The following is a 133,187-nucleotide window of genomic DNA, read 5'->3' on the forward strand; positions in this document are numbered from 1 at the left end:
ATCAGCTGCGAGTTAGGGACGAGGATATTCAGAAAACGGCCTTCAGGACCTGCTTTGGCCATTATGAGTTCCTAGTTATGCCATTTGGACTCACCAACGCTCCAGCGGTCTTATGGACCTCATGAACAGAATCCTCAAGCCCTTCTTATACCGATTTGTTATCGTGTTTATCGATGACATATTAATCTATTCAAAGAGCCGTGAAAAGCATGGAGAGCATTTAAGAGCAGTCTTCGAAACCCTGGAGAAAAATCAACTGTTTGTGCAGTTTAGAAAATGCGCCTTCTGGAAGGAGGAGATCAAGTTTCTGGGACATGTTGTGTCTAAGGAAGGGATATCGGTGGATCTCGCTAAGGTGGCGGCAGTACAGGGTTGGAAGCAACCGAAATCGGTTACAGAAGTGCGAAGCTTCCTTGGTCTTGCAGGCTATTACCACAGATTCATTAAGGACTTCTCGAAGATAGCCCGGCCGCTATCCCAGTTAACCCGGAAGGATCTCAAATTTGCCTAGAATGAAAAGGGTGGAGGCGGCGTTCCAAGAGTTGAAGGACAGGTTGACGTCAGCTCCTGTACTTGTGCTACCCGAGCAAGGGGTCAAGTACACCATTTATACCGACGCCTCTCATGTGGGTTTAGGTTGCGTACTCATGCAAAAAGACAGGGCGATTGCTTATGCGTCTCGACAGTTAAGGAAGCATGAAGAGAACTACCCTACTCATGACCTTGAGCTTGCGGCGGTGGTTTTCGCATTGAAGATATGGAGACACTATCTCTATAGTGAGGAATTTGAGCTCTTCTCTGATCATAAGAGCCTCAAATACATCTTCACCCAGAAAGACCTGAACATGAGACAGCGTCGTTGGATGGAGACGTTGAAAGACTTCAAGTTTGACGTCTCATATCATCCTGGCAAAGCCAACTTGGTGGCAGATGCCTTAAGTCGCAAGAAGACAATTGAATTTGCGGCCCCGTTAATGGTGAGAGAGTGGGACATGGTGGAGTTCGTTCGGGACTTCGACATGAAGCTAACGGTGGAAGAACCATATGAATGCATAACTCATGTTCAAGCCCAGCCAATGATTGACAGTAAAATTATTGAAGCCCAAAGGAGCGACGAGCTATTGAAGAAGATGAGGGAAGGGACAAAGAATGATGAGAAGTTCGAATGGAGGGTCGGTATCGACGGGGGATTGCGGTACCGAGGCCGCCTTTGTGTTCCAAACCTCCAGGGATTGCGAGAAGAAGTTCTAAATGCCGCCCACAATTCCGAGTTGGCGATGCATCCTGGTAGTACAAAGATGTACCGAGACCTAAAGCGAACCTATTGGTGGGACAACATGAAAAAGGAAATAGCAGAATATGTATCCCGATGCCTCACCTGTCAACAAGTTAAGGCCGAACACCGCCGACCACCGGGCCTATTGCAGCCCATGCCTATAGCGGAATGGAAGTGGGACTTCATATCCATGGACTTCATTGCCGGTTTACCCAAGACTAGAAAGGGGCACGACTCGATATGGGTGATTGTGGACAGGCTAACCAAATCAGCCCACTTCCTGCCAATCAAGACTTCTAGCTCCGCCGATGACTTGGCTAAACTGTATATCAAGGAGATAGTGCGGCTCCATGGCGTCCCATTGGAGATTGTGTCAGACCGGGATGCTCGTTTCACGTCGATCTTTTGGACCCGCATTCAAGAAGCTATGGGAGCGAAACTGAAGTTTAGCACCGCCTTCCACTCACAAACAGATGGGCAAACTGAGCGGGTAAACCAGATTTTGGAAGACATGTTGCGCGCTTGTGTTCTAGACTTCCAGGAGAGTTGGGACGATTGCCTCCCATATGCCGAGTTCGCTTACAACAATAGCTTCCAAGCTAGCATCGGAATGGCACCATACGAGGCCTTGTATGGGCGTCCATGCCGAGCTCCGCATTGTTGGGAGGAAATTGGCGAGAAGGGTTTGCTCGGGCCGGACCTGGTACGGATCACGAATGAAAATATTGGAATTATCCGGCGCCGCCTCTTGACGGCTCAAAGCAGACAGAAAATGTATGCCGACACAAGGCGAAGGGACTTGGAATTTGAAGCTGGGGACCATGTATTTCTCAAGATCTCCCCAATGAAGGGTGTTTTGCGCTTTGGCAAGAAAGGGAAGCTTGCGCCACGATTCATCGGGCCATTCTAGATTTTGGACCGTGTGGGTGCGGTCGCCTATCGCTTGGCCCTACCCACACCTCTAGCCGGAGTGCATAACGTCTTCCACGTATCAATGTTGAAGAAGTACGTCCCCGATCCTTCGCATATCATCAAGTGGGAGCAGGTGGAACTTAAGGAAAACGCCACTTACATTCTTCGGCCCACTCGAATACTTGATAGGAAGGAGCAAGTCTTACGCAACAAGGTTATTCCGTTGGTCAAGGTACTATGGACACATCACGATGAAGAAGAGGCCACTTGGGAGACGGAAATGGAAGTCCGCAAGCATTACCCATCCCTGCTTCAGCAATATGATCAGGTACAAATTTCGAGGACGAAATTTATTTATAAGGGGGGTAGATTGTAATATCCCGTCCAATCGGTACAGTGTCCTAAGGCGTCCACGTAGGACTTTTCCGCAAGACCGAACATTTGAAACGTTCGCGGCAGGGATGCCATGAGCTAATTAATCTAGGATTAGCCCCTTTGCTTGTACCGGACAGGCCATGGCAAGACCAAGTGCGGGCCGCCAAGCCGGATGACCATTTACAATGAGCTACAGTCCGTCCGGGCTGTACCGCGACGCCAGAAGGTCAGAAAAATCTAGAAACTTAGGGGGCATAGGGCTCACTGGGCTTGTAGTCCATCGCGGACCGCGGACCCGGCAGACGCTCAGAAGTGGGATCTGGCACTGACTTAATGCACCGCAACTATGCCAGGACCAATCTGGTGCTGGCAAATGGAACCAAGATTCCAGATTATCCGACCATTGGATCTCTTCCGTATTTACCGTGGAGGCCTAATGGATTTTCCTGTGCCTGTCCACCAACTCTGGGACCCGGTCGTGGGCCGGTCACCGTCGATCATAAATCGGACCCGTGCGGTCAAACCCCTGGTCCTATCGTCCCCAAATCTTGCGTGGCCCTTCATCAGGCCATGAAGCACCCATCCTAGAAATCTCATAGCCTGAGGACCACCAGAATTACTCAAATCACTAGAATGGACCCCACAGGGCCGTTTCAAGATCAAAGCCTTTGACTCAAACCCCACTTTCGTCTATCCGTTTATTCCCAAATTTTACACGGGCCCTATACGGGCCATAAGGCACCTACCCACCGAATTTGGTGGCCAAAGGAACATTAGGGCCACGCCAACCCCGAAAATGTCCCTTGTAGGCTATTTTGGGAATATGAGGGAACTTAAGGCCAAAAGGGCCAAGTCTAGGAAATAAACCCAATCCCTCATAACTCCCTCTCCCATTTGCTACAACCACCAAGAGAGTAAAGGGGAGTAAAGAGGAGAAGAGAGAGAGAAGTAGGAGATCAAGGTGGACCCTAGATCAAGGTGGGCCTCAAGAAAGCCAACCCTTCCAACATTTTGCCACTCTTGCAAGGAGAAAACCCTTTTTCTTAACCTCAACAACTATCCGTGTGTAATAACCCAAATAAATCTTAACCGTCAAATTTTAACCGTTGACCAATGTACCCAATTAGCCTGATATGACCGTCGATCTACCAGATCAATTGGTTCAATCTCAACCATTAATTTGGACATATCCAATCCAACTGTTCGTTAACTAATAAATCCAACCATATATTTAACCATCCATCCAACAATACAACCATCAAACCGTCCATATGCTGAAATCATCAGAATACTTATCCATCCATCTACCATCCATCTAAACTGACCGTCCATCTCACCAATAATCCACAGGTACATAACAAAGTCCATTCCCCAATCTCATCTAGCCGTACATTTATCCATCCATCTACCCATACATCTATCCGTCCATCTATTATACACTAATCCATCCATCCATCTACATCATCCATGTACCATCCAATACATCCCAACCACACACATACACCAAACACATCACATACATACCTCTCACACACATAAGTAGCCATGCATGCATCATAGCTTACACATACATGTGGCACATACATGTGGTGCACATAAGATGCATGGTGAATGTGTGCATTTAACCAGCCCACGTTGCAAAAGAAAAAAAAAAAGAAAGAAACGTTATGAAAAGAATTGCAAAACGGAAGCATAAATGCATGTGAAGCATTTAGATTTGTGCACGTGGTGTAAACCAAAAGAAAGAAAGAAAGAAAGAAAGAAAAACGAAAGAAAACTGAAATTTTAAAAGACATTAATAACACACGTGAGATGCTATCCTTATAAATAAGGAGCAAAGGAAGAGAAGTGGGATGTGGTGTGACTCTTACAAAAGAGAAGTAGATTGCTGGACATTCACGTTGGAAAGAGAGGGAGAGAGAGAAGAGAGAAAAAGGAAGAAAGAAAAGAAGAGAGAGAAAAAGGAAGAGAGAGGAAGAAAAGAAAAAAAAAAAAAGAAAAAAGAAAAAAGAAAAAGAAAATACTTTTAAGAAAAAGTGAGTTTTCTCTCACTTGATATTTATGAAAACTTTATATAATTTAATTTAATTCATTTTATTGTTAATTCAATTGTACTTGTAATACAAAATTGCCATCTTGGATGTACTTTTTAATTTGACGTAATTACTTACCCTGCTTCTTAAAATGTTGTTTAAATTATTATTTTTATTGTCATTGCTTTAATATGATTTCATTGAAGTTTTATAGCCTTATTGTTAATCCTATATATATATATATATATATATATATATATATTATTTATTTGCATTTAGATTTTGTTTTGTTAAAAGTTATTGCAAAATCTTGAGTTTATATATATTTTTTATACAGATCTTAAATCATATAAATCATGTTGCATGCTTATCTTTTTAATCAAGATTTAATAAATCACGTTGCATGTTTATTTTTTTCATTGTATTTTAACCATGATCTAGTAGATTATGTTGAATGTTTATTTTATTTTTATGTAAAATTTTAATTATCTACATACAATTTACATTGATTGAAAATTTTATTTTTAGTTTATTAAATCATGTACATCAAGTATTATGGATTGACCAAAGAATAGTAGTCATTGAAGATATTTAGAAATATTTGATTTATGCAATATTAAAATCATGCATCATTAAAACAGTTATAAAACACCAAAAAATAGGTAAGGCGATCAAGTCCTCTGGGTTGAAAATCCCTAAAGCGTAAATAGGTAGGGCGATTAAGACCCTTGGGTTGAAAGTCCCAGAAACTCAACTGGTACCTTTTGGAACATCTACCGTACCCTTTGAGTGGGTGAGCATGTCAGGATTGCAAAAGGTTCCCACTGCCAGGTTCGGTAGGGTAGTAGTTTGACCAGCTAACGTACAAATGGGTCCCTCACCAAGTGCCCTTTGGATGGGTGAGCATGTCATGCAAGAGGTTCCCATTGCCAGGCTAGGTGTTGTATTGGCGCGGGTGTTGGCCAACCGGTGTAAACTGGCCCTGGTGTTAAAAAGAATAAACCACACCTTTTATTATGGAGTATATCATATGTTGATTTCATTCATTCATGTTTCTTTGAATTTACGTTGAAATTTGGTGTTTATTAGATCTCCTCATTTGTTGTTTTACCTAAATAGATATTGTATCTTTTAATACTTTTATTCATGTTATATGAGGTTATTTTGCAACCTGTGTTGAGATTACTCACTAGGCTTCGCAGCTTACCCTGTTGGGATTTTAAAATTTCAGGATCAGGATCACATGGAAGAGCTTAAAGAGATTTTCTTTTATTTATTTTGTTTCTTTACCATTTTCTAAATAAGTGTAATGAACATTTAGTATGACAACATTACGATGATATGTGTTTGATGATAATCTTGAATAGTTGGAACATGGACATCTTTCTTTAAATAAATGTTTAATTATTAAAATTTTAGATTGTTATATTTTATGAATGAGGTTATTTTGTCAATATATGCGTGGAATATGAAGTGTAAACATACAAAACATAAGTCATGCCTGCGGGTACGGAATCGGGGTCGGATATACCCAGGTGCCGGATTTCGGGGCGTGACAGATTGGTATCAGAGCCAAGTTTAGAATCATTGAGGACCTAGGGTTTTAGTTGAAAACTTAGTCACTTTGAAAATTAGGATATATCCCCTGCGAGTGTTGTTGTGATCAAAACTTAACTTGTAGTATTGTCTTTTAGTGATCCATCCTTATATGATATCTAAAGCTTATTGTTTGATTTAGAACATGTCTGGGAGCCGGCGTGAAAATAGAGGTAGAGGTCGAGCTAGTCCTGTGGCAGCCACACCGGGGACCACCGAAAGTGGCCAATCACTGGATGGGGTCTTTCGTGCTTTAGGTGACATGGCAACCATTCTTGGACAACACATTCGTCGTGATAATAGAGGAGCCGCCCAAGTTGTGCTGGATGGCATTGGGGGCTTAATAGAGAAATTTAAGAGATTGAAGCCGCCTACTTTTGAGGGTTTATCGGACCCTATGGAGGCAGAAAAGTGGAAAAAGCAAATAGAGAAGATATTCACTGTTTTAGGATGTGATGAGGAGCAGAAGGTTACACTTGCGGTTTTCATGTTAGAGGGAGAGGCCGACCACTGGTGGGAGACAATTGCTAGAACAATTGAAGAAGATATTGCATGGACATGGGATATGTTCTGTGAGAAGTTCATTGAGAAATACTTTCCTGAGTGTGTACAGGAGCAAAAAGCAGAGGAATTCATAAGCTTAGAACAGGGGGAGATGACTGTAGGCCAGTATGAGTCTAAATTTACTGAATTATCCCGTTTTGCCCCATTTATGATTCAGGATGAAGCTCGCAAAGCTAAGAAGTTTGAACGAGGTCTGAGAGGGTCAATTCGTAACAAGTTGACTCCACTTAAGCTTAGATTGTATGCCGATGTAGTAGAACGGGCTCTAATGATAGAGCGAGACAACGAAGAATTCTGGAAAAGTCGTAACCAAAAGAGAGAAGCGAAGAGCAATGCTAGGGTTGCATCGAATACATCTCAAACACAGGGTGATGCTTCTAAGAAACTAAAGACGATGGTAACAAATACCTCAACTCCTGCTCAGCCAATGAACCGATTTACGGGTAAATGTTATAACTGCGGAATGGAGGGTCACTCTGCGCGTTTTTGTAAACAACCACCTCAGCAACCACATTATCAGGCGCTCCCTCAAATGCACCCGAGACCTCAGCCACAGTTTCAAGCACATCAACCGCAGTACCAGAGACCCCCATATCATCAAGTACCAGAACAGTATCAGAGAAATTCGCAACAAAGACCCCCTCAGCAGCAGCAACGCCCACAACAACAACACTATCAGCCGAGGCAGGAAGGTCAGGCTTCTCGACAACCAGCCCAGGGTCGTGTGTTTACTATAGTACCATCAGAGGCAAATGCTAATGGAGCAGTGGTGGAAGGTACCATAATTATCTATTCCTCGTCCGCTCAAGTTTTATTTGATTCAGGAGCTACACATTCTTTTATTTCGACTCTTTTCATGCATACATTGGGTTTATCTCCTGAACTCCTAGATAAGAATTTAGTAATTGCTACACCAATAGGAAGCTCCATAGTGTTAAATCAGATATGTAGATCTTGCCCTGTCATGGTTGGAGATTCCGTATTGTTAGCCGACCTTATCGTATTAGACATGCAAGAGTTCGATATTATTCTGGGAATGGATTGGTTAGCTTCGTTCCATGCAAATTTGGATTGTTTTGAGAAGACCGTGGCATTCTCTATTCCTGGGCGACCGAGACTCCAGTTTCTTGGAAAGCAAAAGAATGGACCGTTATGCGATTTCTTAGCACTTTCGGAGGAAGAACCACATGAAGTAGGTATCGATCAAATTCCAATCGTATGTGAGTTTTCCAATGTATTTCAAGACATACCAGGGTTGCCTCCAAGAAGGGAGATCGAATTTGGTATAGATCTTATGCCCGAAGTCTCACCAATCTCCATGACACCGTACCGTATGGCACCAGTAGAGTTGAAGGAACTGAAGGAGCAGATTCAAAAGTTATTGGAGCAGGGTTTCATTCGGCCGAGTACATCACCGTGGGGTGCACCAGTCTTATTTGTAAAGAAGAAAGATGGCTCGATGAGGTTATGTATTGATTATCGCCAACTAAACAAGGTTACCATTAAAAACAAATACCCACTTCCTAGGATAGATGATCTTTTCGATCAGTTGAAAGAAGCCAAGTTTTTCTCCAAAATAGATTTGCGGTCAGGATATCACCAGCTTAGAATTAAAGAAGTAGACATACCAAAGACGGCCTTTAGGACTCGTTATGGCCACTACGAGTTTCTCGTGATGCCGTTTGGACTAACAAATGCACCAGCAGTATTTATGGACCTGATGAACAGAGTATTTAAGCCACACCTAGATTGTTTTGTCATAGTATTCATAGATGATATTCTTATATATTCAAAGACCCAGGAAGAACATGAGCAACATCTTAGAGTCACTCTTCAAACCTTGCAGGAACACCGATTATATGCTAAATTTGAAAAGTGTGACTTTTGGAAGGAGGAAGTGAAATTTTTGGGCCATGTAGTTTCGAAGAAGGGTGTATCAGTAGACCCATCAAAGGTAGAAGCAGTATTAAAGTGGGAACAGCCCACGAGTGTGACCGAAATACGTAGTTTTCTTGGTTTAGCAGGGTATTATCGAAGATTTATCAAAGACTTCTCTCGAATTGCGGCACCGTTAACTCAATTGACCAGGAAGGGTGTAAAATTCATTTGGGATGATACTTGTGATCAGGCATTTTCAGAGTTAAAAATTAGGTTGACGACAGCGCCTGTCCTCACCATTCCTTCGAGTGGTGAAAAGTTTGTAATCTTCAGTGATGCTTCATATAGAGGTTTAGGTTGCGTCCTTATGCAACAAGGTAAGGTTGTAGCTTACGCCTCTAGGCAACTGAAAGTGCATGAGCAGAATTACCCTACTCATGACTTGGAGTTGGCAGTCGTGGTTTTCGCTCTCAAAGTATGGAGACATTATCTATATGGGGAGAAGTTTGAGCTATTTTCAGACCATAAGAGTCTGAAGTATCTTTTCTCTCAGAAAGAATTAAATATGAGGCAACGTCGGTGGATGGAATTCTTGAAGGACTATGACTTCACCCTTCAATATCATCCAGGTAAAGCCAATGTAGTAGCAGATGCCTTAAGTCGTAAGCCACACGAAGTAATCGCTCACCTCATGATTCAGCGATGGAAAATGTTAGATACAGTGAAGGATTTTGACATCCAACTGAATCCGCAAACGTCTGTAGCTCGTCTCTTGAACCTAGCCGCTCAACCTTCCTTAATTAGTAAGGTTATAGAAGCTCAACAACAAGATTCATGGATACAAGCTAAGGTAATAGAAGCTGAAAAAGGTGGTAAGTCAGAATGGAAAGTTGGTACTGATGGTGGATTAAGGTTCCAAGGAAGATTATGTATACCAAATGTGGCTGAATTAAAGAAGGAAATTATGGACGAGGCACACCGCACTAAATTCACAATCCACCCTGGAGGTACGAAGATGTATCACGATATGCGTAGGCAATATTGGTGGAATAATATGAAGAGGGAGATCGCTGATTTTGTAGCCAAATGTCTCACATGTCAACAGGTGAAAGCAGAGCATCAGAAGCCGTCGGGGATGTTACAGCCACTACCGATTTCTGAGTGGAAGTGGGAGCACATATCCATGGATTTCATTATGGGATTGCCACGAACACGTAATAATCATGATGCAGTTTGGGTCATCGTCGACCGGTTAACTAAGTCCACACATTTTCTTCCTATACGTGCTACCTATCCCCTAGAAGAATTATGTAAACTATATATTAAAGAAATAGTTAGACTGCACGGAGTGCCTGTATCCATCGTATCCGATCGGGATTCTAGGTTTACATCTCATTTTTAGAGAAGTTTACAAAAGGCATTGGGAACCACTCTTGATTTTAGCACCGCTTTTCACCCTCAGACTGACGGGCAGACTGAAAGAGTGAATCAGATCCTTGAAGACATGCTCTGAGCTTGCGTGCTTGATTTCAAAGGGAGTTGGGATGATCATTTACCATTGATCGAGTTCGCTTATAATAATAGTTACCAGACAAGTATCGGCATGGCGCCATATGAGGCTTTGTACGGGAGGCCTTGTAGATCTCCAAATTGTTGGACAGAAGTTGGAGAAGGTAGTTTGCTTGGACCAGAGATTGTGCAAGAGACAACGGAGAAGATTTTCATCATTAGAAACCGTTTGCGCGCAGCCCAAAGTCGTCAGAAGAGTTATGCAGACAATCGCAGAAGAGATCTAGAGTTTGTAGTTGGAGATCATGTCTTCTTGAAGATTTCTCCTATGAAGGGCGTTATGAGGTTCGGTAAAAAGGGAAAGTTGGCGCCAAGGTATATAGGTCCGTTTGAAATTTTAGAGAGGGTTGGTGTTGTCGCATATAGGCTTGCTTTACCGCCTCAGTTGTCTGGTATTCATGATGTTTTCCATGTATCGATGTTAAGGAAATATGAGCGGGACGTTTCTCATGTTATAGACTGGCAACCATTAGAGATCCGAGAAGATGCTTCATACATCGAACAACCAGTACGTATTCTTGACCGGAAAGATCAAGTGCTTCGATCTAAAGTTATACCGTTAATCAAGGTTCAATGGAGTCACCATACCGAGGAAGAGGCTTCTTGGGAACGCGAGGCCGAGATCCAAGAGAAATACCCTCACCTATTCGTATTATAGGTATGTAAATTTTGAGGACGAAATTTCTTTTAAGGAGGGTAGAATGTAATAACCCAAATAAATCTTGACCGTCAAATTTTAACCGTTGACCAATGTACCCAATTAGCCTGATATGACCGTCGATCTACCAGATCAATTGGTTCAATCTCAACCATTAATTTGGACATATCCAATCCAACTGTTCGTTAACTAATAAATCCAACCATATATTTAACCATCCATCCAACAATACAACCATCAAACCGTCCATATGCTGAAATCATCAGAATACTTATCCATCCATCTACCATCCATCTAAACTGACCGTCCATCTCACCAATAATCCACAGGTACATAACAAAGTCCATTCCCCAATCTCATCTAGCCGTACATTTATCCATCCATCTACCCATACATCTATCCGTCCATCTATTATACACTAATCCATCCATCCATCTACATCATCCATGTACCATCCAATACATCCCAACCACACACATACACCAAACACATCACATACATACCTCTCACACACACACAAGTAGCCATGCATGCATCATAGCTTACACATACATGTGGCACATGCATGTGGTGCACATAAGATGCATGGTGAATGTGTGCATTTAACCAGCCCACGTTGCAAAAGAAAAAAAAGAAAAGAAACGTTATGAAAAGAATTGCAAAACGGAAGCATAAATGCATGTGAAGCATTTAGATTTGTGCACGTGGTGTAAACCAAAAGAAAGAAAGAAAGAAAGAAAGAAAAACGAAAGAAAACTGAAATTTTAAAAGACATTAATAACACACGTGAGATGCTATCCTTATAAATAAGGAGCAAAGGAAGAGAAGTGGGATGTGGTGTGACTCTTACAAAAGAGAAGTAGATTGCTGGACATTCACGTTGGAAAGAGAGGGAGAGAGAGAAGAGAGAAAAAGGAAGAAAGAAAAGAAGAGAGAGAAAAAGGAAGAGAGAGGAAGAAAAGAAAAAAAAAAGAAAAAGAAAAAAAAAAGAAAAGAAAATACTTTTAAGAAAAAGTGAGTTTTCTCTCACTTGATATTTATGAAAACTTTATATAATTTAATTTAATTCATTTTATTGTTAATTCAATTGTACTTGTAATACAAAATTGCCATCTTGGATGTACTTTTTAATTTGACGTAATTACTTACCCTGCTTCTTAAAATGTTGTTTAAATTATTATTTTTATTGTCATTGCTTTAATATGATTTCATTGAAGTTTTATAGTCTTATTGTTAATCCTATCTAAATATATATATATATATATATATATATATATATATATTATTTATTTGCATTTAGATTTTGTTTTGTTAAAAGTTATTGCAAAATCTTGAGTTTATATATATTTTTTATACAGATCTTAAATCATATAAATCATGTTGCATGCTTATCTTTTTAATCAAGATTTAATAAATCACGTTGCATGTTTATTTTTTTCATTGTATTTTAACCATGATCTAATAGATTATGTTGAATGTTTATTTTATTTTTATGTAAAATTTTAATTATCTACATACAATTTACATTGATTGAAAATTTTGTTTTTAGTTTATTAAATCATGTACATCAAGTATTATGGATTGACCAAAGAATAGTAGTCATTGAAGATATTTAGAAATATTTGATTTATGCAATATTAAAATCATGCATCATTAAAACAGTTATAAAACACCAGAAAATAGGTAAGGCGATCAAGTCCTCTGGGTTGAAAATCCCTAAAGCGTAAATAGGTAGGGCGATTAAGACCCTTGGGTTGAAAGTCCCAGAAACTCAACCGGTACCTTTTGGAACCTCTACCGTACCCTTTGAGTGGGTGAGCATGTCAGGATTGCAAAAGGGTCCCACTGTCAGGTTCGGTGGGGTAGTAGTTTGACCAGCTAACGTACAAATGGGTCCCTCACCAAGTGCCCTTTGGATGGGTGAGCATGTCATGCAAGAGGTTCCCATTGCCAGGCTAGGTGTTGTATTGGCGCGGGTGTTGGCCAACCGGTGTAAACTGGCCCTGGTGTTAAAAAGAATAAACCACACCTTTTATTATGGAGTATATCATATGTTGATTTCATTCATTCATGTTTCTTTGAATTTACGTTGAAATTTGGTGTTTATTAGATCTCCTCATTTGTTGTTTTACCTAAATAGATATTGTATCTTTTAATACTTTTATTCATGTTATATGAGGTTATTTTGCAACCTGTGTTGAGATTACTCACTAGGCTTCGTAGCTTACCCTGTTGGGATTTTAAAATTTCAGGATCAGGATCACATGGAAGAGCTTAAAGAGATTTTCTTTTATTTATTTTGTTTCTTTACCATTTTCTAAATAAGTGTAATGAACATTTAGTATGACAACATTACGATGATATGTGTTTGATGATAATCTTGAATAGTTGGAACATGGACATCTTTCTTTAAATAAATGTTTAATTATTAAAATTTTAGATTGTTATATTTTATGAATGAGGTTATTTTGTCAATATATGCGTGGAATATGAAGTGTAAACATACAAAACATAAGTCATGCCTGCGGGTACGGAATCGGGGTCGGATATACCCAGGTGCCGGATTTCGGGGCGTGACACCGTGGGTTGCCTAGGTGAGCTTATCACCCATCCTTCTTGAAGTTCATGTAGTAATGTGGATTTGAGTTGGAAATCTAACATGCAATAGCTTGATTTAGGGATTTCGGCCGTAACACCCAAAAGCCCTCTTTCCTAGGGCGTTTCTCGAGTCTCCAACGAGCCATAGGTGCGGACTATTACTCCTAGGTGGCCTAGCACCAATTACAATATGAGTTTAATGATTATGATTGTTGGTTGATGCATTTAGAGAGCGTAGAGAAAACCTAGGGATGTATGCCTATTGTAATGGTATGAAATTGTGTGTTTTTGTTCGATTTCCTCACATGATGCTATTCGTGTTTCTCGCATGACTTGTTGAAATTTGATGACTGCTTGTTGATGGCTTGATGGATTGCTCATAAGATTGATGCCCTATAATATGCATGCCCTATTTGCTACATGTGTAATTTGTCTTCATGAGTTGTAAGAAGTGAGCAACTTCCCCACCAACACATCCAACACACATGCCCCATTGCTCATAAAATGTTAGCTTGCTTATTTGGTGAATCTGGACTATGCGATTGATGTATGAGAACATGATAATCTTGCCTGCTGATACTCCTGTCCGTTGACATGTTGTGGACCACCATTCAAACCTTGCGGTTGGCCAAGGAAACAAGGAAAGCTAAGGAGGGCTCGTTGGTAGGACCGCCTTGAGGCTAAACCCTCAGATTTGGGCGAGCGTGTGTGGGCGGCTGTAGTTAGACTACGTGGGTTGCTTGCACCCGATATCGTTCCGCCACACGCTTGCCTGGACTCATGCGGTCTAGCCTACTGTTTGGCCAACCCCGATTGTTAACCCTGTTTGCTCACATTTGTATGGAACCTGGGACTCCCCACAACCATTGTAGCTTAACGACAACCTACTCGAAATCGGCCCACAGCCTCGTGAGCCGGGCATGGTGGAATTGGACACTGTGTCCGAGCTGTCGGCCTACGCTGGGGTACCGCACCTCCCCGTAGTGACCGCGAGCGATCCCTTTCTCTTGGCACTCCTCATGTGCTTGAAGTCGGGGATGAGGAACCCGACGGGATCACGGACCGCGGGGCCTCGGCCTCACGCATTGGGGGGTCTTGGCCTCGCAACCAGTTTAGGGCATAATTAGATGGGGTGTTCCAGATTCCCAAATCTGCTGGATGAATGAACCTAAGTAATAACTCGGCTAACACGACCGCATCGCATCGCATTAGTTAGGTTGGCGACTCGGCAGTCGAGGTCGCACTGAGGGAGTGTTGGCATTGGCGATCGTTAGATGGTGTCGCACGAGGGAGTGTTGGGTGAGGGCATACATCATATCATCCTGCATGCATGCGCATTAACAAGACTAGACAGATGCTGATGATTGATCGCTTTTCATTAAATTCTTATTACGATTGATGCTTGTTATAACTTATAGCTAATAGCACCCACTGAGTTGATCACTCACTCCCACTCTGGGATGGTGTTTTAAAACACCAACCAGACCCTTTCATAGATGCAGGTGACTCAGGACTGGAGGAGCCTAGCGAGGTGAGCCTGGACGAGGAGTTGGAGCTGTCATACTTCCAGCTGATGGAGGGTTCGCCGCCAGCATGAGAGGCGGGATAGGATGGCTGAGCGCTGGGCTCAGTCTCATTCTTTTGGGACGTCATATTCTTTTGTTATTTTGGGTGGGCAGCGCCTTGCGCGACCCATTTATATTTTTGACTTGTATTTGTATACGTCAGACCTCTTCAGTTCAGCAGACATGTGTGTTCATGTTTCATGTACAAGGGACTCCAAACTGCGCAACTCGAACAGATTGAATGCACACTGATGAATATCGGTTAATAGGACTCTCGGAAACTCGGGAGTCGAGCGGATGCGCGACCCCCAATTTTCAGGGCGTTACAAGACCTTAACTAAACAAATTAATAATTTGAATTTTCTTTTATTAATAAGACCAAACTATTAGTTAGTTATTAAAAGTACTTTTAACAATGAGACATGCCCGCGAGTAGAATTTATATTTTTTTCAAGACCAATGATTCCTAGTGGAGTCTTCTAGAATTGAGGCTTCTTATATTTAAAGGGATAAGCTGCAGGAAATTTCTGCAAAAAAACCCCACACCAATTAGCAAAAGGAGAGAGAGAGGCCCTTGTTAAAGAAGAGCATACTCTTACAAGTTTTCATCTCATTTTCTGATTATTATTATTTATTTATTTTTTAGATTTTTACCTAAGAATCGTGGATTCAACAAAATGGATGTGGTTGATTTACCCTATGTCAATCCTTTTTATCTAAGGAATAAGTTTTGAATAGTATAATAACATTTTTTAATGAGTTTTTACAGCGATGATGATTAATATATGAGAATTTCAATTGTTTCGGTATAAAGGAATCTAAATGTGTGGATCTTAAAATCAAATTGCATTAGAGCCTCAAATCTTATATTAGATCAACGAATAGATTTCCTATACCGATTTATGGAATTTCATAGTTAATGATAGCTTTGTTGAAAATGGTTTCGACTATGAAGTTGTAGATGCTAGATGTTTGGATTTGAGCGTTTTTTTTTTTCCTTGAATTCGACTACGAGGAAAATCATCGGATGGGTTTGACCCAATTCCATGATCAATGAAATTTGTAAAAATAAAAAATTATTTTTTTTTTTAAAAAAAGAGTAGAAAAATCTACAATTTTCGAAAATGTGGTTTGTGTAATAGACAGAGGCCATCTAACATGGTTCGATCAATCGAAAAGAGTCAAATTTTGTCCAACGACCAAATTCAAATAATTCGTAACCTACTTCGACCAATCGAACGATTGATCGAGGGGATCCTCGAGTGATCTCGATCGATTAAACTCATTCAATTGGAGACGAATAAATTTGTTCAATGAGTAAACCAATTTAATCCGACCACGCTTAATCGATCGACAAGCAAGGTTCAATCGATTAAAGGTGACCAGAAGTATTTAGAGACTTGATGAACTAAATTTGAAATTTCATCGATCCATGGTTGGTCGATCCTCAAGCTGACTCAATCGATTGATTACATTGATTGATGGTCCATGTTGCTTTTTAAAAATTAACTGAAGAGTTAATGTTTGGTCATCTTGCTCAGATCAAAGGTGGACCCCACTCGTGGGTAGAATATGGGATTAAACTCGTTAAATGTTAAATCATTTTAATATGGATTCGAGGTGTATATTCCAAAGTGTCCGATTAATTGAAAGATTAGACCCTACCACAAATAGGTGGGCGAATCCCAACGTGCCATGTATTCATATGATAAAAATAGATGATTTGATGATTGAGATTGTTCCAATTGATATAATTGTTATATGATTGTTGAAACATTGTATAATTATGATCATTGTTTTATGATATATACTTTGAAAAGGTCATGGTGAATGCTAAGCATAAATACATGCCAATCATTGATATCATAAATACGTGTTTTCTCTCCAGAGGAAGATGTATCTAGTTAATTATATATTTCGATGCATAGAAAATGAGCATATGTATGCACACCTTATGCCTTGAGTTAATGAGGGATCCCCATTGATAGTTACGGTCGCTAGATTCGTTACCAGATGCTCGTGATAATGGAAGCCTGCTCATGAAATGGATATATTATTATCCACGCCTACCTACGTGGATGTCTGGTGGGTACATATTGCCCATGGTTACATGGAATAGATGTCCTGATGGTACAAATTTTTGGTTGACGGATATTCAACCTAAGCAAGTAGACGATCATCCCACTTGATATGCATATTATAATATCTATACATCCATGCTCTTACTGCATAAATAATATTTTAGTTTGATTGTGCTATCTTATACTATGTTATGTCTGGAGTATGTTAGGCTTACTCACTAGCCTGCCCAACTAACGTTGTAAGTTGCCAAATGTATAGAGATGAACGATGCCGAACAATCTAATCAAGTGCCAGATAATGAAGCCAAGCTGGTGGATGAAACTCGAGGCCAATAGCCATACTTGGCAGAAGACGATCTCACTGCATTAGATGACTGAGTCAATTTTGAGATTTATTCTATGACTTTTAATTTCCATTTATTACAACCATCGTTGGTTTGATTAAAATAAAAAACGCACACAGTTATAACTTTATTAGACGATAGTTTACTATTTTAGTTAAATTAAAGCCCCGAATTAGGTGGACTTGGACCAATTTTATGAATGAGAATGTCATGAATGGAGTATTGTTAAATGAAGTAGAAACAATTGGATGCATGGGTGTTAATATGATGACAACATAAAATGCATGTGATCATGTCTCTTAATAACTATATGATAAGTGGATTTATGTACACTTAGTGTACAAGTCATGGGTTATAAGACAAATCTGAAGGTGCATACTCTTTATCCAAAGTGCGAGGCATGACAACAAAAGGGAAAGATGCTTATAGTAGGGAAGTCCACAAAGCACCCATATATCGAAGACACGTATCCCACTAAAAGAGATGTTTAGAGTCGTACACACGTCAAAACTTCAAAGGGCGATCATCTATTGCATGACACATGATTAATGGACACAAGGTATGTGCGAGCCTCGACGTTTAAATGAAGTCTAGTGTGTATATGAAGTTTCTCCAAAGATTTGTTGGTGCCGAATTCTTCATAGCCAACATATGGACAACATATGCACGATATGATTATGATTTATAAATAAACTCTTCAGATAACGACCAAGATTTTTATAAATCGTGAGAAAATCAGAGTGAATAATGAAAAACAAACGAACAATAAAAATAGATCATCTACAATAGCACGATACATAGGGGATTTTAGATTCAAGTAGTCTAATCTGCTATATAATTGAAAGAGTCACATGAAAGTAACTGAGTCTTATGCATAGTAATCATCTTTTAAAAGGCCATAAAAACAACAAAGCCCTCGCCAACATAAATCAATTAGTACCTTTCAACTCTATGCTGCTTATTTTTTTCATTCTCTTTGGACACTTAATAATTTAACTCATTACCTCAATTCCCTCTACTTTTATCCAGCTATGTCGTAACTAGTATAGAGTCAATAGTTCCTAAGTTAGTTTCGCAACTGTCATAAAGGGTTTAATTTAATTTAATTATAAACTCTGGCACACTAATTTAATTGTACACGTAAAAAAAAAATAGGTAACACTTGTTGCTGTGTCTTAGTGGTATACTTTTTAGGATTTCAAGACGAAGTCACGGGTTCTAGCAGTATTTCAGTGCGAGTGTGTAAAAGTGTATAAGGTGGCTTCGGAGAAGGGAGGAGTGGGCGTAAAATAAACAAATCAAAGTCAAATTTAAGCAGTTCATTGTAAGTTTGGGCACGTGTTCAGCAACAACAACAACCGTGGCTTGTCCCCTCATTACAGGGGCCATCTCTCTATGAAAAGAATATACTAATTAGAAAACTTGCTGCCTATGTGCATTCAACGGACACGATGCCCACCATAGAATCCATCCCGACGTTATTCACATGCTATCCAACCCGTTAATCAGGTTAGGTCCACTCATTTAAATATAAATCTAAAACTTAAGCCGATAAAATAACCAGGTGGATCACACCAAGTGAATTTAGATGTTTAGGTGTGACATTTTACATTTTCCCATGGTGTGGCCCACCTATCATTTTAACAAAGCCGATTTTTTTTTAAAGTATGTGAAAATGAGATGGTGAAGCGTCTTAAGGGAATTGATTTTACATAAAAATCAGGATAGCCCCATAAATCCCAGGACTTGCACGCGCTTATGTTGTAGAGGATTCGGTCTGTACAACTGGGGCCATCATTCATTTATACCGTCGATCTCATGGAAAACAATGGCGGGCATGCCACGCTCAGAAATCACCCTCATATGACATTGCAACGGTCCAATCTCAACTGAGAAAATAAGCCCAATATTGGAGGCCAAGCTCTTCCAATCTGGAAGCACGCCGAGGTGTCGTCCAACAACATTGGCCCGCATCAAATCACTGGTCTTGATCACGTCCAGGCGTCGTACATCAACTCTGGCCTACATCAATTCAAGGTCCTTGATCGCCGGGCAGCACGCCTCGCTCATACAAACTGAAAACCCGAGGGGCACAGATCAGGTAATACCCACAAAGACCTAGCAAAAGATGGGACGTACTTGTTAGGGAATCTGTGAGGCCAATGATGTATATGTTTATCAACGTGGTTTATACATTTTGACAAATCGTTTTAAGACATGGGTCTAAAAGAGAGGCAGATTTAAGACTAACGTGGACCACACCACAGGAAGTAGCGAGGATTGAATTTCTACCGTTGAAAACTTTCAACAACCACTTATGTTTACTTGTCATCTGACCTATTCATAAGGGAACACGTACCTTTACCTGCTGCTTTTATTATGGGGCCCGCTTAATTGTATATATTTTGTATTTATACTATTCATTCGTTTTTTGATATGATTTTAAAGCAATGTAAAAAATGAAGTATATCTAATAACCAGGTGGGCCATGTTACAAGAAACAATGATTATTAAACACCTAGCCATTAAAAACTTCTTAGGGCCCGTTTGATTTTCCATGATACATGTGAATCAGGTAAACAAGTAATTATTACTTTTCCACGTTGTTTGAAAATATGAGAGTAATTCCACCTCGAAAATCTAAACAAAAGTGTTGACTTAAATATGTGGACCTCACCGTAATGTATATGATATATCCACACCGTCCTTCTATTTTTATTAGAACATTTTGGAGTATTAACGAAAAAATGAGGCAGATCTAACACTCAAATGGCCCACACAAAAGGAAACAGTGGTCTTAATTCGTCCGCCATTGAAAGTTATTTTCTTCATTGGGCCCACATTGATGTTTTTTCTTCATCTAACCCGTTTATAGGGTCACACATGTGTGGATAAGGGGAAAGCACAAATATCAGTTTGATCCAAAACTTTTAAGGGCCCCAATAAGTTTTTAATAGTAGTCGTTTGATTTTCGTTGTTTCCTGTGGTGTGGTCTACTTGACCTTTGGATCCGCGTCATTTTTTTACTCATGCCATAAATTTGGTTGGCATAACAAATGAGCGGTGTGGATAAGTAACATACATCATGATAGGCCCCACATTGATGTTGTAAATTTCTTGATTTATGTGTTGAAAAGGTAAGTTGTCACATCTGCATTGGGAAAGATGTGGTAATTGCCCAGGTAAATAATTATTACCCATTTGCATAGTAATTACACTTGAGCCGAAAAATCAAACAGGCCGTAGGGGGTTCACCTTAGGGGTCATTTGGCATGATGGATTTAACATGGTTTTGAATCCCCCTGTTTGTTTGGCACCATAAGGTAATAGGGGCAGATGTTTGAAATCCACGGTGATAGCTTGGACTGCATTAAAATCTTTGTAAGAGTTTCATATGTAACATGTGTGTCACTAGGCCATTAATTTATTGGACACATGGCCCACAATGATATTCCAAAAAAATTGATTATCAATTGCATCACTACAATTACTTTAATACAATGATCAATGCTGTCAAAACATTGTATATATAAAACAACTGTTAAAATTCATTAGTTAGTCACTTGGACGTGATTTTGTGCTCGTGGCACTTTTGAGACTTGGAATTTCATCATTTTTGAACAAAACATATATTTTAGTGGGCTTATTACAACTATTGTGTCAAATATTACATATATTCACTAATTAGAGATATTAAAGTTGATTTAGTAATTAAATTAAAATCACTTTAAATGTATTATGCATAGTTACTTTTGAATTAAAGTTGATTTTGAACCTAGGGTATCAAACACAATAAGAGGATTTCAAATCCAGGGCAGGGATTCTAAACATGCACTTCCAAACAGGCCCTTAATATTGCCGTAGTGTTTATTAATCCTCCAAACTGTTAAAAAGGTCACATAAGCCTTGATGAAATGAAAAACAGATACAGCTTGATCCAAAATTTTTGTAACTTATTAATGGTCGATCAACACTAATTCCTATAATATGGTCCACATGATCTGATAATTGGATATGCTTTATTTTTGAGGGCAATGTAAGGGCAACACCGTCTTGGGCGAGTAAGGGGCCTCACCAAATCCGCTTGAAGGTAAAAACATAAACGCAGCTTTATCCAATACTTGTGTGCCCCTGTAGGTTTTCAAGGCAATGTTTCAATCCCAGCTTCTTCATGTGTTGTGGTCCAACGGAGCATTCAATCTACCTCCTTTTTGAAAACATACCCTCAAATGATCTTTAAAAATAGATGGACGGTGTTGATAAAACATGTACATTGCGGTGGGCCTCACAGAGCCCCCGATAGGGCCATGGATTAGATACTAACAAGGTGAGTAGCCAGATCACTACTGAAGTGACGTCAACATAACCAAGCTCTGTGGACCCACCATGATGCATGATTCATGTGTTGTATCCATACTGTCTAACCATCCGTGGAGATCATCATAAATCGTTTTATGATATGAGAAAAAGGATGAGATGGATCAAATGGACCCGTAAGCGAAAACGGTGGGATTAGTCACACTCACCGTTGAAACATTTATAGGGCCCACCATGATGTATTTTTTAGATCCAACCTATTCATAAGTTAACACATGGACAGATGGACAGATGAAGCTTGATCGGAAACTTCTATGGCCCTAAAAAGTTTTGAACGGTGAATGTCACTGTCCCCACTGTTTTCTATGGTGGGGTCCACTTGAACTTTAGATCTATCTCATTATTTTTCTCATGCCATAAAACGATCTCTCCAAATGGATGGACGGTATGGATACAACACATGCATCATGGTGGGGTCCACAGAACTTGGTGACGTCACTTCAGTAGCCATTTGGCTACTGACCATGTCAGTATCTAATCGGCCGCGCCCCCCCTTCCCCCCCCCCCTCCCCACGACAGGACCGTCCGTGTCTAGCTAAGTCCTAGTTGGGGTAATACCCAATCGGCGCCCAAACCCGAGCATTGTACTCGTAATTCCTCCGCGTTTCGGAGCTCGACCCTTCGTTTCAATGGCGGAGGAAGCGCATGCCGAGATTGAGGAACTCCAGCACGTGACTTCCGAGCCACAGCACGTGACCTACAAGCTCGTTCCATGGCTGAACTGGGACGAATGGAATTACGTCAGGAAATCTCTCTTCTCTCCTTCGCCAGACTCCGTCGCTGCCGCTCTCCGAAGAGTAAAACCATTCTTTCCAAGCCCTAATTCAAAACCCTAATTTCGTTTTTTGTTTCTGTTTTGGGAATTGATATCGACACCCATCTGAATGATAAGTACGCCCTTCCAACTCTGCTGAGAGTGAAGGAGTTCGTGCAACTACTGCGGTATTGTATTCATGATTAAATGACTAGGCGACTCGGACTGACTCGTCCTAGTCATGGTGACTCGTGGTGTTATTCTTGATTGGGCCGACCGAGTCCGAGTCGACTCAGATGAGTCGCATTGGACTCGTCCGAGTCTTTATTCTCATTGGCGAGTTATTTGATACTCTGGCTGCTTATGATGCTTGATACACAGGCACTTAGAAATGGTACACGTGGCATGCTTTAATTCAAGCTATACGGGCTAAATTATGGAACTCACTGTTGTCAAGTTACAGTCCAAAAATTAGATTGGTTGCAAAATTCTAACTTTTGATTAGTGGAGACTTGTTTGTTGAAATAAGACCATTGGGTATTTTTAATTTTAGCTGTCCAATAAGGGGTTGTTTCATTGCCTCTACAGTTTAAGCTGTAAATTCTTTACACTTGACAGAGTTTTAGCGTAAAGTGTTACATGATAAGTGGTGAAGTGTTTACAAGTAAATAGTTTATGTGTTTGGCTAACTTGTGAAGTGTTTATGGAAGTATAAGTATTCACATCATATAGAGCTTGGGGTGGAAAATCTCGCCAAAATCTCCGAATCATATAAAAAGGGTTTCATTTTTTAGGGACCTAGGAGGGCATGAAGGGATGCACATGCTGGGTGGATTGGATGTCATGTACTCATCAAAGTGGGCCCTACACAATCTTGAAGGAATTCAATGTTGGGTGTCCCATCCCAACTGTTCCCTGTCATGTGGTCCACCTGATGATTAATCAGCCCTCTTTTTTTTTTTTTGGGGGAGCATAAGGGATGTACATGATAGGAAAATTGCATGTACTATACACATCATTGTGGGCCCTACATAACATGTGTATGTATCAACTATTGTGTTTTGCAATATATAATGTCTTTTTAGGTGTAAAGACTTATAATGTGAAACATAGGTTTTTGCTACAAAAGAAAAGAAGAGTTTGCCTGGAAAGTGTTTACAACTTGTAAACACTTATTTGCATCCAAACACCTACCTATAAAGTGTTTACTTGCAAACCCTTTACAACTAAGGATTTTACAAGCATTCAAGTGACCCCTAAACGACTCAAACTAACTTATCAGCTATCCAGTTGAGTTATGATGCGTTTCGGTCAGGGGTGATTTGTGGTGTTGGGCAGGATCAGTTTCAATTGTTTTCAAGTTGACTTGGACAAGTCACATGGTACTCGTCCGAGTCTTATTATTATTACCATAAAGGAATTATGAATCCTTGATGCACTTGACCCATATAGTTGCCAGTTGGAGCCCATGGTTTTGTCGATCCAGACAGTTGATGTTGTAGGGTTTCTTGTAGATTGGAAGATTGCAGTTGTACAATCTTGGGCCACTTTTGACTTGACTTTATTTTTCTCTTGACCATCTCCTTGTAGGTTACAGGTCGATGTGCCGAGAACTTTTTTTGGGATCTCTCATCTGCATTAGCACATAATAGATCAACACAACAGTCTTGATCAATGATTTGCCGTGCATCAACACATTATTTATGTTATAATGCATCATGATTGCATAATTCCTCATTACCAAAAAGTAGAAAGGCTAATAAATGGGGGAGAGAGGGGGAGGGAAAGGTGAGGCTATATGCAGGTGTGTGACATAGAGAGGAACAATGGGCAACCCATCTTTATTGTTTCTCTTGTTGTGGTCTAGGTGAGTCCCCGATCCATCTAATGTTTGGGTTGATGTCCTAACTTAAGCCGACGCAATAGATATATAGAGTATGTCACATAGTCACAAGGATGGGCCCCACAACGCCTTTGACACTTGGTAAGGTATTTAATAATGGTAATGTTAACCATAATGGCTTGTTTCCTATGATATGGGCCATAATGGCCATTACGGTTCTGTAGTCAAAAAACTTTTGAAGGAAGAAACCATATTGGCCCTATAGTGGATCGTTATGAGCCCGTTTAAGCTCTTGATGCCCCATTTATGCCTGTTACAAGCTTGTAATGGTCACCATGGCAGCTTGTTAAAGCCTTACAAGCCATTTTTTAAGCATGGGCATTACAACCTTGTATCGCGTAATGGGTCCCACTGTTATTGTTATGTAATGACCTTTACATAATCATTTTTGAATACTGTGTCAATTGGTCTCTCTAATTAAATGTTTCGTGTGGGCTATACGCTGGGAAGAAGACGAGAGGTCAGTGCGGGCTATACACATTAAAAGAAGTGAAAGGAGCAGGTGCAATCTAAGTTGTCCCTTGTGCCATAAAATCTCAATTGTTTCCTGCCAAGTAGTTGATGAATTTACCCCCTCTTAACCAATGTTGTGAAGACTAATTACGAGGCAAAAATGTCCAGAGCTCTAATTCGTTAAGAGATGTTCAAGTCCTCTTAGAGCAATACTATAAGTCATATTGCTCCTAGTTGCATCTGGACATCGTGGCAGTCAAATTGATTGATCCACTATCCATTAGGTCCAACACATTTCATGGACTACCATGCAAGAATTTCACCAAGTGGACGGTCATAACCATCCATGTTGTAGCCTAAAATGGACAGTGAATATTGTTGGTAGAGAAAAGGTCCGAGCCACAATTTGTGCCATCCTAAAGTTGAGGGTGAAGGTTGTTGGTATAAAAATAGGTCCTATTGACAATTTGAGCCATCAATTTGTTGGGGCCTCTCATGGATTGCTTATTGTTGTCAAGAATCACTTCCATCTTGCAATCTCACCCATCCTGTCTAGGGCTTAGAAAGCAGATGGCTGTAAAAAATGATGGCTAGTTTAAGATTGGTTTGCATCATCTAGCTGCTTTTTCTTTCTTCCTTTGTTTTTGTTTTTCTATCTTCTGCATAGGGTTGGAAATGTGCTCGACCTAATGGGCAGTCTGGATTTATCTGTTGGACAGTCTATAGTGCTCCGAGAGCAATTTATCATTTCTCTTATTTATTCTTTGTTGTTTTGGTTTTCAGATATCGGCATGGCAAGCAAGGGGGCCCCTTCCCGTAGCGGTTGAAGTAACGGCAGCGATTATTGAAGTTCGGCAGAAGGATCCTTCTTTTGGGTATATATTTGATCATATAATATTTTCTTTCTAAATTTTTGTGAGATATTGGGTGATTACAATTTGAAATGTTCATATGATAGGCCTACCCGTGGATGGAATCTTTGCCATGTATGGTGAGAAATATATTGGTGGATTAACACTCTAATTGTAATTCATAACTTTGCCAACATAATATGTTCAATGACATGGCAACTCAAGCATGGATTTTTCTCATGTCAATTTATAAGCAAATGTTTTTTTTTTTTTTTTTTCTTTTAATTTTTACAACAATATTCGCTACTATTATTTAGGAGTTATCTTGACATTTAGATGTTTCGAGATGAGGATTTGACCTATTTTTTTTTCTCAGTTTGATCTTGACCATCCATATTTCATGCTATTGATCGGATGGATATGAATATCCTAGTGGCGCGATGTTTGTGGCATGGCTAGACTGTAGTCGTAGGAATAAATGGACAGTTCAGACCGATGGTTAACCATTATACGAGTCAATTAATAGCCTTGTTGATGATACTAACGCCTCCATGAAGTTGGGGATGTTAGCATTTTCTTTTATACATTCATGTATGCATTCATGTAAAAACAACATGCTTTATGATGTTCCTGATAAAAAGCTAATTGGCAATAGATGTATGGATATAGGTGCCTCCTAGTGCCGTAGAATGCTTTACATGATTAAAGCTTGAAAAACTTCTTTTACTTACTATCTGCTTGTGATTTTTATTTGTTTTTGTTCCCTTTTAAACCCCATTGATTTGATTGCTTATTTTTCATTCCTGGTTGATGGTGCGTGCAGGGAGGGACTGGCCAATGATGCTATGAGCTCTGATGAGATGCTTGCAATGTCATACTGCATGGCGATCATTAGGTGAGATATGTTTCCATAGAAAACATTTGCCTTTTTTTTTATAGTTTTTTTAGTTTTTTTAGTTTTTGTTTTTGGAGTGGTTATGTCAGTGGAAATATGTTGATAGCAGACAACCGACCAACACACCAAAAGCTCCAGAGCTGTTGGGGGAGTACCAATTTATCACTATATTCTGGCTCACCCAGGCAAACCCAGGCGAGTCCTCCCCGTGGGCAACCCCTTGTCGCATGGGTCCCCGAATCGCACGTTCCCATAATAGATCTCACCTCGTGACCATCCTGCATCTCACAGGCCTCACCTCATGGGCCACCCCACCCCTAGTGTCGAGATACGGTGCATCCTTGGAGTCACACCAAGATGCCCCAGTATCATCCACCCACACCGGTGAGGAGACTCGATTCTTGGGCTCCCACTTTGATACTACTTGTTAGCGAACAACCGACCAACATACCAAAAGCTCTAGAGCTGTTGGGGGAGTATCAATTTATCCATATATTCTGGCTCTCCTAGGCCAACCTAGGCGAGTCCTCCCCGTGGGCAATCCCCGCGTTGTACGGGTTCCCGAATCGCATGGTCCCACAATGGGTCCTACCTTGTGGCCTCCTGCATCATATGTACAAGGTAGTTTACATGCTTTCCTCTATCTTTTTAGTACTCTCATGTTTATTTTGGTGATAAGGTCGTATTTTGCTAGTGCCCATGTGCAAAGCATTTCCTCGAAGCTTGCGTGTCAATGTCTAAGACATCGATCAATTAAGCTGAGAGTGAGACTAAGGCCAATTGACTCAACTAATTTTGGACTCTAGTCAAATCATTTGGTGCGATAGTGTTTTCTTCAAATTGGCAGAGACTCGGGAATACTCACTCCATGCTTTTTTGAAATAAGCTCACAAGCTCAAAAGATATGACCAAATCAACTCATGACTTGGTCTGTTCAATGTAACTTCTCACATGGTTTCTGCTAAGTATGATCCATATTGATTGCCAGAAGAATCCAACACCAACGCATATGGATCCTTGGGCAGACACCCTGATCTTTCTCCCAGCTGATTCCTATCAAATGCAACTGTTTAGACGCCTAAATGCAAAGAATCTTCTTGCGATATATTCTTACCTTGATACAACAAATTAAAACTATTTTTAAACGCAAAACAACTTGTTACAGAAATTTTCGGAAAAAAAAAACTTGTCATGGGATTACTCTCTCAAAAGTAAAACTACTTGCTCAGAAGACGAATTATAAATATTCAGTTATAAATTAATTAAAATGATCTGCTGAATAAAAAAAAAAACTGCCGAATCTGCAACTCTATAGATTCTGTTTTTCATGGTCTGGTGGATCCTACACTCTGAACTGTGCTGGATTCTAACACTTGTATCTGTGTCCATGCAACATAGTTTGACACCAATTTGAATCCACAAGCTTTCTTTGCACATATGGTCTTGAATAGGGAAATCCCAACTATGATGTTCTGGTTCTCTAATGGATCTAGTATTTTTTGAGTTTGGTTGGTTGATGATTGTTATTGGCTCTCTCTCTCTCTCTCTCTCTCTCTCTCTCAGCCTCACCATTTAGCTTGTCTGCTTTTCACTTATTATTTCATCCATTCTTCAAGAAAGAGTAGTCGACTTACACACTTCAATTTAATTTGTGAAGGCTTGTGAATGGTTTTGTTGAGAAGTCTTGTAAAGAAATGAGAACTCTACCATTCAAGAAAAAGGGCGTGAGACTTTCAATTTCCGTTTTGGCTGAGGAAATTGGTATCCCGCGTATGCTGGTTGATATTCGTCATGGTGAGGAGACCCGTTCGTTATCGTTATTGTTATTTTGTTTAATTGTGGTCAATTTCTTGCTTACTTTAGTTGCAATTTAATGAGAGCAAGTTCTAATATGTTTTCTCGCTACACTTCCATATTAGAGGGCTCTCACCGTGGTCTTCCTTCACTTCCGTTGGTTCGCTCTGCGAGTGTGAAGGTATTTGATTAAACCATTCATTCATTGATTGCATAGACTAGACCTGCATTGTTCTGATGAATTTCAGCTGGAAAATAGTAATTCTTTTAGTACAGTTTCTATGTTCGTAAGGAATGTTGTCAAATACAAGTGATGGATATTGAGGGCGTTCTTAATATTGGAGCTAGCTCCAAGAAGAAAATGCATATAAAGTCTTCATTGAGCCAACTCCTAGAAGAAAATGCATATAAAGTCTTCATTGAGCTGACTCCAAGAAGAAAATGCATATAAAATATTCATTGAAGGGCTAGACCTACACTGCTCTGAGGAATTTCAGCTGGAAAATAGTAATTCTATCAGTACAGTTTCTATTGTCATAAGGATTGTTGTCAAATACAAGTGATGGATATTGAAGGGGTTCTTAATCTTGGAGCTAACTCCAAGAAGAAAATGCATATAGAGTCTTCATTGAGCTAACTCCAAGAAGAAAATGCATATAAAGTCTTCATTGAGTTCCAAAACAGTTTCTGTGTCTATTTTGCATTGAATATTAGTATTTCTTAGAAAGAGCTAGATTTAAAGACCGTCCATCACAAGTTCATCTTGAATGAAGAAATTGTCTTGGGAAGTTATAGTATTGGAAATCTCATTTACTGGTAGGTTTCAAGAAAAATTCTGTTGTCCTCATTAAGCCACAACAAAACACTAGAAGAAATTACATCTATGTTCCAGCACGAATCTTCATGCCTCATGACGAGCAGATTCCTGTGAGGCCCAAGTGGATCACTGTATATAATATATCCAATTACCATTGTAATGGACGGTTCCACCATGGATCACATATGGCCCCACGATCACCTCGATCTGAATAAGCGCCTGAAAATGGATGACAAGGGTAAAGTGGTCTGACCGTCCATTTTTCAGGACTTACTCTTATGGCCGTGATCATCCAATCAAAGTGATTGTGGCCTTATGCAATCCATGGTGGATCCCTGCTATCCAAGGTGTTTCAAAATGGTAACGGTGGCCGTAACGGCCACCACCATTACTGTTATGATACGGGCCATAACGGCCATTACGACCCTTTTGTATTTTTTGAAGAAACTGTTACATGACCATTACGGGGCCATTACAGGGCCGTTCCGGAACGTTATAGGGCCTTTATGGCCATTTCGATGCCGTAACACGTAACAGTTATGACTGTTTCTGTTACATAATGGCCGTTACATTACCGATTTTGAATACCTTACTGCTATCTAGTGGTCCACTGTGATCATAGGTGGACCCACCCATGCAGGTGTATTCACCATGAAAATGTAAGAATGATTCATGCTGGATCATTACTCTAAGAAATTACTTTTATCCTCACAATCATTTTCGAACCTTTGGAGTCTTTCAAGGCATTCCATCAGTTCCGTAGGTATTGGAATTTGTTGTGTTCCAGATCGAGGTACGATGGGTCTGATTATGGGGTGAGTTTGTTTTACTGTAAATGTGCTAAAAGACTGCAAAAAGTAATGTGAAAGTTAAAAAAATCAATCTATATTTGGAGACATTGGATAAAATTGGAACTGTACAGACTACAGATCATATTAGCATGGCCCTTGTGCAAGGGGGACAAGAAATGGTCCAAAGAACTGTCAAAAGTCAAATTCAACAGTTACCTTTGAGCTGTATCAAACTTTAGTCTAACAATCTAAAGTCGGTACTGCTAAAAAATTGATGGAATGGAATTCTAGCATGTAAGAAACTATTCCATAGAATACAATTGTTTTATTCTAAAATGCTCTCTGAATAATCTGGCGGTATTCTAGCTCAGTAAAAATGGGTTCTTGAATCTCAGATTTTGGTTGGCATGGATGCAAAGGTCTTTTTTTTTTATTTGAAGTGTGAAGCCAAGGCAGTTTTTCACATTATGATAATCAAGTTACTGTGATTGTTTCTGCAGAGGATTGAAAATCTCATACAAACAATGTTATTGGACAATTTATTTGGGCATGTTATGGAACAGATGATAAACAGATGAATTTGTGTTTTACACACTAATACTCTTTTCCGCCACATCTTGAAATTATTGAACTTTTTTCTTTTTTACACCCACAACCACACCCCACGCACTTGCCCACCCACCCACCCACCCACCCCACATGGGCACTCAATCCCATGATCTCAATGTTGAAACAGAGTCAGTCTACCACTGAACCATGGAGCTGGACCCACTGAACCTAATTATTACTACTGCCTGAATTTCATGAATCACTAAACATTTTCTACCCTGGATGGCAAGTTCGATGATGGAATTTATTAGAATTTGATTTCTTTGTGGAAATTCACTTTTAGAATAAGTAGTTTGTTAAATAATAATTGTGACAATTGCTATTGCGAAAGGATCTGTTGCTAAATGCTTTAAGTTAGATGTCAAGAGTCCTATCTCCCTACATGTGACATGTATGTATGATATCTAGGACAAACATGTGATATACATCTTATCTCCTTATAATCTTTCCCCATTACATCTAGATTAGTACTTGGACAACTAGTGGTGATATCACATCAATGTCCAGGCTAGATAGATTGCTTATTTCTAGAGATTGGGAAGAGCACTATCTGGCCGTAACGCTGTATGACATCCTACGCCTACTTTTTATCACTGCCTAGTCATTCGTGACTTGAGCATTGAATCCTGGAAACCAATCCCATTTCTTTTTGAGTTCAATGTGGCTTGATGAGGATGGTTTCTTTGGAAAGTTGCGGGAATGATTGAACACTTTTATAAGGGTGGGTGGGCTGATGATCTCGAGCTTATGGTGAAGTTGAAAAAGTTGGAAGAGTGCATCAAAGCATGGAAATGAGATTACTTTGGTTTGGTGGGAGTGCCAAATCTACTATACTTTAGCAAATACATGGTTTAAATTTGAAGGAAGAATCAATAGGATCATCCAAGGTATTCCATAACGGTACGGTGGCCGTAACGACCACCATTGTTACCTTTACGATATGGGGTGTGACAGCCGTCTCTCTCTCTCTCTCTCTCTCTCTCTCTCTCTCTCTCTCTCTCTCTCCTTTTTTTTTTAAATTTTAATTGAAAAAAAATCCAAAAAACCTATATCGACCTTGTAATGGACCATTACGGGAGGTTTAACGGGCCGTTACAGGGGTTGTAATGGTCTTTACGGGTCATTTTTACCACCCCATAGGGTGCAATGGTTGCCACCATTACCTTTATGTAACGGCCTTTACGACACACCATGGGATCATCTGTTGGAGGCTTGGAGCCAGTGCTTTGAAAAACAAATGTGAGCTATAATCAATTAACCGTGTAGATGTGATTAGGGTGATCTTAGCTGTAGGTCATGCTGACCATGAGTCCTTGGTGGACATCCCATTGATTCTCAGTACGTAGTGTTGCTTTGAATCTTCATTATGGGTTTGTTAAGGAGTGATTCCTCTGATAGTCTTTGAGAACTTGAGATTGGACATGACGGTCATTGACCTGTGAGAGTTGTGGTCCCTGGATCTTCGTACCTTGTTAGACCATGACCGTCACAGGTGCATGGGACACACCTGTGGACATTAGTTCATGAGATATACGATCATCTTGTGTGAGGGGACTGACTTGGGTTAGGATGAACAATCTCCACCATTGGGAACTGACTTGGTGTCGGTTTATGCCTTACCCTTACCCTTACCTTGCATAAGAGTCTTGAGTGTGCCATGAACAAAGGATCCATGTTTGGATCTTTGGTCACTTGCATTGGTGGATCGAGATCAAGTCAACAGTCTAAGGGCCCATTAGCGTGGACTGTGATCGTGAGATCAGGACTTCATTATGCATGAAAGATGATTAATCCTTAGACTTGAAGACGTGTAAGGGTCATGATTTTGATTGGTCGGCTTTAACGCTTCCTACTAGGTCCATGCAGGGGCCAATATAAGTGGATGTAGCTTGGTACTTCTATCAGGAGCTGTTGATTCTTGCACGGTCTAATAAGGGATCCACTGGTTTGCTTAGGAATATGTTTATGACTTTGACTTGAATAAATCAGGGACTCATCAAGTGGTTTATCCGCTGGACCCAACAATATGATTGTTTTAATCGGTTTTTCAAAGGTTTTTAACCGTTAAAACTGCTTTGATCGCACTTGATGATAACTTGATGGTCCACTTTTGATTGGCATGGGATGCGATCATTAGTGGATGGCCATGGCAGTGGAGGGATTAAATCACGAGTATATGCATAGATGTGGCATATCGACACACTTCTCTGATAGTAGGTTACAAAGTTGTGCATAGGGTGGCAAAGTATCATGCTGGTGTTCCCTTAAAACCCTAACTTCTTCATTATTTGTTTGATCATATCCTAGAGGAGTTGATACGAGAAGCCCCAGACACCCTTTCCTATTGGGCGGTGAACTAGAGCAATGAGAGAAAAGTGTATAGGGAGAGTAAATGAGTTTTTCATAAATTTCCTCCATCTCTGTGTGGTCCATCCTTGGAGATGGTTGTGGGATTCCTTGACACCTACCAGAGGAAATTTCTTGGGCTATCTAGATCCCTTCGGTACTGGGATAGATCGAGGAGAGACCTCCTAGGTTTTGAGGACCATCATTGACATTGGATCAACACATATCGTCAGATTCCAAGTATGATCTAACTTTCTCAAGTTAGTTATTTCATTCTAGAAATTGTATATGTTCGTATTCGGGAGATCTTGAGATTAGGATTTAAATTTTGGATTCGGAGAAAATCGAATTCCGCTGCACAATCTGATGAAATCTTATCATCATCGATAGAGAAAAGAGATAGAAATCTCTTGAAATTCAACACATTAGGAAATTCCATGAAGATAAATCATGTGGAAGCAACGATCTTGAGCGACCTGAGACAAAAATATGAGTTTCTTCCATGGGCCTAATGATAGGTGAAGGAACACAGAATTCATAGCTACTTACTGCTGATGGGTGGGACTATCCTAGTTTGGACAAGTTGGGGTTTGGTCAGATTAGCCTAGGAGAAGCAGATTGAGTGGAACAACGTAGTGAAGAGAAGGAGTTCAAAGCCATGTCAAGCCTGGGAAATGACAAGCCCCCTAGTCCTTACAATTTCCTAGTTGCTTTCTTTGATTGTTTTAGAAGACCGTGAAAGGAGACCTTTGGGAGTTTATAGCTGAATTCCAAAAATAGAGGCAGGATTTCTAAAGACTTGGGAGCCTTGTTTGTCATCCTTAGTCCCAAGAAAGATGGTGCAATGTGCTTGAAAGATTTCATGCCTATATTAGTATGATTGGAAGATCATATAAAATCCTAGCTAAGTGATGTAGAAGGGTTGATCCGGAAGCAAATTAATATGATTTGTATGGCCAGGCAATTTAACAAACACCTCGAGAGCGTAGTAATGATAAGAGAAATTAGCATAAACCAACAATACGACACAAATCACTCTATCATATTGATTTGCTCTCTATCATATTGATTTGCTTATCTTGGCTAAGTGATGTAAAAGGGTTGATCCGGAAGCAAATTGATATGATTTGTATGGCTAGGCAATTTAACAAACAGCTCAAGAGCGTAGTAATGAGAAGAGAAATTAACATAAACCAACAATACAACACAAATCACTCTATCAAGTAGGAGATAAGTAATGTAGGTTTGCTGAAATAAAATATTGACACTTGTTGTACTGATGAATAAGAAGCGGCAATGTAGAAGTCCTCGCCCATCATTGCCAAATATAGTGCTTCAATACCGATTTTTGTCCAAGTAAAAAAGAAGAAGAGATTTTCGTCCAATTGATCAATAGGAGGCCAAATTTTGACTCCCGACAAGGGTCAAAAGGCTTCAAAACAATGTTGCAACTCCGTGAACAACAATGAGATGTCGATCCTTGCATGTTTTGGGTGCAACTGCCCAAGATCACGAAAACGGAGGCGTTTGGCTCTAAGAGTGGCCACAAGAATCCAATGTTTTTCTTCTATCACCAAGCCTTGGGGTTTTAACTCTCAAAAGCGTGTAGAATATTGTTGGGCGTCCCCTACTAATTCCCTTCTTTGAGATCTCTTAGGCCCATGGGCTAGTTAAGGCCTAACAGAGAAAAAGACCCTTTTGGCCCACTTATAACACTTCCAAAACTTGTTTTTAGGCATGAAGATGAACGTGGATCGAATCATTGCAGGAGGGGAAGTTGCTCAAGATTGCTCAAGATTATGCCCCGAAGCAAACCATGTTATTCTCACAATCATATGAGACTTTTGTTAAATGACCAAAACACCCTTGACCCTTTTAAATTTTTTTAGAGATATTCATTGATCCTAATGAAAGGTCAAAGTCAAAGGGTTTCAATTGGCTAGCCCTTTGGTACTGTTGGATTCCTAAAAAGGGCCCTGATCATCACCTGTGCCAAGCCCATCATTTAACGTCACCCCCTCATGACAATTTATAATATTATTATCTTTTTTTTTTTTTTTTTTTTTTCTAATAAACATATACATCTGTTACAAATATTACTCCAATCACATCACTAAGGTCCTAGCAATTGGGCTTGGAAAGGAATGTGGTGGGCATACCTCCAATTTACAAGGGGCCGTCCTTTTTAGACGCCAAATCATTGAACAGGCACTGATATAAGTGATTTGATACCACACAAATGCAGGGCCAACGGATAAAGCGTATAATGCAGGGGCATTTTCACACCGGGCTCGAGTGGGGTGGCTTGTGGGATGCAGGGGCACACTCGGGGCGGGCGTTCCGTGTGAGGTGGGTGGCTCGTGTGAAGCGGAACCCATGTGAAGTGGGGCCCACGCGGGGGGTTCGGCCGAGGCCCCAACCCCATGTGATGTGGGGCTTTGGCTATGAGATAAAGGGATTGATTTGCCATGCTCTATCAGTTTGAGCTTTTAGAGCAAGTGGTTAATTGTCCTGCATCAGCGTATGATTAAGTTAATTGGGACTTTTTGTATTATATGCTTTGCTGTATGGGTTTCAGTCGGTGTTTTACATAGCGAAAAGCGTGTGGCGTAGTGTTTGCCCCTTTGAAGTGTGAGGCCTAAGCGACATGCGCTACATGCTACTTATAGATTTTTAATTAAAAGCGTGCTTGGTTGCACTGAGTATCTTAAAATTTGATGATATTTTGCACCAAGTTAGTTTGATTAGTAATTAAATTTAATGACATTTGGTGCAACCAAACACAACCTAAAATAATAGGGAAAATAGGTAAAGATTAAGTATAAAGGTAAAGAAAGAGTAACCTAACCGATTTAAATAGACGGTTCACCTTTGCATGTCTCCTTTATTCTTATAAATAGATACTATGGTACTTCCCCCCATACATTGGGCATTTTTATGTGATCTTACAATCTTGTTGAACAACTTTGTCAACCAAACTAACCCAATATCTCCTGTACACTTACAAACCTCTATTGGTTTACCATCTGGTTGGAGGGCCTTTCCTATTTTAATGTTTCTCAAGGCTTCTTTTACTCCAGATATCCTAATCCCACAACAATATCTATGGTCTCTAATGTCATTTGAGTTTATAGTTCCTTCTCTACCTATGCTTTTACAGTGGTGGTTATTTAACTACTTCTGAAAATAGCTTCTCCACCTTTCATTTATGTCATTGTCTTCTACTAGTACCTCCTGATTATCGTTCTTAATGCATCTAACATGAGCTTGGAATAATTGCATGTGAACATAATTTTTTTTTTTTTTTTTAAACAAGCAACCACAAAACAGTGGTTATTTAACAAGTTCTGAAAATTACTTTTCCACCTTTCATTGATGTCATTGTCTTCTACTAGTACCTCCTGATTATCGCTCTGAATGCATCTAACATGAGCTTGGAATAATTGCATGTGAACATAATTATTATTTATTTTTTTGAACAAGCAACCACAAAATAAGATTCATTAAAGCATAAAAAGGAACTGAAGTTCTGCTATACATATCTGGGCTAACAGAGCCCTGACAAGCCAAAGCCATAGCTACATCATTTGATTCTAGCTCACTCTGTTAAATGAAAGATTTTAACCTGGATAAATAGAATCTGATATAATTTATAATGTAGTGCAGAGACCAAGGGTCTTCCCCATCTCTGATCCAGACATTAGAGGCATGGCTCTCAACCACCGTCGGCCTGAAATTGTGAGACAGTAAAATACAGAGGGTTTCTCCCAGCCTTGGAGCCTCCACTTTTGGCTGATCACAGTGGGAGATGGGACCGGAGAGATGCAATAATGACTTCCCTAGGAGGGAATATCTTTGCAATAATTTATTCAGGCAGTGGGAGATTACCTTCCAAATTGATCACTGCCAATCTGAACAAAGGAGAAAAACTAGATGGAACCAGCTTGAGATGTTGATAGATATTCAACCATCTTCCTTTCTCATCTGGATCATGAATAATTCCTAGGAGTTTTTGTTGAATATTTCATTTTTGTAGAATAATAAGCTAGAACCATCTATTCATGTTAGTGCCTCATGTCAATGATTTCAGGCACTTGATTGGCTAAAGTCTAAGTATTGGGAGCCTCAAAGGAAAGCGATTCCTAATGTTAGAAAAGAAACCAAGTCTAGAATGCGTGAGATGGTTTTCTCTTTAAATGTTAAGCAGGCTCGGCGATCGGAACCTTCACAAAGCAAAGGAAAACGTGAGTATAAGTTTTGAAATGTTACCAAGATAACGAACAATGCTACTGCTGTAAGTTGATTTTCACCTCTGATTATTTGACACCCAAGTTTCTGTTCACCGTCATCGATCACCTATCATCATTGTCATCTTTCCCAGCAATTTGGGTCTGCTTTTAAATGGTAGATTGGCAAAAGTTTATCAATCAGCTGCCCATCAGACACCAGCCCTCTTGTACAGTTTTACCTGGTGATCATCATCATCATCATCGTCATTTTTCCCTGCATTTTGGTATGCTTTTAAATGGACTGGCAAAAGTGTAAGTGTAACAATCGGCTGTCCACTGACATCAGCCTTCCTTTCTTACCCTGGCTCTAGAACCGGCTGTGGCAGAGGTGCACATTGCCACCACATGCATGCATACATGGTCCCACCTTGCCCAGTAGTAACCCCCACAGCTGAACTAGTACAAGCACATGCCAAGGAGGGGCTCCATGTAACAATGACCGTGCATCTTGATGTTGAAATGACTCTTTGAACTTATGAAGTTGAAAATTCATTTTAGGATTGAGTTGAAAGTTTTCTAAATTAAGGAGAATATTTGTGAAAATTGTCACTGATATAAGTCCATGTTAGTCTTTCTAGACTTCAACCGTTACCGGGCTTTTTGAAAGGAGAATGCTGGATTGCTTTGTTCTTGGTCTGGTTGGTGAACAAGCACTTTCCCTATGGCTACTTCCTTTTCTAAATTCAGCCTCATAACCCATATATTTCAATTGGCATTGTAAAGGAAATGATCAGATTTGACAAGAAGTATAAACGACTTTTTGATGGTCGCAAATTGAAACATAGAACACATGTAGCAAATGAATATAGGGATTTTGACCGTACTAGCATTGAGGTATGGTAAAAATCTCTAAATGGAGGGGAAGTTTCAAATATTCCGAGGGTAGTCATCTGACAGGTTTTTGAAAATTATTTGGACCAAATTGCCCATGTCCTTGGAACTTGGTATCTGTACGGAGCTTCTTTTTCTTCTTTCTTTGCAATTTCCTGGGGCTTCTTCTTCCTTTTCAAAAATGTTTTCCAATGATCCACCACCACTCCTTTCGACAGCATTTTCCGGCGTACGTTCACCGCCATCAACTTCTCCAGCATATGGGCAAGCCACTGATACGTGGAAGACATTTTAAATGAATTCTTTATTTATTTATTTATTTTTTTAGAATAACATTTTCTTACAGATGTAAGTTACTTTTGGTTGTAGATAGAGAGGGATGGCCGTGGTTGTCAGAAGGAACTTGAGGTAGATAATGATGGTTGTGGTTATCACGTGGAATACAATGAAGGAGATAAAAATTGGATTTTCTAATGCATTACCTTGGAAGAACATGAACATATATCATTTTTTAAGGGTTGAGGTTGTGCGTTAAGGGTCTGGGTCGTGGTTGTCATGTGTTAAGGGTTGTGGTTGTCATGTGTAAAGGGTTTGGGTCGTGGTCTTCATGCGTTAAGGGTCGAGGTTGTCATGTGTTAAGGGTTTGGGTCGTGGTCGTCATGTTATAAGGGTCGAGGTTGTCAAGGTATGGGTCATGTTTGTCATGTGAAAGGTCGATATTGTCATGTGCTAAAGGTTGAGATTGTCATGTTATAAGGGTTGAGGTCGTGGTTGTAATGCGTTCAGGGTCGAGGTTGTAATGTTATAAGGGTAAAGGTCGTGATTGTAATTTGGTAAGGGTCGAGGTTGTAATGTTATAAGGGTAGAGGTTGTGGTTGTAATGTGTTAAGGGTCGAGGTCGTGGTTGTTATTTGGTAAGGGTCGAGGTCGTGAGGTTGTAAAAGGTCGAGGTCGTGATTGTAATGTGTTAAGGGTCGAGGTTGTAATGTTATGAGGGTCGAGGTCATGGTCGTAATGTTGTAAGGGTTGAGGTCGTGGTTGTAATGTGTTAAGGGTCGAGGTTGCAATGTTATAAGAGTTGAGGTTGTGGTTGTAACTTGGTAAGGGTCGAGGTTGTCATGTGTTAAGGGTTGTGGGTCCTGCCATGGGTTATATGTCGAATCCACTCCGTCCATTAGATTTAGAATTTAATTTAATGTCATGGGCCAAAAAATGAGTTATATCTAAAAATTCTATGGCCCTTAAAAGGTTTTCAATCTCAGTGCTTTCTATGGTGTGGTTCACACGAGCCTTTGATATGCTTCATTTTTAGGCTCATGCCCTAAAATGATCTTTCAAAATGGATGGACGGCGTGGATAAAATATATACTTCACAGTGGGCCCCATAGGACCATCCGTCTCTAGATAGGTCCGGTTACCCGATCCACGTCACATCACTGTACATTTATGTGGATTTCGAGAGAAAAGCTTTTTGGAGGCAGTTTCTACCACCGGAAGCTATGTTGGGCTCACTGTGATGTTTGTGGGAAATCCACTCCATTCATTCATTTTGGAAGATCATGTCAAGACAAGAGGCAAAAAATTGGACAGATTTGAAACTCAGGTGGACCGCATGACTGAAAATAGTTTTAAGGAATTGCCTACCGTTCAAACTTTTCTAGGCTCCACTGTGATGTTTATATGCAATCTAAACTGTTCATAAAGTAGCCCAAATGCTCATAAACTCCTTAGCATGGGGATGGACTGAAAGAGAAAAAATATTAGCCTGATCCAAAGCTTTTGTAGTCCCATGAATGTTTCAACTGTGGGCGTACGATCTCCACTGTTTTCTGTTGTGTGGTCCACTTGAGCTTTGGATCTACTTCATTTTTGGCCTCGTGTCATAAAATGATTTGACAAAACATGTGAGCGGTGTGGATTTCTTGCAAACACTATAGTGGGCCCCGCAGTGTTTACCCCATCCAAATCTCTCTCGCAGCTGTCACATGCTGGCTCAACGCAAAAGGCAGCCAGGGGTAATTTCGTCCCAACCTTTTTTTAAAAGGTGTCGGGTGACTATGTAGGGTATTTGTTTAATCCTTCTAGTATTTGGGCCATTTGGGAATACCACAATGCTTTTTTGGTCAAAATCCCATGAATATATGTATATAGTTTATGACATTAATTATGATTCAGCCCTCTTAGTTACCTTATGCACTCAAGTATACACATGAGCATATAATTATTAAGAACAAGTTTCTAGCTGACCACATATGTTTGGTAAATAGCTTGGATGCCATAATTAATATGTGCACTTCGTCTCTTTCTGGTCATATGGTCATGTATGGATTGGATTGACTTGATCATGTATTACCTTTAACGAATCCTTAGATCTGAGGTCATGTTGTTACTTCATGGTCCTAGCTTTGACTAATCCTTAGACCCAAGGTCATGGTAACTAGCAAATTATAAATTTAAGTGTTTGACATAGTTACCTTGAGAAAAAAAGGAGACGTTATCTTTTTGAAGTGTGTAGGTAAGATAGGCTATGATAATTACATAACCCATGTTAATTCTGGATTTCATGGTATTGTGTTTTACAAAATTGGAATAGACTACCTAGTAAAAAAGTCAATGAATTATGAATGTTATTAGGGGTGCGTTACTTGTATTACTATGGTCTCATACTCTATGATGCAGGGCTTGAGCCCATAGCTCAATGTCAGGCAGGGTGCCTTCCAACATTCAGGTCTGGGGTTCGGGCGCAGCTTAATTACCAAAAATGAAAAGAAATGCTGCAGATATACACTATCAACATGTGTGCTTGTTGAATATCCTAATACCTCACCCCACTTTCATGTGAATCTCGACCTCCAAGATATTTGGTGTATCTAACCACAACCAGCAACAAGATTGAATCATTCTCTATTTGCATGAACAGTTGCGAGTACAATTTAAATTCTAAACTACAAAATGACCTTGATCTACTTAAAATAAGGATGAGAAAGTACCATCTTCTTTCTCCCTTAAGAACAGCCACTGTACTTTTGTCCTCGTAATATGGTAATAGTGTATCTTTATTTGTGTATCCTTGCATGCGTGCCTAAATTTCTATAGTTCTGATGCTTCTTTTGTAGACATTATATATAATATCATACCTTTTTTTACATATAATTTATTATTATTATTATTATTTTAAAAATTTTGTTGTTTAATCCAGGATCATACTTGAGATGCGTCCAGCTCACTCAAGCTGGCTGATTGGAGATTGAACCATCAGAATGTATCTCAGGCCAAAAATAGGTTATTCATGGGGCTTGATCGAGTATCCGGAAGATTTAGTCATCCAGATTCATGATGGGGACCATCTGACAATGTAGATTACTTCGATGGAAGGGCCATCCACTGGTCCTGAATCCTGATTAGTATTCTGAATTAGATCAGTGGACAAGATGGAATGTGCATCTGTAGGATCAATCTGATGGCCTGGGTGAACCTGCACATGTAACTAGATGGTCCATGTGTTCAATCACACTCACAGACATCAACCAGTTGTTGATTTTATGTGCACGCAGATGTAGAACAACGCTCAGCTGTATGGTTACGATGAATACTTGTCTAGAAGGCTGTATACAAAATGCATGGGCCATGGTGTCCTGACTCCCCAATATATGCAATTGCATGTACGGCCCAACTTGCTGGTATATAGGGTGTTTGGAGTGAATTAGAGATCTTAACCTTAGTTCCAGATTTTCTTTAGTTGATTTTGGGGACAGATTTTCTTTAGTTGATTTTGGGTATCTTAGAGACTTTAGCAGTTGTTAGTACGTTATTAGAATGGAAGCCTTGGTGGCAGGTTTGGAGCTACAGATGGCAAAAGAAATCAAATCCAGAAATTCTCTCATACTTCAAGGTCTATATGAAGAACCCTCGATGCATGGCAACAAATCCTATGCTACACTGAGAAAAAATAAATAAATCAGATTTAGAGTTTATCCTTTGGTTCCCTCCAGTATAAGAGAGAGGGGTTGTGTGTGATCACTAGTTTTGATTACCGATTATTGGGATTCATCAGTCTTTCTGTTACATTTTCTGATATTTCCTGCAGCCTTTCTCTTAAATCTGAAGAGACAGGATTCAAAATGGAGATCTATTCTTCTAGATAAATCTGTGTGGTAGGTCAAGATTTTCTACTCCTGTTGCGTTGGATTTCCTGTGGAATGAAATGGAAGAGAAGCACAAATGACACTTAGAAGAATGGGACGAAATGTGCAATGGGTGGCAGGTTGTGATGGGGACATCAAAGGACCTACTCAGGTGTACCAGAGACGGATACGACCACCTACATTAGCATAACTTTCTTTGTGGATGAGAGACGAGTTCGGACCATTTTGAAGACCCCACATGCATTGGACGTGCATCAGGAAGACCCCACCGTGGAATGATGCATGTGGGTTGCTTAGGAGATCATTTTTGTCACAGGATTTATATTTTGTGTCGATTCAACTGTTGGATCTTGTCGATCAGGCTATTGGGCCACCGGATCTTTTAAATCTGGGCCCATTGGACTTTGATCTTGCTTTCTGTTTTTTGTTATTTTTAGGATTTATTTGATGGTTGAGATTGATAATAAATGTTTTAGTTTTCTTATTTTGGACGATGGGCTACTTCACTTAAGTGAGTGGCATAATTGTAATTATGCTGAATTTTTAATAATAAAAGCACAGGGGTGGAGATCCAACTCTATTAGATTTTGTGATGAAAAAAAGAAGAGAGAAAAACTCTTGCTTTCTTCTTCCCTCTTCATGCGATTTGAAGATACTTCCATGTGATTTGGAAGGAATATTGGTACGAGGCTAATTTTCATCAACAGAGGTGCGAGGTCTCCATCTATTCCCACACCTTCTCTTTTCTCCCCCATTCAGGTATTTTTTTTAGGTTCTTCATTCTCTCATCCTAGATATTTGTCTTCTCTCAAACCTAATTTTCCCATACCCATCCACAATCCAAACCCTAACCAACCTAAACCCATCCACCCCATGCTACACGTGTGACCGTACGGCCACACGTGTGAATCCCACCTAGCCCCTTTTGGCTTTCCATCATCCTTATATCAAAACTCCTTTCTTCCATTCTCAAAACCCTAAATCTAAACCTAGAATCCCTAACTTTCCTAGAATTTTTCCAATTTCTGAAAAAACCCTAATTCCAAAATACTCAATTCTCATGAACCCTAATTCTTCAAATTTCATATTTTCTCCTTCCTAACCCTAATCATAAAACCTACAAATCTATTTCTTGAGTGTGGAATGTGGTTTTGCTAAATTGGAAGTTCTATCCTTCCATCGAGCTTAGTTTTAATTGATTTATGTGATTTCTTAGCATGTGGGCATGTGATTTAGGCTAAATCAAATTTTATTTCCTATTGTTTACTCTTAATTACTTGGTGGATTAACATATTTTGTTAATTGAATTACTTTATAGACTCTTTCATAATCTCCATGTTGCATGCTAGCATTAAATCATGTGTCCTGCATCAGGTTGGATAAGAGGAATAAGCTGCTAGGCAAATGCCTTTGGAGTTTGGAGATTTGGATAGGAGGAAGGCATGTTAAGGAAGCATGTTCTTTTGAGAAAGTACGGAATGCAGAAGATGGCTGGGGCCAACAACCTCTCAGTATTGGGTATCCAGGCCATGGAAATGGAACCCATTCTTAATGTCAAGAACTGGTTTGCTCTATGAATTAGTTTTGGGGCTGGAGTTGGCACATTTGCCCCATTTTTTTTTTTTGGACTTGTGGTGCAACAATTGATCCTTATCTTCGGTTAAGCTTGAACTGACTAAAGATGTCAAGGTCAGCCAATGTATAATTCAGGAGGGCACCTTAGGTGCTGTGGTCCCCAGTCTTCGGAAGGGATCTTGGGGATGGAGAGGTTGATGATTTTTTGGACTCTTGGAAACCTTGGAGGTTGTTCCAAATCAAAATTGGATGGATAAGAGAGTTTGAAGTGGGATCCTTTGGGAGGGCCGCAAGCAGGGGATGAGAGGGAGGGAATGGTGGTAAAGGAAAAGCAAAAGATGGGGTGAAGGATGCACATATATCCTATCTTTCATTTGTTACTGGCCCTCCAAAAGTGATTGCCTTGTGGTGGGTGGCTTTGACTTTGATCACCCAAGGAACAAATAGAAAATCATTATGAATGGGTGTTGTATGTGCTTCGGAATGTGAAAAATGTGAATAAACTCTTCATGCACTGGCCTTTTGTCGCCAAAGTTTAGTGATGGTGCCTAAACCAATTTGGGATGGTTTGGTTGATGCCCAAGTTATAGGTCATCTCCTGGAGGCATTCCTTGGTATTTATGCTTATAAAGGTGATTTCGTATGTATTGAAGGAAAAAAGAGATAGAACTTTCAAGATCAAATGTGAAAGCTCGAGGTAGGAAGTAGAGGGATAGGGCAAGCTTTTAGGCTTTCATTCTAAAGGAGTTCTTGGGAGTGTAGACTTTGATACCAACTGGTTGGAGATGTGAATGTAAGGAGGGCACTTCAGTGTGTTCTGCTCCTTGGGCGGTTGTACTATTCCTGTATAGCGTTTGGTTTCCAATAAATTCCTTTTGTCGATAAAAGAAATGTATAGAAGGCCCTTCTGTTTTTTTTTTTTTTTTTTTTTTTTTTTGAAAGGCGAAATTTTATTTAGCAAGCAGAAAAACAAAACAAAGGACAACAAGCCAAGCACCGAAGAAACAAAAAGAAATAAAAAAAAAAACAAGAGACCTAAAAACTAGAAAAAACCTAAAAAAAACTAAGGATACAACAACACCCAGCACCATCACTGGAAAAAAGCCCACATAAATCATGGAGCCCAATCCTGAAGAAATTGGATAACCCTCAAGAAATCCCCGGCCTATGATCTTCTCTTATTGCGGAAGCAATGGTCGTTTCTTTTGGCCCAAATGGCATAGAATGGCAAGAAGAGCTACTTGCCATTTTCTCCTTCCTAGCTTTCCCCTGTCCTTAGCATGCCAAGCTAAAAGAAGAAATTCTAATGAGCGCGACATGACCCAGTGGACCGACGCGAAGGAGAAGAACTCATTCCAAATTCCGGTCGAAAATGTGCAGTGTATGAGAAGATGGTCAACATATTCGGACTGCTTGTAACATAGGAGGCACATGTTCGACAAAATCATCCCACGTCGTTGAAGATTGTTGATAGTGAGAATTTTGTTTCTCCCTGCCAACCATCCGACTACTTTGAGGGGAGTTTCATACTTCCAAATCTCCTTGGTGGAAGAGCTTTTGCCAGGAGCTCCATCCTCCACAAGATCAACATAGAATGTCCGCACTGAGAATGCTCCTGAAGCTCCATCCTGCCATACAATCAAGTCTTGAGCATCCCGATCAATTTTGACTTCTTGTAATAGAGATAAGAGAGACATTAAAGACTCAGCTTCAGAATCCCTCAAATTCCTCCTTAGAGGAGTCCAAATCCTCTCTTCTCCGTTCCAAGAGAAAGAATCAGCCACCAAGATACCAATATCCAAGGCTAACGCCGCAAGATCCGGATAGACGGATTTTAGTGGATGATCAAGAATCCAAGGATCAATCCAGAATCCGACTCTATTGCCCTTACCAACCAAGAACTTCAATCTGTCAAAAATGAGGGGGGCCAATCTGTTGATATTTTTGCTAATATAGGACATCTGGTATGCGGAAGTTTTCTTTATCCACCAGCTAGTTGTAGATGTCCCATATTTCGCATTTAAAATTTCTTTCCAAAGGCCCTCTTCCAGAAAAAATCTCCACACCCATTTCCCCATGAGGGATGTATTTACTAAATCTAATCTCTTGATTCCCTCTCCTCCTTGGGGTGTTGGAAGACAGGCTTCTTTCCAATTCAATAAATGGAAGCTCCTTCCTTCTGATCCACCCTGCCATAGAAACTCCCTTCTTATTTTATCAATTTTCTGCAAAACCAAAGAAGGCCATTTGAAAAGCGACATAAAAATGCATAGGAAGGTTGGATAAACAAGCCCCGAGAGTCATTGATTTGCCTCTCCAAGTGTTTAGCCTGCTTTGGATTCTCGCTAGAATCTTATCCCAAAGAAAAAGAGGTGGTTTTCCCATGCATAAAGGAAGGCCCAAGTAATAAGTTGGGAGAGATCCCACCTTACAGCTGAGTAAGTTAGCTTAGTGTGAAGCAGATTCTGGAGGAATATGAATCCCATAAAGCTCACACTTTGATTTATTAACCTTTTGACCATATATCACCGCGAACCAACATATAGACATATTGAGGAAATCGATCATGAAATATTTTTCTTCACAGAAAAGCAAAGTATCATCTGCAAACTGCAAATGACTAACAGGGGTTGGGAAATTTTCCACCCGGAATCCTCGAAACAAGCCCACTTCGTGGCCACGACTCAACATCTTACTCAAAGCTTTTGAAACGATGATGAAGAGAAATAGGGATAAAGGATCACCCTGATGAAGACTATTTGAGATATGAAAAACCAAAAGGCAATCCATTAATTAAAATAGAAAATTTGGGAGACGATATACAAGAATACATCCATAGCCTCCATTTCAAACCAAAGCCCAATCGCATAAGCATATAAGCTAAGAAAGACTAGTCCGCATGATCATATGCTTTCTCTAAATCCAGTTTGCACAACACCCCTGGTCTTTTGGCCCTATGATAAGAGTCCATGCATTCAATAGCAATAAGAACAATCCAAAATCTGTCTACCTGATACGAAAGCACTTTGGAAATCGGATATAATCAAAGGGATTACCTTCTGCAATCTTTGGCTAAAATTTTGGCTAGAATCTTATAAGGGCTGCTAATAAGACTAATTGGCCGAAAATCCTTCATCTCATCAACACCCTCAATTTTGGGGATGAAGACAATAAAGGTGCTGCCAAGTTCGTTAGGCATGTAACTTGTCTTGAAAAAATCATCAATGAAATGAAATAAGTCATCACTTAACATGGACCAGAAATGTCGGAAAAATAAGATCGGGAAACCATCAGGCTCAGGAGCTCTCTCTTTTTCAAGAGAGGAGGCTGCCTCTTTGGAAATTTCCATTTCCAGAAATTCCACATCTTGGATTGACAAAACAGAAAATTCCAAATTATTAGGCCGAGGGCGATCGACCATCTCCTTCGAAAGAAGGGAAGAGAAGAACCTAACTATTTCGTTTGTAATTCCATTTTTGTCTGAGATAGTCCTTCCCTCCACTACAATAAAAGAGATAGAATTAACCCGCGCCTTGGCATTGGCCATCCCATGGAAGAATTTAGTATTATTGTCTCTGTTTTTTAACCATATTGCTCTGGACCATTGACTCCATTTAATCTCTTCTTCCTTAATTCTAGCATTATAATCAGTTATGTACTTATCTCTCATCTCTTGTTCTTCCTCTGATAGCTGTTGCATTTCCTCCTTGATATCCAGACTTTGAATAGTCGTGAGAATGTCATCTATCTCCTTTTCCCTGGAATGAAAAAACTCCTGATCAAGGTGTTCCGATACAGTAACGGTGGCCGTAACGGCCGTTACAGCCGTTTTTTAGTTTTTGAAAATCGTTGTTACTGGAGCGTTATGGGACCGTTACGGCCCATTTTTCTGTAACAGCCGTTACAGCTGTTTCGACCCCGTAGCGCGTAATGGTTATGACCGTTACCGTTACGTAACGGCGGTTACGTAACCGGTTTTGAGTACCATGCTCCTGATGCCAAAGTTTTGAGTTTAGATTTAAGCGTTTGAAGTTTCTTAAATAGAACAAAACCAGGTCCTCCGCTGACTTCAAAAGAAGCCCACCAATCTTGGACCAAGGATTAAAAGCTCTCAATTTCCAGCTCAAATCTGAAAGTTCTTGGGCCTCAATTGATTTCATCGACCTCCAGTAAAATTGAGCAGTGGTCCGAGACTGGTTTTGGAAGACGTCACTGCCTAGCAAAATGAAAATGATCAATCCATTTAGGAGAAACCATGAACCTGTCTAGGAGAGCTAATGTTGGAGGAATCCTACCATTTCACCACGAATATCTGATACCGCCCAAGGGAAGATCGATCAATTCATTTTCGGAGATCCAATCCCTGAAATTTCACATGCTAGTAGTGATCCTGTCCCCCAAAAATTTTTCATAAGTGAATCGAATGACGTTGAAGTCACCTCCAATACACCAGGGAAGGGAGGACCTTTCCCGAAGGAAGAAAAGTTCCTTCCAGAATTCACTCCTAGAGGCAGCTCAACTCGGGCCATAAACACCCGAAAACAACCACTTAAAGCCAGAAGAAATAGCCTTGAAAATAACATTAGCTACAAATTCTCCCACCCAACTTTCTTCCTGAAGCCCGAATCCCAAAGGACCAAAACACCCCAGCTGAACCAACAAATTATCACTCCTAGAAGGCCCTTCTATGGAAGTAATTAAGGGACAAAATACCCTCCATTTTGTCTATTATTGTTCTTTTCTTTTTCTTTTTCTCAAAGAGAATTAGGGTCCACTTGATCAATAAAAAATTGTCCATTTGGCTCATCAATTTGGTTCAAGTGAGTTGACCAAACGATAGGGCTGTGGATGGGTACCTGAATACCTGAGTTGATTCTAAATGGGTATGTATCCAATTTCAGGCATGTTTAGAAATCAGGTTCGGTTTGGGTTCACCATAAAGTACCCTTTTACAAATTGGGTCTGATTGGGCTGGGTCTTCGGTACCCGACGTGTATCTGGTTATAAATAGTAACCATAAGTTAGTGGTTGTGTATCTTGATGAGGTTCAAGCTGTACATGTGATGGCATGTAGATGAGATGCTGTCTAAAAGCGTGTGGGCTCAGCAAAGCTCTAGGTATGTTGTAATTAAGATGTTTCAGTTTCCAAAATGATTTGAATTAGAAAGTTTAATCCAAATGGTTAAGCTGTAAATAAGAGGTTTTAGTTTCCAAAAGAGAAAAGGAAATTTGCTACAATTGGTTGCTTGATCCTTGTAACTAGGTGCCTCTCCCGCCTCGAGTCGCTCTTCAGACTTGTGCTTCTGCTCCCGCTTCCTACCTGTTTATATTTGAAAATGTTTTGAAATATATGATTCCCTGCTCCTGCACCTAAATCTGTAGGCACTTCAGTTCACGCTTCCTGCAACTATGTAACAATAGGCAAGATGAGAGGTTCCTTTTTGAGTTTTGATAAGACTACCTGCATTTACGGCGTTGTATATTAGCCCTTGCAAGTGCTATTGTGGCACCCTTGTAAGTTGTAATATCTGAGTAGTTCATTATTGACGTAGGACAGCCCTAATTATGATGCATACTCATGGAAATAATTAAACAGCGGAAATAAAAGGAATAAATGATCTAAAATTCTAACAATAATCATCATAACTGAGAAAATCATAAAGGAAACATGCAATGGAGCGGGCCATCACTACAACCATGGAGTATGGAATTCAATTACTACTTAGGTTGGATCCGGCGAGGGATGAGACCTCCCGATCTTGCATGGTCACACTCAATCGATCAATGAAGATCACTAGTCCGAAGAACCAAGAAGTTTCTCGGATTAGGGATTTGAGAATTTGGGGATTTAGGGTTTAGATCGGTTCTCAAGATTTTGATCGAAGAGGACTTAGCCAAAACAAAAAAATAGAAGAAAGAAAGTTATTACCTTGAGGAAGTTGGAGGGGCACAAGAAGAAATTAGAAGAAGAAGATCAAGGGGAGAGAAGAAGCACCATTAGAGAGAAGAGAGGAAGGAGGCAACCAAAGGGTTTGCTTTTCATTCATCAATAGTTGAAATTCGTGTTTAGGGCTTTACCCCACTTAAATAAGCAAATAAAGACATAAAATTACTAAAATACCCCTAGAATAAGCAAATAAAGATATAAGATTACTAAAAGACCCCTAACTAAGTCAAAAAATGCACAAATAACATAAGTATGGGAAATTTTGTGCGCTCGGTCTTCTTTCTCCAATCTTCCTTCACATGTGTCTTCCCTAAGTGGGGTCTTCTATATGTCCAATCACATGTGAAAGGTCTTCAGCTCCTCAATATTCGCCTATCCACAAGGACGGCACTTGTGGTTGGCGCTTTCTTCGTTGGTACACCTTGAATGCACCTGTGTCCGCATCAATTATGCTATAAATTTTCAAACTGAACCTGAAAGGAATGGTTGCAAGCTGTCATGGGTACCGGAATCTGAATGGGTCTGGGTCCGGTCAGTCCGGCTATGGGTATGCTAAGAAGTTGAAAAGAACAAGGATGTGATGATTTGACTTGAACTGGTCACTTGCCATATTTCTTCATAAATTTTGCTGAATCCCACCCAATTACTACCAGAATTGATTTCCTCAAGGAAGTCAGTTAAGCTATTAGCCAAAACAATTGAAATTGGTATTTGCCAAATCTGCAGACCATGAACAATAATATATAATATCTGGTGCAAAGCATGATTTAGTGCAGCAGTATTTAGTATGATGTTGCCAGTCTTATTTGGATAAAAACAAACTTTTTGCTACTTTTTGAGACATAATTTCCTTTTCTTTTCTATACTAAGCGTGCATATTCTTTTGTGGTTTTAAATTCTTTTGTGATTCAACATCCTTATCAATGCAGCTCTAGATCTGATTATTCCACTCTTTGCTTCTTTATCTTTCGTATCTTTTCTTTTCTATTTTTTTAAAGCACGGATTCTTCCACTCTGTACTAGATCTTGCTTCAGTTGACATCCTTGTCATGTGTAGGTGCTAAGTCTGCTAAGCATACAAAATTGCTTTCTGGACGCTTCTCCCATGTAGCTATGCACCAATGTTCCAAAGCTGGAGGTTTATCGGTAAAAAACATAGGTACACTTGATATCAAGCTCCATCAACATGTGTCTGCTTCTCGAAACACATGTCTTGAGGGAGCTGATGCAGCTCTTTTTGAGAAATCTAAGATGTATACGACGAGGATTGAGGGGTTTCTTTGTACATGTGCCAATGTGGCTCTGTGAAGCATGACCATGCCCTGGCCCAAAGATCAGGTGGGTCCACTCATCTGGTGGCCAAACTTGTTCAATGAATCTGTACCAGTCATGTTTAAGCATCCATTTTCGCATGCACAACTGGCTCACATGATGTGTGGGCCAGCCTGATTTGTTGTCCAAGACATGTTCATGGTGGGCCCCAACTGTTGGGTGGCCCAGTTATTGCACCACTGTGACACATTGGCACATGTGCCATGAAGAAACCTCTGAGGCATCTTCCTCTTTTTCAGGTCTTGTTACAATTATGGCAAAACTCTTGAGCTAGTATTTAGAGTCTATAACTTCATTATATGTTTGCATACGGTTTCCTGGGAAGAAATTCTACCTTAGGCACATCCTAGAAATTGTGCTCCTCACTATTAGGGTAAAAAGCTGCAAATTTTTTTGACACATCATGTGCTTCGTTTTTGCTGTAAAGTTTGCTCTAAGGTAGCATTCTGTGTGTGTGTGCGCGCGCGCGTGCATGTGTGTTTAATTTTCTTTCGGATAACAGGGCTTTATTCAGACAACAAAGAGGATGATACAACGAGGGGACTTCACAACCAAGGTATTCCATAACAGTACGGCAGCTGTTACTGTTACGATATGGGCTGGAATGGCTGTTACGGATATTTTCTTTTGGCTGGAAAGACCTATTTCCGTTACAACTTACCAGACTGTTACAGAGCCGTTACGATCCCGTAATGCGTGACGGGTACCACCATTGCATAACCGTTTTGGAATACTTTGTTCACAAGTGAAACCGCCCAAACATCATACATGGGGAACCAGGCAAAAAACAACAAGAAGCCAACAATGGATTAGGGTCCAATACCCTGTACTCATGCAGATGATGGGCCTAATAATTGACGAAAGAACGAAGATAGAGAGATTTGGAGAATAGAAGATTGAATCTCATTCCATTGAAGAAAAAAGAGGGTCCTTTCCCTTATAATACAAATCTATTAGCAAAAAAAAAAAAAAAAAAAAAAAAAAAAGGAAAAAAGAAGAAAAAAAGAGGAAAAAGACAGCTATAATATATTATTACAACCTTATCTCTAAGTATGGTGGTATGAAGGAGCAGTAATTTGCAGGGCACGGACTTTTGGCACTCCATTTTCCACTTTTTCACTATACTCCAATATCCTGATTACAAATTAAACACGGGCAAACGATTAGACACTGCCCCCTGCTTGGTAAGCATATCTGCATCTGAGTTGGCCTCTCTAGGAATTAACACGAGATGTGGTGTTCCCCACATCTGTCCTGTGCTTCTTCTATGATGTTTGCAATCATCCACGGATATATGCAAACCCTGGCCCATCCAATGGTGTTGGAAGGATCTCCTTCTATAAAAGCAGGGAAGAGGGTAAAATTAGTCAACAACTTAATCACCTGCAGAAGAGCAGCCACTTCAGATTTGCTCGAGTCGGTGATTCCAGTAGATCCATAAACCTTAGCAGACATATCTTTACAATCACAGACAAACCTCCCCACAAAGTTTGCTTTATAAATACATTCATTGTGAGGGACTCATGGAGCCACCGCTTTACATGAAACAGATCCAGCCCAAGGCATCTTCTTCCAATTTCCAGTCACCACATTGATAGGAAAGTCTCTAAATTCATCAGAGCATCTAGCTCGTTGAATCACCTTGGTCGTAATATTGTTAACCAACTGATCATTCCATTCCTTCCAAATAAAACCATAGGCCAATGAAAAATGATTCTGGAGTCACCCAACACATGCTAAATTTTGATAAGATCTGATGCCAAATGCCAGCGGAGAATTGGCAGTGCAGCAGCAGGTGATCCACTGTCTCCTCTCTAGAACAACACAATGGACATCTGTTTTGCAGTGCCTACCCTCAATTCTTTAAGTGATGACATTTCAAGATCTTATCCCAACACACTAACCACACAAAAGCTCTAATTTTATGGGGGACTGGCCTTTCATGCCTTCCACAGTGGAACAATGTTGGGGGAGGATTGGAACAAGAGGTCCCTGGCCTGCAAATCAGATAAGAAAACATCACTGTGCTTCAGCTTCCAGATTCTCCTATCTTGCCTAGCTTGAGGGGTATAGAGTCTATAGACTGACTGTAGTAGCTGGAAAAGATGGGTTACTATATTATTCACTCCCTTTACTAGGACGATTGATATAACTTCTCAAACTTTTTAGAAGGGCTATTCTCTATGTTAAGGAGTGAGCGGAAGAGTAGAACTCTCTGCTTTATGTTCAGGCTCTTCGGGTGGCTATTTTAGGTGTTTCAGGTGTTTCTTTGTAATTTTAGGCTGTGGCCTTTTTAATGAAATATCATCATTGTTTAATTAAAAAAAAAAAAAAAAAAAAACCTTCTCAATCTTTTCTGTTATGGGTGAGTCACATGTCCTCCCAGAAACATAATGTAACACCTCGGTCCCAACAGTATGATATTGTCTGCTTTGGCTGGCACTCACTGTCCACCTCACGGTTTTGTTCTCGCAGACAAAAGCGGTTAGCGAACCACTCGCAAAACGCGTCATACTATTGAAGGCCGAAGCCCCACATATAGCCCAAATCTTCGGGCTCTCCCTTTCCGATGTGGGACGGGCCAGCCAAAGCGGACAATATTATACTGTTGGGACCGGGGTGTTACAAGGTGTTAGTGCCCATCCCACATCGGAAAGGGAGAGCCCGAAGATCTGAGCTATATGTGGGGCTTCGGCCTTCAATAGTATGACGCGTTTTGCGGGTGGTTCGCTAACCGCTTCCGTCTGCGAAAATAAAACCGTGAGGTGGACGGTGAGTGCCAGCCAAAGCGGACAATATCATATTGTTGGGACCGGGATGTTACAAATGGTATCAGAGCGAGAGCGCTTTGTCTCCTGGGGGGGGGGGCGTGTTAGTGCCCGTCCCACATTGGAAAGGGAGAGCCCGAATATCTGGGCTATATGTGGGGCTTCGGCCTTCAATAGTATGACGTGTTTTGCAGGTGGTTCGCTAACCGCTTCCGTCTGCGAGAAGAAAACCGTGAGGTGGACAGTAAGTGCCAGCCAAAGCGGACAATATCATACTGTTGGGACCGGGGTGTTACATGACCATTGGACTGGTGCTTTTCTATCAGGCCTAGGGCTGTCAATGGGCCAGGCCCAGGCCAAGCAATTCACATATTTGAATAGGCCTGGCTGGACAGTTCAAAATCTGGGCCGGAGCCACCCCCCAGTTAGACTAGGCTGGGAATGGGCTGGCTCCTTGGCTCATCGGCCAGGCTTGCTAATGTGTCAGCTGGGCCAGTCCAGTTGTACTCGTTATTCATTGCCATTTTGTATTATACCCTAGAAGATTGACAAAGTGCGCTTTTTGACAGATTAAAATTTCCAATTTTCAGGTTTTAAGAAACCGAGCACTATTTTGGGGAGTCTTATTCGGTTATACTCTACATTCCCTTTGAAAGTAGTGGCAGTGTTGTTGGAAGAGTTCTTGTTGAAGATATCCTACTCCAGAGATGCGATTGAGGTTGCAGAGTGCGGTGGTAATTCTCAGGTCGAGATCATTCCTGGCGATCCAAAATCCCGTGTAGGCACAATTGGGGATTGGAAAGCCATCATAACCAGATTGTCGAGTAAGGAGCCTGCATTATTACTGACAATGGTTGAGGAAGTTCTTGGAATGATCGAGGCTCGGGAAAATATGAAATTTGAAACTGGTAATCTTTCCACTCCTTTCTCCTTGAACATGTAATATTCTTATATCTGAGTCTCACCGTCTCCCCGATTTCTTCATTTGCTTATAGTCTGTCTGAAGGGAATTATGGGATCCTCGAGCCAAGGATATGAGCAGTATTACTAAATTTTTTTTTTTGCAGGTGGACCCATGGTATGCAGACCATTGTTATGTTGGGTCTCACTGTGATGAACCATGTCCAAAATCTCCTTGATAGGAAGATCCTGACCTTTGAATCTGTGGCTGAGGATATACAGCTAAGAAGAGACATACAGCACTGATCCTCGTTCAACAGATAAAAGCCCTAAAGTTGGTTGGTAGGATCTTCCAAGCTAGGGGATTTTTTGGGGCAGTAACCTATCCACAATGGGGCCCTAAGAGACCAATGGTATGGATCATTGAACCGTGGGCGCCACTTGTACAAACTGAAAACCTGAATACATTGTTTGTATCTGTGACTTGATATCACATGGTTTCTCTTGTTTGGAACCTTTTGATTTACAGTTATCTTCAGCAAGAACTTTTTAATTTTTTGGTTAGTATTGACTTTTTTCCCTCCTTTTCATTTTGTATTGATAGGTCCAAATGAAAATGGTGATCCTTTTTAAGTTTTGAGCCTTGCCCTTTTAGCCCATGTAACTAAAACTGTTTTGCATAATTGCTGGGTCATAAGAAGAAGAATTCCAGGGTTCTGTGCCTGAAAAGACGTACAATTTGGATGCTCCTAATTTTTTCACGCATTTGGAGCCCATGGTTCAGTGGTCCAGGACATTGATCTGATTGATCTCATCATGGAGGGGGGATGCCACAAAAATCTCCAAGATTGGAAAATCCTTAGACCAGTGGCCTACAAATAAACAATTCAAGGACAATATATTATATACAGCCACTGTTCATGTTCAATCAAGGAAAGACCAAGGATTGAATTGCTAGATTCTTACAGGCTGAGGATTTTTCTTGGCATCATCCATCCATGTCGGGGTCCATGAAATCAATGGTTTGGATCATTGAACCATGGTCTGCTGCATGTATGGGATGGGGCGCATCGGCAAACTGTACATTTTGAGGCTCAAAACCCAAATGACATTGTTACCTAGCAAACGTTGGTGTTGATTGTACCTCTGATAAACGGGTCCACATGCCGGATTTCTAGTAGTTTTTTTTTTTTTTTTTTTAATGGATATTTCTTCTAGCAGTCTCTTTTTCAATCAAATTACTTCCAATTGATAAAAGGGTTACTGGTGCATTGTTTCAAGTTCCAATTCCTTCTTTCCGGATCTTGTTTTGAAACTATTTCTGTGGGGGTACACTCCATTGGTACTTATGGTCATACGAACCGCATGTGGGGCCTGGTGATGTGTTCATGGAATCCAACCCTTCCATCAGATGTGTCACCTCAAAAGGGCCCCAGCCACCCAAAATCAGCCTGATAAAACATTCAGGTGGTCCATGGAACATTGAACATATTGAGAGGGAATGCCACTGTTGATTAGAGTGGAAGCCCACTGTGTTGTATACATAACATGCAGTCCAATCAGAGTCTTCACACCCTTCCAGACCCGATGAAAAGTCAGGCCAAAAAATCAAGCTGTTTTACAACTCAGGTGTTCCCCTATGAAATTAAAGGGTGGGTGTTCCCTCCCGCCTTATTACCTTTTCTGTGATCCACTTAACAGTGTTGGATTAGGCTGATTATTGGTTTTTTGAGGTGACCCATCTGATGGATGGGTTGGATGGTGTGAATAAATCACGTGGGTCCCACATTTGGCTGGGACCACTGTAACCTTACAGTGGTAAAGGTACCACTGGAGCGCACCCCATTTCTGTTAGGATGGTTTGTTTTGTGCAATACCCTTTTGAAATGAAAACAGTATATGCAGAAACCTACTTTGACAACTTTACAAAACAAAGAATGGCGTAGAATCTGCTTTCTGTTTCTAAGCTAATCTGCAAGAAACCGGAATTCCCCAAAAAGTCAATTTTCCAACTTCCATGAGGATATATAGTAATCATTTGACTGTTGAACCCCAACCCCCCCCCCCCCCCCCCCCCCCCCCTTGCATTTTTATATGAATCCACAAAAAACTGCACTGAAAACCAAAGACATGGATTTCCCTATGGAATACACAGTTTTCCATCCATGTCCATTTTCCATTGGCATGAAATGGTTTCAATGAAAACAAACATGTCCTTACATTTCTTGAGAGGTCTTTGCGTACTGTATTTCCCATTCGACTTACACAGCTTAGTCATTAATTTCATCATCTTTCATTTATCTGTCTCTTTTTACAGGAGACATTCAGATCCCAACATCAAAATATCGGGCAGAGATCCATCAAATTGAAAACCTCTCTTCTCTGCTTCCATGGCTCCTTAAGAATCTGAAAGAAGCGAAGGGTTCCGGTCCCATCCAATCCAAACATGATACTCCACTTGCTACTTCGGAAGCAATGCTCCCAGACCTATTACGTAAATGTCTTGCGTTACTGACTCCTGGCAATACCCATCTCTTGGATTCTGTTCTGCTCCTAGCAGAGATGATAGGAAAGAATTCTCTAACTGAGAGACTCAAGAAGCTGATGCTGAGTAGCACGCCAGACCCAGATCTTGCATCCGAAAACACGACTGGCATGGATCTTGAACGTGCCCTTGTACAGGAAGAGGATTCCATTAACCGGGCCGCAAAGAGGCTGGAGTTTCTAAAATTACACCGTGCGAAGGGTAAAACTGTGAATACGGAGTCATGCAATGGCAATATGGAGAGAAGGCCGTGGACTGTGGCCCGGTCATGGAGTAAGTGTCCGATCGGTATGTTGCCCCGTGCTTTTGGGTCTTCGGGGGTCCTTCCTGTTCTTGATTGGACTGGCAGCAATCGGCTAGAAAATGAAAGATCCATTGAAAAAGAGGACTGCAGTGAAGGGAGACAGCGTGCTGGCAAGAGAGAAGCGAGCTGCGACATTCAGTTTTTGGAGGATTCAAGTGTTGTAAAGAAGATTAGGGAGACTGTGAACATTGGTGGGTTGGAGGGTCGAGATGATTCACGGGTATCTCTGGTTGAAGGTCGATTGATGATAGGTGGGGTGTGGAAGAAGGTTGGAGAGGAAGAACTGCGAGCCATTGAGTCTGGGATTAGGATTTTGGTGTAGCCAATGCATTTGGAGTCGAGAAGTACTTGTGTTATTTTATATTAAAAAAAGTGGGGTTCAAAGGGCTATCGATGGGCCTGGATCGGGCCAAGCAATATCAAAATTTGGAATGGGCCGGCATGAACAGTTCAAGTCCGGGTCGAAGCGAACCCCCCTGCTCAGCCTGTTTTGTTCCTCTCGCTCTCTCTTGTTGAGGTTTGAGGTTTTTGCCCCTTAGCTAAAATTGAGTCTTACGTCTCCCTCCTAATTAATGAGGTTTTTGCCCCCTTAGCTAAAATTGAGTCTTACAACATGTTTTGACACTGGAAATCCAAGATGTAGACATGAGAAAAGTAATTATTTAATGGTTTTTTTTAATTTTATTTTTTAAGGTCATGGTTGAAAAATGGATGCCATTTATATGATTCTGATTGTTTTGCAAGCTGAAATTCTAGATTTCTCGAACAATAGCTACCTTGTGTCTTGGCCAGGGAATCTAATTATGAATGAGGTTAATGATTATTTTACGGAATGATGTTTTTATTTATTTATTTATTTAAATCTTAAATTGTATTAATTTAACTAGAATAAAATATGGAGATATTTCTTTTTCTTTTTCTTCCATGCAACAAAATAGGCTCTTCGTTTGAGACATTCCTTTCAGGGTCTTTGTGGGGGCAAGCAACAGACTTCAGCTGGACAATCCACTGGGTTTTAAGATGGCATCCCAACAGGATGCTGATTGGCTACCACCCCCACCAGGATCTAGCTACAGATGGATGGCCCTGTTAGGGGCTTTGTGGGACCCACTGTGATGTATATGTTTTATCCATGCCGTCCATCCATTTTGACAGATCATTTTAGAGCATGAGTCCAAAAATGAGGCAGGTCGAAGGCTCAAGTGGACCACACTGGATGAAGCAGTGGGGATTGAAATCCTAACGTTGAAAACTTGGGGGGCACAAAAGTTTTGGGTTGAGCTGATATTTATGTTTTCCCTTCATCCATGTCTATATGACCTTATAAGCAGGTTGGATGGCAAATAAACATCACGGTGAGCCTTAGGAAGTTTTCAACAGCAGGAGTTCAATCCTCACTGTTTCTTATGATGTGGTCCCCTTGAGTCTTAGATCTGCCTCCTTTTTGGGCTCATGTCCTAAGATGATCTATCGACGGTGTAGATAAAACATATACATCACGGTGGGCTCCACAGAGCCCCTGACAGGACTTTCCATATCTAGCAATGTCCCGGTGGGGTAGTAACTAATCCGCGCTCAACCCAACCTAAGGTTATCAATGGGCCAGGAATTGGGCTGGGCTCAGTCGCTCTAATCTTAGGCCTGGCCCACAAATCCTAGGCCAGGCACGTGACTGGTCAAAACAAAGGTTCCATTCTGGTTTGGCTGGCCCCATTTGTGAAAGATTTGTATGGTTCATTAGGCGTGCCCTTAAAACTCTAAATTCCTGGGGCAGTTTCAAGCCAGGTTAGTGGGCTTTTGGACAGCCCGAGCCTAACCTGTTAGTAAACAGGCTCAAGCCCAAAGCTAGCCTCAAAGCCTAACGGGCCAGCCCAACCCATTTACAGCCCCTATTGGCCAGCTTTCTAAAAGTTAATAAATAATAATAGAAAGCTTTAAACCCCAATGTACTACTGATGGGCTTGAAAATGCAACCCAATAGGGTGGGTTGACTGGGAAAAGGGTCTAATCACATGTATTGAGGTGGGCCACATAGTTTAAGTAATAGATTCATATTAGCCCATTTAATCAATGGTGGGGGTTGAGTTTGGCATCTTAGCCCATTTAATAAATGGGCCTCGACCTATCATTTACTGCTGGGCATCGAGTCGAGTTGGACTGAGTTAGGCCTGACCCGACTCGGTTCGGTTTTGAAATAGACTTGACCTGAACTCGACCTGACTCGGTACCGAGTCCAGCGTACCTAACCCAATCCAAGTCCAGGTCTGACCTGGACTAATCTGGACCAAATCTGATCTGGTCATAGGTACCAAGTCAGGTCGAGTCGCGTTGGCACTGAGTCGAGTTGGGTGCAGCGGGTATCCATGAGCTGAAATCACAGCTCGAAACCTAGGTGCACTACCGGAATTTCAGCCTCTCCATCAACTACCATCTCAGGTCTGAAATGTCAAATCTAGAGTGTGTGTGTGCGCGCGCGCACGAGTCCGGTTTCAGATCGAGTTGAGTCAAGTTACTGGGTGACCCATACTCGACTCAATTTGAGTTTGTTCAATTTAGATCGACTCACCCACTCGATTCAGATTGAGTCGGGTATGAACGAGTCGAACGAGTTGAGTTTTCTCGAGTCAAGTGGTCCCATGCCCAGCTCTACATCCACAGCTATTTTGCCAAACGACTCAAGTCAGGCCCATAGTTCTATGATCTTAGACCGTTGGCATGTTGTGTCCCGGCATGGATGGACTATCGTCCAGGTTTTTCCACAGGGCATTTTTAATTTCTCATACAAATAAATAGTTAATAAGAGAAGCCGTGCAAACTCAACGAAACGGATCCTAATACTGGTGGTTCAGATCTTTTGATTATGGGGCCCAATAGACCAACGGTCTGGATGACAGAAACATCGCCCCCGTTATCAGAATTGAAAACCCAGTTACAAGATTTAGATCCAAAAAAATGTTCGCATGCAACCTTGTACGTGAACATTTACATGCAACACTTTCTTTCACGCCAACGGGTCGCATCCTAACCGTGCAAAACCACGGCCGTCCATCAGGTGGACTCCAAAATGAAATCAATGTAGGGCCAATGATCTGACCCATCTAATCATTTGTTCGATCTTGTCCGCCTTTATAGTCTGGTCCATCTTTTGAATGGATGGGATGCTCTACGCAAGTGGGACTTTGGTGGGAAAACGAAAGCGTGTGCAGGGCTGTAAGGCTTGGACGAGTCCCGTGCAAACTCCACCGAGTCAACTCGGACTCGGTCAGACTCATTCTAGTTGGACACCGACTCAGGCGTCTCCCAACTTGACTATAGACGCAAATCGCAACCATGCAACCTGTGGGGCCTACAAAGCATATCTCATATACGAAATCGGATAGCGTACTGAGTTACTCAGTAGGCTCTTATCAGCGTACCGAGTAAACTCTGTTGGGCCCACCGTGAATGCATGTGGTTTATCCACACCGTCCATTCGTTTTTCTAGATCATTTTACAAAAATCAAGTGGACCATACCACAGGAAAAAGTATAAGTACTGATTTCCACCGTTGAAACCTTTCTAAGGCTCCCTTTGATGTTTATTTGTCATCCAACCTGTTCATAAGATCAGACAGACATGGATGATGGGAAAACACAAATATCAGCTTGATCTAAAACTTCGGTTGCCCCCAGGAATTTTTCAACGGTAGATGTTCAATTCACACTGTTTTCTGTGGTGTGGTCTACTTGAGGCTTGGATATAATCCATTTTTAGTTTAAAGCCTAAAATTATGTGGTAAAAGAGATGGACGGAGTGGATACAATGCATGAATGACGGTGGGCTCCACAGAGTTTACTCAGTACGCTAAGCATACTGAGTTACTCAGTACGCAATCCGCTTCCGGTCCCGTCCAATCAGAAGATTGGCCTAATTTTCACCTAAGGCTTAGATCAGAGCCCGGTAGGAAACAACATACTAACGGTCTGGATTATCGAAACATGGCCCACTTATCAAATTTAAAGCCATAAGAATAGCATACTAATGGTACATATCTCGATCTAGCCACGGTCTTCTCGGTCCCACTAACAGTAGTGGTCCCAAAAATATCTTGGATGTTATCAGGACATCCACACCACAGATTAACGGTCTAGATCACAGAGCCATGGGCTGGGTGCCTCATAATTCTTCCAATCATCTTCAACATCGGTTAAATATCCTCCAATCATCCAATTTGGATCATACATTCAGAATTACTTTTGATTCATGGCCCATCTCAAGTGGTTCAGTATTTGGACGGTCCATTTCTCACATAATTATATGAAACGTGTATATCATCAGTGTGAATGTGTACAGATCATCATGATCTTGCAGAGTATCAAACCTTTTTCATCTAAAAATCCCATCTTTGAAAAAAAAGAAAAAAAGAAAAAAAAAAGGCGCTGAGAAATATCTGTATAAGAAATGAAGCGTCATCTGCATTTCTCTTCCAAAATTCAGTCCAGAGTTCTGCCCAAAACACCCTCCAAATTTGCAAAAATCCACCTCAAATTCCCATGCATCTATAATCCCGCCAGTCTAGAATGGCAATCTCTGCAGCTTCGGCATCTCTCCATCAGAATCTGGAAATACCCATCAAGGTAAGCTGCCCCCAAACCCCCTCTGTTCTTCATACCAGAAAATGGCGCACGTTGGCACTAACCGTCGGTGGTGTCGGAAGCTTTCCGAATACGGCAAAGACCCATGAAAGGAATAATGGGTATTTTTCAGAGTCGAATTTAATTCCCGAAAATGGTTTTTTGAGCAAAGTGGTTGCTTTGCTCGAATCCGTGAATTTAAGCGACGCTGTTGAATGTTCCGATATTTTCGCTCAAATCCTTCAAAACTGCCGAAAGTTTGAAAATTTAAAATTGGGTTTTCAAATTCACGCGCGTTTGATCGTTTATGGAGTAGAATTTGACGCATTTCTGAGCAGCCAACTGCTTGAGTTTTATTGCAAGTTTGATTGCATGGATGATGCGCGCCGCATGTTTGATGAAATGCCTGAACGAAATGTTTTCAGCTGGACTTCGATGATAGGACTCTATTGTAGGTTGGGTGATTATGAGGAGACCATTAGGTTGTTTTATTTGATGATTGGGGAAGGAGTTCGTCCCGACCATTTCGTATTTCCTAAGGTTTTTAAAGCATGTTCCGAGTTGAAGAATTATAGGATTGGGAAGGATGTTTATGATTATATGTTGAGTATTGGATTCGAGGGGAACCCATTTGTGAAAAAATCTATTCTTGATATGTTTATCAAATGTGGGAAGATGGAGATTGCGAGTCGGTTGTTCAAGGAAATGGAGTATAAGGATGTCGTGATGTGGAACATGATGATATCGGGTTATGCATCGAAGGGTGATTTTAAGCGGGCTTTGAAGTGTTTTGAGGATATGAAGGTTGCAGGTGTTAAGCCTGATCGGGTCACGTGGAATTCGATCATAGCAGGGTATGCTCAAAATGGGCAGTTCAAAGAGGCGTCCAATTGTTTCCACCAGATGCGTATTTTGGAAGATTTTAAGCCGAATGTGATATCATGGACCGCGTTAATTGCGGGGAATGAACAGAATGGTTGTTCGTCGCAGGCGTTGAATGTCTTCAGGCAAATGATCAGTGAAGGAGTGAAGCCGAATTCAATTACTATCGCTAGTGTTGTTTCGGCATGTACAAGCCTGTCGTTGGTTCTGCATGGTAAGGAGATCCATGGCTACTGTGTAAAGACTGATGGATTAGATTCAGATGTGCTCGTGAGCAATTCGTTGGTGGATTTTTATGCCAAATGCCAGGATTTGGATGTTGCCCGCCGGAAATTTGATAGGATCGGACAGAAGGATTTGGTGTCTTGGAATGCAATGCTTGCAGGGTATGCACAGAGAGGGTGCCATGAGGAAGCCATTGAACTACTCACAGAGATGGAGTTGCAGGGAATAGAGCCTGACGTTGTTACATGGAATGGGCTGATTACAGGGTATAACCAATATGGTGATGGAAAGACGGCTCTTGAATTCTTTTGCAGGATGCGTCGAGCAGGCACAGAGCCCAACACGATTACGGTATCTGGGGCTTTAGCTGCTTGTGCCCAGGTGAAGAATTTGAGAGCGGGAAAGGAAATCCATGGTTTTGTTGTTAGAAATCAGATAGAAATGTCTACAGGGGTGGGGAGTGCTCTTATATCAATGTATTCTGGATGCGATCGCTTGGAGACAGCTTGTGCCGTATTTGAAGAGCTTTCAATCAGAGATGTTGTTGTATGGAATTCAATCATCGCTGCTTGTGCTCAGAACTCACGCGGTGCGAGCGCTTTGAACTTGCTAAGGGAAATGCAGTTGAGTAGTGTGGGGCCCAATGAAGTGACGATTGTATCCGCACTACCTGCATGTGCGAGACTCGCTGCTCTACGACAGGGTAAAGAGATCCATCAGTACATCGTCAGACATGGGCTTGATTCTTGCAACTTCACCTCAAATGCCCTTATTGACATGTATGGCCGCTGTGGAGCGATTCAACGGGCGTGGAGAGTTTTTGATACTATGCCTATGCGGGACGTGGTCTCTTGGAATGCGATGATTGCGGGGTATGGGATGCATGGGTTTGGGATGGACGCCGTGAATCTGTTCTGTCACATGAGAGTCACAGGCCTAAAGCCAAACTATTGCACATTCACAAACCTCTTATCCGCATGTAGTCATTCGGGATTGATTGATGAAGGGTGGAAGTATTTCGAGATGATGAAATCGGAATATGGCATGGACCCTGCCGTGGAGCAATACGCTTGCATGGTGGATCTACTCGCACGCTCTGGCCAGTTTGACGAAACCATGGAATTCATTGAAGAGATGCCAATGGAACCCAACGCAGCCGTGTGGGGGTCTTTATTAGGCGCTTGTAGGATCCATTGCAATGTTGACCTTGCTGAATACGCTGCTCAATATCTCTTTGAGCTCGAGCCCAACAACTCTGGGAATTACATACTCTTAGCTAACATATACTCGGCGGCGGGACGGTGGGAAGATGCAGCCAAGACAAGGAGTTTGATGAAGGAGCGTGGGGTCACGAAGCCTCCCGGCTGCAGTTGGATTGAGGTGAAATGTCGAGTCCATAGCTTCATTGTAGGAGACACATCCCACCCACTGATGGACAAGATATCAGAGAAAATGGAAAGCTTGTATTCAGAAATCAAGGAGATTGGGTATGTGCCTGATACGAATTACGTGCTGCAGGATGTGGAAGAAGATGAGAAGGAATATAGTCTTTGTGGGCACAGTGAGAAGCTGGCTGTTGCGTTTGGGCTGATTAGTACTCCGAGTGGGACGCCTCTGAGGATCATCAAGAACTTGAGAGTGTGCGGGGACTGCCACTCGGCGACCAAGTTCATATCGAAGGTTGCCGGTAGAGAAATTATAATGCGGGATAGTTACCGGTTTCACCATTTCGTCGATGGGGTTTGCTCATGTGGGGATTATTGGTGAAAACGGGGCTGGGAAATGTTCCTTTAGGCAGAAGAACCTCTTGATATCAGACCAGTCCATGGTAACATTAAAGGTTTTAGCTGAACCAGTATCTAGCTGTCCATACACACCTCTATACATGGCTGCACATGCTAACTTGGCCCATGTGTGGGGACATCCTAGCTGCGTGTCTGGTGGGCCCCAATCTATATATCATGATTCAAAAATTACAGCCTGGATCTGATTAATTGGGTGCTTTTTCTAGTGTCATAAATTGGGCTTCCTCCACAGAAGGACATTCATCGAGACTTTGAAGGGAAGGATGCAGCAGATGGAATGGCAAGGATGGGATCTCATCTCGGATCGCTTTCTATTGGAGATTTTCTCCCCTGTTGTAAGTTGATGTATTTTCTTAAGAAAATTTACATCTAATCCTTAAAAAAAAGGCTGTAAGTGCACCTCGAATGTGAGCCACTGGCAAATTTTCTTCAAGTTATCCATGATTTCTCCGTGTGTGTGGCCCAGCTGATGAGTCAACCAGCCCATCTTTCACATCAGATTGTATACAGTGGGGCCAACTGATGCATGACTTCGATGTTCCACGCATGGCCGGGGTGCAAGTGCATGTATGTTATTGCCAAAATATGGACAAGAACATTCATGGTGGCTTGTTGAGAAAAGAATGTCTCTATATATATATTGGAAAATGTTAATTCTTCCCAATGAAGATTTATTACATTTTGAGTGAGTTTCTATATGGATGCATTCTGAAAAGTTGGTATGCATGATATATTGAGATTTGGCATGAGTTAGGGTTTCATATTTAGGGCTTGTTTGCATGTGATGAATACGAAATGGTTCAATGTGTTATCCGTGCCGGCGATATTTTGAAATGGGGCTAGCACTTTGAGTACGGCTTTTTCCTTCACGAAGTGTTTACAATTGCTTGGTAAAAGTTCAACAACTGACATCTCATCCCTCATTCGCTAGGGCTTGGGATCGACTGATCTATTGTAACCAAGCTAATTCATAACCCTGGAAAAAGGACAAGACAAGTTTCCTTTTATATATATATATATATATATATATATATATAGAAAAGGTACTATGCGCTCGACCGCAGTCCCATGAGGTCGAGCTGTGTGGGCCCCACCGTGATGTGTTTCGAACATCTAACCCATCAGTCAGATGCACCATTCCATCGTGGGCCGCTAGGTCTCAAAAATCAATTCAATCCGTGACTTTTGTGGGCCACACCACATACAGAAGTGGGGAGGGGCCGTGCACCATTAAAACATTCATAATCAGTTTTTTGGGCCCACAGAGATGTGGTTTGCAAATCCAGCCCATCCATTATGTGTGTCCCACTTGCATGAGGGTTCAAACCAAGTTTCAGCAGCATTCAAAACTCAGGTGGGCCCCACCAAGTGCTTTTATATGTTTTAACAGTGTTTCACATGATTTTAGATGGTATGGCCCACCTGAGTTCTGTATACGGTTGACTTTTGGGATATCCCATAATTTAGAGGGTACCCATCAAATGCATGGTGTTGATGGTCGACACGCATCACAGTGGGGCCCACACAGCTTGACCTCATGGGAGCTAATAGTGAGGTAGAGCGCATAGTACCCATTCCCCACACACACACACACACACACATATATATATATATATATATATATATATATATATATATTATATGTGGAAATGGTACTATAAGGTGGACCTCATGGGAAGTTCCCATGAGGTCGAGCTGTGTGTAGAAACATCAACGCCTTGCATTTTATGGGTCCCCTTTAGGTTATGGGATATCCCAAAAGTCAGCCGTATAAGAAACTTAGGTGTACCATCTAAAGCTATGTAAGATATGCCTAAAGCATATAAAAGCACTTGGTGGGGCCCACCTGAGTTTTGGATGTGGCTGAAACTTGGTCTGTCCCCTCATCCAAGTGGGACACACACAATTAATGGGCTGGATTTGTGAACCACATCTTGGTGGGCCCAATAAATGATTATGAATGTTTTAATGGGAGGGTAACCCCTCTCAACTTTTGTATGTGGTGTGGCTCACCCAAGTCATAGATTGACTTGATTTTTAAGCCTGTGGCCCACCATAGAATGGTGCATCTGATTGATGGGGTAGATGTTTGACGCAAATCACGGTGGGGCCCACACAGCTTCCCATGAGGTCCACCTCATAGTGTGTGTCCCAATGCTTACGTCAAGATAATAAACAGTCAATATATATATATATAATTTTTCGCTTGACTTGGACCATTCGCTTTCTGAATAACAAAATTTCAGCATATATTTTTCCCTCCAATTCTAAGTGCCTAGTGCCTGTTTGGGCGCCGCATCTCAAATTGAACTCATTTTAATTAGTCTTAATTATGCATAGATATTGTATTTCTTTTTGATTGAAAATAATCTTGATGACCAACAATCACAATCTCTGATACATAATGCCGATTTACTAAAATGAGATGTACTCAGTTTTTAAGTGGCATCCAAACAGGTCCGAACTTTTAGTAAGTTTTATAGGATTTGAACTTTTGGTAAGCTTTATAAGATTTTTATGATTGCTAGGCGAAAGTTCAATGACTGACTTTATTTTACATCACCCCTTTTAGGGTTGGGATTGATTGGCAGTCCCTCCCTTAGAATTTCCATCCTTTCAATCTTAGCTGTTCATGTCCTGAGTGATTGATGGCTCATCCATGCTTTCAATCTTAGCCATTTGTGTCCTGAATAATCAATGGCTCACCGATTAACTTCTCTCTGAAAAACTGTGGAGCAGGCTACCATTTCTGGTCAGCTTACTGGTGGGCGAACTTCGTTGATCGTCGAACCATTGAGTTCCCAAGTGGAGGCGTCAATCGTCCTAAAGAAAGCTATCATAGCAGCGGGCCGTCTAACAATGTCCTCTACCGTTGGATCAGTCCAGTCATCCTCCAAGGATGCATGTCTATTGCTTGGAGATCCCTCTGATTTTGATTACAAAATGCATTGTGTAGAGTTGTACATAAGTTGAACCAAGTTGAGCTTCGGCCAGCAGCCAACCCCATCTCCAACTTGGCTAGGTTTGGTCCTCGAGCCTGACTGGCCAGCTTGGCTCGGTTCGGTTCGGTCAACAGCTCGGGCCAAGTTGAGCTAAGTTTGAGCCTATGTGACATTTTCTAAAATACATACATTGTATCTTCAATTTTCCACACTTCAAATGCGAATTAGTAAAGACGTTTTGTTGGAATTTCATTGAACACTTGGCTCGAAGCATCAAGATCAACATATGACTATGAGGGCAATCCTATGATGTAAATTTTTTTTTTTTTTTTTAGGATTTGTTTATTCAATTTCCCCCCAAATACCTATTTCAAGAATACCCTTATATAAGGGTACTCCAAGAGACAACACTTTGTTGAGGCATTTCATCAAGACACTTGAGTAGTATTAAGATCTAAATGACTGGGTCACTGAGCTGATTCGAGTAGGGCTTCCAGCTGAGTCGTGTCGAGTCGAATCGAGCTTTGGCAAGCTTGAACTCGACTAAAAATTTTTCAAGTTTAAAAAACCAGCTCAACTCGATCTGAATCTAGTTTCAAGATGAGGCGAGTCGAGCAAGCTGACCGAGCTAACTCGACTCAGTATACAGCTCTAATAGCATGGGTAATTGTGTCACTCAGGTCCACGATCCAGGCGGCCAGGCACAGCCCGCAATCGAGATTGCCTAACCCAAAATCAATCAGGCCCACTAATCATCAGGCAACCCAACGAGTATAACCTATGCCCATCTTTTTGCCGTTTTCTAACCGTCTGTACATATGGACCATCCGATGAGTGGATTAGCCTGAATTTGGGGCCAGGACATCTGAGTAGTGAGGACATACTAATGAAGGGCGTGGATCTCAGCCACCTGAGCTATCTTGTCCTAATGCACTATGCTTCCGAGCATTATCGGATAGATATTTACCGAGGCAAATGATACTAGAGGAATAACATATAGCCAGAATTTTGCAATGGGCCAATATTATCTGATCTCAACTGTCCACATTCATTGGCCAAAAGATCATCTGTGGGATGTTTTGGGTTGTTGCATCGGAGCAATGGACTCCTTATGGATCATCTAGATCGATGATGATCATACCATCCACACCATGCATTTTATCAGCTAATGATGTATTTCACCGTAACTAAAAAGAGAGAAAAAATAAAGAAGAAATCAAGGAAGCGTCGGTAATAATAATAATAATAATAATAGTAATAGCTCATAAACATACATGATCTCACACAAACCACTCGCACAACAAATGGGCCATAGAACAAACACAGCATGGTAGATATGCGGCCCGAAGAGGAAGACAAAGACGATGACCACAACTCCATGGTCATTAACAAATTACAAACAATACACCATAATAAGTAAATTTCTAGCTTATGCAGTCGCACTTATGGTTGCGGCAAAGTGTCACCGTTGAACCCGCGCTGGAGGAAGCCCACTTCGTTGAGGTGGGCCACGTCGCTCCATGACTTGAAGGCCCACTTCTTCTCTGAGAGATGGAGGACATTGATTGATGCATTCAACACCTTGCCCGCGGTTGGTTCACGGGTGAGCGACATGTAGATTGCTCTCAGTACACCCCCGTGAGTGACCACGATGACACGTTCGCCTGCGATGAGGTGGGATGGGCCCATGAAGAGAGTAAAAAATGAGAATTTATGAAAGACGTACAGCTTATGGATACTTTTCAAATGCAACTATAACAACTGTTGGATCTCACATGGGCAGGAACGATGGGGCATGGATATGAGGATTTTCGAGTGCTCGGGCTGGGAGGAAATCTCGTTTTTATTATGCCTGGGCGTAGCCCATTGCGAGCCCTCTGTGGCCATGCAGGCTTTCTCCATCTCGATGATACTGGGCCCCAACCAAGCTACCACTTATTTAATGATTTTTACTTGGTCTGAAATCAAAGACCAGGTTCACCCATGATTCATAAGTGGGCTCCACTTTTATGGGCTCGAGTTGGGAGTTGACATGTGCCATGTCAAATATGGGCCTGAAATCGGCCTGTTTATATAAAAGAGAATTTCAGGCCCAAGCCCATATGTAGTGGACCTTTGAAGGAATTTCTAGGCCCAAGCCGAGAGAGAGAGAGAGAGAGAGAGAGAGAGAGAGAGAGAGAGAGAGAGAGAGAGAGAACCTTTGTGTCTAGAGGCAAGTTCCTCAAGAGCACCCACAGACCTCTCACAAAGCTGATTGAAGCTCTCTCCGCCACCCTTCATCAGATCAGATATATCAATAAATAAATAAACAAACAAGAAATATTCCAAAAATCATATATAAATTTTTCGTATTGTCTCACTCAAAACGTAGCATTCCTTCATAGCTTAAGAATTCAACAACTTGACCGACTCGAATGTTTGTCGAGTCGAGTAACTAAGACCACATTTTTATATTTTTTATTCTAAAATTTAATATTTTTAATATAATAATATGTAAATATTATCTTCTTGGCGAGCTGAGTTGAGTTGAGCCAGTCCTATTTATACTTTTATCTTATAAAAAAAAAAAAAAAAATCTCAAACCAAATTTAGTTTTTCTTTAGTCTTGATAAAATCTAGCCGAGTCAAATCAATTAGACTAAGTTGAGCTAGGTTTTTTTCGATTTTTTATACTATGGTTTTGACAAAATCAATAAAATGTCTTCAACATGACTTATGCTTTCATTTCATAGCTATGTTTAAAAATTTATAGATGTGAAGATAACTACGCCCATGGTTGTCACCATAGTTTAAAAACTCGAGTCGACTTGACTCAATCAGATTTCAGTAAGAATTGAGAAAAAATTCAATTTGGTAACGACTCACTCAAAATTTGAATCGATTTGATTAGGAAAATGTTATTTATATTCTATCATTAAAAAAAAATAACTTACTGGGATTTCTAGGTCATTTTGGGATGAGAAAAAAGCATGGTAGGCCTCAGGTTCCTTCTCTTCAATCTCACCCCAAACCAAACCTTGCAAGCTCCCCACATGCCTCTCCTTCAATTCAGGTATTTCAATCACCTGTTTAAAAAAAAAAAAATTAAAATTTAAAAAATAAAAAATAAATAACAAAAGAATAATAAAAAATGATGGGTCATGTTAAAGAGGGGCACACGTTTTTGGTGATTCACCATACATGTGTTAGATATCCTCAAAATGTAGACCATTGAACTATGGGCCCCATCTGATCAATGGTCAGTAAGTGGATGGCTAAATGAATGAGCAACATTCCACACCCAACAGCCGAATGTTAGAAAATTGGATGGTTCAGATCATTAAATCATTGTAATTGGGTTATGGCCCATCTGCCAGACTGCCCACTAATTGAATAATAATATTGAGAATTTCATGAAGTGATTAAATTGTTAATAGGACAGTATATGGAGAAAAATTAATCATTTTCAAGAAAAGGAATAAATAAGATAAATAAATGAAAATTCAAACACACCTCATGGATGTGGCAATTCTTCGCGATCATCTCCGCCGTGTTTTTTGCACGCTTGAGCTCGGATGAGTACACGGCCGTCGGCTTTGATTCCTTCCCCAATCTCTCTGCTATCTACATACGACCGGTAAAATATCATCAAGATAAGTAGAGAAGAGAAAGATCTGGATGAGTAAAAAATTTGAATGATGCAGAAAGAATGGAAATTGCTCCACATATCGAAAAGTGTACTATTACACATATGGCCTACTATGTACATGGTAGGAAAAAAAATATATATTTGTAACTCCTTTTAATGGGAAATGCATGTTTTTTTTTTTCTTTCTTTCTTTTGTTCATTTCTTTTTCAGAATGCATGTGGGGAAGTTCTAGAATAACAGGATTTTAGATCTTAACTGCGGCCGCCTGCTTCCATCCCACTTCGTTTAGCTCCGATTCGAGCTGGCCCTTCAAAATCAGAAGAAAAATAATAATCAAAATGTTGAAAAGAATAGACCATAAAATATATTTTGTATGGTGCACATTAATTTTGATGGTAGACCATTACACGTCATTTAAAAGCTTATATATATATATATATATATATATATATATATATATATGAAATGATGAAATGATTGCCCGCATTGCTTGCGCTGTGAATGTTCTTATGAAGATGGAGAATTGGCTTTTCATACATGTATGTAGGTGTGTGTGTCTATATATATATACACACACACACACACGCACACGCACACATGCTGGCCAATTAATAGTGGGGCCCTCAATGGACAATCTAGATTGATGCTTGCACTGTCCCATGCCCAATGCACCTTGTTTTTTATTGTATTAGGGTGCAAATGACTTATGTTGTGCATTACCTGAATTCTTCCTGAGGCATTCCATGTGGTCTCTCCGTGGCGAACCATAACAATCTCAGCAACATCGTGCAGGATCTCAGCCGCACATTCATTTTCACTTGTTATTGCCACCATCGCGTTGATTCTATCAATCAAAATCCATAAAAAGAAATAAATAAAAATAAACACATAAAAATGTTTTATCCAATGATTAAATATTGGCAAGAGTAAAACCCTAATAATCTTGTTATCTTTACTAAGCCATAAAAAATGGTTTTCTAAATGATTAAAATTTAAAGATAATATAAAATAAGTATATTTCAGTTCCAATTTTAAAATTCTTTCATGAGGTATGATCACATGCATCTGAGTGGACCACAAAGTTACCATCTATTGAGTTTCATATAAGAAATTAACCTATCATGTCTAGACATCTGAGTCGTCAGAAAGGTTAGCCCCACATGGAAGACCGTGGAGAACGGTACACCACCAATGAATTGACTCAAGGTATATGTGTGGCCCAGCTGATGAATGGATTATCTCTATTTTTGTACCCAATGATCTCAAAGTCGGAGTCAACCTTTTCAACGGCTTGGATGTCATAGACACTTGATAGATTGACTGTACATCACTAAATGGAAGGTTGTATTGCCGTCCATTTTGATGGATGTGAACACTCCTAGACAATGATGTGTGCTGTCTTTTGAGACTCAAATACAATAATAAATAATCCACATTTGTATCTCGAAGACATGACTTAAGCATTAGCAAATCTCCTAAGTTTCTATAAATGACATGAAATATTATTTTCGAGCCACCTCAATGCCCTAAGATTTTCCTATCATGTTTTATAATGTTGTATGTTACACACATTGGTGTAAGCTATTTTTTTTCTTTCTCAAAATTACTTTATATCCATGAATATGGGGAAGGACATGGTGAAACCTCCTGCACTGAGTGTTTTCAGTGTAGGTGATTCTTCAGTGCGTGTAAAGCCAGTAAGTTGGTGGGCCACACACAAGTTAGTTGTGAACAGTTATGGGTTAGAAAGCGACCACATTAATGGAGCAATCTGTAGTGAATGTATCAATAACACAATATTGTGTATTAGTCTTTCCGAAATTTAGATAATGTAGGAGAATTTATGTAGACTAACCGAGAATGATTCACAACCTACAAGAGAAAAATAGAGAGAGAGAGAGAGAGAGAGAGAGAGAGAGAGAGAGAGAGAGAGAGAGAGAGAGAGTACATGAATGCATAGATACATAGATACATACATGATACATACATAGATAGCAAGGTGGAATGTGTGTGTGTGTGTGTGTGAGAGAGAGAGAGAGAGAGAGAGAGAGAGAGAGAGAGAGAGAGAAACTACGTGAATGCATAGATACATACATACATATACATGTTACACAGATAGCTAGGTGGAATGTGTGTGCGTGTGAGAGAGAGAGAGGGGGGGCGCGCGGGGAGGGAGGAATATGAGAGGAAGGGGGATGGGCTTACGTTCCCTCGTTAGAGGACACAAGGCAAGTGGCCATTTTAGCGAGAGAGAGAGAGAGAGAGAGAGAGAGAGAGAGAGAGAGAGAGAGAGAGAGAGAGAGAGAGAGAGAGAGGGGGTCTGTGAGATGAAAAAGGGGCTTGTGGCTGAGCTATTTATAAAGAAATTCAGGTTAGACAATCTCCCAACCTCACTCCATTATTGTATTCAAATTATTGGATTACAATATATTATCATAAATACCCTTTATTTTGTGGGACCCACTTTAGGTGGATGCATAAACTGAATTTCACACTGCATGATCTGACTATCCCAATAAGTGGACATCCAATCAATGGTCCGATTTTTTTATTTTATTTTATTATTTTTTTAAAATTTTAAAGTGTCCATCCGTAAGACGTTAGGATTATCAAAACAATCTGATTTTGGATCTATAACATATAGTCATTGGGCCACGATTTGGACAGTTTAGCTTTAGTTATATCTACGACCTGTATACAAAATTGGAGTGCATGCATATGAAACATCATACTCCGCCAATGTATGAAAAAACTCCCCATTGCTATTTGTTATGAGTACATTATTTTCATGCAGCACATGGGGGTATCTAATGTGAAGATGGCCCCTTCATCAGAACCGTCCAGCTGTGCATGTGCCGAGTATGGACCACGAAAAGAAAATTTCAATGGTTGTAGACACCCCATTCACACCGAGGTTGCACTAAATTGAGTGTACCTCAATTTACACATAAAAACGGTGGAATTGCCACCGTCTTTACCCAAAGAGTCACGGCCGTTTCAGTGTAAAAACGGCAGTGCTTCAGCCATTGCGGATTCTGTTCCGACAATATCAGGATGAGTCACAGGCGTTTCAATATAAAAATGGCAATTCTCCGACGGTATGTTCGCTAATCACTTGCTGACACATCAGCTCAGCTCAAACGGCCTCACCGGGCACGGATTAGGTACTACCCCTGCCTGTTCGAGCTCGGGACAGGCGAGGCTCCGGGGCCACCGTAATGTATGACTTTTATCCACACCGTTCATCTATTTTTTAAATATGACTTTAAAACATTGGACCGAAAATACGATATATCCAATGTTCAAGTGGACCACACCACAGGAAGAAATAGTGCTAAGGACGCCCACCATTGAAACCTTATTAGGGTCCACCGTGTCGTTTATTTTTCATCCGACCTGTTGATATGGTCATATACACATGTATGAAGTGAAAAACCAAATATCATCTTGATCCAAAACTTCTGTAGTCCTTGAGGATTTTTCAATGGTAGGAATTTAATCCCCACTGTGTGGTCCATTTGAGCTTTGAATCTGCCTTTTTTTAAAATAAAAAAAAAAATTTATTTTTTATTTTTATTATAAATATTTTATAATTATATGACAAAAATGGATGGACAGTGTGAATAAAATTCATACATCACAGTGGCCCCTTAGTGGTGCCCGGAGCCTCTACCTGTCCCGATCTAGAAAGAGGCGGGGGTAGTGCCTAATCCGCGCTCGGCCTCACCTGAGCACCTGCGGGGACGCGGATTGTGTCCTACCCCCGCCTGTCTCTAGCCCTGAACGGGTACTTCTGTGGGCCAGCCCACCGTGTGGTATTTGTTTATCCAAGTCGTCCATCCCTTTTTTCAGATCATTTTAGGGCATGAGTATAAAAATGAGGCAGATCAAACGCTCAAGTGGACCACACCAAATAATTAGCTTGGTTGCATTGAATGTAAGTCCATTTGAGTGTTCGATCTGCTTAGTTTTTGTGGTCATGCCCTAAAATGATCTGAAAAAAATGGATGGACGGCTTGGATAAACAGATACATCACGGTGGGCCGACCCACAAAACTGCCCATTCAAGGCTAGAGACGGGCGGGGGTAGGACACAATCCACATCCCACTTGAGGTTGTGTTCGTTGGTAACCATGCCATCATCCATATCATCATTCGTGCCATCATTCATGCCCATCTATGACCCATATGATGGCATGGTTCACATGAACCTAATCTTGCATTCAAACTAGCGTGAGCTTCGAACCTACCCTCTCTGCATGCCTATAAAGGGGAAGTTTGCCTTCGGAGGCATTGAGGATTCCGAGTAAGCCTTAGAGGGGAGTGTCGGCAGAGGCCTTCAGGCCAGTACTGAGAGTGATGTAGAGCAGGTCGCAGACACTTTCATGGCTAAGATGGATCAGAAAAGGCCCCATCATAGATGAAGATGATTTGGACCGTCAGAACTTAAAATGCACGTATCTCATGAACCGAAATGTGCTATTGTTGAGTGTGAAATATTGCATATTTACCCCTATTTATACCTTGGTTTTATAAACATGATAGTGCTTAATCGATTTAATTATTTATGTTTTCATGTGCGAGGTGATTTCGAGAGCTTAAGGTGAAATTGATGCCAAAAGAAAGATTTATGCTTAAAAGATTACTAAATGAAGATTTGGAGATTTGAAAGTTATTAATGAAGATTTCACATTCCCAAGATCTAAGAAAACCAAGTGAGGAATGAAGAGAATCAAAGATTTGAAGTGAAGAAAATGAATTCTGAAATTGTCCTAAAAACAAACATATTCTTGAAATTATCCTGAAAAACGTGAATTCTTGCAAAAACGAAACCCACCTAGCATGTATACGATTCATGTTAGCTTGGTTATTAATGAATTTGAGAGCTTGATGGTCTATGTAAAGAATGAACTCCCTTTGAATCAAATAATGCGTACAATTTGAGCTTATATGTCAACCACTTTTTGCATGTATCGCTAAAATTTTCACTATAAAAGGCTACCAACCGACCTTCTTAAGATAAGATTCCCCCAATCCCAACATATGACGCATCACATTCAACTTCGAATAGTTTGTCGAAGTTGGGAAGTACAAGAACCGAAGTTGTAGATAACAGGTGTTTAATTTTGGCAAAGCTCCTGTCGGCTTCATCAGTCCATTAAAATTGTCCCTTCTTCATGCAGTCTATAATCAAAGATCGAATGGTGCTAAAATTCGTCACGAACTGACGATAGAATGTCGTCAATCCATGAAATCTTCGTACCTCATAGATGTTTGTTGGAACCGGCCATTTCCTGATGGATTTCACTTTTTCTTCATCCACTTGAATGCTCGTAGATGTCAAAAAGTTACACTTTTTAAATTTGAGATACAACTTGCTTTCAGTGAGCACTTGAAGGACCTACCTGAGGTACTCCATATGGCTTGCTTTTTCTTGACTGTATATCAAGATGTCATCAAAGTAGACCATGACAAACCATTCAATGAATTATTTTAGAACTTGATTCATTAACCTCATGAATGTACTAAGTATGTTTGAAAGACCGAAGGGCATGACCATCCATTCATACAACCCTTTATTGATTTTAAAGGCTTTCTTCCACTCATCACCTGACCATATTTGAATATGATGGTAGCCGATCCTTAGATCTAATTTAGATAATAGTTTTGCGCCCTTAAACATGTCTAACATATCGCCCAAGCGTGGTATGAAAAACCTGTATTTTATGACGATTTTGTTGATGGCCCGGCTGTCAACTCACATGCGCCAACTCCCATATTTCTTAGGAGTTAATAGAGTAGGTACGACGCATGGGGTCATGCTTTCTCGGATAAATCCCTTACAGATCAGTTCCTCCACTTGTTCCTACATAATATCACACTCCGTCGAACTCATCCGATAGTGAGAACAATTGGGTAAGATGGACCCGGGGACAAGGTCGATATGGTACTGAATATCTTACATGGGAGGTAATCTATCGGGATGTTCATCGGACTAAATTTCTTTGAACTTATGCAACAAGGGGTTTATTTTCTCATAAATGTTGGTGGGTTCGAGTTCCTTCCCCTTTACAATTAATGCATAGACTTGTCTTATTTCTTTAGGTTCCTACACAAAGTCCCATATAGTTAAGAGAAAACGACTCTCCAATTTATAAGTTTCGGGTGGCTCCTCTGGATCCATAAGGGCTAATATGATTTTTAAGTCGTCTTTAATGAAAATATATACATTATCTTGCCCTTTATGAGTGATGTCACGATCGGCTTGCCAAAGTCAACTAAGTAGCATGTGACATACCTCTACATCAACTACTTTACATACTACTTTGTCCTTACAAGACTTACCATTGTCTCGTTAACTTTCTTAATCTAACTGATCGTATATGGGGATGGATGACGATATTTTTTTTAATTACAAATTTTCCACCATGACCCTGGAAACGATGTTCTCACTGCTCCCACTGTCGATGATTATGTCACAAACTTTTTGATTCATGGTATACTTAGTTCGGAAGATGTTATGTCATAATGGGTGTACTTCTTTCCTCAGCGCATATAATAGTCGCCTCACAGTCACAATGAGTGACTCACCATGATCTTGTTGAACCCAACCTGTCTCATCTGCCTCGTCTTTCGTGGCGTGCTTTAGTTCCTCAACACCTGGGTCATCATCGATGTTCTCAGCACTACTATCATTGATGACGAGGTTCTCCACTTGTCGATAGGGATAAGTATTTGATACATGACCCGGTTGGCCACAACGATAGATATGGTCAGGCCTTGACTGATTATAAGGGTTTAGGATCCTGTTTGGACCAACAGTAGTTGTTATGCCCATTTGGGGCCTTGTTTTTTCACTTCCCTGGTCTCAGTTCGCGGGTGTAGGAGGTTGAGTGTGTGCTCCCACAAGGTCTTTCCCTTTGGGCTGTGAAGCTCCTTGAGATGTACTTGCCGCAACGACTCTAGTGGTAGGATAGGTCCGTGGGCTGGGGCCTTCAAGCTGTGATTTTGGTCGATTAGCCAACTTGATTGTATCATTTATCGTCCAAACAGGTTTCATTTGGACCTGATCCGGGATTATCATATGCAATCCACCGTTGAATCGAGCGATTTGTTGCGATTCAGCCTTGACCAAATCATTACGCGCCATGTGGGGGTCTTTATTAGGCGCTTGTAGGATCCATTGCAACGTTGACCTCGCTAAATACACCGCTCAATATCTCTTTGAGCTTGAGCCCAACAACTCTGGGAATTACATACTCTTAGCTAACATATATTCAGCGACGGGACGGTGGGAAGATGCAGCCAAGACAAGGAGTTTGATGACAGAGCGTGGGGTCACGAAGCCTCCAGGCTGCAGTTGGATTGAGGTGAAATGTCAAGTCCATAGCCTCATTGTAGGAGGCACGTCCCACCCACTGATGGACAAGATATCGGAGAAAATGCATGGAAAGCTTGTACTCAGAAATCAAGGAGAATGGGTATGTGCCTGATACGAATTACTTGCTGCATTATGTGGAAGAAGACAAAAAGGAATATATATAGCCTTTGTGGACACAGCTAGAAGCTGGCTGCCGCATTTGGGCTGATCAGTACTCCGAGTGGGACGCCTCTGAGGATCATCAAGAACTTGAGAGTGTGCGGGGACTGCCACTCAGCGACCAAGTTCATATCGAAGGTTGCCGGTAGAGAATTTATAATGCGGGATAGTTACTGGTTTCACCATTTCGTAGGTTTTCTCGTGTGGGGATTATTGGTGAAAACGGGCCGGGAAATGTTCCTTTAGGTAGAAGAGCCTCTTGATATTGAGACCAGTCCATAGTAACATTAAAGGTTTTAGCTGAACCAGTATGTAGCTGTCCATACACACCTCTATACATGGCTGCACATGCTAACTTGGCCCATGTGTGGGGACATCCTAGCCGCGTCTGGTGGGCCCCAATCTATATATCATGGTTCAAAAATTACAGCCTGGATCTGATTAATTGGGTGCTTTTTCTAGTTTCATCAATTGGGCTTCCTCCACATAAGGATATTCATCCAGACTTTGAAGGGAAGGATGCAACGGATGGAATGGCAAGGATGGGATCTCGTCTCGGAACGCTTTCTATTGGAGATTTTCTCCCTTGTTGTAAGTTGATGTATTTTCTTAAGAAAATTTTCATCTGATCCTTAAAAAAAAGGCCGCAAGTGTACCTTGAATGGGAGCCACTGGCAAATTTTCTTTAAGCCATCCATGATTACTGTGAGTGCCTGTGGCCCAGCTGATGAGTCAGCCACCCTATCTTTCACATCAGATTGTATACAGTGGGGTCACCTGATGCACGACTTCGATGTTCCACGCACGGCCCGGGGTGTAAGTGCATGTATGTTATTGCCAAAATATGGACAAGAACATTCATGGTGGCTTGTTGAGAAAAGAATGTCTCTATATAAAGATTGGAAAATGTTTAGTCCTCCCAATGAAGATTTATTACATTTTGAGTGAGTTCTATGTGGATGCATTCTGAAAAGTTGGTATGCATGATATATTGAGATTTGGCATGAGTTAGGGGTTCGTATTTTGGGCTTGTTTGCATGTGATGAATCCAAAATGGTTCAAATGTGTTATCCGTGCCGATGATTTTTTGAAATGGGGCCAGCCGTTTGAGTCGGTCGTTTTCCGTTATAAGTTTTTACAATTGCTTGGCAAAAGTTCAACGACTGACATCTCATCCCTCATTTGCTAGGGCTTGGGACTGCTGACCTATTGCAACCAAGCTAATTCATAACCCTAGAGAAAGAACAAGGCAAGTTTATATATATATATATATATATATATATATATCCCCACCATGATGTGTTTCGAACATCTACCCCATCGGTCAGATGCATCGTAATCTAGTCAATCAGTGACTTGTGTGGGCCACACCACATACATGTGAACCATTAAAACATTCATAATCATTTTTGGGCCCAGGTGATGTGGTCATCCACTGTGTGTCCCACTTGGATGAGGGTTCCGAACAATCACATCTCGGTGGGCCCCACCAAGTGCTTTTATGTATTTTAGGCATGTCGTATGATTTTTGGGATATCCCACCCATCAAATGCACGGTGTTGATAGTTGACATGCATCATGGTGGGGCCCACACGGCTCGACCTCACGGTAAATTATATATATAGAGATAGAGCTCCCATGAAAGCTATGTAGGCCCCAGCCATCAACACCGTGCAACTTCGGGATGGAACTCAGATGGGCCATACCATCTAAAATCATGTGAAGACATGCCTAAAACATATAAAAGCACTTTGTGGGGCCCAACTAAAATTTGGATGCATCTGAAACTTGGTCTGACCCCTCATCCAAGTGGGACACATATAATGGATGGGCTTGATTTGCGAACCACATGTCCGTGGGCCCAACAAATGATTATGAATGTTTTAATGGAAGGATAACCGCTCTCAACTTTTGTATATGGTGTGGCCCACGCAAGTCACGGATTGGCTTGAATTTTAAGCCTGAGGCCCAACATGGAATGGTGCATCTGACCGATGGGGTAGATGTTCGACACACATCACGGTGGGGCCCACACGGCTCGACCTCATAGTACCTATATATATATGGAAATGGTACTATAAGGTCGACCTCATGGGAAGTATGTATATATAGGGAAATGGTACTATAAGGTCGACCTCATAGGAAGTATGTCGAACATCAACACCTTGCATTTGATGGGTCCCCTTTAGGTTATAGGATATTCCAAAAATCAGCTGCATAGGAAACTTAGGTGGGCCATGCCATCTAAAATTATGTGAAGATATGCCTAAAACATATAAAAGCACTTGGTGGGGCCCACTTGAGTTTTGGATGTGACTGAAATTTGGTTTGACCCATCATCCAAGTGGGACACACACAATTAATGGGCTGGATCTGTCAACCACATCTCGGTGGGCCCAATAAATGATTATGAATGTTTTAATGGGAGGATAACCCCTCTCAACTTTTGTAAGTGGTGTGGCCCACCCAAGTCATGGATTGACTTGATTTTTAAGTCCATGGCCTACCATGGACTGATGCATCTGACTGATGGGGTAGATGTTCAACATACATCACGGTGGGGCCCACACAGCTCGACCTCACACACACACACACACACACACACACACACACGAGTAATGCTCACACACAACTAGTTGGACATTACATTTTCGTCCAACTAGCCATGCATTTAATGAAAACTTTCTTCTTAATTAATCTAATTAATGCTTTCACCGCACACTAATTTGATTTTAGCATTAGAAAAGTGACCACGGCTTGGGTGGGTGCCATCATAGTGTTAATGTAAAATCAACCCCAACCATCACGTAAGTCACTCCACCTTAAATCAAAATTTATCTCTATCCGTAGTTCAAGAGGACCACACCATTGAAATTAGTATACATGGAAAGGTTTACCCTCCAAACAGTACTTTCCCATAGTGTGGCTTATATGAATCATATATGAACTTGATTTTTGGGTTATAGGCTTACTTTTGATGTGACATCTAATGGTTGGAATAGATTTCACAGTTTCATCATGATGGCCCCTGTAAAAATTAAGGGTGGATGTCTCTCTCCTAATCATTCTCATTGGTGTGGCCCATCTGAATGAGGGGTTAGCCTGATTTATTGTCTGTAAGTTTATTACTTGATTACACATCTAATGGTCAGGGTGGATCTCACACACATATCAGAGTGGCCAAAAAAAAATAAAAAAAAAATAAAAAATCAGGAGCGGGAGTCCATGCAATACCTGTTTCCAAAACACCCGAAACACTAATATCAGGCGTAATTTAAGGTGTGGCAGTTAATGCTCATAATGCTGGCAGTCGTGGTTAGTGCTCATAATGCTGGCGGTCGTGGATTAGCTACTGAAGCTAATGAAGTGATATCACCACGTTCTGTGGGCCCCACCTTGATACATGTGTTGTATCTGTACTGTTCATTCATTTGGAGAGATAATTTTAGGGCATGAGCTGAATGATGAGGTAGATCCAAAGCTCAAGTGAACCCCACCAAAGAAAACAGTGGGGACAATGACGCCCACTGTTGAAACCTTCATGGGGCTCACCATGATGCCTATTTGAGATCCAGCCTGTTTATAAGTTAACAAAAACATGCAATAAGGGAAAACACAAATATCAGCTTGATCGAAAACTTCCATTGGCCTCAAGATGTTTTTACGGGTAGGTATTCAATCCCTACATTTTTATATGGTGGGTCCACTAGATCTTTGGGTCTGCCTTATTTTTTGTCTCGTGTGATAAAATGATCTCTCCAAATGGATGGACGGTGTGGATAAAACAGATACATCATGATTGGGCTCACAGAACGTAGGGACATCACTTCAGTAGTAATTTGCGTCCAATGCTAGCGGGGTAGCTTAATTTAAGGTAGTAATTAATCCTAGTAATGCTGGCATCATATCTACACATAAAATGTTGTGGACAACACTACTGTAGATAGTGGTGATTGACTATTATAAACTTCTTAGGGCCATAAAAGTTTTAGATGAAGCTGATATTTGTGTTTTCACATTATCCATGTCATGCGTGACCTTATCAACAGCTTGGATGGCTAAAAAACATTACCATAGGCGGCCCTGAGAAGTTTTTAATGGTGGGTATTCAATGTCTACTTTTTTCCTGTGGTGTGGTCCACTTAAAATTTGGACCTACTTTATTTTTGGAACGATATACTGGAATGATGTATAAAAACTGATGGATGGCATGGATATACAGAGCATACATGAAGGTGGGCCTGTTTGGCTGGCTGGATTAGATGGTCTTAGGTGGGATGGAATTGCATCCGGTCCTGTGCCAATTCTCCATGTTTGGGAAGAGTGGAAAAGCTTGGAAGTTGGCTGGATGGAATCGTATCGGGTCCCGTGCTAATATCACTCAATGTTAGCAAGTTGTGTAGGTCCCACCATGATGTGTGGACTATATCCACACCGTCCACACATTTTTTGAGATCATTTTAGAGCATGAGCCAAAAATCCAGATAGATCTAAAGCTCAAGTGGACCCCACCATTGAAAGCAATGAGAATTGAATACTTACTGTTGAAAACTTCTTTGGGACCACATAAGTTTTGGATCTACTTCATTTTTAGGCCCATGCTATAAAATGAGGTTACAAAACAAATGAACAGTTTAGATATAACACGTGTGTTATTGTCAATAGTTTCAAATGATGGTGGGTATATCCTTTCAATCCCACGGTAACAGGGAACAGTCCCTGCCACGGGTAATAATGATGTTTTTTGAATCCCATCCCACCTAATACCGTGGGATCGGTCTGGCCAAACAGGCCCTAAGTAACACTGATCCACTCTCCCACCAATCTCGGGAGCGTCCGACATGTCTGGAAACCAACCGTCCAAGAGGTCCACTTTTATGTTTGCACAAGGACCACCGTGATGTGTACGAAGAGATCTACACCGATCATTGGATGTGTAATCCTGTGCAGGGTCCAGAGCCAAAAATAAATAAATAATCGGACTGATATGTTATTGAAGTGGGCCATACTAATAGAAACAGTTGGGAGAGACATCCACCCTTAATTGTTATCAGGCTCACCGTGATGAGCATGTGAAATCCATTCCAACCACTGGATTCCACACCAGATTCTAGACATGATGGGTAAAATGAAGGCTCATAAATCATTTCAGTGGGGCCACACCAAGGGAAACAGTCTCCGGTGTAAGCATTTCTTGTAGATTGTTTTTAATCGTGTGGTCTATCTGAACAACTGATGAGGCTGATTTTAGGGTCTTGCGTGTAACATTGGGTAACTTAGGTAATGGTTGAGGTGGATTTTACATGAACACCATGGTGGGGCCATCCCAAGCGGTGGTCACTTTTCCATGCTAAAATCAAATTAGTGTGCGGTGAAAGCATTTAATTACATTAATTAATAAGAAAGTTTTCATTAAATGCATAGCTAGTTGGACGAAAAAGTAATGTCCAACTAGTTGTGTGTGAGCATTACTCTCTCTCTCTCTCTCTCTCTCTCTCTCTCTCTCTCTCTCTCTATATATATATATATATATATATATATATGTTTTGTGTGTCTCCCAATTCTTACACCAAGATAATAAATAGTCGTTAATTATGGTTTTTTTTTTTTTTTTCGCTTGACTTGGACCATTTGCTTTGTGAATAACAAAATTTCAGCATATATTTTACCCTCCAATTCTAAGTGCCTGTTTGGGTGCCACATCTCAAATTGAACTCATTTTAATTAGTCTTAATTATGCATAGAGATTGTGTTTCTTTTTGGATTGAAAATAATCTTGATAACCAATAATCACAATCTCTGATACATAATGACGATTTACTAAAATGAGTTCAAAATGAGATGAACTCAGTTTTTAAGTGGCATCCAAACAGGTCCGAAATTTTAGTAAGTTCTATAGGATTTGAGCGGTGAGGTTTATAAGATTTTTATGATTGCTTGGCGAAAGTTCAATGACCGACTTTTATTTGACATCACCCCTTTTAGGGTTGGGATTGATTGTCAGTCCCTCCCATAGAATTTCCATGCTTTCAATCTTACCTGTTCATGTCCTGAATGATTGATGGCCCATCCATGCCGTCAATCTAAGCCATTTTTGTCCTGAATAATCAATGGCCCATCTATTGACTTCTCTCTGAAAAACTGTGGAGCAGGCTACCATTTCTGGTCAGCTTACTGGTGGGTGAACTTCATTGATCATTGGACCGTTGAGTTCCCAAGAGGAGGCGCCAATCAGTCCAGTCATCCTCCAAGGGTGCGTGTTTATTGCTTGGAGATCACTCTGATTTTGATTGCAAAATGCATTGTGTAGAGTTGTACACGAGTTGAACCAAGTCAAGCTTGGGCCGGAAGCCAACCCCATCTCGAACTAGGCTCGGCTTGGTACTCGAGCTTGACTGGCCTGATGGGGTTTTCCTCCTTAGTTTAGAGGAGAGATAGTGCAGCCTGTTGTAAAGCGGATGTCTTAAATCTTGTTTCACCGCGCTGCTCGACCGGTCGGAGCTCGCTCGACTCAAAGTTCAGCAAGCTGTATTTTTTGGTGTCGACCAGTTGAGGGTCAAGCTTGACCGGTTGAAGGGGTTCTTCGACCAGTCGAGGACCTGACTTGACTAGTTGAGGGTTACACAGATTCTGCGCGGATTTTGTGCGGACTGCGTAAATTTGAGTCAGTTTCGTAAAAGTGCAAAATGAGAGTTTCCTAAACTATAAATAAGGGTCCCTTAGGCTATTCTAGGGCATGCTAAGGTTTCCTAAAGTGATTCACGTCAAAGATGAGAGAGAGAAACAAAGAGAAAATAGAGAGAGGAAGCTTGTGGAAGGGAGGATTCTACTCGTAGAGGTGATCTACTGCGCAATTGACATCTCAGCATTTCTACGTCCTCATGATTGGTGAGATCTCCTTGTTTTCATTATTCTCTTATTGTTCATCCACTCCTACATGAGTAAAGAAGGTTTGATCGAAGCAGTGTGTGCTTGTGATCGGTTGTAACATTTTATTTCATAGTGAATTGTTGCTTTGGACTAGGTCCCGTGGTTTTTTACCTATTCGAGGGTTTTCCACGTAAAATTCTTTATGTCGTGTGGTTTGTGTTTTGATTTATTTCATTGCTTTATTCTATCCCACAATTATAGTGTTTTGGGAGGCAAGATCCTAAGGTTTTTGTGCAATGCTCTCAACATGGCCAGCTTGGCTCGGTTCGGTTCGGTCAACAGCTCGGGCCAGCTTGATCTAAGTTCGAGCCTATGTGACATTTTCTCAAACACATATACTGTATCTTCAATATTCCACACTTCAAATGTGAATCAGTAAAAACACTTTGTAGGAATTTCATTAAACACTGGTGCGAAGCATCAAGATCAATATATGACTATGAGGGCAATCCTATGATGTAAAGGCTTTTTTTTTTTTTGGATTTCTTTATTCAATTTTTCCTCAAGTACCTATTTCAAGATCTAAGCATAGTCCAAGAAACAACACTTTGTTGAGGCATTTCATCGAACATTCGATGAGCAACATTAAGATCAAAATGACTGAGTCACCGAACCGATTCGAGTAAGGGTTCCAGCTAAGTCAAGTCGAGCTTGGGCAAGCTCGAACTTTGACTAAAAAAATTTCAAGTCCCAAAAACCAGCTCGACTCGGTCTGAATCTAGTTTCAAGATCAGGCGAGTTGAGCAAGCTCGCGGAGCTAACTCGACTCGGTGTACAATTCTAATAGCATGGGTAATTGTGTCACTCAGGTCCACGATCCAGGCGGCCCATCAGGCACAGCCCACAATCGAGATTTCCTCGCCCAAAATCAATCAGGTCCACTAATCATCAGGCAACCCAAAGAGTATAACCTATGCCCATCTTTTTGCAGTTTTCTAACCGTCTGTACATATGGACCATCCAATGAGTGGATTAGCCTGAATTTGAGGCCAGGATATCTGTGTAGTGGGGACATACTAATGAAGTGCGTGGATCTAAGCCACCTGAGCTATCTTATCCTAATGCACTATGCTTCCGAGCATTATCGGATAGATATTTACCGAGGCAAATGACACCAGAAGAATAACATATAGCCAGAATTTTGCAATGGGCCAATATTATCTGATCTCAACTGTCCACATTCATTGGCCAAAAGATCATCTGTGTGATGTTTTGGGTTGTTGCATCAGATCAATGGACCCCTCCTGATGGATCATCTAGATCGATGATGATCATACCATCCACACCATGCATTTTATCAGCTAATGATGTATTTCACCATAACTAAAAAGAGAAAAAATAAAGATGAAATCAAGGAACAGGGCATGATTATAATAATAATAATAATAGCTCATAAACATACACGATCTCATACAAACCTCTCGCACAACAAATGGGCCATAGAACAAACACAGCATGGTAAATGTGCAGCCCAAAGACGATAACCGCAACTCCATGCTTAGTAACAAATTACAACAATACACCATAATAACTAAATTTCTAGCTCATGCAGTCGCACTTATGGTTGCGGCAAAGCGTCGCCGTTGAAGCCGCGCTGGAGGAAGCCCACTTCGTTGAGGTGGGCCACATCACTCCATGACTTGAAGGCCCACTTCTTCTCCGAGAGATGGAGGATGTTGATTGATGCATTCAACACCTTGCCTGCAGTCGGCTCACGGGTGAGTGACATGTAGATTGCTCTCAGTACACCCCCGTGAGTGACCACGATGACACGTTCGCCTGCAATGGGGTGGGATGGGCCCATGAAGAGAGCAAAAAATGAGAATTTGTGAAAGACCCACAACTTATTGATACTTTTCAAATGCAATTATAACAACCGTTGGATCTCTCGTGTTGAAGCTAGGGGCATGGATATGAGGCTTTTCGAGTACTTGGGCTGGGAAGATATTTGTTTTTACTATGCCTGGGCCCAGTCCATTGCCAGCCGTCTGTGGACATGCAGGCTTTCTCTGTCTTTCATGGGCCATTATTGTCTAGACCAAGACGTCGGGGGATGGTATGGGGCCAACCAAGCTACCAGGTATTTAATGATTTTTACTTGGTCTGAAATCAAAGACCAGGTTCACTCATGATTCATAAGTGGGCCCCACTGTTCTGGGCTCGAGTTGGGAGTTGATATGTAGATATGTCAAATATGGGCCTGAAATTGGCCTGTTTATGATAGAATAGAATTTCAAGCCCACGATCACATGTCGTGGGCCTTTTAAGGAATTTCTAGGTCCAAGCTCAGAGAGAGAGAGAGAGAGAGAGAGAGAGAGAGAGAGAGAGTACCTTTGTGTCTAGAGGCAATTTCCTCAAGAGCACCCACAGACCTCTCACAAAGCTGATTAAAGCTCTCTCCGCCACCCTTCATCAGATCAGGTATATAAATAAACAAACAAGAAATATTCCAAAAATCATATATACATTTTTTGTACTGTCGCACTCAAAATGTAGTTTTCCTTCATAGCTTAAGAATTCAAAAACTCAACCGACTGGAATGTCTGTCGAGTCAAGTAACTAAGACCACTCTTCTTCTTCTTCTTCTTCCTTTTTTTTTTTCTAAAATTTTAATATTTTTAATATAATAATATGTAAATATTATCTTCTCGACCAGCTGAGTTGAATTGAGTCGTATTTATCTTTTTATCTCTCTCTCTTATTTATTTATTTATTTTTTATAATTTTATTCTCGAACCAAATTGAGTTTTTCTCGAGTCTTGATAAAATCCAGCTAAAGTCAAATCAATTAGACTGAGTTGGGTTAGGTTTTTTCGAGTTTTTCTACTATAGTTTCGACAAAATCAATAAAATGTCTTCAACATGACTAATGCTTTCATTTCATAGCAATGTATAAAAATTTCTAGATGTGAAGATAACTAGGCTCATGGTTATCACCATATATAGTTTAAAAACTCGAGTCGACTTGACTCGGTTAGATTTCAGTAAGAATTGAGAAAAAAAAAAATAATTCAATATGGTCACGACTCAAAATTTGAATCGATTCGATTCTGAAAATATTATTTATATTTTATTATATAAAAAAAACAACTTACAGGGATTTCTAGGTCATTTTGGGATGAGAAAAAAGCATGGTATGCTTCAGGTTCCTTCTCTTCAATCTCTCCCCATATCAAACCTTGCAAGCTCCCCACATGTCTCTCCTTCAATTCAGGTATTTCAATCACCTGTTTAAAAAAAAAAAAGTTAAAAATTAAAAATTAAAATAAAAAAATAAAAAAATAATAAATAATAAATGATGGGTCATATTAAAGAGGGGGACACGTTTTTGGTGATTCACCATACATGCGTTAGATATCCTTAAAATGTAGACCATCGAACTATGGTCCCCATCTGATCAGCGGTCAGTAAATGGATGGCTAAATGAATGAGCGACAATCCACACCTAACAGCTGAATGTTAGAAATTTGGATGGTTCAGATCATTAAATCATTGTAATTTGGGCTATGGCCCATTTGCCAGACTGTCCACTAATGGAATAATAATATTAATTAGAATTTCATGAAGTGATTAAATTGTTAATATGCCATACATGGAGAAAAATTAATCATTTTTCAGACAAAGGAATAAATAAGAGAAAGAAATGAAAATTCAAACATACCTCATGGATGTGGCAGTTCTTAGCGATCATCTCCGCTGTGTTTTTTGCACGCTTGAGTTCAGATGAGTACACGGCTGTCGGCTTTGATTCCTTCCCCAATCTCTCCGCTATCTACATGTCGCATTCATCCGACCGTTAAAATATCATCAAGATAAGTAGAGAAGAGAAAGATCTGAATGATAAAAAATTTCAATCATGCAGAAAGAATGGAAATTGCTCCACATATAAAAAAGTGTACTACGCACATCTGGCCTAGTATGCAACAACATCACATGTTTTCTTTTCTAAATAAGTTTGTGTGGGCCCTATGCACATGGTAGGAAAAAAAACTTTGCAAATCCTTTCAATGGGAAATGCATGGTTTTTTAAATTAAAACTTTCTTTTACTTATTATTATTATTTTTACGAATGCATGTGGGAAAGTTCTAAAATAACAGGATTTTAGATCTTAACTGCGGCCGCCTGCTTCCATCCCACCTCGTTTAGCTCCGATTCGAGTTGGCCCTTCAAAAACAGGAAAAAAATAAATAAATAATGTTGAAAAGAATGGACCATACAATGTATTTTGTAATGTATGCATTAATTCTGATGATAGACCGTGACACGTTATTTAAAAGCTTTAAAGACATTGCTAAATTTACCGTACCTTTAGGATGGATATACTACTCTCTCTCTCTCTCTCTCTCTATATATATATATATAGAAATGGTTCTATACGGTCATCTCATGGGAAAACTTCTCAGGACGTCAAGCTATGTGGGCCCCATGTGATGCCTTTCGAACATCAACATTGTGTATTTAATGGGTCCTCCTTAGGTTACGGGATATTTCAAAAATATATATTCAAGTGGGCAATACCAACTAAAACTATGTGAATACATGCCTAAAAATGAATACGAATGTGGGCCTAATAAATGATTACGAATGTTTTAATGGGAGGGTAATCCCTCTCAACTGTTGTATGTGGTGTGGCCCACCCAAGTCTTGGTGTATTTGACTGATGGGGTAGATGTTTGGCACACATCACGGTGGGGCCCACACAGCTCGACCTCATGAGAAGTTTTCATATATACACACACACATACACATACAAAATCAGCAAGTGATTGCCTTACATTATTAAAAGTTTTAAAAAGAGTGCCTGTATTGCTAATGTTCCCATGAAGATAAAGACTTAGCTTTTCATATATATATATATATATATATCGATACAAGTATAGACCAAATCTACACTTCATTAAAAGCTTTGAAGCAATGTTTTGAAGATGAACGACATTGGCTTTTCCTTATATATGTGTGTGATTGGACGCATGGACTGTTCCATTAGTGTAATTTTCATACGCTGGCCAATCAATAGTGGGGTCCTCAATGGACAATCTTGATCGTTGGTTGCACCATCCCCATGTCCAGTCACCTTGTATTTTACTGTATTAGGGTGTAAATGACTTATGTAGAGTACTACCTGAATTCTTCCAGAGGCATTCCATGTGGTCTCTCCGTGGCGAACAATGACAATCTCAGCAACATCGTGCGGGATCTCAGCCGCGCATTCATTTTCACTTGTTATTGCCACCATCGCGTTGATTCTATCAATCAAAATCCATAAAAAGAATTAAATAAAAATGTGTAATCCCAATGATTAATTGGCAAGAGCAAAACCCTAATAATCTTGTTATATCTGTACTAAGCCATAAAAATGGTTTTCTAAATGATTAAAATTTAAAGATAATATAAAATAAGTATATTTCAGTTCCAATTTTAAAATTCTTTAATGAGTTATGATTGCATTCATCTGAGTGGACCACAAAGTTACCATCTATTGAGTTTCATATAAGAAATTAACCTATCATGTCTAGACATCTGAGTTGTCAGAAAGGTTAGCCCCGCATGGAAGACCGTGGAGAACAATACACCACCAATGACTTGACTCAATGTATATGTGTGGTCCACCTGATGAATGGATTATCTCTGTTTTTGTACCCAATGATCTTCAAGCCGGATTCAACCATTTCAACGGCTTGGATGTCATAGGCACTTGAGAGATTGATGTATATGACTAAATGGAAGGTTGTATTGCCATCCATTTTGATGGATGTGAACACTCCCAGACAATGACATGTGCTATCTTTTGAGACTCAAACACGATAACAAATAATCCACATATGTATATTTAAGACATGACTTAAGCATTAGCATATCTCCTAACTTCTATAAATGAAATGAAATATTATTTTCAAGCCACCTCAATGCCCTAAGATTTTCTCATCGTGTTTTATAATGTTGTATGGCACACACGTTGTGTGAAAGATAGCGCGCGCCGGCAAGTTTCACACATATATATTTTTTTAATTCTGAAAATTACTTTATAAACATGAATATGGTGAAGGACATGGTGAAAGCTCCTGCACTGAGTTTTTTTCAGTGTTAGTGATTCTTCAGTGCGTGTAAAGCCAGTAAGTTGGTGGGCCACACACAAGTTAGTTTTGGACAGTTATGGATTAGAAAGCGACCACATTAATGGAGCAATCTGTAGTGAATGTATCAATAACACAATGTGTGTATTATAGTCTTTCCGAAATTTAGATAATGTAAGAGAATTGTAGACTAACCCAGAATGATTCACAACCTACAAGAAAAAAAATAGAGAGAGAGAGAGAGAGAGAGAGAGAGAGAGAGAGAGAGAGAGAGAGAGTACATAGATACATACGTACATATACATGTTAGATAGATAGCTAGGTGGAATGTGTGTGTGTGTGTGTGTGTGTGTGTGTGTGTGTGAGAGAGAGAGAGAGAGAGAGAGAGAGAGAGAGAGAGAGAGAGAGAGAGAGAGATATGAATGCACAAACACACATATGTTACATAGATAGCTAGGTGGAATATGAGAGGAAGGGGGATGGAGAGAAGAGAGAGAGAGAGAGAGAGAGAGAGAGAGAGAGAGAGAGAGAGAGAGAGAGAGAGAGAGAGAGAGATGAATGCACAAATACACATATGTTACATAGATAGCTAGGTGGAATATGAGAGGAAGGGGGATGGGCTTACGTTCTCTCGTTAGAGGACACAAGGCAAGTGGCCATTTTAGCGAGAGAGAGAGAGAGAGAGAGAGAGAGAGAGAGAGAGAGAGAGAGAGAGGTCTGTGAGATGAAAAGGGTGCCTGTGGCTGAGCTATTTATAAAGAAATTCAGGTGAGACAATCTCCCAACCTCACTCCATTATTGTAATCAAATTATTGGATCGCAATATATTATCATAAATACCCTTTATTTTTTTCTCAATTATTGCACATGAAATTCCAGTATATTAATATTTCTCTATAAATAACTTGTACCCATATATTGGGGACCAACCAGATGGATCCGTCTGTTTTTCTATCACGACCCTCAGCATGGGATGTTAGTCCCTCCAATCATCCAGTTTCGGTGGGGTAGTATTTTATTTGGGTTTAATATCCTTCGGAATTCTGATGGTTCACCACCATTCCAACAATCCCAGTGACCCTTCAGTGTAGACATGAATAGTTGTATATCAATTCAAACCGTCCAAATCGCTTATCTGAACCAAACATTACCTGGTTTCTCTCTTGGAATTTGGACCATTCAAAATTTTACTCTTGTTCTTCATTTTGATAGCCATTAATCGGATGGTTAGGATTGCTTGATCATTGTGATTTTATGGATATAGCCTATCAGAAGTGTGCCCCATCATTTGGATGATATGGATAACGTAACATTAGTTCCACGTGTGAATAGGGTCAGTCACCACCATTTTCAAATTGTGATGAACTATCACAGGAGTAATTATCCAGAAAATGGGAGCGGCTCACTGTGAGAGTTCACCACCATTCTAAAATTGATAGTGACCCTTCAGATGTATAGATGGCATAGTTGTAAAGGGGATCTAGACCATTCAAATCACTGACCCAGTTGTTGATGGAGCGCAAACAAAAGCTACACTGATAATATGATCTTAACCATCCGAATTTTCCTTTGGAATTCGGACCACTGACTATTCGGTAGCCAATGACTTGGATGGTTAGGATTTCTTGATGTTTGTGGTTTTAGGCATATGCTTCATCCACAATACTTTGATAGTCTGGATAGACATGCATGAATGCCACGTGTGAGTACATGAGTCACCACCACTTTTGAAACGGTGATGAACTATCACAGGACAGTAAATAGTGGGTCATGATGCGCTATTATCCGGAAATGGAGCCCATGGTTCTATGATCCATGCCGTTGATGTCATTGATGGGCCATTAAGAAAAAGTACAGCAACGGTCCAGAGAAAAAGACAACTACAGGTATTATTCCCAATATAGAATATATTGGGGTTGTCAGACATGGTCTGGCGAGTTCAAGGATTCGGATTCAATAATACATGGGCCCCACTGCTACAATTATGATGATCGCGTCATGTGAGCACTGTTCACCGTTCGATGCTTCTGGACTCCACAATTCCTCTTTCTGGAGTTATTATAAGATAGTGTCCTGATGTGTACGAGTGGAGACCACGGTTGGGTAATCTAGACCGTTGATATGATAGGCTCCACCATGGATGGTTCCCAAAAAGCATTGCATCAGATGAGCTGTTAAATTTTTATAACCTTTCATTTTTAGACCACCAATCCAAGGGTTAGAATCATCTATTCTCAGGGATTTTTCTTGGTTTCCCCATCCATTGTGGGTTGCTTCGAGTTAACGGTCTGGATCTCCTAACCATGAGATCTATACGTAGAAAGTGGCGCATCATAACAGTACACGTTGGATGTACAAGGACCTAATTCCTGATTGGCTGTGAATAGGCCGGGCTTGGGTAGGCCTCGGCCTGGACTTTGAACTATTTCGGGCCGGACCTTCGGGCCAGATATTCAAAATTCTAAATTTTAGGCCTAAGCCCGGCCCATTGACACCCCTAATTATTGTTTTTTCTCCGGCGGCGCGGCTGTGTAGTCATGCTCTTGCAGTGTGTGTGATGGTTACGCATCCGTTGGAAAATTCAACACATGGCATATGACTCACAGAAATCGTGGGACCCACCTTAGATGTGTACATAAACTGAGTTTGTGGGACCCACTTTAGGTGGGTACATAAACTGAAGTTCACACTGCATGATCTTACCATCCAAATAAGTGGACATCTAATCAATGGTCCGAATTAAAAAAAAAAAGGTGTCCATTAGTAAGACGTTAGGATCATCAAAACAATCTGATTTTGGATTTATTACATATAGTCATTGGGTCCCACGATTTGGACAGTTTAGCTTTAGTTATATATATATATATATATATAGAGGGAAAAGGTACATGCGCTCGACCTCACGAGTCGGTCCCATGAGGTCGAGCTGTGTGGGCCCCACTGTGATGCGTTTCAAACATCTACCCCATCAGTCAGATGCACCATTCCATCATGGGCCTAGGTCTCAAAAATCAAGTCAATCCGTGACTTGTTGGGCCACACCATATACAAAAGTGGAGAGGGGCCGTGCACCATTAAAACATTCATAATCAATTGTTGGGCCCACCGAGATGTGGTTTGCAAATCCAACCCATCCATTATGTGTGTCCCACTTGGATGAGGGTTCAAACCAAGTTTCAAACACATGCAAATTTCAGGTGGGCCCCACCAAGTGCTTTTATATGTTTTAACTGTGTCTTCACATGATTTTAGATGGTATGGCCCACCTGAGTTCGCTGATTTTTGAGATATTCCATAATTTAAACGGGACCCATCAAATGCACGGTGTTGATGGTCGACACGCATCACGGTGGGGCCCACACAACTCGACCTCATGGTGGGGCCCACACACCTCGACCTTACGGGAGCTTATCATGAGGTCGAGCCCATAGTACCTTTTCCTATATATATATATATATATATATATATATATATATATATATATATATATATATAAGACATGAATGCCAAATTTGAGTGCATGCATATGAAGCATCATACTCCACGAATGTATGAAAAAACTCCTTTGTTTTTTTTTTTAATTTTACTTTGGGTTAGTGTGTTAGAAGAGTTCTTGGGGCCTATTAGAACCCCGGTATTACCCACTGAGTTCATTCGCCGAGAAGAAACCTTAGTTGTAAAAGTACACTTTAGTTAGTATAAGAAAACTAAAATACCTCTGCTTTTTTCGGTACTTACCCTAATAGGCCGGGTAGCGTCCGAACCCTAAGGGACTCATCATATGTTTCTGAACGGAAAAAATAAAGAGGCACCATACGTACTCATCATAGCTCTAATTATTCTTGCTAGTACACAACCATGTCAGTACACACACTCCATGTTAGGCACCCCCACTAGGGATCGATATTACGAGTACATTATTTTCATGCAGCACATGAGGATATCTAATGTGAAGATGGCCCCTTCATCAGAACCGTCCAGCTGTACATGTGCCGAGTATGGGCCATGAAAAGAAATTTTCAATGGCTGTAGACACCCCATTTATACCGAGGTTTCACTAAATTGAGTGTACCTCAGTTTGCACATCAAAACGGTGGAATTGCTACCGTCTTTACCCAAAGAGTCACGGCCGTTTCAATGTAAAAACTGCAGCGCTTCAGCCGCTGGGGGTTCTGGCCCGACAAGCGCTGGATGAGTCATAGCCGTTTCAATATAAAAATGGCAATTCTCCGGCGGTATGTCTGCTAATCACTCACTGATACAAACGGCAATTCTCTGACGGTGTGTCCGGTAATCACTCACTGACACATCAGCTCATCTCAAACGGACGCGGATTGCGTCCTACCTGTGGGGCCCACCGTGATGTAAGTATTTTATCCACACCGTTAATCGCTTTTCTCGTATCATTTTAAGGTATAATCGCACAAATGAAGCAGGTCCACAGCTTCGGTGGACCACACCAAAGGAAGCTGCAGTGATAATGACACCCACCATTGAAACCGTTCTAAGGGCAACCAAAGGTATGATGTTTTTTTTTACCATCCAACCTATTCATAAGGTAATGTAGGCGTGGATGAAGTGAAAAAACAAATATCATCTGGATCCAAAACTTCTCCAGCTCCCAAAAGAAGTTTTTAATTGTGGAAGTTCAATCCCCACTTTGTGGTCCACTTAAGCCATGTAATTGCCTCATTTTTTTGGTTCACACCTTAAAATGATATGATAAAAATGATGAATGAAGTGAATAAAACACTTACATCACGGTGCGCCCCATAGATCCCTGTTCGGAGGGGCAGGACGCAATCTGCTTCTAGCTCAAATGGCCTCACCGGATGCGGATTGCGTTCTACCCGTCCTGAACGGTAATCCATCCGGGCAGGGATCTGTGGGGCCCACCGTGATGTAAGTGTTTTATCCATGCCGTTCATCGCTTTTATTGGATTATTTCAAGGTTTGATCCTAAAAATTAGGAAGGTCCAAAGCTCCAGTGGACCACACCAAAGGAAGCTGCAGTGAGAATGACACCTACTCTTGAAACCTTTCTAAGGGCCACCGTGATGCTTTTTTATTTTTTATTTTTTATTTTTATTTTTATACCATCCAACCTATTCATAAGGTCATGTAGACGTGGATGACGTGAAAAGACAAATATTAGCTTGATCCGAAACATCTCTAGCTCCCAAGAAGTTTTTAATGATGGACATTAAATCCCCACTTTGTGGTTCACTTTAGCCTTGGAACTGCTTTATTTTTGGGATAATATCTTAAAATTATCTGAGGAAAACTATGGACAGCGTGGATAAAGCACTTACATCAGGGTGGGCCTCACAGAGCCATGCCTGGACGGATTACCATCTGGTAGGGGTAGGATGCAATCTGCGTCCAACCTCACAGCTCACCTGAGGGTATGCGGATTGCGTCCTACCTCCGCCTGCCTCTAGCCTCGAATGGACAGTTTTGTGCCGGCCCACCGTGATGTATCTGGTTATCCAAGCCGTCCATCCCTTTTTTCAGTTCATTTTAGGGCATGAGTATAAAAATGAGGCAGATCCAATACTCAAGTGGACCACACCAGATAATTAGCTTGGTTGCATTAAATGCACAAAGCATTAAATGCAAAAGTCATCAGTGGTGTGGTCCATTTCAGCATTTGATCTATTTAATTTTTGTGCTCATGCCCTAAAATGATCTGAAAAAAGGGATGGACGGCTTGGATAAACAAATACATCACGGTGGGCCGACCCACAGAACTGCCCGTTCAGGGCAAGAGATGGACGGGGGTAGGACGCGATCTGCATCCCACCTGAGGTTGTATTCGTTAGTAATCATGACATCATCCATATCATCATCCGTGCCATCATTCATGCCATCATTCATGCCCATATATGACTCATAGGATGGCATGGTTCACATGAACCTAATCTTGCATTCAAACCAGCATGAACTTCGAACCTACCCTCTCTGCATGCCTATAAAAGGGAAGTTTGCCTTCAGAGGCAGTGAGGATTTCGAGTAAGCCTTAGAGGGAAGTGTTGGCAGAGGCCTTCAAGCCAGTGAGAGTGATGTAGAGTAGGTCGCGGACACTTTCATAACCAAGATGGGTCAAAAAAGGCCCCATCAGAGACGGAGATGATTCAGATTGTTAGAACTTAAAACGCACGTATCTCGCAAATTGAAATGAGCTATCAGATGTACTATATATGATTTTGGGGTAGGACGAGCTAGTTTAGCCACCCAACCCCTCTCTGTTGGGTTACCCACGCCGAATTTGCAAAATACCATCAGATCAATGGTAAATTCCTGTTTTAATTTTGTTTTTACTATTTATAGTAAGTTTTAGTTTGATTGTAACTCTTCATCCGTTGGGCTTTAGGAGTTGCGCCCAACATGAAAAGTTCTTAGAATAATTAGGAGAACATCGTGGTGAAGCCAAATAGGACACTTACTATTTTTGGCCAAAAACCATGCGCACTAGTAGGAATCACGACCGTTCATAAATAGTAAGTTTACTATTTAAAGTAAGTTGCGAGTTCTAAGAGTTTTAGTTGTAGTTTAATTTTGAAACTTCTTCCATAGCTTAGTATCTCTATTTAAAGGGGTGTAAACTCATTTATCCAGATATCAATCAAACTACGAATTTTATAGAATTTATTTATATTTTTCTTACTTTTTCTTGTGGATTCAAGAAGTCTCTGTGAGGAGTCCGAAGAAGCTCCGTGGATTCGGAGTAGTTATCCTTGAGAAAGACGATGCTCGACCTCTATATGTCCTACCTACGTCAGAGAGGCAGAGGGGGTTTGTCATAAGCGAGAGTTCAGTGGTAGAAGCGAGTGTCAGAACTGAGCTTTGATCTTTTGGTAGTCCTCTAATCTTCATTTTCCTTTTGCCGTTTTGTTATTTTAAACCTTTCTCTCAAACTATTTATTAAATTGACCTTTGATATTTTATTTCTATTTACAAGTCAAATATGTATTTTCAATTTATTCTTTTTCTATCTGGAAATTTCAACCCCTCTGCTTTGAACACCTGAGGTATTAGGCTCTAATCTGACATTACATAAAGTATGCTTTACAGTTACCTCTCTTGGGAATCTTCTATACCAGAAAACGTGACTTATAGGAGTAACCGAAAGCTCAGTGTTCTTTTTCTTTTTCGTACTTTTATTGGAAAATCATTTTCTATTGTTTTCATTCCATTTTCAGTTCATCTTTTGTAGCTTAGACATTTAAATATTAGTATTTTACTAAAAGTTCTTTGAATCCCCTATGAAGGTGTACAACCTAGCAAAGTAGAGATTGTGCTTGTATGGGAGGTAAAGGGGTGCTTAGCCTCTTCATTTTCTGTAACCAAGATCTTTACTCGAAATCCATGGCACAAACCTATTCAAGAGTCACTCTAGTCGGGAATTCTTTGGTTTTCTTGATCTCTAGGCAATTCTATAGATTCTAGCCAACCGTGGATTTTGGATCTTTTTTTTTGGCTAGTGGTGATTCTGATCAACATATGGATACGAGCATGTTGCATAAGGTATTACGAAAGGTATAAGTATAATAATTAACTCTCTTCTTAACCCCTCTGCAAGGTTCATGTATTGAGGTCTTAACTATGGGTTTCACTAGATCCGGATAGATTTTAGATCTAGGCCTTCATATGCTACTGGCTATATCAACCAAGTACCAAAATCATTAACTTTCTCTTCTCAACCCCTTTGCGAGGTTCATGTATGGAGGTCTTAGCTATGGGTTTCACTAGATTTAGATAGACTTTGGATCTGGACCTTCATATGTTATTGCCCATATCAACCAAGCATAAACTCTTCTCAACTCCTCCGCGAAGTTCAGGTACAAATGTCTTAGTTATGGGTTTCATTGGATCTGGATAGACTTCGAATCTGGATCTTCATATGCCATCGCCCGTATCAACAGAGTATACAATATGCTAGGTTTATATAAGAAGTAGGCTCTAGGAGTTGTTAGGTATCCAAATCCTGTCACATAAGAAATCTTAGTAAATTTATATATATATATATATATATATATATATATATATATATATATATATATATATATATATATATATCCATTGTTCAGCTTATGCAACCATTAAACAATTGGGGTGGATATACACATGGGGCCATGATGCAGAAGAGGACGTGTAGAGTTTGAGAATCATTTTCCTCAGAGGGATAACTATTCCGAATCCACGGAACTTCTCTGGACTCCTCATGGAGATGCCTCGAATCCATGAGGAGAGATAGAAAATATTAAATAATTCTAATAAAATTCATAATAATTTGATTGATGATGAAAAGCGAGCTTACAAGCTCTTAAATAATAACATAAACCCTAGAAAGAAGTTTTAGAATTAAACTATAACTAAAACTCTTAGAAATCATGACTTACTATAAATAATAAACTTACAATTTATAGAAGGTCATGATTCTTACTAGTGCGCACGGTTTTTGGCCAAAAATAGTAAGCATCCTATTTGGCTCAACCGTGTGATTTTCTTAATTATTCTAAGCACTTTTCATGTTGGGCGTAACTCCTAAAGCCCAACGGATGAAGAGTTATACTTAAACTAAAACTTAATATAAATAGTAAAAAAGAAATTAAAACATGAATTCGACCGTCGATCTAATGGTATTTTGAAAATTCGGCGTGTGCAACTAGGCATATTGGTGGCTAAAGTAGCTCGTCCTACCCCAAAATCATATTTGGCACGTCGGATAACTCATTCTGGTTTGTGAGATACATTTGTTTTAGGTTTTGACGGTCCGGATCACCTCCGTCTTCGATTGAACCTTTTCTAGTCTATCTTGGCCATTAAATTATCCGCGATCTACTTTACATCAGTCCCCTCCACTTCAAAAGAACTCATCCTTAAGTTCTCGTCTTGCTTCGGTTCATGATACTCGATCAGGTCTGCGACATTGAAAGTACATGAGATCTCCATGTCATCAGGAAGATCAACAACGTATGTGTTGTCATTGATCTTTTGGAGGATCAATACTAGCCCAATCTTCTTGTTCTTCAATTTTTTGTACATCCCAGTCGAAAATCTCTCCTTGCGTAGATGGACCATAACTTGGTCGCCCAGTTTAAACACTTTTTGTCGCCGATGGTTGTTAGCTTGCTCTTCGTACTTGTCGTTTGAGGCATCTAACTTAGCTTCGACCTCCGCATGAATGCCCATAATCCTGTCTGCCATATGTTCCGCTATAATGCTCTTACATGAGAACTTTGGCAAAGGGACCAAGTCAAGTGTGTGGCAAGGCACTTGATTGTAAAATAGCTTGAAACAGGGACTTCCCCGTTGAGCAGTTCACTGTATTGTTGAATGCAAACTCCGCTTGAGAAAATCTAAATCCCATTGCTTCGAATTTTCTCCTAAAAAACATTGAAGGAGATTCCCCAACTTATAATTCACAACTTTAGTTTATCCATCGATCTGTGGGTGTAACCACTACTGAACTGAAGTTGTGTATTGTAACGCCCCGGTTTTCAGGACCCGAGTATATGACCCGTGTCCCAAAAACCCGAGTGTTAGCTTTAAAGGATGGTCAAATTCAAGTGTACATTTTTTTTCCTTCATCAGAGTAAGCAAATGAGCGTAGTGTGGACAAATCGACATAAAGGAAAATTTTATTATCATTCAAATTTACAAAAAGCTGCCCATAATGACTTATACAAACCAATGTCTCCAAAATTAACAAATACAAGGATTACATGATCTAATACATGAGAAATAATAGAAAGCATATAAATATAAGCCGCAAGATCACACAGCTCCTCCAAGCATACAGTCAAGCATTCCTGGTGATCGTACCCTGCTTCTTATCAAGTCTGAACATGCATATCACTTAAGCCACCTGTACTACCTGTACGGTTTTATATTTGATGGATGAGTGGCCAACTCAGTGTGAATTCCCCTCAAGATTACACACCGTCGCATTAGGTAAGAAATAGTATAAAACATCTAGACAACCAAAACAGAGTAAATGCAGTCTTATTAGGTGCATGGATGCATGAATGCAATCATCGACCCGGGTAAATCATCCGGACGGTCGGTGCCCCAGGAAAAACATCCAGACAGGCAATGGGGTCGTCACCCAAAGATGTGAGTGGTCATCAGCGCAACACGCAGCGTAATCGTATGGGCATGAGTGATCCAAGTCATCATCATAAATCGATCGGCTGGTCATTAGTGCAACTCGCAGCGTAATCGTATGGGCATAATGATCCAAGCCGTCGTAGTATGCTATGCGTGCATGATTTGTCAGCCCATTATTAGTCCAATTGCAATCAGCCATTTTAGAATAAGCTCACGGTCACTACGGGGAGCGCAGGGCCCAGCGTAGGCCGACAGCTCGGGCATAGTGTCCCATTACCACCATCCCCGGCTCATGAGGCTACCATCTTAGGATGTTTAATGGAAACTCATCGACTAGTGACCAATCATATTATAGTATATGGGGCTTACCATCGCATGGTTACACGGTATAAAACATCAAACCCATATAGGAAAAATATCAGAACAAAGCCACATAGGGCGATATCAAACAAGCCACATAGGGCAATTATCAAAATAGGCCTCATAGGGCGAGTGTTAAAACCATGCGATAAAAGACCATCCTTGAAAACTATTTGAACACAATAACCCTAGATGGTAGGCCCACATCAATGATCCATTTAGACCACTACTCAATAACCACTAAGTCGAAGGTCCATTTTAATCACAACCAGTCGGGTTACATCCCAAGTATAGGTGTACATTTTTAGGTGGGGGTTTCCCACTAATGTACCGATTTAAAGTCCATAAGCAATACACAAATAATCCGCAAGCATGAACAAATATACAAGATGAACATTAAGCAGGCAATAGAGCAATTCAATTTCCACCAGCTAATACATGTGATTATAAGAGAGAGATATCAATTATAATTTTTAATAAAAACTATAACTTAAGCTAATGAGAAGATGGAAAGCTCAAGGGGAAGAATCATCACCTTATACTTTGAATCGCCTTCTAGTGTTGCTAAGTGCTTGCACCCTTAGAATTGTACCCTACCACAAATCATGAACTTGTATAATTAGGTCCAAGTTCTAATCACTACCTAAGGTTTGGATTTCTTTTAGGGTTTTAATATGGAATTAGGGCTTTATCCTGGGGTTTAGTCATAGGCTTTAGATTCTAAGGTTTGAATCCTAGATTATCATTATTATTATTATGGTACAATGGATTAATTATTAGGTATAATAGGAGTATTAATTCAGCAATATTAACGATGGTTCGTGAGTTCATGTTCGAATGTACCGACATTACCTAATATTCTTACGGTTACTGATAATCTCTCAAATAATTCAAGTAATAATATTAGAATATTTACTAATGATACTATAATAGGGATTAATACTTAATAATTATGTGAATGAGTATTATACTAATCCCAAAAGGACAATGACAAATAGTTTCTAATGCTAATAGCCCTAGGCTATCCACAGTGAGTCTAGTCATGATAGTAAGTATTATGGTCTACCATGAATTACGAGCTTCCATAGCTAGATCCAGACATAGCACTCTACCTAGGTTTAGGGTTTGAAATCTAACTTATAATTAATTTTAATAATATTAGAATGAAGTAAAATAATCGGTAATTGTCCACTTATATATACTAACAACACTAACATTATAATCAATGACAAAATAAGAATAGCATTAATAACGATAATTGTTAATATCAAGCTTTTGTAATTTATTATTAGCAAAGTTATCCTACTAACAGTTAATCATATTACAATAATTGTATTAATGCTAATGAAGATGATAAATCATGGAGCTTGCTTAGGGAGAGGAAGTTTACTCACATGAATTGACTTGGTAGTTCAACTCGTCCTCCATTCGAGCCATAGACCCGTTCCGTGACTCGACTCAGCTGAGTCGACCCAACTCGACCTCAGTAAGGCCAGGACCAGGCCCAAGCATTATCTAGGTCAGCTGAACTCGGCCCTAACTCGGTTCCAACCGAGTCGACTCGGCCCTTCTTCAAGTTTCTCATCTTTCCTCTCTCTCTCTTTTTCTTCTTCTTCCCTATCTTTTCTTTTTCTACTTTCTTCTTCCCTCTCTTCCTACTAGAACCCAGCTAGACCTAGACCAGTCCCCTGGTCAACTCGTCCCAGCTGACTCAGCGAGTCAACCCATAGCTTAGACCCGGACTCTCTCTTTCGTCCTCTACTCTCTTTCCTATCTTTTCCTTTCTTCTTCTTCTCTCTTCTACTTTTGCACCTACATAGACCCACGTGTCCAACAAGGTTGCTGGAGTGAACCAGCACAACTCAACTGAAACAGGCCTACTCAGGCCGAACTCGACCCAGTTGACTCGGCAACGAGTTAGACCATAACTCAGCCCCATCTCACCCTCTCTGTCTCCTCTCTGCCCTTTTCTTTTCTTCTCTTTCTATCTCTCTCTTTTTCTTTCTCATTTCCTCACCTCAGCGAGATCGCTGAGCCGAAACCCGGACACCAACTCGCACCAGCGAGTAGCGTGAAGTGGTGCAACGGCTGCACACACCTCCTCTCTCTCTCTCTACTCTATTTTCTTCTTCCTTTCTACTGTCTGCTTCCAGAAATGCCTGGAGTGAGTCATCCCGACTCAAGCTGGTGCAGCGGGAGGTTGAACAGTAACCCCCAACTCAGTCAGAGGTCGGCAGCAACCCGTGCGCATGGCCAGCAACTCGGTTGGGCTGAGGCAGTGCGGCGGACTGCACCCACGCATCTACTTCTTCCTTCTTCTCTTTTCTTCTCTTTCCTGCTACTGGAAATGCCCAGCAAGGAACGCCAGCCTGGCCTGACTCAGGCTCGGCCCGGACTTGGCTCAGTTCGAGCCGCAGGCGAACGGGGAAGAAGGCTCAGCCGTTAATGGCAGATTGCAAACGGGAGTTTATTTCTTCGAAATGATTGTTGTAGGTGGTGTGTATGAGCTCAGAGGAGCTTGGAGAATGGTTGGAGTGAAGCTCCAGGGAGGTTTTCATGGTGGGTTTAAGGTTTGAAGGTGGCGGTCGATTTTCGGAGGTAGGGCTGCTAGGGACGGGGCAGTGAACTGTTCATCGTATTTATCCTCTTTTCTTGAAGCCCTAAGCCTCACAACACCGTTCGATGGATGGTGGATGGTTAGGATTACATCCTACAGTCCGGTTTTCACAAAACCGTGGGAATGAGCTGAAACCGTCCCCGGTTTCACCTAGAACGCCCTAAAAAAAATGGATGGTTGTGATAGCACCGGGGTGGACGGCTAAGATTTCGAGAGGAGGGCTCACACGGATCGCCCTCGAGGCAGCAGCGGAATGGGATTTCCATTTTTAGCAATTGTGTTTGTAGGGCTGATTTGCGCCGTAAACTATGCCCACACACACGCACTTCAACACGTGAGGTGAGTTGGGTTTTGGTGGGGCCCGTTGCCCGAGTCAGATGAATGGTTTGGATCATTGATATGGATGACGAAGGTGGGCCACCTCACGTCCCAAACGGACTCTGTCCGTCGGCTGTGCAAAACGAAGAGAGAGAGAGAACCTCTCTCCTTTTGGAAATTGCGGGTCAGACCCGCCTGACCGAGCTCCCCAAATCAGTGCACTGCGAGTGCTCTTGCACTGTGTACATGTGCAAGGAAAATGTGGGGTCCACCAGTGGATTTGATGAAATCCACACCGTCCATTTGGTTTTACGGGTTCAATTAGGACCTTGGACCAAAGATGGGGTGGACCCAAGGTTTAGGTGGGCCATACTTTTGGATTTCACGACCTAATGGTGGATTCTCATCAATATAGTGGTCAGATCACTCCGAAATTGAGCGTCGATGGTTAAAAGGCCTAAATGGGCCACTTGCAAGCTCACATCATGCATTGCTAACCAATTTTGTTGCTATTGCCTATTGCTTAAAGTCTCATATAAATTTGATTTTAATATTAATATACTACTTTATACATGTATATAAATAAAATTCCTAATATTAACATGCTCCTACATACATGCTATTAATCACATATTTATTAATACACAATATTACATTATAAATTATACATATGAATGAATTGAAGATTATACGATATCATGTTTTAATTAAAATTATGTTTGTATTTTATAATGTTGCGAAATTATTATTCCTTATGTTTATTTAATATAATATTATTTTTATAATATTTTTATATATATTAAATACGTACATATCATTTTAGCGTTAAATTTTCAATTTTTACAAAGTACATACACTTCATAGTTTATATATTTAGGTTGCATTATTTATACATTTATATTAAATTAATTTATATGGTAATACTCGAGTATTATAAAGTACGGGGCGTTACATGTATTGAACCAGTTCCACAAAATTCGCCAGAAGTGGCTAATGAAATTCGTAACGCGGTCAGAAGTGATAGTCTTGGGGACCTCGTGTAGCCGCACGACCTCTTTAAAGAATAAATTTTCCTCATGCTTCGCATTGAGGATCTTCTTGCATGGGATGAATTGTGCCATCTTCGAAAAATGATCTATCACCACGAACACCGAATCCATGCCACGCCGTGTTCATGGGAGACCCAACACAAATTTTATTGATTGGTCCTCCCAAGGGCCGTCAGGTAGAGGTAACGGTGTGTAGAGGCCCGTATTTTGAGAATGCCCCATGGAGACCTGGTAAACATGATAGCGCTGCACCACTTTACTCACATCACGTACTAACTGTGGCTAGTAGTACTATTTTTCAACAAGAGCTAACGTCTTATCCCATCCAAGGTGTCCAATAATCCCACCTCCATGTAGCTCTTCAATGATCTGCTCCCTTAATGAGCTTTTAGTGATGCACAATCAATTTCCTTTGAAAGGGAACACGTCTTACAAGTGTAGGTGACTGGGGTAACCTTTTTGGCATATAAACCATGTGTCCTTGAAGTCGTCGCTGTCGGCATATATGTCCTTGAGGTGCTCGAACCTGACAACCTCACTGCTCATAGTTACTAACAAAGTTATACGGAAACTCAATGTATCAGCCACTTTATTCTGCTGCCCAGACTTATGTTTTAGCATAAATGTGAATTCCTACAAAAATGAAACCCACCTAGTATGCACACTATTTACGTTAGCTTGACTATTAATGAATTTGAGAGCTTGATGATCTATGTAAAGAATGAACTCCCTTTGAATCAAGTAATGTCACCAATGTCATAGTGCTTGGACCACTGCGTACAATTTGATCTCATATGTCGACCACTTTTTACGTGCATCGCTAAGCTTGTCACTATAGAGGCTACCGGCCGACCTTCTTGAGACAAGACTCCCCCAATCCTGACATATGATGCATCACATTCAACTTCGAATAGTTTGTTGAAGTTGGGAAGTACAAGAATCGGGGTTGTGGACAACCTATGTTTAATTTCGGTAAAGCTCATATCAGCTTCGTTTGTCCATTAAAATTATCCCTTCTTCATGCAGTGTGGAATCAGAGATAGAATTGTGCTAAAATTCTTCACAAATCGACGATAGAATGTCGTCAATCCGTGAAAACTTCGTATGGAAATGAATGTTTGTTAGGACCGGCCTTTGCCTAATGGATTTCACTTTTTCCTCATCTACTCGAATGCCCGTAGATGTCACGACAAAGTCCAAAAATAACAGGCTATCGGTAAAAAAGACGCACTTTTTAAATTTGAGATACAACTTGCTTTCAGTGAGCACTTGAAGGACCTGCCTGAGGTGCTCCATATGGCTTGCTTCGTCCTGATTGTATATTAAGATGTCATCGAAGTAGACCACGATGAACCACCCAATAAATGGTTTTAGAACTTGGTTCATCAACCTCATGAATGTACTAAGCATGTTCGAAAGACCGAAGGGCATGACTATCCATTCATACAACCCTTCATTGATTTTAAAAGTTGTCTTCCATTCATCACCTGACTGTATTTAAATCTGATGGTAGCCGTTTCTTAGATTAGATTTAGAGAATAATTTTACGCCCTCAAGCATATCCAACATATCGTCCAACCATGGTATGGAAAACCTGTATTTTATGGTGATTTTGTTGATGGCCCGATTGTCGACACACATGCACCAACTCTCATCTTTCTTGAAAGTTAATAGAGTAGGTACTATGTATGGGCTCATGTTTTCTCGGATAAGACCCTTACAGATCAATTCCTCCACTTGTCCCTGTATAATATCGCACTCCTTCAGACTCATTCGATAGTGAGAATGATTGGGTAAGATGGACCTAGGGACAAGGTCGATATGGTGCCGAATATCTCGCATGGGAGGTAATCTATCGAGAAGTTCATCAGGCCAAATTTCTTTGAACTTTTACAGCAAGGGTTTTAGTTTCTCAGGGATGTTGGTGGGCTCGAGTTCCTTTCCCTTTACAATTAATGCATATGCCTGTCCTGTTTCTTTGGATTCCTCCATAAAGTCCCATATGGTTAAGAGAAAATGGCTCTCCACTTTAGAAGTTTCGGGTAGCTCCTCTAGATCCATAGGGGCTAATATGGTTTTTTGGCCATCTTTGATGAAAATATACACATTATCTTACCCTTTATGAGTGGCATCACGATTGGATTACTAAGGTCAACCAAGTAGCATGTGACAGGCCTTCATGTCAACTACATCATATACTACTTCGTCTTTATAATGCTTATCAATTGAAAAAGATATAATGCACTGTTCGGTTGCCTTTGTCTCGTTGACTTTCTTAATCCAACTAATCATATATGGGGATGGATGATGCTCTGTTTTTAATTACAATTTTTTCACCATGTCCTTGGAGATGATGTTCTCACTACTCCCACTGTCGATGATCACATCACAAACTTTTTGATTGACGATACGCCTAATTCAGAAGATGTTATGTCGTTATTGGTGTACTTCTTTCCTCAGTGCATACAATAGGCGCCTCACAATTAGGGCTATAAATGAGCCAAGCTAGCTCGAAAAGCTCACTCAGCTTGGCTCGATCTAGCTTGCCTTGACTTGACTCGAACAATAACTCGAGGTAAGCCAAGCTTCATATGACCCAGCTCGTTTTGAAAACAAGCCAAGTTCGAACATAGTAGAGCTTGACTCGACTCAACTCGAACCTGGCTCGGCTTGACTCGAATATATTTTATATTATATTATATTATATTATATATATTATATTTAAAAAATAAAAATAAATAAAACTTAAACCATATCATACCCATCTATCCCTTTTTTACCATTTCCCTTCCTTACCTAACTTGCTGCGCTTGAGCTTCTTTCTCTCTCTCTCTCTCTTTCTCTCTCTCTCTCTCTCGACCACTTGCTCGAACTTGACTCAGTGTCTGCTTGACTTATCTCAGTCATACGGCTGCACTCACCCGAGCTCTCCTCTCTCACAAACAACAAGGTACTGTCTATGGCCTTATCTAATATTATATATATACACATTATTAATTGAATATTTGATTTGGGGGTTGGGTCTATTTGGTAGGGTTGCTGGGTTGAGTCAGGTGTAGGTTGAGTGCTAGGTTGCGTCAGGTTGGGAGTAGACTCGACTTGACTCGAGGTAAGCTCGCCTCAAGCTCGACTCGAAACGTTTAACAAATAAGCCAAGCTCCAATGGTATGCTCAAGGCTCAAGCTCGAGCTCGAAGTCGAGGAGAGCACGGACGAGCCAAGCCAAGCTTGACCCACCTCGACTCGACTCGGCTTGATGTACAACCCTACTCACAATGAGCGACTCACCATGATTTTGCTGAACCCAACCTGTCTCATCTGCCTCGTCCTCCGTGGCGTGCTCTGGTTCCTCAACATCTGGGTCATCATCGATGTTCTCAGCCCTACCATCATTGATGGTGAGGTTTGTCAGTTTTCGCTGGGGACGAGTATTTAATAGGTGACTCGGTTGGCCACAACTACGGGTGTACATCGAATCGAACCGAGTCGAGCTGGCCTCAGCTCAACTCTGCTTGACCACTAGCTAACCTCAGCTCGAACTCGGCTTGGCTCGGTCCTCGAGCTTGACTGGCCAGCTCGGCTCGGTTCGATCAGCAGCTCGGCTCGGTTCTATCAGCAGCTCGGGCCGAGTTCGAGCCAAGATTGAGCCGAGTTCGCCATTAAGGCATAGCAGCAATGGTTTTACAGGTATTTTATCAAACACCTTCTAAGCAACATAAAAAATCAAGAAAAAAGGGTGTTAGTTTCATATACATACCTTCCTTGCCACCGACCACACTTCTTTGAGGCATTTCATCAAACAACTGGTGAGCAACATCAATATCAAAGTAACTGAGTCACCGAACTGGTTCGATCTGAGTTCGATTCGAGCTGGGTTCGATTCGAGTCGAGTCGAGCTAGGGCTAGCTCGAACTCATTTTCGAGCTCAAAAAATTCGCTCGACTTGGCTCGAACTCAGCTTCAAACCAGGTCGAATTGAGCTTTTTCGAGTCGAGCGAGCTAATCGAGCTAGCTCAGTTCGTGTACACCTTTAGCCACAATGATAGCAATGGTCAGGCCTTGGCTGACCATAGGGGTTCAAGATCCTGCTTGGACTAATAACAGTTGTTACGCCCCTTTGGGGCCTTATTTTTCCACTTCCCTGATCTCGGTTCGCGAGTGGAGGAGGTTGAGTGCGTGCTCCCACATGGTCTTTCCCTTTGGGTTGTGAAGCTCCCTGAGATGGACTTGCTGCGACAACTCTGGTGGTAAGATAGGTTCGTGGGTTGGGGGTGTTCAAGCTGTGCTTCCGCTCGGTTAGCCAAATTGATTACATCATTCATCGTCCAAACGGGTTTCATTTGGACCTGATCCTAGATTGCCATACACAATCCACCGTTGAATCGAACGACTTGTTGCGATTCAGTCTCGACCAAATCGTTACATGCTACTAAGCAGTAAATTCTTTTGCGTAATCTCTCACCGACTGACTATCCAACCGACAATTCTGGTATTGTTGGAATAATAACTGATCATAGTCATTAGGGAGGAATTATGTGCATAGTTTCTCCTTCATCTGCTGCCATGTGCAGATTGACGCTTTCGTCTGTCTCGTCCAAGCGAGTTGTAATTGCACCTACCAAGCTGAAGCTCCACCCTTCAACTTGTAGGCCACAAGTATGACCTTCTTCGTTTAAGGTATTTCCATATAGTCGAAGAATCGCTCAACTTCATAAAGCCAATCGAGAAAATCTTCAATGTGAAGTTGGCCATATAAGCTAGAGATATCGACTTTCATCCTGAACTCTTGATCTAACCAGTTTGCTCAATCACCACCTTATTAGGGATATTGGAGGATAATGTCATTGACTTCCTTATCGCTAGATTTCCTTTCCTTAGGAATGACCCTTTAGTTCATTGCGAGTATCATCCCGCGATCAGGGCGATTACGAGTTCTAGCAATTGGTGGCGGCGGATCACCGTTAGGAACACGGAATTGCCTCATGACGTCTATCATGTGATCGATGGAAGCCTACAACACTTGCATGGCTTGTCGATTCCCTCGCTGTGATGTTTCGAAAGTTGTTAAAAGACGATTTCATGGAGCATCACCCATAGGATTGTTGCTCAACCCATTGTTAGAAGCCATCGATCCGAGGAGAAAGCCTCACTCTGATACCAAACTGACGCAGAGGAGGAATGTAGAGGTCCAGCACAGTCTTCCTCAGAGGGATAACTATTTTAAATCCACGGAACTTCTCTGGACTCCTCATAGAGATACCTCGAATCCACAAGGAGAGATAAAAAATAGAAAATAATTCTAATTAAATTCATAATAATTTGATTGATGATGAAAAAATGAGCTTACGACTTCTTAAATAATAACATAAACCCTAGGAAGAAGTTTCAGAATTAAACTATAATTAAAACTCTTAGAAATTGTGACTTACTATAAATAGTAAACTTACTATTTATAGAAGGTCACGATTTCTACTAGTGTGCATGGTTTTCGGCCAAAAATAGTAAGTGTCCTATTTGGCTCAACTGTGTCATTCTCCTAATTATTCTAAGCACTTTTCATGTTGGGCGTAACTCCTAAAGCCCAATGGATGAAGAGTTATACTCAAACTAAAACTTACTATAAATAGTAAAAATGAAATTAAAACAGGAATTTGACCATCAATCTGATGGTATTTTGCAAATTTGGTGTGCGCTATGCCTAATTGGGTGGCTAAAGTACCTTGCTACCCCAAAATCATATATGGCACGTTGGATAACTCTTACTGGTTTGCGAGATACATCCGTTTTAGGTTCTGACAGTCCAGATCACATCTGTCTCTGATCGGGCCATTTCTGGTCCATCTTGGCCATGAAATTATCCGCAACCCACTCTACATTAGGCCACTTTAGGTGGATGTTATAGATTTCCTGTAGTCCAATAGCACCATAACAAGCCATTTAAATAAGGGCCCACAAAATGGACGATAAGCAAATAAAGAGAGGCTGCTTGCAAGGATAGCATCACGTAAACGATATTATATTTTCCTAAAAAATAGGGAAAAGCTAATGGATGGTTGAGATGGGACTGGAGTCCTGTATAACATATGTTTCATGCAGTGCCTAAAACACTGCAGCTCAAGAGGCGCCCACCATGTTGTATATGTAAAATTCACTCCGCCTGTCCGGTTCTATCCTTATTCCAAGACTCAAAAATAAAATAAAATCAGTAAGACCCGAAACTCAGGTGGTCCACACTACACAGAATAATGGGGCCAACTATTATGTATGTGCCTTACATCCACTCCCTCCATCCGTTTTGACGACTCATTTTATGGCATGATCCAAAAATAAAGCAGATCTAAGTCTTAGGTGGACTGCACCACAGGAAACAGTGGTGATTGACCGTTAAAAACTTCTTGTTGTCACAAAAGTTTTAGGTCAAGCTTATATTTGTGTGTTCCTTTCATCCAGGTCTTTGTAACCTTATTAACAGGTTGGTTGGCAGACAAACATTTCGGTGGTCCCCAAGAAGTTTTTAATATTGGGTATTTAGTCACCATTGTTTCCTATGTGCGGTCCACTTGAAATTTAGAAGTTTTTAATGGTGGGTATTTAATCACCATGGTTTCCTATGATGCAGTCCACTTGTGATTTTGATCTACTTCATTTTTGGGATCATTTCCTAAAAGAGTTGTTAAAACAAATGGACAGTGTGGATGTAAGGCACATACATCATGATGTACCCCACATTCAAGGACCCACATACCTCAATGGATCTGAGGATCTACCAAAGTCGCGTTCGCTGACCATAAGTTTGTGTGTGGCAACTATGGTTTGTATCTTTCACCCAACTCGTTAGTCAGGTGTAATTAATTGTGATGATGTGAAAATACAAAAATCAGTCTGAGCCACATATCAGTCGTTCCATACTATGTGTACTTAGACGTTTTATTAGTAGTTTTACATTGATCTCATTCGTGTGGCCCATCGAAGTTTTCTATAAGGCTGTTTTTGGTTTGTAGAGTTCAAATAATGTCTCTCACCTAATGGACGGGGTGCATATACATATTTTTATAGTGCACATCGGAAACTGAGTAAAACAGGTGTTGTAGATGATTTTAGTCTGTTTAGATGATGATCTAAATATACCCATTTCTAATCAGAAATATGACATGAGGCTTAACAATGTCACAAACATTGAGAATGTTGCATATGCACACCAGTGTGAGTCTTGATGGGCTAGTGTCACGCCTCGAAAATCGACACCCGAGTATAGAGACTCCAGTTCTGAGTTCCCGGGTGTGAACCAAATGAAATGTACATGTGACCTCGTTTAGATTCACATTCATTCCACTCACGAATATTCACAGGAGCGCAATTCAACTTAGTGGATCCATAATGACATAGAGATAATGAAAATCCATAAATATATGGCTAATAGTCAAAGTAGAATCCTAATTGCGGTGTCTATCAAAATGGGAACTATACAAGCCACAATAAGCATTCTACAAAACAACTAATTGAGTCCACCCAACCGGGGACTCCAAATATACAGATCCTCAAAATGTACAAAAAGTAAAGAGACAATTCACTCCGCCTAAGCCTGCTCATCTGTCAACTAGAAGTATTGGGTGCTATCAACGGTTTTCACTGTGTTTCATCTAATGTGTTGGTGTCGGTGGTACCTACATCAGTAGTATTGTCTAGTTGATATTTTAAAACATTGTCTCAAGTGGGAGTGAGTAGCTAACTCAGTGATTCCATTTTCTAAGCTATACATGTCATCAACACAATCAAGCATGTGCAATGATAGAATTACAAAACAAACAATTACTAAGTTAATTATTTAAATGCATGTATGATATGATGATACGCACAATGGTTGGCCCGCAGCACAACCCAACAGTATTTAACATGGTGAATGCCCGGGATTAATGATACCAATATAGAACCACATCAACATTATTGCTAGCGTGGATGTAAACATATACGCAGTAGTTGGCCCACAAGACAACCCAACAATGTAATGATATGCATGATTAGCCAAGTAGTTTTTATTTTCAGTTTAACCTCAATTATATCAATTGTTGCTAAACAAATTCATGTAGCTCGTAGCGGCATATAATGACCCTTCACAAATGTCCTTTAATTCAAATTCGGGTTCATCACCTAATAGTCCATACAACTCAGTCGAGTTAATATTAGAGCTTGTCGCCGAAGGACAATCATATATAGGGAGAAGGTCATCATCCACACCCTGAATGTGGAGAAGGTACGTCACCCAAACCATTAATAACATGGTAGGGTCGCGACATTTATCGATGCTCAATGGTCACTACGGGAAGGCTAGTCACCCAATGTTTACCAACATGGGGGGCTCGTCACCCAATGTTTTGCTTATGTGGTAGACACGTCACTTTCGCATAGTCCGACAGCTCGGACATGGTGTCCTATACCACCATGTTCAACTCACGAGTCTTTGTAGGATCGTACCGCACTAATGGTTATGAGTAGACTTAAATCAACAGTAATAGTGGTATCCTTGATTCTATCGAATGTTATACAATCACCAAGCATAAGAATGATTAAGCCCTGTATTATATTGATGCAATCGACAATGGGGGACACCGAGCAAAGCCGACATTGGGTGCGAAACATCCCATGTAGCTTCAACTATTGTCAGTCGTCCGTGTTCAACATCGGTTGATCGTATAAATTCAGGATAGCCAACCCAAAGTGGGCCATTTACTTAACATTTTTCATGGCTCAATTCACACGATTACAAATCAGATTATTAAATACATAAATAAATCACATAACCACTTAATACTACAATGGGGTGTATCAATTAAGTAGATGTGTGAATTGACACTAACGAATGAATATCGACATAAAACCACATATATTAGTAAAACTTATCAAATAATATAAAAAGTCATAACAATAGGAATTTCATATTGCTTAGGCATTTTATCAAACATGTTGACTACCAACAACATATAACATTAGAGTTACAACAATAAAACAATTTAAGTATAAATAGCATATGATATTATAAACAACCAAAATCATTATCTATCACTATTGTTCGCATCTTATAGGGTTTCATGTGAACTAATCGCGCTTAGGGCTAGGGTTTTTGGGTAAAAATTATCAATCCTAAACCAAGATCTAAGAAACACCATTAATATGTATAAATTTACACTAGGTTATGAAAATCGAAAGGTTAGACAAGATTCTTACCTTCGATCATCGACAGAAGAGGATTGACAGAAGATTCAATAGCGACTAGGGTTGGATTAGAGTATTCAGTGAAGGAGGCGTTAATCTCCCCCTCACTTACTCTCTCTCTCTCTCTCTCTCTCTCTCTCTCTCTCTTTTCTAACCTAGGGCATGAAATTCGTATGGGGAGGGGGTGTGAAATAGTGAACTATTTATAGTGCCAGAAATGGTGCAAATGGCCATAAGGCCTAGGTTTTCATTATACTAGTCCTATAAGAGGGTCTTTCTAACATTTGGGGTCCATTACGGGGTGTGGAGGTTGATATATACTATAGGATAGTTGACCCTATTAATGATTTATGTATGGATATGATCGACCCATCATTTGGATGCGCCTGTTGATAAATATGACCAGAAGTCAGTTCAACTGTCACCAATGGTTGATCGGGGCCGCGACTATACAAATATGTGCAAGGTATTAACTTAGGTTGTTGCCCTAAATTTGGTCACGATATAACGGTTCGAAAGTCATAACTTTGGTAAAGACCAGATATAGACAATTAACTTAATTCTTAGTTAATTTTAGAAATATTCACACATCTCATGCACTGGCCTTGAGAGTCCAGGTTGAGCGATTCGAGATGCAATCTTAGTTTAATGTCCCATGATGGATGCTAAGCCCACTGAGAAGAACATCTTTCTATAGTCTTAGATTTAGTGGCCCACCAACGAGTGGTTTAAAACTTGTTCAGATAATCAATGCATTTTTTGAAATGAATTGGGTAGCGAGATTTCTTATGTGCAATGATTAGAGTTTGGATTAACTAAGTTAATAGTGTGGCTTATTCGTAACTAGAAAAAATGACGATCCGATCTTAATCACCCTAAACTGTTGGTTCTTAGGCTAAAAGAGTAACTAGGTCAGTTTAGTTTGTTAATTAAGATCCAACCCCTAGTTATCTCGGCATTAGATAGGTCTTTGTTTAGTTGTGGTCATCTTGATTAATGAGTGATAGGTCGGCTAGGTTTGGACCCTAGATGAACAAATCACGAGGCTAGACTCGAGGTTTAAGTGATCAGGTGGATTCGTTGGCTTCTTAAGGTTAATTAATCATATTTGTATGGTTCTTTACTAGTATCACTCATGTATAGGCTCACCTCGAGCGTTTGGGGTTAGTAAATGACAACGTAAGCTAATTATAGTGAAAATTTTCTAGTTGTTTTTTTTTATATATAAAAAAATCCACAATAGTGAAAATTTGGGACGTTACAGCTAGGTTCATGAACGTTGGATGTGGCCCACTTGATAAGGCCATTTTCATAGTGCGAAATATGCCTCTATTATTCGGGCATGTAAAATGTTATAGTCGTTTATCTTTAACAGGTCTTTTTCGAGACGTGACTTCGAGGCTTTAAAAACAAGAATTAGGGTTAGGGTTTTAACATCGCCAAAAAGGAAAAACGCTCCTCCCTCTCCAACATATTAATCTCCATTTTTTTTTAATCTTAAAACAGTAGCGGCTTCTTTGTGGGCAAAAATAAATAAATATATGTATAGTGTTGTGTGGTGTCCTACTGATATTGATTTTCTACCAACGAGTGCACGCTGTGTGGAAACATTGCCGGAGAGTTGTATCCGAGGAGATAGTAGCATCGATGACCTTTTGCACTGTTACTTAGCACCAAGGGGCGCGAACTATCTCAAAGATAGTGACACATATGTGCCTCAACCCAGCGTTGGTCTGATCGTGTTACCTGCAAAGATCTACATAACAGGTGTGGGGTTCCTAAGCACATAATATTTTTTTTGTCGAATATTTTAAGTTTACTTTTGCAGTACTCATAACAAGTTTCTCATTGACTCTGCTCAAATTCTCATCAACTGAAATTGACTCCACCCAATATCAAGTCGACTGAGTGAGTTTTAAAAAATATGGTGCATATAGCACGAGTTGGACAACTCTAACACCCTAGTTAACTGGGTTGTTATTTGAGCGAGGGTTTAGTGTCCGGGCAAGGGTTCAACTTGTGGGTTGTTTGAAAATATCACCACTATTCGAAAATATCACTAACAGTTGGTCGGGGCCTTGGATTAGTCCCACATCGGATGGATAAGCACTCGAGATCCTGGCTATAAGTGAAGTTCCACCCTATAACAAGGCCTTTTGGAGGAAACCCAAGGACCACCCTATAACAAGGCCTTTTGGAGGAAACCCAAGGACCAAAACTGTGAGGCTTTGGCCAAAGTAGACAATAGCCCTACAGTAGTGAGGGCTGGGGCGTTACAACAACTCTACCCACATAAGTGAAAATTGGAAGTAGCAAACTTTAATATTTAACTGTATACTTAGAAGGGATTTCCAACATAGGTCAAGAGTATAGGAAACTTTCAAAATGTGCTTTTTAATTAACAGATGACCTTGCTATGTGACGGCAAGCATATCAATTTTTTCACAAGCAAGGTGCATTTCTCTCATTTTCTTTTAGGATTTTTACCATAAAATTCCTCACAACTTCTATTATTACTGAACAATACCCTTGAAAGTATCATAGAATGCTTTTGGGCAAGTGAAATGAATGAGCCCATCTTATCTCTTATTTTTAGGGTCATCAATATGCCGTGCTTGAGCCCAGGCAAAATCAAAATTTTAAATAGGCTCGGCATGAATAGCTCAAAATCTGGGCAGATGCTAACCCAGGCCTGGCCATGAATACAGCTATGCTGCGACCCGAATCCGGCAACGTGAGGGGGACTCTAACTGTGGGGCCCACCTTTACGTATGTGTTGTATATCTATACCATCTATTTATTTTTCTGATCATTTTATAGTATAGGCCAAAAAATCAAGTAGGTCTAAATCTCAGGTGGACCACTCACAAAGACCCGAGTGAAGACAAAATACATTTATTAGGTTGATCTAAAATATTTTTGGTCCACAAAAAGTTTCTAATGGCCATTAACCATTGTTTCCTGCAGCATGGCCATGCCATAAAATGATATGGAAAAATAGATCGACAAGGTAGATATATAATGCATACATAGAGATGAGCCTCACAGTCAAGGTCTCACCCACATCACTGGATCCTTAACTGTGGGGCCCACTATGATGTATGTGTCTTATATCCACACTGTCCATCCATTTTGACAGCTCATTTTATGGCATGATCTAAAAAATGAAGTATATCCAAATATGAAGTGTACCATATTATAAGAAATAGTCATAATTGATTCCCACCATTAAAAGCTTTATGGGGCCACTGGAATGTTTATTTGCCATCCAACCCGGTCACGAACACCTATATGAGGAGATGACACAAATATCATCTTGATCTAAAGCTTTTGTGGCTCATAAGAAGTTTTTAACGGTCAATCACCACTATTTCCTATATTATGTTCCATTTGGGACTTGGAGGAAAATAATAAATAAATAAATGCATTTAAGTCATTTTACTCATATCGTTTTTTCTTTTTTTATTTATTATTAATTATTGTTTATGGAAGAATATTCAACAGCACTTAAAACACATGGGATCTACCATGTTATGTAAAATCCACTCCGTCTATCGGGTGAGAACCCTTACGTTCACCGTACATGAAAAAAAAGAATTCAGCAAGAAGAAACTTATAAGGGCCACACAAATGGAAAAAAGAGTAAAATTTCTCGCATAAAAACCTCAAAGTTCATGAAGTGTGGCCCACATGAATCTTGGATCAGGCTGATTTAAGTATTTCATCTTTATGCTGGTTGGTACACTTCATAGACGGTTTTGATGAAGTGTAGCCTAAAATTAGAATGGTACTAATCAAACATCTAATGGAGCGTTGGGACGCTGAGTCACACCCCAAAATCTGGGACGCGGATTGGCTAGTGACCCTGCCATCAGCCAATGGCTAGTTGTCGGTGCTCTATGGGCCCCACCATGATGTATGTGTTTCTGTCCATCCGTTTTTCCAGATAATTTTATAGAATGAGTCCAAAAATGAGATATATCTAAATTAATTTCAAGTGGACCTCATCATAGAAAACATCAAACAATGTTGATTGAACGCTACCATTAAAAACTTATTGGGACTACAAAAGTTTTGGATCAAGCTGATATTTATTTTTTCCCTTCTTGTATGACCTAAGCAACAGGTTGGATATGAAATAAACGTCACAGTGAGCCACTTTTTAATGGTGAACATTCAATCACTACTATTTTTCTGTGGTGTGGTCTACATGAGATTTAGATCTTTATCATTTTGAGTATCAAGCCCTAAAATTATTTGAAAAAAATTGATGGACGGTGTGGATATAACATATACATCATGGTGGGGCCCACAGAGGGCAGCGTCACTAGCCAAACCGAGTCCAAAATCTGAATGTTGGAAAGATAATAACATGTGATTTATTAACACTAGATTGGGTGGTGAGGAGCTAACCAACGTCAGCGATGGCCCATCCAATGGAGAGAACGTCTTCGATCTTGGCACGCATGCTAAGTGCGTGGATGGATAGAGGCTCTATGCTAGTGCAGATGGAGGGGCAAATATCAATTATAACGGAAGCGGATTGGCTGGTGTACCACACAGCACCGAACTGATTGTCATGCGAAGCCGACCGCCTTCTCGAGCTCCCGGTTGTACCAACGGTTCAAAGGAGATCAAAGTTACATGAGCCCCGCAATGTATTTATTATATCCACACCGTTCATTCATACGGCGAGACTATTTTAGAGTATGATCCCAAAATTGATTCGGATCGAAAGCTCAAGCGACCACACCACAAATAGTAATAGGGATAATGATTCTCACCATTAAAACATTTATAGCCCTGTTGTAATGTTTACTTTCCATCCAATCTATTAGTAAGGTCACACAAACCTGTATGAAAGAAAAAACAAATATTATATTGATCTAAAACTTCTGTGATCTTAAAAGGGTTTCAATGGTAGATGTTCAATTCCCACTACTTTTTGCAATGTGATCCACTTAATCTTTAGATCTATCACATTTTTCAGCTTAAGCCTTACTACTAGCTCACCAAATGGATGGACGGTTTGAATATAACACATACCTCATGGTAGGACGCATAGAGCTGGTGAAATTAAGGCACCAGCCAAGCCTGTGGTATGTGTACACCACCCAATCCCACTTCTATTTTCACCCTTAACAGATTTTACGGTGATCTTAACAATATGTAATTTAGGGAAGTACCGCTAACCTGACTAGTGTGTTTACGTCACCAAGTTATATGGGTCCCATCATGAGATATAAGTTATATATAAACAGGAAGCTCCCCGCAAGGCTGGGTAAAAAAATAAGATAGATCCAAAAATTAAGTGGACCACACTGTAAAAAGCAGCTGGGGATTGAACTACTACCATTGAAATCCTTTTGGGGTCACATAAATTTTGGATTAATATGATACTTATATTTCCTTTTCATCCATGGCTTTGTGAGATTGGATGGAAAATAAATATTATGGTCTGATCTACAAATGTTTTAATGGTGAGAATTATTGTCTTCATGGCTATTAGTGGTGTGGTCCACTTAAGCTTTGGATATGAATTGTTTTTGGGATAAGGATCTAAAATGATCTCGTCCAATGGATGAATGGTGTGGATATGTTGAATAAATAAATCATTATGGGGCTGTGAACACTGAATATTGGCGCCCACACTGATTTAAATGTTTTGAGTTTGAAAGGTGGGAGTTAGTAGGCTGATTTGTGAATGTTGGAGTCGCTACTAGCCAATTAATCTCAGAATCTCGCAGTCAGCTAGAACCCGTGAAACATATAAGGTTGGAGAAATCCGAAGGCTCTCATACCTTAGATTGACTCCTGGTCTACGATTCGGGATTCTGGATAAGAGACCTCGGTTATAAAGAGGGAAGGTGTTAGGCACCCTCTCTGTCCGTACAAATGTACGGTATCTACTTGTTGTGGTATGGAAATTTCAAGGGATGAATGATGTGCTTGAGGTAGGATTAGACATTCGTGGATTTCTGATGCGGCAAGATTCGAGATTTCGACTATTCACAGAGTAATCGTCCAATAATTGTCTAGATGACGGATGTGATAATGCTTATGAAAAAAAGGTAAAGAAAAGTGGACTAGATCACTAGGAATTTCTGATGTGATAGAATCTGATGTACGGCAAGTCACAGAACATACGTTCACTAGAGATCTAGAGAAGCAGGGAGGTTGAGAAGGGAATAGATGTCATGATGAGTGCTTGTATATAAAATGAAAAGATCTTTGGCTTGAACTTGAGTTGGCTAAGAGATAGGTTGCACCATGATCAATCCGGGCTAGACTTGGAATTGAGAAGGTTAGGAGGAGGCTAAGACATGGCCAGAAAAATCTGATCTTGAAGGCTTGAGAGCTCTCTCTCACCCTCACTCTCTCTCTCTCTCTCTCTCTCTCTCTCTCTCTCTCTCTCTCTCCCCCTCACTTGGATTTTAAGAATGGAAAGTCGGTGTGAAATGTGAAGAGGAGAAGGCTATTTATAGCATTCTCCAATGGCAATGTAGTTATTGTTGGGTTTGAGAGAAGTAAATGCTGACATGACAACTTAAGATTGGTTGAGGGGAGAGGAATGTCACGTGGCGTACTCTCATTGGCTCTTGGAGGTTAGTAGGATGGTAAATAAGGTAGGCTGGAGGGGTAATTTCAAAAGAAAGTTGACTTTCGGGCGCAGAAACACCTGTTGCTTGAAGGACACATGCGCCCTGCGAGCGGAGGTAATTGGATTATCGCTGGTGGTAGTCAAACTATCGCTCGGGCCTAGTCCAAGCCGAGCTTTGGTCGGTGGGCCTCGTTTGGTGTGCTGGCTCGTCCGATAGTCTTCTTTCGGGCTTTTGGGTTTGAATAGGTAAGTTTTTATGCTGAATCGCGTGGTTATTCTGATTTTGACAGGGTTTTAGGTTCGGATTAGGCTAGGTTTAAGGTCTAAGTTGAGCTGGGATTTAGAGGTTTGGATTAAGGTTTTGGATCAAGGTTTGGATTAGGGTTTGGATCTCCGGTTGTTCTAGTTTTCTTAAGATGTCAGCCTAGGTGGGGTATCTACAGATGTCCCTCTTTAGTCGAAGTTGCAAGCAACTGAGCACCAAAGAGTGGACATCCCACCCTTTTGGTCAGAAAAGGTAGTGATTCGAATCTGTTGTTTACCATTGTATCATTGTCAGTTGACTCTTTGGATAAGAGATGACTCACACATATCATGAGGGTTCGAGGAAAATGTTGTGATTGTCTCTCCGTGTTTTGCGGCATTACGGGTCACTAATCATAACCTTTTCATGTCAGATTGTTTATAGCATTGGAGGGTAAGTAAGAAAAGTAGGGCCTCTGCGCGTTCTGCGGCTTTATGAGGAGTTCCGTACTATTTGATCTGTGTTTTCCTTTGCTACGTAATCACCCTAGGATAACTTGTTCTGTTTTGATCGTCAAAGTGGTTAGCTGCCCTGTGCGTTCTGCGGCCTTACAGGGAACTCACTACGCTGACTTGGATTCGATCAAGACTTTCCAAGGATCTCGGATTAGGTATGTGTGGGTAATCTTTTACCATGTAGTCTGCTGATTTTGATACTTTGGTTACAATAGATTGTCATCACTTTGAGTTTGATTATTCTTTCCAGATATAGATCAGATCAATTTTTTTACTTGCATTCCCTAGTACGACTGTCCAGATATAGGGATCGAGCTAAGCGTACCTGTATCATGTACGGATTCGACTGTCTCCTGGAGTAATCGGAAGGGATCAAATCTTATTTTGCTGCTTGCACTGAGCGCAACTGGAGAATATGTAAGATTCCTCAGTGTATTGCGCGTCGCGTGCCTTTTTTTTTTTTTTAAATGACAACTAATTTCCTTGGAACTAGACTCCTTAGAGATTTTATTTGAAAATATTTTTGGATTTTTTGAAAAATATCCGTTCGATCTCGTGGATGGGCGTTGTCATCCGATTTTTTTATTTGCGCAAGTAAACAGTCGCGTTGCTTCCACTGATGAGCTAGCTGGGCTAACAGTTTTTATTGAAAATATTTTTTTTAGAATTTTTTGAAACATCCGTCCGATCTCGTGGGAGGGCGTTGTCTTTCGGTTTTTATTGGCCGGTCCAGATCAAATAGTCAGATGGCCTCCACTAATAAATTAATGGGCCATTTAACCATGATTTATTGTATTTTTGAGATTTTTCTTTTTCCTCTATTTTTTAATATTTTTTAGCAATTTATCATCTCAAGATTCCCAATTTCTCGCGACATTTTAGAGCTTTTATGAGAAAAATCTCTTTTTTTTTTTCATTTTTTTGTCCCTGTCCAATGGATCCAGGGATGGTCCGGACGTCCCATCTTGTCATAGGGGGCCAACACGCTGTCCCAAGTGAAATTGGTAGGGGCGGTAGTCGGACTGCCGCCGGCGGCAATCCGTTTACCGCTGGTCGTCCATTTTGTCTAATGGTTTGAGGTGAGCGCTGGTCCAGTCGTGGCACCTCCCTCTTCTATATCAGCCTCTCTCTATCTTGTCCAAGGAAGCCATTATAGCTCCTTGGAAGGTTCTGAGTTGTATTTTTTGCATTTTTGTGGTCTCCACTTTACTTCATCTCTTCTTCCATTTTTCAGGTGGTTGATCAATGGATTTTGCTGTTGTTTACTGGATTTTTGCTGGACCATTTTTGTGTGGTCTTTGGATGAACCATTGATGGGCTTGGATCTTCTTTTTAGGCCTAGGAGAGCCATGATCAAGGCCATTGATCGCTTTTGTCCGATCTTAACCGTTGGATCTTGCTGGATTTTTTTTGGGTATTTTTTTGTGATGATTTGGACCATTGGATGGATGATTTGGGGTCCACTTGGATGTTCTGATGGTGTGGATATTTGATGGTGGCCATCATTTGTGGAATGGGTCACATTTGTCTTTATGATTTTGGCCATGTATGGAATGGATTTCTCAAGGGCACCTTGGATCATGGATTGAAAATATGGGCCTTATCTAGACATGTAGGCCATGAATTAGGGCTTTGTGAGAAATGGACCTGGCCTTGCATAATGGACCTGAGCTTTTGGGCTTTGGTGGATTTTTGGGCCTTTTGGACTTTTGGGCTTATCGGGCTTTGACTTTGACTGGGATCTTTGACTTGGACTTGGACTTTTGACTTTTTGACTTTGACCTTTGACTTGTAGTGAGAAGGATACTTACTTGTGGATCTTGCTTGTGCAGCATGCCTCACCATAGTAGGAATGAGGCTGACCCTTCCCATTAGTCTGCTGATCCATGTTATGTTCCTTGCGAGAGGGCCGTCACTTATTTGATGTGGCTAGGGAGGGTGGTGCTTTTGTGATCTTGTGAGGGCGTGGAATTAGGACCCACTGGCCGGATTGGTTTAAGGATCTACAGCCTCTATTCTTTGACGAACTGGAGCGCACACCTTTTGCTGATCTGTTCCGGGTTCGTCTTAGCAAGACAAACATGTCCCTCTTGTCCATTTTGACGGAGCGATGGCATGCAGAGACCCACACTTTCCATTTGCCCTTCGGGGAATGGAGGATCACCCCATACGACATTTACATGTAATTGAGTCTAAGGTATGATGAGCCTTCTCCTGACATTTACATATGACATTTACATGCAATTGGGGATCTGTCCCATTTGAGGATGATCTCCCGATAACTTCTCCTGACAATTGGATGAGCCTGCTAGGGATGATGCCAGATCCTTTTGAATTTTTTAGCCATTGGTTCAAACTATTTTGGCTGTCTGCCAATTTTGCCCAGCGCATCCCTGAGACTGAGGCCGCGACTATTGTGAAGGCCCGTGTCTTGATATTGTACACCATGGGAGTGATGATTTTTTGTCACGGGAATGAGCTGGTGAGTTCCCGTCTGTTGTTGCTTGTGGCTGATATCACTTTTCCTATGCCATACAATTAGAATGCGACCCTCCTTGCTCATTTGTACGAGGGGTTGGATAAAACTAGTTGTTGCCTTAGCAGGTCTTTCACCGGTTTCTATTCGGTCATCGAGGTACGATCAAGCCCTTTTATCTGTACACTCCCCTTGAGATGATTGCCCATATTTTCTGATTGAGGCCCCGTATAGGTCTGCTTTTTTTACCATTTTCCACATCTAGCGCCTAGTCTGATCGACCGTTCTCCTCCTTTTCCACGTATGATGATGTGGTATAAAGATAACTGCAACCGCACGAGTAGTTTTCCTGACCTTACATGGAGGTTGAACATCGATGCCTTAGTCCCTCATGATGTAAGCGATTGTTCTGTCCCCTTGTTAGTTGCTCTTGCTTGTTTTTTTAATCTCTGATTTTTCAGTTTTCTGCAGTTTCGCACCAGGCCATATCTGCGGTCGAATGCGGCGCTTACTCTCACAGCTCAGGAGGCTTTTCAGGCTTCGCGATGGTGCCGCATCCTGGAAGATCCTAACGGACAAAATGATATCTTAGAGCGAGGCTCTTTTGGCGGTTGACTGGTAGTCCTTTGGTTCCTCTTAGCCCTCCGATCGATCCGTCGGATTAGAGGACGGTGCCCGAGCGGGAGTTGACTGCTGCATTGGAGGGGTTTGATGCCAGTGCCTTTGTCAATCCAGCAAGGGAGTACAACTCATGGTGTGAGCAATACAGTATTGGCTCGATCTTGCAGCCTGCCTATGCTCCAGGCGGCAGTGCGCGTTTTGTTGGAAGGGGACTTTTGAGGCCGCATGTTCGTCAGAAGGATACAGATGACTATATACCTGATGATAATTAGTTCCATTGTATCATGTGATCATGTATCACCAACTGTATAATCTTCTGTATATATAAAATTTTGGTTGCTTGATGTTGCTTCTCGGATTATCCTTGATCATTTTTGTAACCTCACTTTGACTTTTGGGCAGACATTTCATGTTCCAAGACCCCCTGAAGTAGACCCCACCTTGATCTCGCTGAAAAGTGGGCACGGGCGGTAGTCAGACTACCGCTGTTGACCTTTTTTCCTTCCCGTTCAGTCTTGTCAATGGTGCAGAGATGTAAGGGTCTGACGGCGGTACTCTGATTACCACCGGCGGTAATTGGATTATTGCCTCCATCCGTCTTTTCTTCCAGCAAACTCCCTTCTTCTGTCTGCTTCCAGCAACTTCCCTGGCCATTTTTTCCCTTTTCTTAGATCCTCTGATCATTCCTTTTGCTCGCCCTTCTTCCTTTTTGTCCTCATTTTTTGTCTTTTATTATTCTTTGTCCCTCGTCCCTTGTCTTTATTCATGGTTGTTTTGGAGGGAATGTTGGTGGGTCCACCATCAATGATGGAACGGTTGGTGAGGGTTTATTTATGAGTTTTGGAGATGGATTGATGGGGAATGATGGTGGAGTAATGGACCCTCTTGAGGGAGTTAATGTCATTCATGGCATTACTTCTTCCTCCATTAATGGTGGAGATGGGATGTGGGTGGATGGATTTGATGGTTTTGGTGGTGTGGATGGGTTTGATGGTTCCATGCCAGGTGGTCCATCGGGTGTGGTGAATATTGGTGGGATGAGCATGATTGAATCATTGGATGATACTGATGATGTTGGGGTGATGGTGGATGATCTAGATCTTTGCAAGACACACACTTGGATGGTGTGGATGGTAGGTTGATGGGTTTGGATGGTATGGGTGATGAGGATTAGGCTCGGATGGGTGGCGAGCCCCACTTTGATGGCTTGGGTGAGATTTTTGGTACGGATTTCGAGATGGTGATGGGACAGGCTGCTGTTGTCGAGGATCAGGGTACCGGTCCAGTCAGCTACTGGGGTACTTTAGGTCTTGGGGCTCCTGCAGCATGTACTTTTCAGACTGCTCTTGATGTGGCGGTTGTTGGAGGTTCGATCCCATCTACTGCAGCTTTTCAGGGTACTTTTCGGGATGTAATGGGTGATTTAGGATTTTTTCGACACCATGAGATTGATTTGTTGGACGAGGGCATGCCTATTTTTGATAACTTGCTTGTTGATCCTGGATTCCAGATTATAGAAGGTGTGCCTGTTCAGACTTGCCGGTTGTAGCCACGTAGCACATGTTCTGAGAGGTTACACACATGGATTGAGAGCTTGACTGAGCCCGACATCTTCGAGCTGGGTTCCTTGGGCTTCCGAGAGGTTCTTCATTTCCACAGAGTTCGCCTGGATTAGCGATTGTTAAGTGCGGTGTCACATGATTGGGTTGCAGCGCTGAACCTATTTTCCTTCCATGATTTGGAGATGGGCCCATCTTTGGAGGAGTTTGCACGCTTGACTGGCCTTCCTCTTACTCGGGAGCCTTATATTCCTTCATCCGAGCTGGTTCATCCTAATAATCTGGGCCCTTGGTTTGGATTTTCGACCGCATTTTATACTTTAGAGAGCAGGGCTGATGAGTTTTCACTCGAGCTTTTGTATGATCGCTGTTCGACGGCTTGAGGGGGTCCTTGATCTCATTGTCAGCTTCAATGCTTGAATGCACTGATCTTTTATATTTTGGCAGAGATGCTCTTTTCAGGCTGGCGGCACTCGTCTCCGGTGGTCTTACTTGATGTGTTTCACTGCGTTCTGGGCCGTCAGAGCATTGTCTTTGTGGTGCTGGCGGAGCTCTTTTTAAGCCTGACTGAGTGCTTGCTCAGACATACCCGAATCCTTTGGGGCTGCTGTTTATTCCTTCAAGTACTTTTTGCTTTGGTCCTCTTTTCTTTTTTCTACTCTGCTATTTGCTTACACCTTAAGCTTGACTCGTACCTTTCCCTAGGTATGGCTGTGGGAGCATCTTTATATGACTCCTCTACTTGTGTGGCCTGACTCTCATCACGACAATGTGATGTCTTTATTCCTTGATGGCCTTCCTCTTGGTGCGGAGGCGACTGAGTCACTTTATCGTCGTATGCTTTCTCAGCTCCGAGGATGGGAGATTAGCTGGGAGGCTACATGGCTCTGTCGTACTCCTTTGATATGTAGCACAGCTCGCACTCCTCTTTTGTTGTTAGGACTCCAAGGGTACTGTTCTTATCATCCGATAAGATTTCTCCGGCAGTTTGGCTTTTGGCAGGATATCCCCGACTTTTCCTTCTCTGGTTTTGGACATGCTCCTCTTCCTTCTAGCTTGATTGCTTTATACCGTTGAGTTTGGATTTCCTGGTAGGGCTGATTGGATGCAGTTGTCTTAGAGTTTGAGTCTTGAGCTCCACCTTTAGCGATAGTACCATACCAGTAATGGGTGGCAGAGCAGTCGCTTTATCGTCAGGTCCATGGTTGACACTTGGCAGATGAGGCAGATGATCAAGATATGGCTGGTGATACCGCTTCATCCTCCTTGGGTATTGATGATTCTTTTGAGGCATTCAAAGAGCGGCCATTTATTGACTTGTCATTCCTGCTTGCGACGCATGGCCACCTTATATCTGAGATCACCTTTCTCCATCACTCTTGTGAGGATATGGCTCGTCGGCTAGCTGTGGGGCGGTGGTATGATGAGAGCATGATTGCTTCACGCCGCTTAGAGAGGGATGAGGTCTTCTACCTGCACATGGAGGTAGAAAGGCTTAGGCAGAGGTTGTCGATGTATGAGAGATAGAATAGAGACTTACCTTATAATTCCTGACTTTGATAGTTGCTTGTCCTGTATATGCATGAATGCTTTTGTTTTGATTTTGTAAAGAAAGGGAAATGATATACGAAAAGACTTTTGGAAGAAAAGAAAATTTTGTTTGTGCTAAATTTGTTAGTGTTTACTCGTGTTTGGATTTGTGCTTTTGGATGATTGGGATCAGCATGTGCTTAGCCCACTTTGTGTTCAGTAGTGTGAGTTGTAAACTGGAGATCTTGGTTCCCTGATGGTGCGCATGTGGGACCACGACCCTTGGACTTGGGCAGAGTCTGATAGAATATTGATCCGAAGTTGGTCTTTTTCTTACATCTCTTTGTTCTGCTCTTTACCTCGGCTGCTTCCATGCCTGCACTTTTATTTTTATTTTTTGTTATTTATTTCACCATTTTTACCCATAACACTCTTTCGGGTTTTCACTACGACTGGCTTTCCCGTCATTTCTGCCCGTAGCGTCCTTTCAGATTTTCACTACGTCCAGGGTTTTTGATATTACTTGCCCCTTGGCAGCTGTATTGTTTTTAACCTTGATGCCTTTTCAAGTTTCACCAAGTCCGCTACATACCCGCTATTTTTACTCGAGTCGCCCTTTCGGGTTTTCAACCTGCCCTTTTTGCTTAGGTATGCTTTTTTTTGTTTTATTATTATTATTATTTTTTGAAGTGAAGTGCCGGAAGAGACAGAGAGGTTTTCTTCATAGCCGGCCGATTGGTTACCCTCCTGTCCTTCTCTTTGATCACAATCGTAAGCTGTTTTATGTTAGTTGGGTTATTTGGGGATGATGATCTTATTTTCTTTTCCCCTTTTGTCTTCTTTTTTGAGGTTTTCTGCCTTTTTCTTCTCTTGTTTTTTGTGGTGTCGTTTTTTTTTTCTTCCTTTTTTGTTAATAGGAGAAATGACGGGTACTTTTTTTTGTTGGGGGAGGTGATGGGTATAGGTCCTTTTTTTGTTTGTGTTAAGAGAGGGAATGGGTATATTTTTACGATTGTAATCATTGACAAGGTTAGGTATGGTTACCTATGATAGATCTTCACGTTGTCGACGTTGATGGGCTCGGGAAGATCTTCCCGAATGATTAGCGGTCCATCCCACGAAGGTTTGAACTTTCCTCTAAGATCTGACAAGTGCGGCGGTAAGATGTGCTTCATAACCATGTCGCCGATTTTGAAGCTCCTTTTTCGGACCCTCTTGTTGTAGGTTATTGCGATCATTCTTTGGTAGCATTGCGAATGACTTATCGCACACATGCGCCTTTTATCTGCCAGATGCAGTTGATTGTATCTTGCTTGTTGTCACTTGCCTTCCTCGACTTCGCTTTCCAGCAATATTCAAAGCGATGAGATTTTGATCTTGACTGACAATACTGCTTCCAATTCGTATGCGAGTTCGTATGGAGTTGCGCCTATAGCAGATAGTACAGACGTCCGATAAGCCCAGAGTGCGTATGGGAGCATTTCCGACCAGTGCAATATGTCTTGACCATTTTCTCCAGTATGTGAATGATAGTCTTGTTTGCATCTTCGACCCCTCTATTTATTTAAGGACGGTAGGGGCTTGACCAATGACGTTGGATCTTGAACTCGTCGAGGAAATCGCCCATCCTTTTATTGACAAATTGAGTCCCGTTATCTGTGATGATTGCCTGAGGAATTTCGTACTAGCTGATGATGTTGTTCTTCATGAATTTGATCACATGAGATGTTGCGATAGTAGTGTAGGATGTCGCCTCTATCCCCTTGGTGAAGTAGTCTACTGCCACCAGGATGTATTCATGCTTGTTCGAAGCTTTCGGATTGACTTTGCCAATGATGTTAAGTCTCCATATAGAGAAGGGCCATGACGTTGTCAGATTATATAGTTCAGAAGCAGGTGCATGGATTTGATTCGCGTGCTCCTGATACTTGAAGCACTTCCTAGAGTGTTTGCAGCAATCCGTCTCCATCATTAGTTAATAGTAGCCGAGCCGTAGGATCTTCTTTGCCATCATATGTCTGTTCATGTGTGCGCCGCATGTCATTCGTGAATTTTTGACATGATCTGAGCTGCTTCTATTTCATCCATGCAACGGAGAAGGACTTGATTGAAGTATCGCTTGTAGAGGATGCCCCCAGTGATTGTGAATTGGGCTGCTAGCCATTAGATAGTGCGACCATCAGTTGACCCCACTCCTTTCGGGTACTTCTGGTGCTCGAGGTATTGCTTGATGTCAGCGTACCACAACTGATCGTTTGAGGAGGTTTCGTCTTAGTCAATCTATAGGTAAAACACAGGTTCCTCCTGGAGTTTGACGGTTAACTCCCATTCAGCAGTTCCTCTCGGGATTTTCAGCATTGAAGCGAGGGTAGCCAGAGCGTCTACAAATTGATTCTTAGCTCTGGGCATGCAAGAGAAAGTGATCTCTTCGAATTCCTGGGTTAGATTTTCCAGATAGACGTGATAAGGGATCAACTTTTCATCCTTAGTCTTCCAATCGTCATTCGTCTGATTGATGATGAGTTGAATCTCCGAAAACTTGTAACTTCTTCATGTTGAGGATGATGGCTTCTCTTAGACCAGCAATACATGCTTCATATTCAGCCACATTGTTAGTGCATTGGAGTGCTAATCGCCTAGAGATGGGAATTGGTATGTCGTCAGTAGAGTAGAGTATTGCTCATACTCCACTTCCTTTTTTTGAGTTCACGACTCCGTCGAAGAAGAGTGTCCACTTTCCTGCCTTTCTTTCTTCTTCTTCCTCGATTAGGAGGATGTCCTTATCAGGGAAGAAGGTCTTTAATGGTTAGTAATCAGGAAGAGAGTGTGTTGCAAAATGGTCGGCCAGTGCTTGCCCCTTGATTTCCTTCTGAGTGACATATGTGATGTCGAACTCGGAAAGCATCAGTTGCTATTTTGTGATCCTACCCGTTAGTGTCGGTTTCTCGAACAAGTACTTCAACGGGTCCATGCGAGTGAGCAGAAGGGTTGGGTGAGCGATCATGTATTATTATAGCCATTGCATTACCCAGACTAGGGCGAGGCATGTTTTCTTTAAGTTGGAGTATTTGGCTTCGTAGCTTGTGAATCGTTGGCTGAGATAGTAGATCGCTTGCTCCTTTCTTCTTATATCGTCGTGTTGGCCGAGAACGCATCCGATTGCTTCCGCTGCGATAAAGATGTGCAGTAGTAGGGGCCTACCTGGGGTAGGTGGTATGAGCACTAGAGGATTTAACAGGTACTTCTTGATTTTTTTGAAAGCCATTTAACAGTCGTCGTTCCATTCCTTTGGCGAATTCTTCCTTAGAAGCTTGAATATGGGCTCATAGATGGACGTGAGTCATGTGATGAATCGGCTGATGTACTGGATCCTTCCAAGGAAACCCGAATCTCTTTTTACGATACTGGGCGGTGGCATCTTGAGGATTGCTTTGATTTTGGTCTCGTCCACTCGGATGCCATCTTCACTGATGATGAAACTTAATAGCTTACCTCCGGTTGCGCCGAAGACACACTTTTGCGGGTTGAGGCGGAGCTTGAACTTTTCTAATCTGTCAAAGAGCTTCTTAAAGTCTTCGAAATGTCCTTCGATCGTGCGAGATTTGACGATCATGTCGTCTACGTAGACTTCCATTTCCTTGTTTATAATGTCATGGAAT

At 40.9% G+C, this 133,187-nt stretch overlaps 4 protein-coding genes and 1 pseudogene across 4 annotated transcripts; 3 read left to right on the top strand and 2 right to left on the bottom strand.

The window, feature by feature from the left end:
* The first annotated feature begins 22,382 nt into the window (after window positions 1-22,382).
* LOC131226738 (uncharacterized) lies at window positions 22,383-58,159 on the top strand. The gene is made up of 9 exons (XM_058222421.1): window positions 22,383-22,623; window positions 25,720-25,811; window positions 26,611-26,682; window positions 28,340-28,476; window positions 28,602-28,657; window positions 37,130-37,283; window positions 50,884-50,985; window positions 54,517-54,834; window positions 57,144-58,159. The coding sequence occupies exons 1-9, from the start codon at window positions 22,456-22,458 to the stop codon at window positions 57,995-57,997; spliced, it is 1,953 nt and encodes a 650-aa protein (XP_058078404.1). The 5' UTR covers window positions 22,383-22,455; the 3' UTR covers window positions 57,998-58,159.
* A 3,913-nt stretch (window positions 58,160-62,072) lies between these two features.
* LOC131226601 (pentatricopeptide repeat-containing protein At1g20230-like) lies at window positions 62,073-65,896 on the top strand. The gene has a single exon (XM_058222173.1). The coding sequence runs from the start codon at window positions 62,235-62,237 to the stop codon at window positions 65,160-65,162; it is 2,928 nt and encodes a 975-aa protein (XP_058078156.1). The 5' UTR covers window positions 62,073-62,234; the 3' UTR covers window positions 65,163-65,896.
* Window positions 65,897-69,382: 3,486 nt separating this feature from the next.
* Window positions 69,383-74,119, bottom strand: LOC131226604 (metal-independent phosphoserine phosphatase-like). Its single transcript, XM_058222176.1, has 7 exons — window positions 73,977-74,119; window positions 72,492-72,615; window positions 72,028-72,078; window positions 71,635-71,745; window positions 71,076-71,207; window positions 70,341-70,416; window positions 69,383-69,806 (listed from the first exon to the last, which is right to left on the bottom strand). Exons 1-7 carry the CDS (start codon window positions 74,009-74,011, stop codon window positions 69,586-69,588), a joined length of 750 nt encoding a protein of 249 aa, XP_058078159.1. The 5' UTR covers window positions 74,012-74,119; the 3' UTR covers window positions 69,383-69,585.
* A 4,800-nt stretch (window positions 74,120-78,919) lies between these two features.
* Window positions 78,920-79,767, top strand: LOC131226819 (pentatricopeptide repeat-containing protein At1g20230-like; annotated as a pseudogene).
* Window positions 79,768-87,591: 7,824 nt separating this feature from the next.
* Window positions 87,592-93,101, bottom strand: LOC131226603 (metal-independent phosphoserine phosphatase-like). Its single transcript, XM_058222175.1, has 7 exons — window positions 92,942-93,101; window positions 91,365-91,488; window positions 90,356-90,406; window positions 89,903-90,013; window positions 89,337-89,468; window positions 88,573-88,648; window positions 87,592-88,020 (listed from the first exon to the last, which is right to left on the bottom strand). The coding sequence occupies exons 1-7, from the start codon at window positions 92,974-92,976 to the stop codon at window positions 87,800-87,802; spliced, it is 750 nt and encodes a 249-aa protein (XP_058078158.1). The 5' UTR covers window positions 92,977-93,101; the 3' UTR covers window positions 87,592-87,799.
* Window positions 93,102-133,187: the final 40,086 nt, after the last annotated feature.

This window comes from Magnolia sinica, chromosome 15 (assembly GCF_029962835.1).
Source record: "Magnolia sinica isolate HGM2019 chromosome 15, MsV1, whole genome shotgun sequence".
Taxonomy (NCBI): domain Eukaryota; kingdom Viridiplantae; phylum Streptophyta; class Magnoliopsida; order Magnoliales; family Magnoliaceae; genus Magnolia; species Magnolia sinica.

Excerpts from the sequence above, each read along its gene's own strand:
- LOC131226738 (XM_058222421.1), top strand. The coding sequence starts at position 22,456 with ATGGCGGAGGAAGCGCATGCCGAGATTGAGGAACTCCAGCACGTGACT. Across the intron at positions 26,683-28,339 it reads TACTGCATGGCGATCATTAG|GCTTGTGAATGGTTTTGTTG; the intron begins GTGAGATATGTT and ends TAATTTGTGAAG. Across the intron at positions 28,658-37,129 it reads TTCGCTCTGCGAGTGTGAAG|GCACTTGATTGGCTAAAGTC; the intron begins GTATTTGATTAA and ends CAATGATTTCAG.
- LOC131226601 (XM_058222173.1), top strand. The coding sequence starts at position 62,235 with ATGGCAATCTCTGCAGCTTCGGCATCTCTCCATCAGAATCTGGAAATA.
- LOC131226604 (XM_058222176.1), bottom strand. The coding sequence starts at position 74,011 with ATGGCCACTTGCCTTGTGTCCTCTAACGAGGGAAC. Across the intron at positions 72,079-72,491 it reads ATGCCTCAGGAAGAATTCAG|GGCCAGCTCGAATCGGAGCT; the intron begins GTAATGCACAAC and ends CTGATTTTGAAG. Across the intron at positions 70,417-71,075 it reads AAAATGACCTAGAAATCCCA|GGTGGCGGAGAGAGCTTCAA; the intron begins GTAAGTTATTTT and ends GATCTGATGAAG.
- LOC131226603 (XM_058222175.1), bottom strand. The coding sequence starts at position 92,976 with ATGGCCACTTGCCTTGTGTCCTCTAACGAGAGAAC. Across the intron at positions 91,489-92,941 it reads GTGTCCTCTAACGAGAGAAC|AATCAACGCGATGGTGGCAA; the intron begins GTAAGCCCATCC and ends TTTGATTGATAG. Across the intron at positions 89,469-89,902 it reads AGAACTGCCACATCCATGAG|GTGATTGAAATACCTGAATT; the intron begins GTATGTTTGAAT and ends TTTTTTAAACAG.